The following is a 144,179-nucleotide window of genomic DNA, read 5'->3' on the forward strand; positions in this document are numbered from 1 at the left end:
ACGGAGCTGTGGGGGCTCAGTCTGGAGGAAGGGTGGCTCCAGGGGGACCTTCTCACTCTCTACAACTGCCTGACAGGGGGTTGTAGCCAGGTGAGGGTCAGTCTCTTCTCCCAAATCACAAGCACAGAATCACAGAATCACAGAATCAACTGGGTTGGAAAAGACCTTGGAGATCATCAAGTCCATCCTATGAGTCAGACAAGCCAAAACAGCCTCAATTAGCACCAGGGGAGGTTTATATTGTATATTTGGAAGATTCCTCCGTGGAATGGGTTGTCAATCATTGGAAGGAGCTGCCCAGGGAGGTGGTGGAGTCAGCATTCCTGGATGTTTTTAAGGAAAGACTGGATGTGGCACTCAGTGCTCTCATCTACTTAACTGCTACAGTGCGGATACTGTAACACGATGTATCAAACAAGAAGCCCGTGGAAAAGAAATCTATATGGACCGATTCTTGATAGATGTTTCAGAGATGTTTGTTTCTCCAGCCGCATGGCCGGGATCTGCCAAGGAGCTGCTCAATCGCGGGACCCGAGGGTCCTTGCCCACACAGGGGAACACAAAACAACCGATGGGGAACGAGGCTGACCAGAGGCAGGGAAACGCCGTGTCTGTCCCCTCAGGGCCCCTCTCCCAGGACCCTATGGCAGGGGGGAGGGACCCCGACATTTCACCCGTTTATTTTTTACAAAAGAGATTTAAAACTTAACATTGAAACAACTGGATAAACTTAACAAGAACAGTTTCAAAAGAAAAGAAGCCACCCTCCTGAGTCTTTAAATGTCCAAACAGATTCTTTGGAACATCTTAAGGCTGACAGAAGGGGGACAGGACTCTCCGAGCATGCTTTGTGGGGAAACTGAGGCAGGAGAGGGTTTAATTTCTTCCCTCCCCCTTTTCATCCCCCCCGCGGCATCGGAGAGGAGTTGTAGGGAAATGGAATTGTATAGGGAAGCCATGGGGTGAAAAACGGATTAGGAATAAACTGGGGATGGGGTAAACCTAGGAAAGGGTTCATATTGGGTATAGGGTAAAAGGGGGAAGTAGGTTGTGGATAGGGAAATTGCTGGGATGGATATTGTTTATAATTTTGTGCATAACAGCTGCCTTTGACAGGAATACCTCCAGGCCCTGTAACATTTGCTGCTTGTAAACCCTTCTTTCCTTGCACTATATCAAATTGTACAACTTCTCCATCTCCTACACTTTGCAGGTAATTTTCAGGGTTATTCCTTTTAATGGCAGTTCTATGGATGAATAGATCTTCCCCTGTATCATCTCGTGTTATAAATCCATAGTTGTTTTTGACATTGTACCATTTCATGGTTCCTGTGATTTTCGTTGCTACAACTTCTCCTATCACGTGCTTGCGTGTTCGTTGTGGCTGCTGGTCCCGTGTGGCCGCCGCCTTGCTGACTCCGATGTCTCGGCCGGGCCTCCGCGTTGCGGCTGCTCCGCGCCCTCCGAGCGGCGCTGCTCCGGCGCGTGTCCGGGCTCTGCGCGGCCCCGCGCTGCCATCGCCGCCGGCCCCACATCCTCTGAGTGGTTCTGCTCCGCCAACTCCACGCTGCTTTGAGTGTGGCCCCGTTTTGGCTCGGCGCTGCGCTGCGCGGCTTCTCGTGTCACTGTGGAAACCGCCGCTTCTCCCTCCACAGGGCTCTCCAAGCCGTGTGCTCAGAGCAGCCTGCCACGCCGATGCCTGGTTCCTGGCTGCTCGTGGCCCACGGCACCCACGGCGCCTGTGGCATCGCTCCCTCACTCGCGGCCGCGTGGCCGGGGACCCCGAGGCAGGGATGGGGTCCGCGATAAGGCGCGCGCTCCCGAGGGGGCCGGGCGCATCCAGCGCAGGCACCTCCGCCGGCACGGCTGCAGTCATGTGCTCCTGGGATGGCGGCCGCGCGGTCTCAGCCACGGGATTATGGCCATCTTCTGCTCTAGGGGTAATGGGACCATACAAATGCTCTTCAAGAGCTTCACTGATTACAATGGATCTGCGGGGGGGTTCTATCACTAACGCATGTTTTGTTTGATCCCTTATCTCATCCCAGATCTCGTGCCAAAAACACCCGTGATTAGCTCCAGTAATTCCAGGAGAATTAATATCAAAAAGCAAGTCTCGAGAAATATAAAAGAAATTTTTGAAAATCCAGTTAAAAAAATGTTCTAGATCACCCAGAACAAATACTTTCTTGTTTTGTTGTTGAAGAATTCCTTTAACTTCTAGATACATTTCTTTCTGTCGTTCAGAAAGCCACATTTCCCACAATTCTTCCATAGTCCAGAGAGAATATCCAAACCAAGGTGATGTACCTGTTTGGCCAAATTTAGAAATATATCCTCTGAGAGAAGGCAGGTTACTACCCCTCCCCCACCAGCTTCGGGAAAAATAAATTTTCCTCAAAGGAAAGTGAAAGAGGTAAAAATTATTTATTTAACTAACACACGGGAAAAGGAAAATAATGCTAAATAATGAAATCTCTCGCTGTGGAGAAAAAAACTGGGAAAGTGTTCGAGTCCTCCCTTTGGTCTCCTCGGAGCTGGGGGTCTGTGCTCGGTGGAAAGTCCTCCCGATGTGCTCTGATATTGAAGCAGTCCAGCAGAAAAGGGAAAAAATCCGAAATTCCAGGGAAGGAAAAAAAAATTCAACTCTCAGCCTCTCTCCAGAGAAAAAGAAACTGAACCACTGGCCAAAAGCTGACTGGAAAGCAGCAAGCTGGGTGCCTCCTCCCTCCCCTGCCGCAGCTGGAAAAAAAGGCGCTATCTCTGCGTGACCTTGAACAAGCTGCAAACTGCTTCGAAAAAGTTTTGCTCAGTTTTTTCCTTCCCCCTCTCAGGCTCAGTTTAGAGGCATAGAAAGGCACAAAGTTAATTTCTGGGCATAGGGCAGTGACATGGGATACACATCATAAAGTCATCCCAAGACAGGTGAGAAGAGAGAGATCAAGTGGTTTTTACTCAAGAATTTTCTGTCCTTAGGGATCGGTGTCTTGCCCGCATTCTCTATCATTTGCTACAGTGTGGATACTGTAACACGATGTATCAAACAAGAAGCCCGTGGAAAAGAAAAATCTATGGACCGATTCTTGATAGATGTTTCAGAGATGTTTGTTTCTCCAGCCGCATGGCCGGGATCTGCCAAGGAGCTGCTCAATCACGAGACCCCAGGGTCCTTGCCCGCGCAGGGGAACACAAAACAACCAATGGGGAACGAGGCTGAGCAGGGGCAGGGAAACCCCGTGCCTCCCCCTCAGGGCCCCTCTCCCAGGACCCCATGGCAGGGGGGAAGGGACCCCGACACTTAACAAAGGTGGTGATCAGTCATAGGCTGGACGAGATCTTGGAGGTATTTTCCAGTGTAATCAATTCTGTGATGATTCTGTGGAAAATGAACCAAACCCTAGGTGGGCATTGACTTCTTGGAGGTGCCGATACTCGTTCTGAGGAATCTCCTTTAGGAAGAACCACAGATCAAATCAGTCAAGGAAACTAGAAATCAAATGGGACAAGTGAGCTCTTCACTGCAAGTTTACCCATCAGCTGTTGTTTGTGATCTGGCTCCAGCTTTCCCCTCTTCTTGTTCCCAATGGTCCCAGAAGTTGACGAGTTTGGATGGGAACTTGATTTCTTTGGAAGCTGCTTGTGGCTATCGAATCATAGACTCATAGGTGACTGGGGAGACCCTCAGCTCCTCAGCCCTCGTGATGGCATGAGAGGTGACGGATTCTGTGTGGGAGCCACCACCCTTTGTCAGAGCAGAGTGTGGAGCTGGGGACACACACCTGCCCTAGGTATCGCCATTTTGTTCCTCTACCTGTGCTCTCTCCTGGGTTACACCAGAACCCTGCAAGTGTCAGGTGAGTTTAGAACCATCTGTGAATATTAACACCCGGATTTTTGCCAGGCAATGTTTGGCAGTAGCATTTTTTAAATGAAGCTCTGGGGTGCAGGTGAGTGTTACTTGCCTTTCACAGCTCAGGGACCTGGTGTCCCTCTGCTCACCTTCCCTACAAACACCACAGGGACATGAGCCACCAACTCTTACTGAAATGTTTATTAAGATCGAACTTCGGAACAACGGATTGGAACACAATGTCTCATGGAGTAGAATATTTCTAAATTGATTTTTTTCTTTTCTATGCATAAATGAAAAAAAAATCAAGATTATACAAAAAGAACAGAAAGTGCAGAACACAATAAAACAGTTCTCATGCAACAATTTTTTTTTTAAACAGAAAATAAGCTCAACAGTGTAGAAATAAAAATCATACATACATTATGCCGTCTACGCACTCAAACATTCATCTGTGACATCACTTTTCTTTATCCCTTTTTCCTCATAAAACAACATTATGTGTTTAACACATGCTTATAAACATTGCTAAACTCAGCAAGAGCTATTATAGTGCCCCAACTTAATAAGTTGATAAAAAAGTAGTTGTCATATGGCCAGTTCACAAAGGAACTAAATATTCTCTTTTTTTTTTTCTTTTTTTCTTTTTTTTTAAATTTTTCCCCGCTATGAGATGCCTATATGCAGCTTTCTAGTAATACGAGGCATTTAAAATAAGCTGGTCATTTGGCTACTTAAAGGGCTTAGTGTTCATGTTACATCAGGAAAAACAAATTCACATTGGGAACTGCCAATTTGTTGAGAGAAAAGTCTGGATTTTGAGGTTATTTATTACAATTTGGCTGTTGCTAAGGACTGAGTAGGTGCAGAGTAAATAAGATGACAGCGAGTTTGACTAAATGCTCCCAGAGCTTCACCCCAAACTTCCAAATTTAAGAATAAATGTGCCAGAGCAGGTCAAATTGAACCATGCCCTGCATTTTCCCTAAAATTTTAGTAGGTCGCAAGGGCATCAAAAGTCCTTTAATTACAGCAGATGCTCTCTTTTGGTGGGAGATGTGTTTGTCCCTCCTGGGCACCCCTTGCGTTCCCTGGGGCGAGGGAAGCTGAGGTGGAAATTCAGCTGAAGCTGCTCAGGTTGAGGAACCAAACTGAACTGGTTTTCCAGGAGGTGATTTTAGTTTACATGACAGGAAAACCTGGAACACCTTAATGAGCAGATCAGTGGGTGTGAGTGCCATGTCAGGAAAAGGAACTGAGCCTTTTTGTTGTTTTCTAAGGCAGCTTCCGAACTGCTGAGCCTCAAATTCAAACCCCAGTTGGTGTTTGAGCTGCTGCAGCTCCTTTGGATGCAACATGACAAAGAGAAAACTTTGGGTAGCTCCACTTTTTCCAAATGACCATTTTTTGACGTGCTTTACAAATGTTCAGCTTTGTCATTTAAGGAAGGAAAACAGCTAAAGGACTCTCTGGAACCATAGAGTTTCTGCAAAGAAAAATAAAATTTGGTATTTCTTCCACACAGTCATTAATAACATTTCTGTGCAACATTTGGTGTCCGTTACATTTATTTGGCCTTTTCAAAGGAAACGAGGACAAAACAGCTGCAAAAAAACCCAACTTCTCTTTCACGACAGACACTTCAGATGCCGAAGCTGCTACATGTGCTTGGAATATCATGCAGGAGTTCATTTGTTAACTTAAATAGGATACATATTTATAGCTGAGCTTGTCTTGCATCAGACTAGGATGAGGGAAACCCGGAAGAACTCAGTTGAGAACACTGTGGAGTACAGTGGCAGCAACACACAACCCCCAAAGGTATTTTGGCCTGAGCAGTGTGTCTGGAAATGTACAAACACATAGGTGCAGACACACACACATCCCTAAAACCCCCAAATCTCAGCACCTGCCTCCTGCACTTCCCTCCTGCTCAAATGTCCCAGCTCTCCTAGGAATAAAATGTGACTTTCTCTACCTTTACTCAGAAGTGTGACCTCAACCTGCATGGCCGTGAGATCTAGCAGCCAGGAAAATCCTGCTTTTCATGGTGGATGCTGGAGGAAGCCAAACTCACCCCCGACCAAGGGCAGGGGATGCATTCTTAACGATGGAACCCAGGTTTTAATGAGGAACCTGGCAAAAAGCACTGTGGTTGCTGCTGTCATTCCAAGTGCTAGGGGGTTCAGATCAGATGGGAGAGGGATAAGAAAGACTCAGTCCTCGCCTCTGAGGAAAACCTCACGCAGCCTGTTCCATCCTGGGGTCTGAGTGCCAGCATTGGTATCAGCAAGAAAACCAAGAGGGTAAATCTGCAGCCACCTCCTTTTCAGACTGATGCGCTGGGAATATTCCAGAGCCTAGAAAAAGGTTCCAAGTGAAAGGGGAAAAGGACATCCTGGGTTTCAAGGAGCACAAACCTCTGTTGGATTTACTGGCCTCCTCCCTCCTGATGATGAACAACCCCTATCTTTCCACGACTGCTCACAGCCAGCACCAGCAAACCACCAGGTTCGTGTTATTAAAAGGCTATTTAGGCAATAAATCTCTATGAAAGTCACTGAACCAGCAGGAAGAGAAACATTCCTAAGAAATTATTGCTTCTGGAGTCTGAAATGGCCATCCACCAACAGCACAGATCTCACTGGGCTCTTGGAATAACCCAGCAGGGCCAAATGCACACTCTGCCTTTCCGAGAGGTGGAAGTTAAAGCTTCTCTGCTCTCACATGAAACATATCAAGATGTGCAGCTGATCGACCACAGCCCTCAAGGGTCTGAGCACCAGCAGTGCTTCATGTCACACATCACGGCAGCAGAACAGGTTAAAATAGTTTATGGTCTTGAACAATGCTAAACCTTAGTCCTACTATACTGAAGGTCCAACGGGATGACTTTGACTAGACAGGAATACAAACAAAAAAAAAGATGCTTGTTGGCACCAGGAATAACAAAAAAAGCCACTTCAAACTTCTCTTTCTGCAAGTTCTGCAACAAACACATAAAACTGTACTACTTTAATTGTGGCAAAAAAAAAAATCTGTATCAAAAGATAAGGTAAGGGACAGATGAAGAAATAAATCATTGCCCACTCTACCCTGAGAAGTGCTGGGGCTAGAAAGAAAACTCTCACATCCAAGGAAAAGCCCTAGGGAGACCTCAGCAGGTGAAGCCAGCGTGGGGGTTTCCCAGGCTGGCCAAAGGACAGGAGGAGATGCTTTGGCTGGGGCTCCCCAAGTTAATCCTTCTGGCAACACTACAAAAACTTCAGCACATTTACAATGAATAATTATTTCCTTTGCCTTTACCAGGGAGTGAAATCAGCTTCCTGTCGTGGCAGCACGCATACTCCTGTGTTATGAGCCCCATAAACAACTCCAAACATGGATTTTAACATCCAGTTCTTAGAAATGAGGCTCTGCCAAACGCTGTCCGTGACAGAACTGGCCCTTCCCTGCCTTTGCTTGAAGGCTCTGGGTTCGAAAGTAAAGGTCCTTCCTCCCTCCTTGCCCTTCCCTGGCTGAGAAAGCTCCATAAACATGGGTGAGCTCACCCCCAAAATGGTTTCATGTTCTCTCTGTGGGACGTGAAGTCAGAGGGAGCTTCAGCTTCTCCTCCCTCTCTGCAGCGACTTGGTCAGTGTGATGGCGCAGTGAAAGAGATCTTAGCTTAGAAAGTGCAGTGTGGAGTAAAGAAGATTTGATCCACGCTGGTCCATGGAACCCTTGGGAAAAGTGTAAGGCTGGCACTGGTCAGAAGATGCAGGTTTTTAAACTGTTGAAGAACCTTTTCAGCAGTAGAGATTCAAATAAGGAGTACTTGACACTGGTCATTAACCAAAAGCAGAATCTTCAAGGAGCTTCAAAACTAAAATATTAAAGCCACTTTAAAATGTGTAACTCAGTACGTAACTTACACAAATGCCAGTTCTAGGGTGAAACACAACACTTGTCTCTCACATATGAACATCACCAGAATATATTAAATGTAACTGAGATGATAAAATGCACGGCAGAATTTCTCACAACTGCTTTCTTCAGTGAGGTCTCACACTCTTCAGTAGTATCGCTCCCCTGGCTGAACACAGTTCACAGTATGTGTTCTAAATAAAAAATATTCACCACAGAAAAAAAAGACTTCCTCAGGACACTTGGAAAAACAAATACAACCCCTAAGTCCTGTGTGATTACATGTACTTCAGTGCTCTGTGATGTCACCAGCCTAAAAACATTGTCACCCTTGATAGCAGAGGCCATGGGCATGACTGGAAGCCCTCAGAGAAACCCACAGATGCCATCTTCAAATACACCCAAACATCCATTTCTCAAATACACTGACAATTCAAGTAATTCATTAAAAACTGCTTTTCATATTGAAATCTAGCTTCTTTGTCTGAATGCCTGTATTGCAGCATGATTGACACAAGCATTTGCAAGTCTTGAAGGAGGAGGAGGAGTTTGAGGCAGCAGGAATCTCACACTGCCTGTCCAGCACATGGATTGATGGCAGCCTGGGGAGGCCCAAGCCAAAATGAGTCAACAGCATCACAAACACTTCTTACGAATGACAAATGGAAGTTTGGTTTTGAAAGTTGCTTTAAATGGCTACTGGATAATGATCCAAACCTATTTTAAATGAAGTCAGCACAACTCTTTCAAGCTCTTTCCAGAAAAGTATCTTTGCACTGCAGCTGTGTCCTGAATCACAGAAGGGGAGATGGAGGATGCGCTGACGACATTGGTACGGCAGCTCGGAAGAGCTCCAGCCTACAATTCCTCCAACACAGGGGCTGGAACAGCAACTTTTGAATTTTAAGGCCTAAAAACTGTTTCTGACACAGATTTTTATACACCCAGACTATGCCATAAAGTGACAGAGGTAGGCCTTGGGTTCTCCTTGTTGTACTGACCCTGTGCCTTTACCTCGGCTGCTGCGTTTCCAGCCAGGAGGTTAAAGGATCGTAGAAAGTGCAATTAATCAATGACTTCCTTTCCCTACGGAAGAGAATCGCATGCCCCTCCCATGAAGCTGACCCCAGAGATGCCCTTTCTCCATGGCAGCTTCATCCAGAGATGATCAGGTTTAAATGCCAAGAAAACACCCCCGAGATCACCAGCACGTGAAACTCTCAGCTAAAAATTGTCACAGCGTATTCCAACAACATTCATAAAATACAGCACTTGTGATAAAAAAACCTGTGAGTGCTGGTCACCTCTCCCAGCTGCTGCTCCTTCCATCTGCATCTGACATCCAGCACCCAGTGTCACCCTCTCCTGACGAGCAGCAGATTTGGGAGTGGTTGTGAATAGTATGACTAAAAGAATTCACAGCAGTTTCTTAGAAACTGCAGTAATTGCTTTTTTTTTCTTGAAAACAATTGCAAATAAAAGGATTCTGTAGTAATTGCACTAACAAAAACATGAAGTCTAAAATTAAGGTAGCTGTCAGACCAGTAATATCATGCTCATGAAAAGAATTGATCGATGTCTAAGCATTTGAGTCCATTATTACGCTAGTGAAATCTGAAATGTTCCAACAAAAAAATGGCAAGAGACTATAGGTCGAGATAGCTTCCATTTTCCGTTAGTTTAAAAACAGCCGAAAACTTAATTTTTCTAACTGCTAATTGTATACACTGTGAGTCTCATGCAGATTAATAAAACTTATTCGAAATCTAAATGTATTCTTAATAAAAAAGTGTTCAGAAATGATGTTTCTAACTTGTAGAGAAAGCAATTAGCATCAGAGTGACCTGCTCAAACCTAGAGGAAGGACTACAGAATTTAATTTACATTTTTGCACGAAACTGCCTTTTCTTCTGCAAATTTTAGCTACAAGTAGTGAAGGTCCTAATTTGCTTTCCTGGAAAAAAAAAAACCAAACACAACAAAAGTTCTTGATCCTGCACCTGCACTCCTTGGAATGTGGGTGAACAAGTGGCGGTGGCCTCACACGGCTGACTCGCCCTCTGGCTCTGTTGCCGCAGCTCCTTTGCGCGTCAGCTTCAGCACCGTCGGCTTCTCTGTGCCTGTGCCTTTGCCCTCGGCTGTCTCTGGAGGACCCAGTCCCTTCTGCTCTTCCTTTGGCTCTTCGTTGACTTCAGGGTAAATAACCAAGAAAGTTGCTGTCAAAAAACCCAGGAAGGATCCCACCGAAGCCACCATGGGGATGACTCTGACCGTGCCAACTGCGTCCACCACGCCGCCGAGCGCGGAGGCCACGAGGATCTGAGAGATGTAAACCTGACACGACAGGATGGCGCAGTCAATGCCGAATCCCCGCTTTGAGTTCCCAGGGCTGTGGTGAATGTACTGGAAAAAGACAAGAAACATGGTAGGAGGTAAAACAATGGACGAAAGCAAATACTTAAACACCAGAACTTTCCGCAAATTTCTCAGCCCCATGGTCAACTTTACATCATCCATGACACAACTCCAGAGCAACAGCCTCCTTATCTGCTCATCAACAACCTCCTCACCCTGCAGCACGAGGCAGGTATTGACTGGGTCACTTCTAGCCCAGATCAGCTCCAAGAGGAGGTTTTGTAAAAACAATTTTACATCGAACATTTGGTGTTACATGAAACATTATTTTTATGATCATAAAAAGGAATCTCCCTCCCTAGCGCAATGCAGGAACTTGTAACAAATGATCCTACTGTAATTTGCAATCCAAATGGAACAGTGGAATTACACTGTTGGGAAGTAATATCGTCCTTGTTTCCAGCAGAACTGGTTTGTCTTATGCATCCCCAAATTACAGCTGCATTTCCAGACTCACTTCAAAATCTAAGACTGTTAAAAATCTGAGTAACACTACCATATCACATCCAAGACAGGAGTAACAAACAGATATGTAGTAAATACTCCAATAATAATTTAATTTCTCTTCATCTGCCATATGCACCCAGATCCTTTTATACCTCAGCATAGGGAGAAGCAGTCATGACCCCCTCTGAAGCAGTCATGACCCCAACTCAATGCCAAGACTGTCTGATTTCAGCATCAGCTCCTGCTAGTCACTATCCATTCAAGGTGTGGCACATATCCCAACAAAACAGGTATCTTCAATAATGGGATTTAACAAATCCATTTTGCCACTGTGATCTTCAGAGAAACATGAATGCTCTGCCTTTATTCACATATATACTCTAAATACTCCACGTACCTGTTTAATCTCATGGTATTGTCCCAAAAGCGCATAGGGGCAGTAGGAGATGCTCATGGAGACTATTCCCATCGTGCTGATCATTATCATGGTGACATACACGTTGGGGAACATGGCCATCACTGCAGTGCCAAGGGAAAAACCCAGGGTGCCCAGGATGTAGATCACTTTTATGCTAAGGTCGTAGTTGTCCAAGTATTTCTGCAACAAGGCTGCAGAGATAAAGAATAAAACAGGAATCATAGAATTGTTTGGGTTGGAAGGGACCTAAAAGATCATCCAGTTCCAACCACCTCTGCATGGGCAGGGACACCTTCCACTAGCCCAAGCCCCATCCATCTTGGCCCTGAAAACTTCCAGGGATGGGGCAGCCACAGCTTCTCTGGGCAACCTGTGCCAGTGCCTCACTATCCTCACAGGGAAGAATTTTTTCCTAATATCCAATCTAAACCTACTTTTTTCAGTTTGAAGCCTTTTCCTCTTAAATATCAGTTTACTCACTAAAGTTTTAGGGGACTGATGTGGCCGTGGCAGCTCTATCCCTGTTTAGGATGTGGATGTTCAGTGCATATTTGGGCTGTCTGAGCAGCACAGCCCAGACCTCACTAGGAACAAGATGCGTTCCTGCTTCAGAAAGAGCCTGTCCCCATGTCAGCTGTGTAGGCATGCCTGCAATGTGCTGCAAAAGGCAGAATTTAAGTTTGGAAAAAACTCTCAATTTCAGGGTCTATTCCAAGCCCAAATTATCTGCAGAATGACTTTCAGAAATACATATTTATAATTTTGATTTAAAAACAGTCTTTGCAAAAACTCTCTTGCATATGTTTAAATCTTCTACCAAGAATGATTTTAGTTTCCTGAAGGCTTGTTAAATGCCACTCAATATCCATTTTGTGCTTTATGCCACTTAACCATCTGCTCATATTTCCACCTCTACATTTGGAGGAACTTTTTAATATCGATTCTTAAAGAAGCCCTTCCCCTTATGATCACATGAAATGCTTTTCCAAAATATTCTTTACCCCAAACAAGGAGGTGGATGCCAACTGAAGTAACACTATTTCAGGAGGGCCAGGAGTTGGACGATCCTTGTGGGTCACTTCCAACTCAGAATATTCCGTGATTCTACTTTTACCTTAGAAATACATGCATGAGGTGCATTCCACTGTGTGATTGCACAGTCTCTTACCTGAACAAACGGCAGCAGTAGCAGCATAAATCACCAGCCCCCAGCATCCCATCTGAACCCCAGCATTGTAGGCGTGCAGCTCAGTTGAGTTTGAAGGGGCCTGCAACAGACACAAACACCAACACCACTTTGTTGTACTGAGGACATCTCAGAAATGAGGGACTCTGAGCAGGTCTGCCCATGGGAACTGCTCTCCTACCTTTGGATCGCCCTGGAAAATGACCTGTCCCATGAAATCTGTATAGAACACAGCTTCAGCAATGATGGAAAACCAAGTCAGGAGGTGGCAGACGCACAACCTCAGCAGCTCCTTGGGCATCTTTAGCATCGACAACCACAAGAGTCTGACAGTGGTTTCGGTCTCGCCCTCTTCGCTCTCCGTGTCCCCGCTGGAGTTGGTGGTGCCGCTCTGGTTGCGGTGCCGGCAGCGCTGCCGCTGCCGTTTCTGCATATCGTAGATGTCGTTCATGCTGCGCGAGGACTTGATGAGGACGATGGCGTTGGCCCGGCGGAAGCGGTACCGGTGGGAGCCAATCTTGCCGTAGTACGAGAAGGTGTAGGACGGCTGCCGGTAGAACATGTGCCTCCGCCTCCGCATGGAGTTGGAAGTGCTGGACTGCTTCATGCCTATTCTGGCGTGTCCATTGAGGAACTCTTTTGGTAGGGAGCCGTTGATGTTTGGGACTTTATCTTCATTTAAACGATTATCAAGCAACATTTCCTCCTCCTTCTCATTTTCCCTAAGGAAAGCAGACAGGTGGTTGAGTTTGGACTTCATGATCTCCTGGCTCGTGTTGTGGGGAGTGTTTGGATATGAAGCATCCTGAAAAATGGAGGGCTCGATGTCATGCAGGAAAAGCAGCTCTGATTCAATTTCCAACGTGGCATCGGGCATGTGCAGAACTGAGTCACTCTTGCTTCTCACAATGTTCACCTCAAGGAACTCCATATTGAGGTCATGCTCCGACTGAACCTCATCATGGAACATGGAAGCTCCATACGGCTCTTCCTCACTAATTACATTCAGCCGATTCAGAGGGGGGAGACTGCCACTGAATTTGGCACTGGAAAGTGTGTCTCCTTCGTCATCGATCCTGTCCTGCTGAGGGTTATATTGCTCTTCTTCAATGCTAAAAAGGTGGAGAGCGACGGAGACAGAGAAAATAATGGCTGCAAAGAAGAAAAGGACTTGCTCTTGAGATTTAAAAATGCTACCCAAGAAGGTCTGTGTCCAGTCCAGCCCTCCTAACATATAACCAATCGCTCCTCCAAGACCTGCGGAACAGAAAAAAGTGAGAAGTGAGTTCAGGAAAAATCAATTCAGCCACAACCTAGTCTTCAGGAAGACCGAACAGCTGCCGAGAACATCTCAGCTAACTCCATACCAGCTGAGAACGCATGGATGTTCAGGGCCATGTCTTGTTCTTCACTGTCCACCACATCCAACAAGTAGGCCCGAATTGGCCCTTCAGTTGCATCGGCACAGAAGTCCAACACCACAACCCCAAGCACTGTGAGAACTATCCCAATGGGCTGCTTGTCTGGGACATCACCAATAGCCAGACCTGGGGAGAAATGGGAGAGGAATCTGAGCACCTCATTCAAAAAGGGAAAACTCCCAGGAACAAGCTTAACACCTTAGGAGAGAGGCGGCCAACACGCTCACTGAAAACATTCCTTTTGGTGCAAAATGGCAATTTCAGCTCTTTGGCACAATATCATGGAAGGTCTCGGACAAACATTATGTTTTACGTTTGTCAGACTGACATTTGTCAAAATGTTATTTTATAAAGCATCTCTGAAACCTCTGGGAGCACCGCATATTATTTCGTATTCCTCCCATGTATTCTCCTTCCGATGTGGAAGGCTGTTTTTATAAAAGACAGCCGTGGTGGGAGAGGGGAGAATCCAAAATGACATATTTCATCTGTCGGATACATTCACAGGTAACTGCACTGCTGGCAGCATTCCTGACGTGATACTTAACATGCAGTGGTTGCAGTACACCAGGATAAAGTGAAATTTAACCCTGTCATCTCTGTCTTTGCTTTCTTAAACATTCTTATTTTCTAGATAGCTTTTTATAAGCAAAATTTTTAAGGATGAAGCAACAAGGATGTATTTTGCATTGCAAAAAGCATCAGTCAGCTGCTGTTGACAGCACAGGATGAAACGCTTTTTGTCTACATAGTAGAAAGGCAGCATTAGCACAGAGGTGGATAATTTGTCATGAGATGAACCAGTGACAAAAGAACAAATTACTTGAATCACAGAGATTTAGAAGTTACACATGTGAGGCTGATAAAACCATTAGTGTAACTGATTAAAATGTCTATGGAAGGAGATGAACTGGCTAAGCCACCAAAAATCATCTAAATCTTAAGCGCTGATTCCTGCATATTGAATCCTCATTTATACCAAGCCCTTTGAAGACTAAAGAAGTTTATAAGTGTTCCACACTCAGCTGAACCCTACAGCAGAAAACACCAACAGTGCTTTAGAACTGCTGGAAACCTAAATAGGGCAGGAGAGAACATGAGTTGAGTAAGCTGTTCCCCTGGGACGTGGCTGTATCACAATTGGGATTAGCCAACCTCTGTGTTCCTGGTTCCCCTCCCTATGACTCCTACTGCCAGAGGCCACGTTATGAAAGAGGGTCTGATACAGTTTTTGCAGCATCTCCTGTTCTCCCAAATTGCAATTAGGATTGCAAGTAAGTGGAGACTGAGGATACGAAAGCGAAGAAGAAAAATCAACAATATTTTGTGCTGATTTATTTTAAGGCTTCAAAATAAGCCTATAAACTGAGCATGAGGTTTGCTTGCCAGTATCAATGGCTCCTGACCTAAACTACTGTATGGAACTGAGAGCTTCATATCGCTTAAAATCTTGTAAGAGGGCTGTAGTCTAACATCCTGGAAACAACTGGAGGAAGAGGAGTAAGTCTTGGAGACACAACAACTAAATACAATTGATGCCATAGGAAAGCAATTCAAATAAGTAGTGTAAGTTCAAAAAGCATAAGCTAAATGTAATTTTTCTGAATAGTTTGTCCACTACAGTTTGCAGAGAATTGAAACCAATCATAGGGCATTCCAGTCTGGCTTTAACAAGCTGAGCCAAAGTAACATTCCACTCATTTCCCTCAATTAGTAGACCTGTTTCACAATAGAGCTGCATCTAATCCTGAAAAAGAGAGCCAAGAGGATGTTATTAGGTGCTAAGTTCCTTTTGTTTGCATCAGTCCAACCATTTTGTAAACATTTTCCCAAATGTACTTGCAGTCACCTCTCCTACAATAAATTTACAAAGAGATTGTAGATTAAATTCGTAGTAAACTATGTTTGAGGGAAACTATTTTTACCAGCTTTGATGGGGGCTCAGGAAAAATTATTTTCCCACATAGTTTTTGATAAACAAATATTAACTGTGTTCTGGACTTTTTCAATACTGGGTCTAAGAAAAGCACAAGAAAAAGTGAAAAGATAATTTTTGAAATAATGCTGGAAACAGGATGTGTTGCCAGATATGCATTAAAGGGAAAAGGGATCACAACAGGAAACATTTCCCTGTGAACAGGTTGCTACAATTTTCCCATGTCAAGGATCGACCAAATTCGTCTCAGCGTCTGCAAACATGCTGGCAACCATTGTATTAATAACACTGTTATTAATACCAGTTACAGCTACAATTGCACAACGCTCAGCACAGTGCTGTAACTTGTGACTTCAAATAATAACAAGCAAGATGGACAGAGCTCAAGTGCAGGGCTGTGAAGATTTCTAATGATTTTAACATTAAATATAAATTAAACCAACTGCAGAGCATTATCTTTACATCCTACATTAAAATATCAAAGCAGGTACATTAGCAGGAGGTACATGTAGGGGATTTCCTTGTTATTTACCTATCACAGAGCCATTAAGGAAAAGTGCAACTCCAAAGAGAACACCAATGCAGAGAGCAAGGATGAAAGGCCGCCGGCGGCCCCAGCTCAGCGTGCAGCGGTCACTGGCTGAACCTATGAGTGGAGTGAAGATCAAGCCCAGGATAGGGCTGAGGAACCAAGTGAGGCTGTAGTATTGTTCGGGAAGACCTAAAACAAAGACAAAAATGATGTGGTACACACTGAACATTTCACTCTATACATTAAGTTTTGTTACAGCGTTGAAAATTGTAAATTCAGGGTAATTTACCTACAGTGAATTCTCTCCCAAATTAAGAACTCATTTAAGAATCTTTAGCAATAGTTAAAAATACAGCAGAGATTGTTTATCTTTCAAATACCTGGGCAATAAGAAGGTAACAATTGGAGTATTTCTGCTACTGAATCCTCTATCCATTTGTGGAATATAAACCCAAAGGTTTTAGGATGCTTGGAAGCTGCCTGGCTGTCATATATACAGACCCCCAGCTCAATAAAGTTTTTAAGATTCAAAATTGAACATTACAGTGGTGCTGTTTTCATTTAAGACCACCCCCATAAAAGAATTATTAAAGATTTAATGGACTGAGAGTGAAGGACAGAATTTGAATGTCTTATTAAATATCCCATTTCTAAGCACAAAATGTTTACGTACAAAAATGAACAACAGACAATAAAAACAACAATTAGCATTTATTCATCAACTTAGATAAATCTAAGGTTTGCTCATCCCCACTATCTTTGCTTTCTTTAAGAACAGAGGTGACTGTTCATGAGATAAGATGGGAAAATTTAAAATTTACTACATAGCACTTACTAGAAAACAACAACTTACTAGAAATAATAATTTCTGGAGAAGAAAGAGCTCCCAAGCCCTGCTCTCCACATCCCCAGCACGGAGCAGTGGCCTGCAGATGGCAGACTGGCCACAGCAGCAGCCAAGCCGGCTCCTTTGGGACCTGCCTCCTGCTCGTTTATCAGCACAGGGCAGGTAACACTCAGACACGGTTCTTAGAAAACCGTTAAAAACATAACAATCTGTTTCTTGCAGTCCAACTGATGCCAAGACAGAAAAACTCAGTGTCTTTATCCCAGGAAGGAAAACCATTTATTATCCAAACCCATACACGGTGAGTGCGAGCAGCATTTGACCTTTGCTGGTGAGATCAACCTGTACCTTGTGCTCCCTGTTCAGCACACTGAGGCATCCATTACCAAGCAGGATTATACCAATCCCTGCCCAAAATAGCCTCTGATGCAGATTTGGAAGTCTAATCTGCTGCTGTTTAAAGTAGCACCAAATCTTGACTAGCAACACTGACTTCTTCCATGAGACAGATCAGATTTTCCCAAGAGTGTTGCACACTCTGTGGTGATACAGAGATATATTATGGAAAATAAGCTATTTTTTGGCATTAAAAACCAATTTCATCATCAGGATTCAAAATCCAGGTCTGAGGCCGAGGTCTGTGTGATTTGACTCAACTTTGGCTAATGAACAAGCTAACAGTGACAGCTGCCTTGATGAGCCTAGAGTTATGGAAAGAGACCTGCCCCTTCTGAAACTTCCCAACCTATGTTTTCAGACCAAATACGCCATGAACCTCCTGCCACAGGGAATGGCACCATGGTTCAGCCACCCTTCCTTGTTACAGGCAGCTAGAGGCCTGTACTGAGGCCAGTACTCCACATCACTACTTACCATGGAACTGTTGACTCCTTCTGCACAGGATTTAGATCTTTAGGAAAGGGCTGTGTTTGTACAGGTGGGACTGTGTTCACATCATGATTCAAATCACTATCTCTTACTTAGCTTTTCCTACTGTTTGGTGATGTCTTGGTTGACATGGAAGTTTTAGCTGAGACGTAACTCTATGTGTTTGCATATCGGACCTAAAGCTCTTGTTCAAAAAGCCACAGGTCCCTCCAGATCCCATCCAGATTTGGACCATCCAGCTTCTCTTCATGAACACTGTCCTCATCAAATATGCAAGTTAGAAAGCCAGCAATTCAAGCAGAAGTGCAAGGAAAACTTCGATCTCCCTGTGGCTTAAACACTCCCTTTAACTTCACCAGGTTCAACAGCTTCCCAAGCACACAAGCAGGTTCAGGCACCTCATATTTAACTGGCACCTCACCTGCTCCAGGATGCTGACACTTACCAGTGCCTGAGCAGGCTTAAAAATTAATCAGTGATGGGGAAGAGGAAACATTTGGTTCAAGGCAAGCAAAACTAAAGGCTGGGCATGATTCATTTAGGGTGAAAGATTTTTCTGCAGGACATAGAAGACATGGCAATGTGTAAATACTCGTCCCATTTTGCCTGCACAGAGCCATCCTGGGAGCAGTGGTTAAGCATCCAAGGTTGCTACTGTGTGAGGCCAAGTCCCTGCAGAGTGTGTTTCAAACACAGTGAGAAGCTGCAGCTTAACCAAAGTCATGGATCTTTATTGCAGTGATCATCAACATCTGGAATAACTCGATGGCATTTCACTACACAAGGGCTGTGTGTTGAAAGCAGACACTTCTTTTCTGAATTATGTTGTGACTTGTGAATTATGAGCTGGGACATCTCAGTTGAGCTCATCCATCAGTAAACACTTGCGAGACGCTGGGAAGGTTTTGCAGTAAATCATACAGAGGCTTTAAATAAACACAGGGGTGAAGGCTGGCAAGAGCTCTGACATCAGCATAACAAGCCTCATCACATCTTATGTGAATAAACAATCAAATAGGCATATTTAAGTAAAATGGACACAATTAAGAGATTCTCTTTTAATATTCCAACATCCATTGAGACAAACAATTTGTTTTAATGGAGACTGTGAGCAGAAACAACAAGGAAACACTGGTATATCAGGGACAAGAAATAGGAGTGCAAATCAGGGACACCAGGGGTTGGCGCGGCTCACTGTCCCTCTGTCCTTGAGGCCACCACCTTTTCTCCAGTCTGCAATGACACTTCTCTGTGGTGTATACAGATCTTAACCAAAAAAAAAAGTTCCAAAACCACAGAAACCATTTGAAACGATGATTTGAAATTACTTCTGCAGAGAACTAAAAACTGTTTACAAATATTTCTCCTTCAACTGTGAAACCTGCACTTTTCTAAACTGGACAGATAGGTATTTTTTATGCTTTATAGCCACAGCTAACTGTCATAAAAATGTCCTAAAATTATTTTAAAAATTCAGGACTTGACTTCAAGTACTTTCAAGATCAACTTTGCATGTAATAACTCAAAATCAGATTAAGGTCTGGTTTGATTTTACAGGTCAGTAGAAGAAAGGAAAAAAGGTTTTTTACCCAACCTTAGATACATGACTGAAATGAATGAGTTTTATCTTTCCATGTGTGAGTCAGAGGAGAGAGACTGAAATGCTTTCTTGGGAAGAATTTATTTTTACTTATTGCAAAGGGTGATCTTCCTAACATCTAAGTATTATAAATAAAAGCCTAAATCTAAATATTTACAGTGAAAATGGCTTACTTTGCAGAAGACATGAATCTCAATGATTTCAGAACAGAGCCATGGATGTAGCTTTTATGGAAGGGTAAAAAGGACACTTGAAACCCCAAGAACATTATGTTTCAAGATTCTTCTTTAGAAAAACGACTTTGATATTTTTTTATTGAACTACTCATTAGCAGCCAAAATATCTATCTTTAGAAAAAGAGGCCACGATAAAAATCTGTACAAGAATTAATAGCCCCATGCCAAGAAAAATGGAAGAATTTCTAAAAAGCTCTGAGTGCTCCCCCAAGTAAACACGAGCCATTCCCACAGATTGTGTAATGGCAGGAATCACTGACATGAACACAACCTGCTTTTTCTCTTGCTGGAGAAGCCATGCCATGGGACTGCTTCCATAAGCTAAGTGGCAGGGCCCTGATAAATTGCATTCCAAGTGCACGCCAGCAGTTTATAAAATCATCATGTGTGTTTTACATACAGTTATGCAGAATTCCAAACTGTTACCATTTATTGAGTGACATGTATGGCTTTACTGTAAGCATGTAAACTGTGAGATTGTCACATTAGAATTCAGTTGGTTACTCAAGTGGAAAACAACTGAGTGGGGTTAGAGAAGACTCCTGGCGGGAAGTGGGTGCACATGAAAACTAAATTAAAGCAGTACAGGAAAAAAAATTAATCTGCTGTTGGGAGAATTCCCTCCTGACCCTGACAAACTCCTCACCTGAGCAATGCACAGGCAGACATAGCAATCATTGTAGCAATAGGCAGGAAAGTGAGTTATCCTTTTGTGTTTGCTTTCTAGATCTAAAAGTTGAGGTGTGTAATTGATAAGCTCAGTCTGCCCAGTGAACCAAAACTCTGAAGAGCTCTAGTGCCCAGAACAGTCTTCTCTTTCTGCACAGATTTAGGTGTCACCTCTGATGTCTGTGCTCAGCACTGTTGCTGAGAAATCAGACTTCTGTAAAGCTCACAGCCATGTTCTACCAGGAGTTTTCCAGGAAAGAGTTTTCTGAGGCACTGAGCACGACCTCCACTGTCCCATGAAGTGAAACTTCAAAAAGTACCTCACAGATGCTCCTCCTAAAAATTCACCCTTCATGCTGGCAGAGTCTGCAGGACCTTCCTCATTCCAACAGTAGCTTTAGTGCTAGACATTTTCATATAAATGAGAATGTTCCAGACAGACAAGGAGAACTCCAACCCCAAAATACTTTTCTTCCCTTAAGAGAGGCTGTTCTGGTTTTAGTATCTTGAATGTCTGCATACGTGATATGCATATTTAGGTTGGCGTGTGTGATTTGGCAGGAGACACAAAAAAAAATAAGACTGAAAATTGAAATACTTACAGAAATTGTGTGTATAAGTGTGTGTGTATAAACAACAGAAACCCCCGTAAGTCTTCCAGGGTTTTTTGCCTCATAAGAATGAGCTCCAATAATGAAACTTTATAAAAATTCTGTCTGCAAGGGCTTTAGAAAGTTGAAGAAGGTATGTATCCTAATGATTCCTTTCTCTGTATATGTATGCTGCTAAACCTACAGAATGTCACCATTTTATGCAGTATTTTAAAATGGGAAGACAGTTCAGAAGGCAGCTGAGACAGAAAAGACAACAATAAGCAGAAATGTAGAGACAGAGGGATTGTTTTGACACCAAGAAGTTCCTTCTGACGCCCCCATTCAGTGGCAAGGACTCAGTTGGGGGGTGTATTTTAAATAAACTTGGCTATGGTTACATGCTGGGCCAGCAGCCCTACAGCATCCAGTCTCTGACGTGCGTACAGATGCATGGATGCTGGCTTGGACTGGATTTCAAGGCAGCACAGCCATAAGATTGTCATCCATGTGACAGCCATTCCACAACCTCTTACAGCCAAAAGTGAAATGTCCCAACTGCTGAGAGCTGCTGCACCTCCCTAGAACAGGCTACAGCTCGGCTGAGGCTGATTTTGTATGGCCAAGAGTGGTTCCACGCAGCATATGCCTTTACCAAAGGCTGCTGAGACTCACATGCAGACTCAAAGGCCAAAGCAGCTGCATCCCATTACCAATTTAATGCCGTTCCTTTATTTTGTCTGTAATTTTCCACCTCCACACTTGCCTTGCCAGGTAGCAGCTCTTACAGCAAACCACCATCCTCCAACTTGGAAAAGCAGCCTGGTGACCTCACGGGGGAGGAATAATAACTGGAGGATTATTATTTAGCCTTTTACTGACAGCTAATCTGAGGAAACACTGAGGAGGGAAAAAACATATTGGATAAACAAGGTTAGTATTTGTGGCGTGAACTGAATGTGGAGCAGGTCACAAGGCAGACTCAGAAGTCTCATACAAATCAGTGAGAAAAAGAGCAAAACACAACAACAGCTTCTGTTAGGAGTGACGACTGCCACTGAGACCCTTGTAATATGGCATTTCCCAGCCAGCTACAAACAAACAGGACACTGGCTTCTAGTAAATAAGGGTTTGTTTTTTCCCAGACAAAAAAAGTGCCCAACAATAGTGGGACCAGGACTGCTCACGGTTCACAGGAAATGCTCACTGTGTCACCATCAGTCTAAGGGCTGCGTGAGGTCACGAGTTACACGGAAGAAAGATTAAGTCACATGCAGTAGTTTCTATTCAAAACCTCTTTTTGATAAGTTCTATTGGGGGAAAAATAGTTCTTTATAAGCTTAACAATAAGATCTGATATGGGAATAGGATGCTAAGGTCCTATTTTCATTTGTTAGAAATCATCACCTAGAGACTTGTTTATACACTTTAAATAAACACCATACAAATTTCTGAACGAACACAAGAAGCTGTCATGCCCTGCAAATGCTTTCTATTCCACAATTTCATCCTTGTATAAAATACTGCGTGCTGCTAAAAATATTTCACATTGATCTGTTTAAAAGTGCACTGCTTATACAAGCTGCTTTGTTTAGACTGCATTTTGAAGGAGTGTAGCAAGCAGAACCAATGCTTGTCAAAAAGCTGTGAAAAAGTTCAAACTCTGGTATCTGTTTTTCATCTTATACATCAAAATTGTAGGAACCACTGCAAACTCAAACAGTTTAGCTTTGGAGGGCCTATATGAGGAGTAGGGGTTTCAGAATAATTTCATAAATTCAGCCAAATATCCATTCCCTTACATTTAAAATAAAAATACAGACTTGCCACACATTTGCGTCTCCCAGAGAAACTGTAAACAAGCTGCAGTGCCTGTTTTGACAACCGCATCACCACGAAACTTTGACCATATATTCTTTGCTTCTTGCTATCTCCCCTCAGATTCTAGGACTTTTAATGGCTTAGAGTGGGACCCTGAGCTGCCAAAGAAACCACATCAGAGCCAATATATGTTGAACCAATGCACTGGATTAGGCCTGACTGGTGGTCTGAGCACTACTGAGGTACAGTCAGCACTTGTACATAGAATTTGTTGCATCCATGAGAAACCACCTTCTAAATTCTGAATTGAAATAGGAACTCTGACCAACAGGGAAGGGATAAGAAAAAGCACAGTAATTTCTCCTGGAGCCTATTACTACGATTTGAGCAGTGAGAGTACAAGTTTTTAAGAAGGAAATAATTTTAAGTACTGCTTGAAATCAGAGCCTGGTAGCACATGAGAGGGGACAGCCTCTAATTTGCACCTCTAATGCTACAGTATCTTACAGCTGCTGGGGTGACAAGAAATGAAGCCCTATACTGGACTTGGTTTTTATGTGAAAATTTTGCTTTTCATTCAATGAGTCCTGCCCATCCTGTATAAGGCACTTGCTCAAGCCAAGTGCTTGTTCAGAAGCCACTTCAAAGAAGCAGCAAACAGCACAACAGCACTGGAGAAAAACTGACCAACACTTGTGGTCACAGGATTCAGTTTAATTGCAAGAATGCAGGTGGAAGAGCTCAGAACAAAACTGTGAGATTTTTCATTGCTGCTTAGCTTCCTACATTAAAATGATTGCCCGGCAAGCTGTCAGGCATCTCGATTCGCTCAGTGTCTCAGGAACAACCTACTGCATAAACATCATCTCAAAACTGTGGCTTCAATCTTCCCACTGGTAAAATTCACATCCTGAAATTCCTCTTGTGCCTGTCGAATCAGAGCTCTTGTGCTGAGCCTGCAACATTCATGAGCTGTCAGCACATTATCCACATCTCACAGGCAGGAGTACGTGCGTTCTGCAAGACGAACACTGCTGTAACACAAACATCACCCACTTGCAAGAAGTCTCTCCTCTCCCTCGTCCTCCTCCTGGTTAGCTCTTGTCAGGAGGTATGGCTGCACAAGGGCTGGGATGCCAGGCTCTAAGCTCACTCAGCTGCTCTGTTATTGCTCTGGATGACATACAGGGCTGCCTCCTCTGTGCAAACAAGGAATTTTTTGTGGGACACAAGACTGGAGGGATAAAGCACAATTTCTCCATTGGATGGGGTTATGGGCACTGAGGGGAGTGATAATCAAGAGAACAAATAATTAATAGGAATACTGCAAAGACATAAAAAACATGGTACTGCAGAAACCTGACATCCAAGGGCAAAAAGCAGAAAACTCCTTCCAACACTACCAGCAGAAGCCAGCTGCAGCCACCCTGGAATGGTCAGGAAAAATCCACAGGACCAAAGAGACACTTTGCAAAGGAGACCGCTGGGGCACTGTCTGTCTTCCAGGACAGGGACCTGCTTCCTGCATTGCTGTGACATTCAAACCTTCTACAGCACATTTAGGCCTTTAAAATGCACCTACATTTCTGCTTTAGTCACTCCCTATCATAAGAACAGGATTCTAGACAAAATCTGCATCTACGTTAGAGATACAGGAACAAATAATTAATAGGAAAACTAAAATGATGACATAAGGTTAGAGATGTAGGAAAACTGTCTGACATTCCCTTAAAACTTATATTTAAAATTTGAGATTTCCTTAGGAGTTGGATGCAAACAAGTCAACACTGTTAGAGCAGAAACAACTTCCAAAAATTTGGCAACTATTTCATGCCATGTCTGCACCTAGATTAGAGCCACCCATTTTGAAAGACCAGCTAAACTGGTAATAAAACAAAGCTGTTGCTCTTCAACAGCTTCAGTATAGAAATATTAGTGTGGTGTTTGACATACAGAGTTCTGGAGGTGTTTTTAAGCTGCAGAATATTTCCTTCTGGCAAAGCTATTGTGCCTTTTGAAATTCCCCATGCAATAGCATGCCAGCAGCAACCATGGTGGGTTAAATAAGACTTCTGGAAAATGGAATTAAGGAAATAAGTGACAGGCCTCTTAAAGGATTTCATCATCCAGCTCTCCCATTTTCTGTCTCTGCTCAATTATTGCTTCTCAACCTCCTACAACTGTCCTCCCCTTCTCATATTTGGCAACTGTGGGAGTTGTCAGTGTTTCACTAAGCTCTGCTGCTGCACGGCTGTTCTGCCAAAGTTGTAGAAAGGTTTATGTGGCTTTCCTGACAATTTCTGGTTTATAACCCAGCTTTATGGTGCTGTGTCAGGAAAGAGAAGCGTATGGTAAGAGAAGTGAGCCAAAAGTATGTGTGGAAGGGGGAGAGGGAAAGCAAAAGCCTGGGAACAGCTGAGGTTTGAGGCATCCGAGAGAGAACACATGCGCTGATCTGCAGGCAGGCAAATGAGATTTTCCTTTTAGCATGATCACAAATGCTGTCAAGCAAAGCTTTTAAAGCTTTCATTATTTATTTTAAAGTTTCTAACCCTCCTACTTCCACAGGGGTAGCCTATGGTAATTCAGGTAGAAGACTATTTCTAGCTTACTGCCTTTTTAACAATCCAGTTTTCTACTTCCTTATCCAATATTGACATACATGTCTATTACTTGACTTATTTGCTACTCCTGCTGCTGCTGAGGAGGAGGAATCAAAAGCAATGCATATGACATGCCCTGCTCAAGGAAAGGCCAAAGAATCAACTACTGTTGTAGATTTTTTTTTTTTTGTAACTATAGCTAGTTAGCAATTCCTATAGGTTCCACTGAATTATATACTTATCAAACCCACGGTATTTATTTTTGCCAGGGTACAGTGTAAAGTGCCAGCTTTACTTAAGACAGAAGCTGAACCTTTTATGCTCAAACACTGAGATGGCCAAACAAGCTTTCCCCATGCTTCAGCAGGTAAATAAGCTGCAGAGAGAGCAAGGAAACACAATATTGCCAAGGGCTCTGATCTACTGCTGAAGCTGATTCACTCAAGTTTTCTAGATTATCTGTGCCATCCTTTTTGGCTCTTGTGAAACTTGGTTTTAACTTTTCCTGCTCTCTCGCTTATTAACCAATATTTAGAAATATATCACTTTGACACTAATAAGAAATTTGCATCACAGCATTTAACGAGCTGAAATGGAATATAGATTAAATCTGATGCAACTTCCAGTGTGCTGAACCAGCACTAATAAAAAAATTTCTTTTTAACCATCACTGTAGAGAAGTTTTAAGGGTATAACACAGGTGTTTACATCAACTAAAAAACTGAAAAATTTCTTCACTGTTCCAGAAAAACAGAGGTTATGCTCTGTATCATAGAACCACTCAAGGCTGACTTCACAATGTAAGGGTATTTATTCCCAGCCTATCTCCTGTTGCTGGCCAGTTAAGCAAGCTGCAGATGCAGAAGGACTCGAAGGTCACACACACAACACCAGCATCCATTTCCCATCGCTCCTAAGTGTCTAAATGTATGCAGGCCCGTGTATGAATGCAGCAATCAATAAGCTGTTTCACCACACTGATCCTTCCCTCGCCCCTATGGGATGTCATTAAAAGGCATCAGCCGTACGTGATGCCCCACTTGGGCTCGGCGCATTACGTAACGCTGCAGCACTTCCCGCTCCTCTGGCTGCAAGATTACACATCAATTACTGTGACATGTGTTGCCTGAAGAGATGCAGCATCCCAGTTTATCCAAAGCTCAATAGGGTTTTTCGTCACTGCTTCTAGAATATCGACAAATTTATAAACAAAGGACTTTGGCTTGAATTCCTTGAAAATTCCCAAACTCAAGAGGTTCTTGTACATACAACAGAAAATCTTTCAGCAACCTGTTCTGTTAATCAACAGTGGAGCTTTTGTTGCAGTGATTAACACATTAAAACCCATGACCATCTACTTACGTGGCTGAGTCAAATCCTAACCAAAAACTTGTCTTAACCCCTAGTTTTAATTCCAAGTAGAGTAAACCCTGAACTGTTAACTCTGGGTATTCAAACCAGACTGGAGCAACCCTCCCACCTCCTAAAAAAATCTGGTCAACGAACAACACTTCACCTTAAGAACAAGTTTTTAATTAAAATCATACTGGCTTAAGGGGGACCTATTCAATATGGGGCTGTCCAGCAGCACCATGAGGCAGCAGTAAGTGCAGCCTTAGCCCTCTGTGCTCTGGTCCTGTTCTGCTCTGCAGGGCAAGGAGTTTGTGCCCAAAGGAAGCTTTGAGTACCCTTCCACACTGCTCTACCCAGACCCCAAGGGGAGGTGAAAACCTGACTGACATAACTAAGCAAGGACAAGATGAACAGCGGGGCTAGGACATCGCAAATGTTCTGGGACTTGCTCATGGTCAAGATTTTTAAACCACCATTGTAGCAAACACTGGGCTAGAAGGCATCACCAAGATATTAATTCCCACTCACTGCAGCAGAAGTTTCCCCCTGACGTGTCCATCCACCCCACAAACTCCCAAGCCCTAGGGAATCATAAAGGTTCTGGTTCGCCCTGCCAAACAAATGACAGGCATATACATAGTCCAGCATGGCATCTGCTCAGTGTATCCAGGAACAGAATTTGAAAAAGGAAGGCAAGCAGACTTGAGGGTAGCCAAAAAAGTATATTTTTGTTGAGCAGGCAGCCAGACAAACTCTGGTCAGCACAATATTTGTGCCCTTGAATTGCAAGGAGCAAAGAAAACAGTTCATTTCCAGGCTTAAGAGTGAAATGCAAGGAGCTTGTCTCTGCACATTGATAAAAATTCTTCTCTCCTTTCCCAGTTTTTAGACTTGACTACATGCTTGGAAGTCACATGAAAAGAGTGACTTGAGGTGGCTTTTGGCCTGTGTACCCTTGCAGACACCATCTGAGAACCTTCCTCTTCTTGGGGATTAGTGACCAGACAGTTGATCTTTACACTTCAGCTGGGATCACATTTTCATAGTCCTTTTAAGGGTCAGAAAGTGGTGCAGACAGCTCCTGCTATAATTACCCTAGTTGATCCAACAGAAAAAATGTAATACCTAATAAACATTATAACTACCCAATATACACTTCATATTCCAAAAGCCATTTTTCCCTGAACTGCCAGAAGGGAAAAAAGCTGAATTGATCCTACCTACACTCCTTAGGCCATTGACATTGTGCAGTCTCAAAGTGCTTTACTTCCCTTTGCAATACTCAAAGCCTCTCAAAAAGGCACCATTCCCATGACAGACTTACAAAAAGTGTATTGTTAATTGTTACCATGCTGAAAAATCAACCTTCTGGCCTTTCTAAAAGCTTTTGGACCACAGGTTTGTTTATGACAGGAATAAACACTCTGCCTGGGATCATTTGGGTCACAACTGTGCTACTGGGAAGCTCTACCAGAAAGTCAGCAGAGAGTGGTAATACAGCATTGGATTTTAAATTATTTGCTGTTTTAGAAGTGTTGCAGAATTATATGTATGAACATATAAAGAAACATGCTGATTCTTGTAACTTTATTCATTGTTTTCTTTAAAAAAAAATCCCAAACAGGCAAATTTTGCAAATAACCCATCCTAAGCTCCTAAAGAAAAACCACATTCCTCTATGCAGTTGTCTTTATTGAGGTTAAGTCCTCATGTGGCTATATCAAGCGGAACAGATATCCTATTAGTGCTTTCCCCATTTGCTGCAACAAATGAACAACATGTTGGAGTTTGCAGGCACAGTTTTCCATGTACATTGCTCCAGGAAAAACACTGCAGTTCACCAGTGGTTGTAACAATCTCTAGATGTAAGAATGAGGACTATGAGACGAGAAGTTTTAATCAACTGAGGATTTTCCCTGCCAAAAAATGTGGGTTTTTTCTGTAGCTATGCATGCCACCTGCCTTGTGGTAAAGCATTATGGAAAACCATCCTCTCAGATGAAATTCTGGGCTGATTAAAGACAGTGTTGGTGTTTATGGAGCCTGCCTAAAACTTTCCTGCACTTGCATGTTTTGGCTTGAACATTAACTTACATGAAACACGTTCTATACATGTACAGGGGAGATTTAAAAGCAGAGCTGCTTTCCCATTGAAGCCTTCTAAATTCTAGTTAATAAACCCCTTGATCTTAGTATTTTGAGCTTGCAGGGTCATACTACAGCGTTGCTCTCATAGGAAATTTTGGTAACTAGAGCAGAGTCTCAGGCATCACTCCAAATAACTCACTCACTGTGTCCCAGAAGTGGCTTCCCCACCCTCACTCAGCTGTTTAAAAATTATATGACTGTATTTGTACGTGAAGGATAATGAGATCCATGGAGTCCTTTTGCACCAAATAACTGGAATTGACAGTCAGGAATAAAATGTAATAATACAAGATGAATAAGACTTCTTACTGCAAACCATTAAATGTGATCTTTACTCACATGTATTATGTTGCACAATCAGTGAAGCTACATGTGGAAGGATAAATTTACCAATAAAACCTGAAGTTAAACATGCAGAGCACACCAGCACATAAGACAGCAAATATTTCCTTTCCAAATGTGCAAATTATGAGAGTTAGGCCCTACTGGGGAGAAAGCAGAACAGAACTCTCTTCCAACAGCCAGACAAGTGCTTTTATTATATCATGAAAAGCAGTTTTCCTTTATAGCACTCTGCATGTAATTTTTTCTTTCCATTTGAACTTATAAAAGAATGGAACAAGTTATATATTATATACATGTATATATTATTATATGTTATATACTATTTATACATATATGCAAGTTATATATGCTACAGGTGTAGCAACACAGCATTATTCAGTCATCCAACAAAGAACCCAAATAATTTTTAAGATTGAAACCTAAATAGTTTGCAAAATTTGGCATCCTTTCATATCTGACGAAGTTGTACCAAACTCCTCTCCTGAAGGTTACAGCTTAAAAACATTTGAAAACTTATTTTAAATACATTTGCCACATCAACAGGGTAGGAATACACACTGCAGAAAAATAACCCTCCTCTCCATTTATCTCCATAACCTCTGGCACACACTGACTGCTCTCCAGACTGATGGAGTCCCTGGCACAAAATTTACGACACATGACTTTGACTACCTCAGAGAAAGGGGAACACTAGTTAGACTATTACTTAGTTAAATTACAGAGAAAGAACCACCCTCAGCCTTTTAACTGATTACACAATCTTATTTTCTCATGCCAACCCCAAATATCCTGAAAGCTCCCTCATTCTCTTCTTGAACTTCTCCACTGTTACACAGCATGTCTGTCTTGGGGGGACCCAGTGAGCCACTGGGGAAGGGGTGCCAACACTGCTGCTTCACCACTGGCTTAGCCATGACCTCTGAGATGTCAGCCAGTTGGGGCTTGAAAACTGCGTTTCTGGAATACTTCTGTTGGTTGTAATGGAAAGGAAAGGAAAAAAATTAAGTTCTGTTTTAATTTCACACAGATGACAAAGGTTCCTTCTGCTCTTATTTAAGGTCAATATGAAGTAAGCATCATTTGCTTTGTGTTAGAGGGTAGGTTTAGATTAGGTATTAGGAAGAAATTCTGCCCTGTGAGGCACTGGCACAGGTTGCCCAGAGAAGCTGTGGATGCTCCATCCCTGGAAATGTCCAAGGCCAGCTTGGATGGGGCTTGGAGCAACCTGGGGTAGTGGAAGGTGTCCCTGCCCATGGCAGGGGGGTGGAACTGGATGGTCTTGAAGGCTCCTTGCAGCCCAAGCCATTCTATGATTCTATGCTACAAAGGCATTAACATCAGGAATACCAATCCCTTTTGCTAAAAAACAGGAGATATAGTGCAGAACCACTACAGAAATGATAAACTGGCACGAAAGTCTAGCAACCAGAAATTTATTTTTTTAAAGTTTTACATAATAATCACTTAGGGGGAATAAAATGGAGCAGAGCACAGTGCATCTGCTCTTCTTTTCTACTGCAGCTTGGAAGAAAACAGCAGATCAGATATTTCAGTGACATCCAATCGCTGCATAAATTGTTTAAACTGCAGCTAAGTATGATAAACAATCATTTTGAAGTCACCTGATGCAGTCCATGTAAGACAGCAGGTATGCCTGTAATGACTCTTCCTTGCCAGAAAATGTCTGGCTTGGTAGGACACTGACTTTCCAAATCAGGCAAAGAAAACAGAGTGAATACCACAATTGTCTCCACTGCAACTAATTAACCCCAGTAAACAATCATTTATCTGAATACCCAAGACACTTTGGTTTAAATTCATGAAGATTCTTCCCAGAGTGCCCAAGTTTAATACTAATTTTAGAATATGTAATTTAATATTTATTTTCCTGCCACCTACATGAACTCTGAAGGGCATGAACTTGATCTCCATTCTCCAAAGAAATACTTTACTTTCCAGAAGTGTCCAGATATAACATTTGTAAGAGGTATTAGAACACTTCAGATGAAGAGCTAATTTAAAGCCAGCAGGATATTTTTGGAATTTGCAGATTATCCTGGTGGGGGGGAAGCTCAGTTCTGATAGACTGAATTATTGAAAGACCATTGTTTACAGAGCAGCACAACTGATAAAACCAGGAAATTAATATTTTTATCCAGCCAATACAGAAAACACATAGAAAATGATCCAGCTCACTTTATCACTTGAGATAGAAAGAACAGACACTGGGATTCAGGGGAGGATAGAAATTCAATGTGAAGATGACCTGAGCAAAAGTTATACAAAATTTACTGGCATAATAAAAGCCATCACGCTGCCCCATAGTGGGCCACTTGCCAAAGACAAAGCTGATACCAAGGACAGAACTAGGCCATTGTAGGGACTGAGCCTTTCTGTTGATCCTTCCCCGTATCAGCACCTCCATGGCAAAATGTATTCTTGCTCTGAAAGTGTGTTAAGACATTTTTGAGCTGAGTGTGGAAGCTCTGTCCTCACACGGAACACTCCCCAAAACCTGGAGAGAAGGCACCTAACTTTTCTGTAAAAAACTGTAATCCAGCAGTCACCATTCCCTAAAAATAATAGAAACTCAGATTCAAATTCTTTTGTTTACATGCTCTGCATCTACTACACCACAAAAAATTCACCATGAGGCTTCAACTGAACATCATCAAATGTTAACAGAGTTGGGCTCATCTATTTATGGAAAAATCTGCATCTGTGCTGCTCTGTAACTAGTTACTCAAGACTTTAGGGAGAGGAAGATGTTTATGGAGTAACATGAGCTATAGGGGATTTATCCAAACCTATGTAGACATAATCCATAACATGGATTTGCCCTATTTAGTTAAATGGGCTTGTATTAAATATTATCAAACTGAATCAGTAGCAGAAAACATTTCCAGTAACTTCTTGCAAAATAGCCTGCGGGAAGTATATCTGAAACCTCTTCAACTGTTGGTTGGTGAAAAGAGGATGATTAAATGGGGTCCCCCAAAGGGGCATTACAACAGAAAGGCTCTTGCAACAAGTACACAGGAGACTGAGGGTAACAGAGCTCAAGGGGCTGCAGCTCTGACAATCCTTTATTAAAGCACTACATGAGTTGGCAAAAGCCTGCTGACGCTCTTTTCATTTCCAAAGTAGCTTTAATTCTACTTCCTTGAAAAGTAAGACTCCTGTTTACTAAGGAGCTCTCAGCTATTCTTTTCTCATAACCTGTCTCACAGTCCACATTCAACAGAAACCCACTCATGTGAGCTGTGGGGTCGCCAGTTCCAAGGTTGGGCATCCAAGTATCAGTTCTGCATCTGCAAGTCTCTGCCACCAGAACCCCATCCAAGAGCTGAAAGGTTTCTTTTTACAGTACAGAACAGGCAATGGCCTGCTGGAAAATTGCCCTGGTGGCAATTACTTTGTAATAAAGAGCATGGAAGCACTATTGTGTTTCACCTGTTATCACTATGGCAAAGTTACCTCTCGGTCAGAGCTGAGGGTCAAACTCAAATTCTGAGCAGAAAAACTCATGCATGTACATTCAAGGGTTCTCCTGACATCTTGCTCCAGATGAGGGTGTTTAGACAGAAGTATAAAGATGTTGGGCATGTGGGTGGAAAGCAGATTAAGAGGAAGGGTTTAGGCTAAGAGAGAGATTGAGTAAATGTGTGTTTAAATCCACTCAATTTTAGTGCATTTCCAGGAGGCCAAAGTCTGTCCCTACTTCTCTCATCTTTTCCCCACTACTCACAGGAAATCTTAGTAAAAATCCTGCAGTTCCTTTATTCCCATCTGTGCCCATTTCTATGCTCTAGAACTGCCCTTGAAAGCAGCAGAAAGGCTTGCCTTGAGTATCTCACAACAAGGTGGGTCTGCTATGTGTGAGAGGAAAGAATTTCAAGTCAATTCAGTGACCCAGTGATAAGAGAGATGTAAAAACTCTGTTTACAGTAGAATTTAATGCTACTGGCTGATATGAAAATTAAAATTTTAAAAATATGCTTTAATTTAATACAGTCCCATACCCAGTTCACCACCATTAGCTTATAACAGTGTTATTAATTAGCCCTTATTTCTGCTGCTTTACTAGCTCTTTGGGTAGGAGAAAAGGCATTTGGGAAAGAAGGGGAACACAGATCTCAAAGTACCCCTAAGTCATGCCAAACAGTTTAGCCTCTCCTAACCCTTGGCTACTACAGATAAAAGGGAGACAGCATGCTAGACTGAAAGTATTTACAGGTAGAAAGAAGCAGCTACATAAGGATAGAGATGTGCATTTCCTTCTTAGAGAGTGATTATTTTTGGAGGCTTCAAGCTCTTCTGACAAATCACAGACTAAAATGTCTATTGCTGCAGGAAAAAAAAAGGATTTTAAGAACAGAGGTGACAAACCTCCATTCTTCGCTGACAGCCTGCATTTTTACACTGTTTGCTTTGCTCTGCACTGTGCTGCTTCTGTCAGCCCACAGTTTTTAGACCTGTTCATATTTTTTGTGTCATATACCGGTCACTTGCTCTAAACTCAGACCAAACTCTTAAAATGAAAACTTCCAAGGATTCAAAGAAGTGTTCACTCACAGTTTTTACTGTGAACACTATGCTAGGGAAAAAAAAAACCCAAAACAACCCACATTAACATTCTCACAGTACACAATTAAAAGCTCAAGGACTTTTATTAAAGATTTGGAATGGGAAAAAGCAGCACCATAGCAAGTACGAATCTTATTTTAGAAGTAGCTTCTCCAGCAGACCTTATTCAGCCAAAAAAAAAAAAAAAAATTACCTACTGGTAAGTAATAAGAAACATATTTCATGCTATGGGAGAAGCCTCTGAAGCCATTTGCACTCAGCTTCCCCTCTCATTGCAAGGCTTTTCATCCAAAGTCACAGAGTCTGTAGGACCCTAGAGCCAGCAGGAATCCTCACATTATCCAGCTGAAAATCTGCCATGTGCTATCAGTGGTGCCTCTGAAGGCCAGATTCAGTGTTACTTGAAGAAAAACAGAACATTGATATAAAAAAAGCTATAAGGAACAGCTATTGCACAACTGCCAAACCACTTGCCTTGATATGAAAATAAAGTACATGCTCCTAACTGCCCCCAGGATTAAAAATCTTAACAGTTCCATAGCATCTTTCCTTTAAAAGGGTTTTAAATGTATCTTTAATCCAGCCTTCCACTAAGGGCTATCTGTGTTCAAAATCTGCGCTGCTATTGCTTCGAGGACAAACGATATTTTATGTAAGAGCGATACATGATATGAAAGCCTGACTTGCTTGTTACTTAAAAAAAAAAAAGTACAGTAAAATTAGTCTTACACAACCCCTTAGTGAACATAAAATTAGTCAATAAGTAAAAAAAGATGGGTGGGGAGGTTTTATAGAGCAATTAACATGTGCCTCAGGCACAGTATTTGCAGTCTTACACATTCCACCACATGAGATGTGAATACAAACTTTGCGATCTTACAGACTAACTCTAAAGCTAACAAGGCTGAAAAAAGGATTTAATTGTTTATTATTCCAGGTTTTCTGGATCCACTGTATATTCAATTCTTGCCTTTAGGTTAGCTGCGTTACAGTCCTCTCTTGGGACAGGTCAGCTCTCAAGCGATTATTTCTTCCAAAGAGAAAATTCAGAGCCTGCAATTCAGTCTCAGCATGAAATGCAGCCATGCCTGAGAGCACGGATGCAGCTGGATTGAACAGGAATTTAACTCTGGGAGTCAAAGGACAGATTATAGCAACTCAGTTTCTTCCTGGTAAGACAAGGTAAGGTAGGCCACAGCTGAAATGGAAGATGGAGCTTTGCATACAAGCAGTTAAAAATACATAACCTTAATGTAACCTCTGGCAGAGATGAGGAATAAACTCAACTACTCGAGCTAAACTGAAATAGATTCAGTGCTGCTTTGTGTTGAAGAGCTTCCTCCATCTGCAAGAGGCTTTCCAGCCACTCAGCTCTTTTTCACTTGAATTATAGCCTCTAACAGCCCATCCACAACCCTTTGCTCCCTTCTTTCCCAGGAGATCTTTCAGGTTTTTAGATTTCCTTTGATCTCAGGCTTAGCCTTAGGAAGGCTATCTGCTTCCACACTGAATTGAGTCAGCAATTGATACCTTAATGCCTTTGAAGAAACAGACCTGGAAGTCAATTCTTCTGTAACATTTCATGCTTGGTTTCTAAATACATCTCCATAATCTCCCTTTACCTACAAGCATTCTTCTCAGGCAGGTATCGACACTACATTTCAATGGGGAGAGTCACGACTGCACACTAAAAGAGTTCACTCTGGAATATTGAATCTCTTCAGCATAACGAATTCTCAGCTACCACAGAGATTTCTCAGAATCAGCAATTTGAATTATTGCTTAACACACTTTTTCCATACCAGCAATTTCACATGAATTTCAAGACCCTTTAAGCACAGTCTGCTAAGCTTTAGGCTGGATGAATTTTGAATGTTATTTCTTTTATGAGATATTATATCTAAATATTTTAGCTGTAAAATAACAGCCCAAACCCCTGAACAGTTTTCCTACATATATGAGACACGAGCAACTACAGCATTTTGCTGATGTAAAAGGACCTAATGAAAGAAATAATTTCTTTTACAAACAAAAATAATCTACAGTATTCTGCTCTGCATAGCTCAGCCTTTCTTTTTAGTAAAATCTAATAATTAGCAGTGAAATACTCAGTTTCCAGAAATTCTATTCTTCAGTGTTATTGCCTAAAAACAACACCAATGCTCAGGGTTAAGCTTAAAATGACCAACTTCAATATTTAATGCTAGACTAGCCAATGTTTACTACATTGAGAATCCATTAACTCTCGCAGTAAAACAAAGTGATGCAATCACAGAGAGGCACTCACATATGAAATGCAGAAAAAACACAGCTACTCCTGTACCACACCAGACAAACATCCCTAAATTTAAGTGGCATTATAAAGGTAAGCAGCATATGTAAACTAATTTTCCTTAAGTTTTCTTAGGAAACTATGTAAATGTACACAGATTTTTTTTTTTTAAGAACACTAGTTAATATATTTAATTTATGCAGGGGAATGAGGAACAGCTCTGGTGCTGACAGTCACTTCTGTGCCTATTAACTATTCATAAAACACTCAATAGCATTGAAAGAGCCTTTGAAGCAACAGTAGAGGCTTGACAAAGCTTTTATCATATTAAATATAAAATGTGAAATTTCATGTTTACAGCTACCACTACTCATTAGTCAGACAGTGAGTTTTTCATGCTGAAAGCAGCAGCCCCCCCAAGTCACAAAATACAGATTTCTTTTTTTTCCTTCCATAGTCCTAATCAAACAGGCACACAGATCCCACCTTTCAGAAGAACTAAAATGGATTTACAGCTTGCATTAAAACCAAAATTTTGTCTGAATTAAAATAGAAATAATCTGAAATTACCAAGTTATGTATTTATTAATGGTTTAAAGTGTTATTAACAGAAGTCATGTATTGTGATTTCACTGAACAAGTTTCTTCAAAAACCAGTTTCTCCAAGTTTACACCATACCAGTCTTTGGTTTCTCCTCCTTTTACTTTTATTCAAGCAAAATCCTGTGCAAAAGAATTTTATCATGTGTCCAAATCTTCCATGAACTTATGAACTGGAAGTAATTTTAGAGATTTAATTCTTTAAAAGCTAAGTTTAATGGTGGAAGAAAATACACTGTCATTTATAAACAATAGCAGGGATTTTAATTCCTTCTCACAGATAAGCAACATTAAGTACCAGACATTTCAGAAGACAAAGGTCTCATCCTGCTCCTATGGAATTTGTAGTTTATGTGCAGGGGAAGCAAACAGCAGTGTTAATACTCAAGGATAATATGAATCATTCAGTTTGTCAAAACCCTTGGACTCATGAACGAGTAAAACTCGCGTTCTAAAGGTGCTGAAAGCTTATTTTCTGGTAAAATTTAACACTGGTAGAAACTGCTTATTGAACAGGTTTCAAAAAGGTTAATGGAGATTTTTAGAGATTATAACTTCTGCAAGCATCAACTAATACAATTTCATCTGGACTCAGACCAGAATTCTCATATTTGGCATTTTTTTACATAATTTGAATTCTTCTCAAGTTCACTGCTTCATTTTGAATTCTCAAGCTGCAGATACTAAGACACCAAAGAGCAAGCTGGAATTAAAAAAACCATATATATTTGGCTTGTAGTTGTTGCTAGGCTACTAAAGCCCAGTTATGACTGCAAGGCTGTTAGAGATTTGTAACTGCATTTCTGACACAGCAATATAACATCAATTATAGCAATAAAGACAATGATTAAAGTCAGAAGTCAGAACTTATTTCAGTAGGGGTGCAGTAACTCAGGTGCTTCAGCACCATTCCAATTCCAGTATCCATTGATTCAAGCAGCTTTCACTGATACTTTCAGTTCTTTTTTTTTAAGATTTCAGACCTTCAGGAAATTTAAACACAATGAGTTCAACCACCACTGAACTGGAAAGGGACCATCCAAGTGACCATCTCCTTCAGCTGATAAAATCTCGTGGATTACAGAACAAGTAGGACAGCTCATTCATCTGCCAAATCATAACTACACCTCTGATCCAGGGTACTCAAACTGCAAGAAAAGTCAAATACTTGCAAGCATAAAGTGTGTAACACCATACTGATGTGCCTAAGGTTTTCATGGTGGTATCTGATAAGAATCTCAGATTATTTCAGTGACCAAAGTTTTCCCACGTACAGTAAAGCACAAGCATACACTGCAAAGTTTAATTGTTAATATTCAACACACTCTGTGAAGACTCATCTTTTTTTGGGTACCCAAAAGGCTTCTTGTTCTTCAGTGTATTATAAGCAAAACTGGTTGAGTCACTACACTTCCCCAGGTGCCAATTCTCAAATATAGTTTCTCGAGCCAATTTAATCTCACAGAAACTGATCTTTGCTTCTACCAAAACAAGAAGCAAAGGGAATACTACAGCAGTTCGACAGCTATACTGCAACCCCCTCCAGTGAGGAATAAATATAGCTCATGCTGAGGCAGACAGATGTTGAGGTTGATAAAGGTAAACAGAACCATGTAAGAGGTAATTAACAAAGAGGCCAGATAAGTCACCCGTGAATAACTTAACCCTTCAGTGAATCCAACACTGTTTTTAGCCATGCTGTGGGCACAGGAGCCAAGCAGAAAGATTTCAATTAGCTGCCAAAGCACTGACATTTGTAACTGCTACCTCCATTTCTTATCTCCGCGGCAGGGAACATCATTATCGCATGTAAAAGGCATCACTTTGTCGATTTGCAGCTTTTCTAGAAGTGGGAGCCCTCTTCTTCCCTTCCCCCAAATCACGATGTTTTTTTGATCACTGGGGTTAGGGAAGGAAGGGAAGAGATATTTCTCAATTATCTGGAGGAAACAGCTAGAAAAGCTCACAAAAGAAATGTAAACTGGAGACTGGTCAGTAATTAAGAGGATGGTTTATTTATACTGTCTGACCTTACCCTATGGTAAGGTAAAGTCAGTTTAGCCAGCCATACATTTTAATCATGCAAGTGCCAGCACAAACAAAGCAAATGAAAACCTGCAGGTCACTTACAAAACCAGTGATCTGCTCCATGCAAAGCAGGATGCAAGTTTTTGAGTTTATGGTAGGCAGTTATTGAATCAATGCTGCCAGTACAAGGGACTGAAGTTTCTAGATCTCAACTTACGCAAAAGACACAACCTCGGAACAAGTTAGGAACGTTACAAGCATTCCTAGATGAAGTTGCATGTGTTTTATTTAGCAAATTTATTTAGGTTGATCAGAAAAGCTTTTTTGGAACTTTTTAGAATCTGTTTTAACTGTGCAAACAATAGATCCATGAAGACCATCTGATGAGCTCTGAAAATTAAAATTTTCAGGAAAACATTGAGGCTAAACTCATCATTATCTCCCATGGCACTAACTGCACTGATTATTCACTCCATTCACTCAAACCAACTAGCAATTTCATAGGAAAACACATTTTTAACTGCAGGAAGACTGCATGAAAGGACTTGTACATCACACGCTCACAAGCTGAATCTAAGATGCCTTTTTCTCATATCAAACAAAAAACCCCCATGTGTTTCAGTCAAGATGCTAACCTGGGAATTTTTAAACAATGTTGTAAATAGTATTCACTGAACATTATTTTTTTAGTTGGTTGAGTGCTTCTGTTTGGCCACAGCTGAGCAAGCTGTAAGGCACACCTGCACAGGTAAGCCAAAGCAAACATATAATATACAAAATATATAAACAATTATACAGCGCACACACACGGTTGGTTTATTCCCCATTCAGTCTGGCATTTCCATTCAGTGTCATGTTGTTTTCTGATATCTGATTGACAACACAAGTTTCTGTATTTGATAAAGGTAATACCAGATACTCTTAATACTGTAAACAGTTTATATGAAACCTAATGACAATGCTCACCATGAAATTTAACACTGACTACCCCATTCTAAACCCCATCACTGCCCCCATTACCATCTAAGGCGATTGATATCATGGTTTATTCATGTGTATTCATGTGCTTTAAACTGCAGATTAATCACACAAAACAAGACTCTCCAGTGGTTAGAAATGAATGTAATAGTTCGCTGGAAAAAACAATTTATCTGTTTAGATATTCTAAAGTACTGTAACCTGAAGCATTTCTCCATAAATTAAAAAAATGCTTCACTGCAATCCTTTACAGCCTAATACTTTTTCTAGTTTCTAGGACACTTACCTTGTAGGAGAGAATTTTAGAATTAAATGAGGTTGCATTTTTTACAGAGGGAAGCAATATTAGACAGAAGATGAATGCATACTTAAACATGATCACACAGTTGAATCTGTGCTACAGACAATAAGCAAAAAAACCAAAATCCTTTTTACCTTGTGTACTTTCAGTTGGCAGACGCATCTTCCCTCTTTGCCTGGCTTCAATCAATGCAAAAATATATAGAAAGCTTTGACTCAGAGAAATGAGAATTACTTACCAATTTGTAACAATACAGGTGTTACCAAAGCTGTCTCCATGGCATAACAAAATTCCCTGCCAAACATTACTGCACCATGCATCACCCACAGGCGTATTGGTATCCGGTCTATGGATCCTTCACTAATGGTCTCCTCCCTACTTTCATTCTCCTTGTTTTCTGGTTTCTGAAGCTGTGCCACAGGTAGATCTTGAACTTGCATAGATTCCGAGTCAGCATTCTGAGGAGCCATTTTCATTACCATAAAAATATATATATTTGTTATATCTATATAAATAATACTACCATAACTCCACGAACAAGTTAGGGTGTCTTCTCTTTCAGCTTCTGTTCCTCAGGCAAGTAATGCTTATATTCCTCTTGTACAAACAGGTATCTTGCAACTTCTTGTATAGATATGAGACATTAAGAATGAAAAGCTATTTGGTAGGAATTTCAACATATGGCTTGCTGGTTTACTGTGAGTTAGAGTTAAAAATCCATAATTGCCATTCAGTTAATACCAGTTCCATAATTATTATTGAAGAAGTGCTGAAGTTGTTATTTGTGCTACAGAGAGGTGGAAAGGCGACACAAAGAGGTGCTCCACTGTTAATCCCCATCGAGTGGCTGATTAATCTGCAACAAAAAGCAAGCATTTAAAAATTTCAATAGGATTTTTCAGGATATTGTGTCCCCCCCCCTTAACCATATAACCTATTTCCTGCTCCATGCTTTCCATTGTCCTTTGCCTAGCGTAGGGTCCTTTATGCCTCGTTCCCTCCTACCTCTGAACTTTCCATTGAAAAGCAGTTGCGCCTTGTATTTAAATGATGCTTTACTGTACTCCAGTTCCTCTGGTTTGCGGTCCTACACAAAGCCACAGAAGAATATCAGGGTACTTGCCCAAGATCCTCAGAACACCAAGCACAAGACTATGATTCCAGGAAATGTAAAGCAGGCTGCATTTCAGAAACAGCATAGGATATTCCAGTTCTATGCCAGGAGGATGATTCATCAATTACCATGGTCACACAGACATCTTCATTTAGACTCTTGGAAGTTGCAAGTTACTTTGCAGTAACTATCATACCATTTTACACTGAAGGTATTTCTCAAGCAAGTATGAGCAAAATAAGACATGATGAATATAACTAAGAATTAATATTTAAATATTTAAACTTTAATGAAGATATACACAGCATATGAATTCATCTTCTTTCTGCACACAAGACCAGAGCATCTTACTCCCACATCCTGTGAGGCTGCTGAAATTTGTGAAAGCAGAATGATACAATATCTTCCACATTAAATTTATTAAAATATATTCTAACCAGGTAAGAAGCTTCTTCTGTATCTTCCCCTCCTTTGTGCCATAGACAAAAATCTAAGCATATATACAAATACTGCACCATGCCAATCAAAATGTGTTTAAGCACTTAGAGGAAGAAAACAAAGCATCTTATAAAAAGTCAGACTACATAATGTTTGTATTAGAAGGATGCATATTTACATCTCTGCACACAGGGTGACTGAGCTGTGACCCCAGGACAAAACCCCTCCGGGATATGCTTCCATGAAATGATGGCTCTGGCAGCAAAGCTGGCCTCAGTAGAAGTCCCCACACTGCAATTCCCTGTCCCTTCAGTTGTGGCAACAAAAACTCTTAGTGGGCTTGAGCACAAACCAGATCATTAAGTGGTGAGCCTAAAACTGAGCCTTAGGAAACAGATGACATGTTTGGTGTTTAAGCACATCACAAGAGCAGCTCTGTTTCAGTGTGACCTGAGACACTGTTCTACTAAAAGTGCATCACGAGAACACCATCTTGAGCACTCCTTCCTGCTGACACCCTCCTTTGGACTGTTTATTGCATATACGGCGTTCTTTCATTCCAAAGCATCTTTTTTGGCCTGGGTTTTTAGTGCTTCCAGGCTCCCCAAGATTACTGGAATTCTCATATTTGATCACCCCAACAACAAACTAATGCTAAAATTTTATTTTCAGCTGGACAAACATTTAAATCCCATGAGAAAGTTAAAATAACTTACTGAACTAGTTCCATAAATCAAGTTAAGTTCAAGTTTTTTCTATAAGCATTAAATAGCTCAGAACAAAAAGCACTCGAGAAAGCATTTCTCTACCTACTCAGAATTCACAGAAATTAAGATGTAAGTAGTTTATCATAAATGTAAAGTACTCTGCGTATTAAAAAAAACATATCCACTTTACATAACACAAGTTCTGAGTGAGTAAAGCCTACAAAATACATGTTCCGGAGTAGGAGCAATTATTTTAATTGCGGGCTAGTCATAAAATGCTTAACTGCTGGCAGACTCAGGCAACATGACATTCAGTAGAATTTAAAAGTATACATGTTAGCTCTTATTCAAAAAATCAGCAGAACATGTATGTTGTATTACACACTAAGGGTCATGGACTACTCTCCTGCACAAACTGGCTTTAAAGTCTCTGCTGTTTTCTCATGCCTGATTTCCTCTCCTGTGAAGGATTTAATTCCCCTTCCCTAAACAGCACCTTCCATATGCAGTTCTAGGGTGAGGCACTGAGAGGAAGGCAGTTCATCACTCCAGAATATTCTGTGATGCACTGGGGCAGCCTGCACATGGCAAGGAGGATGACACCAAGCCAGGAGCATTAGTCCCGGGAAAGGATAAAGAGGCAGGACAAAAGAGGATATCTGAGATTTAGCCCATTTGAGCAAGGCTCTTAAGGGATGACTGAAAAAGTTATTTCTGAAGTGGAAGATGATGGGGAATGATCAGATAATTTAAGAGCCAGGAATAATAGGTGGTAGATGGAGGTAGACTTTGAAGCTGTAATTGACACAGATAAGAACAGCATATTTTAAACATGCCAGAAAAAGCAGTTACAGTGTTCAAGTGCAATAGCAAGAGGCACAATGGACAGGTTTTATCTAGAAGAACTGAGAATTACTGCTCCATTATGTCAATTTTGTGGTAAGCATAACGCTAGACTTCCTGTAGCACTTTCATCTGACTCCAAGTGCATGTCTAATACAAAAGCCAGAGAATAACAAGAGCCTCTCAGAAAGGTCTTCAGTTCTTTCCCAAGCCCTGCTCAGTTGTGTTCATATTCATTTTAGACTGATATATATTCTGCTACTGCTTTTTCCAAGTTCATTTTGAATTTGGCAAATTTGAATAGTGGCATTCAAAGAGGGAGACAAATTCATTTACCTGATGGAAGTAAATATAACAGGCTTTTATGCAGCGAAGAACTCCAAAGTAAATGGCACCTGAAGAGAAGCTGGATTAAAATACCAATGCTGAATTCTCTGATGTCTGCATCCAGCACAAATTGTTTTTCATGGCTGGTTTTCAAGGGCATTTTCAAAACTAACAACAAATAAAGCAGTAGAATGAAAAATTTCATCCATGGGAAGAGATTCCTGTTGGGCACTGTACACAGGTTGGGTGTGAAGAGAACTTTAGATACAGAAATATTTCTGATCTTGCCAAGTGTTTATGGGAGGAGGGGACTGATGACACTCTCTCTTCTTAAGTTTAATTGCACATGTTTTACTTTGACCTTTGGCCATGTTTTAGCAATGACAAAAACCTATAAAGCAATAATTAATATTTCAACAAAACAGACAGGTAATATATTCAAAAATCTAATCTGTAACCAAAATTTTATAAAGCTTCTCAAATTGCTTGCAGTCTTACCTGTTATACTTTTACTACCTACCTTCCACTGAGGCATAATATGACTGTGTCAAACACAAAACATGTTACAGGCTTGACAAGACAATAATCCTGTGCCTCAAATAGGTACTGTTCACAGACACAGCCTGTGAACCATTAGAGAACCAAAGCAAAATAACTGCCTTTCCTCAGGGTTTGCCAAAGAAGAGGAAGTGTTATATAGGTCATATCTGTAGCCCATGAAATTCTGTGGTTTTCTTTTCCCTAGTGAGCACTACGATGCTTAAGATGCACAAAGAGCTCATGCTACACAATTATACAACATGATGCCTCAGGCAAATGACTTCTATCACACATCTCAGCATGTTTTTAAGTTCAGGACTTGGGGGTTTGACAAGCAGTGTTCCTGCATTTGTGATGCCACCATATGGAGGTCAGCAGACTGGTAGTACACCCATCAACACCGAAATAAATGGGGTTAACTCATTTAAAATAAATGAGTTAAAATAAATGAGTGATCCTGACCAAATCTTTGAAGAGTGAACTATTTTTGATGCATGTTTCCAGACCTCTCTTGCTAACAAGGAATAGGAATGCACTGCTTGACAAGTAACTAGAATTTCTGAACCAGTGCCAAAGCATATGACTGTAAGCTGTGAAGTACACAACACGTTTCAGGTAATCACACGCGTAGTTTTTTGAGCTGTAATAAAGCTTGGCAAGTAGAAAACAGTTAAATGGGCCCAACTGAATACCATGAGAAGATTTCAAATCTTTTGGAAGGTTTTCTTCCTATAAAGCCATTGCGCACTCCCTCAGGCATTTACTGGTGTAAGAAACAGTCTCAGAAGAGTTGGTATGCATTAGTTATAAAAACCCAAAACAATGAGAAAAATAAGCACAGACTATGAAAAACTGGAATGAACAAACTGAAAAAGATGGAAAGAGTCCTGTCCAAGCACTCCTGAATATCTAAGGAAAAGAAGGAGAGGACTGAACAGAGGCAAACTACCCCTTATCTCATCCTCTTTGAAGTTTATTGCATTAACTTCCAGTCATTTATACAGCTGTCGCCTGTCTTCAAGATTTGCCTCTTACATTATCATGACTTTCTTTTATATGCAAGGGTACAGACTGACCAAAGTTGTCTCAGAGCATGAAGAGCTGCATTCAGTTTGCTCACAGGAATTATTTTCTAATTATGTAGGAAATACCCTAACTCAAAGATTCTACGGTTTAAATGAATTTTAACTTCTTGATGCTGAAAGGAAGGATGAAGAGACACGTAGAGCCATCATTGCATACAATGTCTTTTCGTTGTTTACCACGATCTTCAGAAGGGAAAATAGCTAGGAATCAATTAATCAATTATTACAGAATTTAAATAGGCTTTAATGATTCTGGTCACAGTTGTCATCACTGCATTAGGACCTGTCAGTGATCCATGCTGCTCAACACATCAAAAAAGCCCCAAACAACAAAACCAAGCCCAACTAAGTGTACTTTTTCATGAAATATTCAAATGTTTACCTGGAAAAAAAGTGTAAGACTGCAGAAGTTGCCAGTCTAATGGGAGAAGATTTTTGTTCCTCCCAGAGCCTTACAACTTACCCTCCTCCAATGCTTCAGTGAGTGCATCCCACAGACATCCATGCTAGCAACCACACTTTCAACTGTGAATCATTCATGTCAGGCTGACAAGCCTGTAAGTGCCCAGTCATTGAATTTATTTGTCAAATACTTTTCTGCCACATTGGTTTATGCTCAGGTTTTCAAGTAATCTGGCCGTATCTTGAAAAGTTATCTAGACTGACTTAAGCTTAGCTTTAATATTAGCATTAGAAATAAAGGCATTCTGAGTTTATCTGTCTTATCCTCGGGCTAAATAAATGTTTGGCTGAGCACTTCTACCGCCATATTGCAGACAAGCATCACTTATTATTCCTTCCACAATTCAATTCGAAGTGGACAATGGGTTCTGCTTCAGCATCTGACTGGCTTGTGAAAGGACACATCGTTTGGGCTTGTGCCTTTTCAAGAGTAAAATGGCTTTTGTCCAAGCATAATTGCTGGTGTTTTGAGTTCAAATGCTCTGTGTTCCACCAAAGAGAATGCTGCTGTGAAAGAGCAGTTCTTAAAGGCAAGACTGACCTTCAACCCCTCTGCAAGCATGGCTACACCACCTTACAAAGCCTTGCCCATTCTCAAAATACATTAAACATTACTCTGTAAGATCGGGCAACTGATTTTGTAAAGAAATATCACATAAAATACATTACCAGATTATTACACTGCTTACACTCTAGGTTTCTCAATCACTTTAAGCTGGTATAAACAAGTACTTCCTCTAAGAGCACCAGTCTGTTTTTCCTTTTCTTTGCCCCTGGTTCCTTACCCCCACTGCTTCCTGCACAGCCACACCAGCAGCACAGCAGCGAACCAGACACTGTAACTGATCCAGGCTGAAAACTAAGCTGACAAAAACATGTCCAAGCAGCTAAAGAAATCCTTTATAAAATCAGGTTGGCTGCATGGATCCATACCATTATAACAGAGAGGCACAGGAGTGGCTGGAAGTGTCCCTTTGGGGAGCAATTCCCAAAGCCAGTGTGAAATTGCAGCCCACAGAGGAAAGGAGCTATCGGTGGATCCCTGCGGCTGCAAGGTCAAAAAGCAAACTCATCTGCCCAGCTCCAGACACCTGCTGTGCAGAAGGCAGAAGGATCCTCAGGCATGCTGGGAAAGCTCTCATGTACTTTCCTTGTACTTGCCAGATGCAAGGCAGAACACCACTTGCTTGGCCAACAGGCAGCTATTTTCTCTCTGGTTGTTTTGCGGCTCTGTTGCTAATTATTAGCAGCTGTTTATAGTAACAGAACTGGCCACAAGGGATGTTTTTTTGGCCCATGTCAATACTCAAGTGTTCAGTCACTCCACTAGGAAGAAAAGCATCTAGAACACATACCTGGAGGTTTTGGCCCAGCTGGATAAATGTGCTCAACTACCCTACTCGAAGTTAGGAGGATGGGCTGTATCCCTCTGTGATCTGATTAAGTCGTTCCATCATAAAGGTGTAGACAAACCCTGTGACTTTCTGTATAGGTGAGTCATAAGGCCTTTGGTTCAAAAGGGCAGCAATTATAAGCAGGCAGTTGTTTGAATTCCCATTAAGACTTCTGACAGCCAAATGCAAACACTGAAAGCTTTTTAGCTACTACTTTCTAAAAACAGAACTGTATTAACCCTATCAGAGGGGGAAGACTATATTTTTTTTTAAAATCAATTATACCATGTATTACTTAACAGCATTCCCATACATGAGCTATATTACCTCCAGATCCTGAAAGTCAACCTCTTATTTTAAAACAGTCTTATATTACACTGGACTGGCCTGTTGTGAATCACTAAAACCCTTCCAAAGGAAAAAGGTTAAGGCTAACTGGGTGCAATAAAGAACCACATTTGACATGTCCCAACATCTAATTCATCATTCAGGTCATCAGAGGCATTGAAGCACAACAGCATGGACCAGCTTCTTCTAAAGGACACCATGCCTAAACAACCCTATGACTAACACTGACTGCAGGTCAGATTCTTAGCAAGTTCACCTTGGACACCAAGATAAAAAAAAAAAAAAAAAGGAGAAAGAAAGAGAAAAGAGTGACTGGAAACAGCACAATGCTTTTGCATCGTGACCTGCTTTTGAAGCTACCACACAATTTAGGCCACAGAAGCAAGGTCTGGGCAGGGGTAAGTCATTCTGCAGCACATTGTGAATTAAAACAATATGGAGCAATCCACCTCACACGGAGAAACAGCATTTTTTCCACTTCTTCCAACACAAACTTTTGCCTGCCCTCAGGACTCTTCACACATTGTAAGTCAGTTGATGTCTTTTACAACCTCTGCCTTGCTATTTAAGACAGAACACAATGTTTGAAATATAAATTCATCTAAGAGAAGCAGATGATGCTGGCAGCTTTTCTACTCTTAATGCCGAACATCTGACATCCTCTACTCCCCCAACAAATAAATATCCAAACCACAATGCAAAACATAAAAGGAAGGGTGTGAACAGCTTGATTTTGGAAGGCTTAATTAAGACTTGTTGCACTCTTTCCTCAGTATGTATACAAAATTCCAGAAATTATTAAAGCCTGACATACACAGGCTTACAAACTCCAGCCCTGCCAATGTTAAATCTTCCATAGGGTTTTCTGCTTCCTTTTTTCCATAAAGCACGGCCCTGATTAGAACCCCCTTAGCTTTCTTGGGGCCCTCTTTCCATCCCCTTGGAGCTTACTCAGAAGATGACCAAGAGTAAGATTTTGGCTCCTGCTGGAAGATGGCATGATGCAGTCACAGATGGCAATCTGGGCATGATAAACTCCCCTGATGGGATTTTTCCTGCCCAGACACATGAAGAGAAATAGAAAGCTCTAGAGGTAAGGTGGAGAGGTGAAGGTGCTTGTGACACCAGGGAGAGCAGCTTTGTAAGACAGCACTATTTCATCATTCTTTGTATTTTGGGGGCCAACATCACTTCTCTGTTCATTACTGGGAAAAATACATAGGAAATCATGGGTCTTTATGCAATTACTGAAACAATTCTGGGAAGCCATCTTTTTAAGAGGGATCCAGAATTTAATGTGAGACAGACTTTATTCAGTGGATTGGATATTATACTGCTCCCTAAAGGCACAGCCTGTTACTAATATTAGATCAGATTACATTGTTAAATCACAGTTGCTACTGTTTTTAGTAGGAAATACTTCATTTTGTTAAACTGGAGAGGTGGCATTATCTGATTTAACTTGTATTTTGATTTACTGATAAGTAAAAAAGTCATATATACTCACATTACCTTAATGTTTATTAATACAGATACATTAAACAAGTAAACAGCTAAGGGGATATGTGCATAAACAGCAGTAGAGAAGCCTTTAGAGCTAATGGAAAACATAACAGCTGGGACCAGGGATGCTGGGAAAAAAACAGGCACTAAGAAGCAGTTTCACAGCACAGCAAAGGCATAGGCATGCCTGATTTGTGACCGCTGGATCTCCAGTTAGTAGGTTCTACACCCAGAATTAGGTAAAGGGCAAGACAGCAAGCACTAACAGCTCTCAAAACCAAACACTTACAACCAAGTCACCACAAAAGCACAAAACTCAAAAGTCATGGGGACAGAGATCACTTGGGCCAGTGTGCAAATATGCTGTTATGGGCTGACATTGTTGCAAGTAATGACTTTCACTAAGAAAACCCACTGATTTGGTCAGATAGGCACAAACTTCAGTCTGGCCTAAGCTAAAAGTATGGTCCAGCTTGGAATGGTCCTACTAAAAGATCCTCAAGTTTTTAAACCATGTTGAACATGAATGTTATCTCCCATCAGAGTTAAGTGGATTCATTCCCTCTATCTCTGTGAAGCAGAACAGAGGAAAACAAAATTAAGGCTATCATCAGCAAACATCTTAATACATAACCAAGTGGATTAACTGCACCAATCCCACCTTCCTTCAGAAGGAAGGGCAATGTCTAACCCAGTGGGGCTGCTGGTGCAAGAATAATCCTATCAGGGCATCGTTGCCAGTAGCATTTTCTTTTCCTTCAAGTTCTTTCACCAAGGCTGTTCTTCTGATTGCAGGGGGGAAAATGGAATACACCAGAGCAACCTTTTCAAGTTACTCCCCAGAATGAGAAATACTTTCTGTAATAGGTTGAGACTAGAGTTTTGCATGAATATTCATCCATACTAATAGTCAAGCCAGGACTGATTACCTCTGTATTTACAAAGTTAGATATTTCGTGCAGATGCTACTGTACCTACTATGAAAAGCACATTATTTTCACGTACTGGCATTTAAACTAATCATATTCACTGCCTGAAAATTCACAGCCTGGTTTCTTCAGGCTGCAAATGCTTAAGAAACCCAAATACTGCCAGAATATGTATTAGACAATTACAGAAGCTATTCAATAGATCAAGACAAAAAAGAGCACAGCATAGATCTTCATAAGCCGACTTCCTCTAGCATATCATTAACGTCTGCAAAGTCTAATTCATTGGAATTATCTCCAATTACCAGTCCCTAAACGCATTACCATCATTCAATCTCAGAAAACTCTTAAAGGAAGCTTTTGAAAATATCCCTAGAATTTTATTCACCCTCCAACAAAGATGGAGAAGTCAGGTTTTTGACCAGGTTTTACTAACTCTGAGGAAATAATTACTCCCTCAGAAAAAAACCAAGGCATCTCAGAAGAGGGTTTCTCACATTTCAGATTCTCCAAAGGGTTTGTAAACAAGTATATATGACTGGTTATATCATCTTGCACTAAGTGTTCTCATTTTGCCTTGTTTGAGTGGACTCACGGATCAAAGGGGAACCTCATCACCGTGACTGCTTGGTAATAAACCAGCATTTACAGCCTAACTTGCAGTTTGAGCCCACACCAACTCATCATGATTGCTGGAAATTGTCTCTTGTCAGCACAAAGGAGAGAGATTCCTTCCCTTCCCCACCCAAGCTTCGCTGAGCTTCCCTCCATCTGAGCCAAGGAAAATACTTTAACATCCCCTGATGAAGTATTAAATGGAACTCATCACTACAGTACTGAAAGAAAGGAATAAAAGTGTTTAGAGATAACATTTATTTATTACTTACTTCCTGGCACCCAAAGAATCCCACCTCCTCCGAAATCCGTGCTACAAAGGGTGTGGTAAAAGAGCTGCTTTTCACCCCTCTGGCCCCACACCTTCGATGCATGAGGTGGTGCTAATAGAGGAAATGGCAGGTTTAGGGTGCAGCACCTTCGGTAAACATCTCCCTTTAGCAATACAAATAATTACAAACAAGCATTGAGAAAGCATACTCCATAAAAAGTATTGCTGGAGCACTTGAGCAGATCCCTGCTCCAGTTTTTTAGGCTGTCCCAAATACCAGTGTGACAGACGTGTTTATGTACACTGCCATGAAGTAGAGCTATATGATTTAGTTCCTCAGTTATTTAGACAAACATTTGAACTGACCTAGCAGTGATACATAGCTTGTATATTTTAAGGAAGGTATTAGAGAAACAAAATTAAGAATCCCCTCTTAACCCCAATAATTATTAAACCTTAAGAAAATCAGAGAATTACTGTTTGGTCAATAATATGGATAAATCAGCACTTATAGGTTGCATCACCACACTGATTTCAGACCTTATCTACAGCATTTAGGATCAATACTGTAAGAACCTCCACAACCAGTACTTCTAACAAAGTAGGGAACACACACCACATAAGAGTTACACCTTATAGGAGACAGAAATACAGGTAATAAACAGACAATATTTTGGCCAAGTTACAAACAATCCATTTTAGACAACTTTAGTGCAAATAATATGCTTTAGACAGCTAGCTTATAAGCAGCCCCACAGAAAGCTGATGGCTACATTTAAGAGCAGCTTGATCAGGACATTTTGATTTTGGACAGTGAACAAATGCTATTTTAGAATGTGTTTTGCCAAGCTCTAACCCTGTTAGAACTGGCAGGATAAGATATTTACTGACATGTACACTAAAATAATAAGAGACTACAAGTGCTTGGCAGTTAGACTTGATACATGAAGACCAGCTAGCAGGGCAATATTTAGAGGACACAAACTTCTTCCATTTGTGACTCTGTAGAACTACAAAATACTTGGCAAAGACTTGCCAGAATTTGGCATTTTTACCTAATTTGGGAATGACTGTCAGCTGTTCTCCTCTTAGAGGATGCACAAGCTCCAGCATCCATGCCACTTCAACAGCAGACAGCTGGACCACTATGGGATGAGACCTGCAGCACTTCTGCACCAGAGAAGTGTTTGTACCCTGCTGTCACACCAGTGCAAACACTATAGAACTACTTGCAAGTGAAAATATTTGAAAGCAAACATCTCCCAGTCTAGATTTAGCCCTCTCACAGTCAGACAATTCAGTCATGCTCTGTCAGTCCATCAACTTTTCCTGTATGCTTCTTGCAAAATACACAGCTGCCATCCTCCAAGGAAAACTCAACATATAACCCAAGGGACAAAGCTGCACTGTGAGATGGGGGTGGAGCTCATCCAAGGAACTCTAAGCATCTTCTTATTATCCAGAGCACAGGTCTTTCACCCCTTTAAGTCTCCACAGAGACAAGTTTCCAGAGCAGAGGGGTTAAGAGGAATCAATGGTTTCAGCAGCTGCACTGTAACTGTTTGTCACAAGCCAGCTGGGACTACCACAAGCAGGCTGTAAAGGCAGTAGAGATGCTAATGTACATTTAAATACCTTGAACACTGGTTGCCCTTGTGAGCTGTATTCCCACTTCCTGCCAAAAAAACCCAAAACCAAAACCAACCCACCCAAAACAACAAGCAAATGCTGTTTGAAAGGCATCTAGTCTCCCAAAAGCATTTTCTGTTGGAGGTTACTATCAGATAACAGCTGGATTACCTAAAACATCCTCAGTGAATTAAACTTTCACAGGCTAAAGTAGCTTTTCTTGAATATCCGTAAGAACTAAACATTGTTGCAATAGTGTCTACAGGACTAGGCAGCCTTCTTTTAGGAAGGGGAGAGTTTCTTTGCATTAAAAACATATTTAAAGTCAACAAGTCACAGCCAATATTAATTTAGCTGTAAGATTCAAAGTGATTGCACTTGAGTCATTCTATAGATACAGGGCTGCTGACATAAAGAACAGGGCAGTGAGAGGTTCAGCCTATACAAGCATAATTGATTGTTTAGAAAACAAAGCTAATCTAGTGGTTGTTTCTTTATACAAGGCTAATTGCATACCAGCTAGAGCGCCTTTCCAGATCATTCTCAGAGGCAGAATGAATTTGTGGTCAGATAATATCACAGGTATTTCTCTAAGAATGCAGAGCTGCTTTAATACTAGCAGCCACTGAAAGCAGCGTATGTGAAGAGCAAAACAATGAGGGAAACACCAGAACTGCAGCACACAAAATAGCTTGATACCAAAATGTAACAGCTGAGCTGGCAGGTTATCCTACTAGACATCGAATATCCTCAGAAAGGGGTGGGATCCTCTCTGCAAAGTGCACTCAGAGAACAAGCAATCTCCTTCGCTCATTCTATTACCCTGGATAGATCCTGAAATCTCAAGCCAAGGGGGAAATCCAGAGAAAGAAGTAGTAACCTGAACACCTGACAAGGTAAGTTTGGCTTTGTGCCTTTATTGTTTAAAGAGACACCAAAACACATGTGCAGTTAGTGTAAGCTGCCTTCAGAGGAAGGAATATAAAAGCAACTCCACAGACTGTGAGTAGGTGCAAATAACAGCTGCAACTTCAATTCAGGACCAAATATCTCCTTAAAATTTTTAAAAGGCACACCAACTACAGCTTGGAGAGTAACAAGTTTAAAATTTAGTGATTTGAAGGATAAACAGGAACAGCAATGTCTTGCTCAGATAAATATTTTACAATTAGTCTAACAGGCACCTAACATTAAAGGACCTCTCAGCTCAGGGGCTGTAGGGCTGTTCACAGAAAGAAGAAGAACGGACCAAACTGTGAGCTGATCAGTGAATACTGCCTTCAGTGCACTGAAGCTACCTGCTTATGCATCTAAACAGACAGGAGCATTCTCTGAATTTGAGTAACAACATCTAGCAAGAGTGTGGGCTTCACGAAGAGAGTTAAGTTAAACAGCTCTCATTCATCTTCTGTCATCCACACACCTTTATTAAAGTGCTTAAAGTTTGTGCCTGCATCACTGACATTTCCTCATCTTGCTCCTCTCACATTCAGTCTGGATTTGTTTCTGCTGCTCTGCTCAGATGGCAGAAGAAGTACCAGAGCAAGATTTTTAGTCTTTACTCTTTTCTGTGGTTTAATCATCTTTATGGTTTGGCAGCAGCTGTTGGGAACAGGCACAGCACAAAATAGGGATTCAGCTTTGTAAGCTCTCAGAGCTTTCTGTTCCCTGATCCTAAAAGTATAAGGGATGCAGACTCTTCTCACTGCTCCTCTGGAAAGCTGAGCCTGACCTCACAGTATTCCAGATGTTACATTTCCAACTGCCTGATCTATCACTCACAATCAACTTGCAAGATTCTACTTGCAATAATATATGAAATTTCTCGATTTTCAAAACTGTCTTGATGTTCATCTTCCAGGAGACGGCAACTGCTCACAGCAGCATCCCAAGCAAGGAGCACCACTAATGGCAGAGGTCAGACAAAGGATGATGGGAGCACACATACACCTGGCTGAAGCTGTTTGGTGGTTTTCACTAGATAAACTTCAAAGGGATGTTCTCTTTCTGTGCTGCAGAAGAAATCACAGGCTTGCAGCTGTGGGGGAAAATGGGGGAGACCAGGAAGACAGTTGTAATTTCTACAAGGGAATGAGTTAAAGTTGCAAAACTAAAGTACTTGAATGAATACTGCACATATCACCTATCTCAACTTTTCAAAGAGTTTTACGTCTTCAGACTATTTCTTTAAACAACTGCTCTACTTTTAACTGAACACTTTCTGTTATCAGTTTATTCTGGTACAAGATAGTAGCTTGGCTTCTACCCCAGTTCCCATGAAGATAGTTAACACTTACAGATTCCTTTCTCTAACATCACAACCAGCTAAATCCATTTATTGGAGATCATAAGGAATAGGACATTCATTCCTGAATTATTTTGCTGTCTCACTTTCTGCAAGGAGTTTATAAGTAACAGTTTGTTGAACAGACTTGCCATTCAACTTCACCAGCTACTTGGCAGTGTCCTAGAAAAACAGACAAAAGGTTGTTACCTTCATATAGCAATGCATATAGTCCTAAGTATTTGAAGTGCTACACTGCTTAAAGTATACACCTGTTAAGAGCAGGCAAACCAAAAATATGAAGTGACGGAAGCTTTGAGAAACTGGCAGTTATCCTGGTGACACTGTGGTGATGTTAACTTTGCCTAGTATTTCTAAAAGCCTTGTGTAAGCACTTCGGCATACTGGATAACTTGTTATAGGTCTCTGGTTCAAGGAAGAGATTTTAGAATTGATTCCAGACAAGTAGAACTGCCTGAATTTGGTCACTCAGGAAGTCTTCCGGGGAAAATTCTACTCTGAAACACTTGAAGATTTTCATAAATTAGCAGTCATGTAGGATTTCACAAGTTTTATTAATAAGCAGTAGGATGTACCATGCATCTGTGAATATATTCAGACTCTGTTAAACTTAGATGAAAGCATCACTGAAGTGGGCAGGACACTCAAACTCAAAGGACATTACAACAGCTTCCACAAATTTTGCTGTGAAGAGTAGCTGACTCCAAAACAGTATTCCTAAGTAGGGTTTCAGGAGCTTTCTAGTGTCGGTCCAGAAGTATTATCAGCCCATGCACTGAGAGCAGGTTTACTAAACAGGGATCTGTAACGATTCAAAAGGATAGTGTGAAATAAAACCAAAAACCTAGCAAATATTTATTCAAACACTGCTCCTTATAGCAGTTTGGAGAAGGGATTGCACATTTTTCGGGAAGACCTGTGGATTCCAGCAGAGAAGCATAACCCAAGTCAGTACACCCTGCTGAAAAGAGGTATTCTCACTTTTGTCCTAATGTTCTCTTAGAGGTGAGGACCACCTCATATGACAAATGATTCCTTATCAAGCACAATAACTTCAGCCAAATGCTTCAGTGAGCAAAGCACATTGTAAATCAGATTGAGCCAAGCAGAAAAAAACTGGGAGAGGAAATAATCAAGAGGATAGGACCCAGAAGACATGGCTACAAAGTCTGAAGGGCATGAGATTATTTTACATCTCTAAACAAAGTCTTGACAGAGGGTTTCAAATGTAGGAGCTGCTGAAAGCACAAAAAGGTATCAGAAAGGTAATGATTGGGCCAAGTTGTAACCAGAATTAGAGAATATTTTCTAGATGCTATGGGTAACAGAAGTGCTATTATCCATCATGGGGAGGACAACTGGCAGGTTCACTCCTGCCTTGCCCCACTCATGGATCAACTTCTCACAGCTCTACATGCTGAGGGTTAATTCCCTGCCATTCTCTCACCTTCACTTGTGAGCACACACTATTTCCCACCTCCCAGAGCCCACAAAGGCACAGACATTTGCATGTGCTGCATGTGCGGGTGTGAGTCTTCAGCAGTAACACAGGAAGCTGAGGAAGAAAACTATTCATTTCTTGTAGCTTGTGAACAAGAAAGTACATCTAGTATTTGACCAACAAAATCTTAAAGTTAATGCAAGTTACTGGTCAACACAGAACTATTTGACATTTTACACTTTAGTCACTTGTCAGAGTGAGGAAGCCCAAAGGGTGATAAATTTCATGGTTACTGAACCTTATTTTAATGAAATGCGTGGCTTGCCCTTCTGGGCTGTATTTTATTTTGGCAGCTTTACTGAGAGCATTGTGCTTAGTCATTTTACTTTGTCAATTACAGGACTAGAATATGCAAAAAACTAATGTTTTTACTGTTTGAACAATCACCTGCCAGATTTTCAGGAGGAATAATATTTGATTAAAGCAATCAGCAGTTAACCATAACATATCCTTAAATGTTTTAGGTTTTAAGAGCCTAAATAGATTGAAAAAATTTATTGTTGCTTTGTACAGCAGTCAAGATTTAATAGATAAAACAGGGGCACCACATCCCTTTTATCTAACTTAAGTGAAATCCATTTATCATCCTGTAAAAGCTTTAAGTTTTTATTCTTCCAGTAACAAATTTCAAAGTTCATTGTATTACCTCTATATAAATATTTCTGCAAAACACATGGGCAGACTGTTGACCCATAAACTTCTCTGGAGAAGTACAGATGATCATATAGTAAAACAGTCACAATTCAAAAGGTCACTTCCATTTTGTTTTAAACCTTCCCTTTTAAGCAAAAAAATATTTAAATTCAAGTTTCAATTCCACATTAAAACAGCCCTGATGTGACACATTACTATCCTTAACTTGTATTCTGGTTTTCAGTCAAGCTGCAGTCAGTTTAAGTTAACTTAATTGGGGTAAAGAGTTAGGGGATAAAAAGTCATAGTTTATGAGGAAAAAATAAAACCTGCAGGAAAATTCCCATGGCGCCTTTGAAATTCTTCCTACTTATCTGTAGTAATGTGAACAGCAGTGTGCATAACTCAAACATGTTTTGGCTAGGAAAGCTTTTTCACCTTTCTCTGAGGACTTTGTGTGCTCTTGCTCACCACTCATACATGAAATCTGGAAAAACAGAATGAATATACAGTGTGCAACTGTATTCTGCATTTTACCTGATGAAAGAATACTTGTCATGTTACAATAAGCATCAACCAGGCTTAAATCTTGACTGGCACAGAGAGCAAAACTCAGCCTTCAAAACATGGAACTGAAATTAGCATGGACAAATTTCCCAAGTATGAAATGTTAATTCCTTCTGAAGAATAGTGCAATCAAAACAGACCCCAGTTTACTTTAGGACACATCGGCTAAATCAGCCATCTGGGCAGGATCCTGAGAGGCCTGATCCCAGATTTCTTTGCTGAACAGAAAACAAACTGCACACATGTATGTGCCTTCTCACATGCTTTTTATTAAACACTCCCTACCATGAGGAGCAGGCCTGACAACCATTTGCTGAGATTACACTGATTTCAGAAGCACTGGCAGTTCTACGCTGCAGCCACAGCTGAATCCCACTAGTCTGTGAGCAGTGACACTTGTCTGTCACGTTGGATACATCCTCCCCACATATGCCAGGAGTGAAACCCTCCACCTACCTGATGAAATAAAGCTTCCCAGACTTTGAGACTTTTGCTGCACGATCTACAGTTTAAGTCTGTGCCTAAACTACTTAGAAGTCTTGGGAGTGCAGATCTAACATTAAATTACAGGCCCAGATATAAACAATGTAAGATGTATTCATCACTCATGTAAGCCTGCTGTATTTTCATTATTCCCTGCAAGGCTGAAAGGGTCACAGCAATACTACAAGCCTAAGCCCTTTCAGATGCAAAAAGACAAGACTTGTGTAGCTTTAGTCTTAGCTGCTCACATCAAGCAACTTAGAGCTCCAGTTTGTCCTGTGAGGCTAACGAATTAATGAAGGAAAATTCTGGGCTCCTGCTTGCTTTATCAGGATGGAGCAGAGAAGTTTCCAGCCTTGGCTTCCTGCTTTCCTCTCAGTCCAGTCCAGTATTTTAAAAATTTCTCTGGTGAAAGCCAAGAATTGGCCAGTGTTCTTGTTATTCTCATTCTTTGAAAAGATATGACTATTACCCAGACAATGAGAAGGAAGTTATTTAATCCCTATATCAACAGTGAGTAAGAAAATGAAGTATTATAATAACAGGAGCGTAACTGCATCAGGTAAAAATTAAAAGTTATGCTGGACAGTCATTAATGCAAAAATAAGGAACCCATTTTTATTTAATATTTTGACACAGGCAGGCTTCCATTCATTTTCTAAGTTACAGGGAAATGCAATATAAATGAACTGAATGCTGCTATTGGAGATAAACCAAGTGTTGCTTTCATTTGCATAGTACTTCCACTCTGACCACACTCATTTAGATGCAAGAAAGAGTATAGTGCATAGTGAAGGTGTTATAAATAGAGAGTTGAAGTACTTAAACACATACCCTTATTAAAAATATACCTTTAGTATTAAAGCTTGGGGAACCATTACCAACACCTCTTTATTTCAGACTATTTTTTTTCACAGAGAAAGCAATTTTACTGCAACTGCCTGAAGCACAGAACTGCAGCAGCTTTCTTATCCCATCTCCTAGGGCAAGATCACCAAATCATTTGGACAGCAGAAATTTCTGCATGTAAAGCTGAAATTTTATTCCCTACTTAAAGAATTTGTCTTTTGCAAGCTGTGGTGTGTGTGTGCATATATATATATATATATATATATATATATATATATATATATATACACACACACCCACATACACACCCAGTCAATACAGTAATTGCATGTAGGGACTTCAAGCTTTCTCTGGCAGGGATGTTTGACCCCGGGCCACTTACCAGCAGTGGCTTTGTCAGTGGGTAGCCCCTAAAACTTCAAAGGTCAGAAAAGGCCATCGGGACACATCAGTTACTAAATTCCAAACAGACAGAATGAGGCTGTGATCCACAGTCAGGGCAACTTACCAGGTTCATTGAAGGATCCTGCAAGTGAGATTTTTGGCAATACACAGACTCCTCACAGAGCCACCCAGACAGGGAGTCTGTTGACAAAGAGCTTCTTAAAGAGGCTGAAGTGCAGGGAACAGTGTAGCCAGTATTGTACCAGTGATAAATTCAGGCATTAATTACAACCAGTTATTCAGTAACCAGCCTTAACAAAGAACTGGAACTGATTTCTTAGAATGTGTTAATTTAGGAGCACAGTTAATGAGGAGAGCAGCTACTAAGTGCAGTTCAGGGAAATACCAGGCGGTGTTGGGCTGCTGGAATGAGCTGGAAGTTTGTAGTTTGATGAATGTGCATGTTTAGTAGTTTGCAGTTAAAAAAACCCCAAGTGCTCAATAAGTGTATCTCTACCACAAAAAGGTAGTATGATGCAGTGAAATCTCTTCAAGGAGTACAGAGTCAAGTTTATACTGAACATCCCTGACACTCATCAGGTTTTACATTGACAAAGTGATTTTACAGAGATCTAGCCATGAACAGGCTAAGAATACCCTGAGACAAAGTAGTGAGGCTTTATCTTAAGTCATCACACCAAGACTATCACTTGCCCACAAATATATCCTGCTGTTCCTAACCAGTAAAAGGCTTACTAACAATACAATACCAAACTCACTAGACACACAGGCATCTGATGTTAGCACAAAATTCACTGTATGGGAACCCAAACCCTTTTATATACAGCTTAATTGGGGGCTACTACACAACTGAAAGGCCGTGGTAGTATCCAGGTCATATGCAGACAAAGAAGATTAGAGATCCCACTAGTACTATAGGGTCAAAAGGCTTATTTTCAAATGGCACCCTGAATTGTCACGCAAAGTATTCCAGAGCAGTTGTCTGGAAGAGGACACACCTTATCTGATTCAGTTCCATTTCTTCAGTAGACTGAAAGATCGACTATGCAGCTGCATAATGAGAGTTTTGAACAGACTGTATCTGGAAGATGACAAATTGGAAAGGTGATCTGAAAACAAAGCAGCAGAAAAGGCTCCAACTGTAACGCCAGTAATGACTGTAAGAGCATGAAGGGAACAGATAACTGCCCATTCACTCTCTTTTTCAGCCCATTGAAGGAAATTTTTTGACTTTTAGGGAGGCGGAAGTGCTATGATGTTGGAAACAATCAGGGTACCTGTGCACTGAGAAGTGTAAGCCTTTTCCCTCTCTACACCAAAGTTAGAAGCAGAACAAGAGCCAAGAAAAAGAACCAGCCTACATCACAAGCTGATTCCCCCAGATACATATCAGACAGCAAACAGGACGTGCACTTGAAGTGCTGGTGTTAAAGCAAGCTGTGCATTTGTTTTGGGTTATTTTTTGAACTCTTGGGAGTTAGCTGGCCAGCCACACTACTCTAAGGAGCAATAGTTCAGACTGTCAAATCACTCCTCTGGGAGTACCCAGAGCCAGACTGCTCAGGCCAGTGTACTTGCTCAGATATTCCCCTCATAAAATGGGAGGAGTATTTTTTACCCTGCATGTGTGACTTCTTCCTCCCCACACACACACAAAAAAAACCAAAACCAAAAACCAACCAAAAAAACCCACAACCCCCTGAAACTCTTGTTACCTGGAAGCACAGATCCAGCATCAAGACTATTTAAGAGTTGACTCCTGTTCCTGTTATTTGTACTTCCATATGATTGATAAGAAAGTTGTAGGTTAAACAGTGCTCACGTTAAATGTATTCTGGAAGACTGTTTGCTGTGTGTAAGTGATGATAGGAAATTAAGTGGCACAGAAATCTGACTGCTCTGCAGTCATCACTTGCTGGGTTAAGCCATTGGTTTCTGGATGTGGTCCAGAAAGATTGATCACATATTCAAGGACAGAATGCAGAAGATAAGAGTGACATGCAGTTGTGCTTTTGTAAAAGAACACTGGGTTCGGCCCCCAGTTAGATCATTTATTTATCTGGCACTGAAGGGTGATAATGGCTTGTTTTCAAGTCTCCAAAATAAATGAATTATACTGCATGCAGAAGTAGTCCAGGCCAGCCAGCAGAGAATAGAAAATATGCAGGGTCAGCATAACACTGGTTTCAATTTCAGTTACAAAAACATTAGAGTTCTCATTTAAAACAAGATGAGGAAACTAGGTCCTCTCTCCACTCTGCTGAGAGAACCAACCTTGCTCTCCTCAGAACACTGACAAAATCCACTTCAAATATAGCTCAGCAAAACAAGTCACGGTAACACCTTGCTGCTGCCATTTACACACTAGAATTTTCTTAAAAGCATCTTTGGCTTACGGTTAGCACTAAGCTTTATCTCCTACGCTTTTATGCCTTGCTACGTGAGCAGCAGCTATTGACTGACAATTTCAGTCATGCAGGGGAAGTATGTCTCAGTCCCCTCCCAGAACACCTCAGGCCACCAGATTAGTCCATTTTCATATAATGCTGCAAAAGACTGTGTCAAGCCTGAAGTGTCAGTCCAGCCAGGTCTCCTAAAGCTGAAGTTTAACAGTCTTTATCCTTCATAAATGGGAGTCCTGGAAATCAAGTCTTCCCCAGCTTTAACTGGGTTTTAAGTTTTATTAGTGGTCCACATTGTGGAGACCAACTTCCCATCATCTATAGATTGAGATTCACGTTTTGAGCAGAATACATGCCAGCAAGAGCCAAACCAAGGTCAGGAACAGCTCTTAAGCCAAACCCAATCATTACCCAACAAAGGCCTTGTGTCCTGATGCTTGCCAGAGTCACTTGCCAAGAGCAAGTTTGATGAGGAAACCTGGCTGCTTGTCCCAAGTTGTTACAAAGCCGTATGCCAGCTGCAGTCTAAATGACTGCACAGCACTTGTTGGAAGTACCAGCAAGAAGGGGCTTTAGTTAATAGCCACCCTGTGCCAGTTAGGTCACAGCACAAACCACTCCATGGCTCAGACATTGCAGTGCTCTGAACCCATCGCTGAGATGCCCGAAGTCCAGCTTTTAACTCAAGACAAATTTAGTCTTGGGCAACTCTATTGGAGGTCTAGATTTAATAGTATGATATCAGCTCTTTTTCATGCAGAGTATCTTGTTTCACTTAGAGGAATATTATACTTCTGTACCACACTAAAGAGTAATCAGAATATTTAGAACAGCAATAATTATTCAGTGCTTGGATACAAGAGCCCTTCACTGTTCCAGATGCGAGATATAATATCTGTTTACCAGTGGAAGCTTTGGGTAGTTTCTCTGGGCAGGGCTGTGACCCAAATGCAAGATGTGTGGGTAACTGATAAGCTGCCGACCTTAAAAGTCACCTGACAGCAGCAGTTTACTGAAAGCATGCAGTCCTTAGTTCACAACACTCCACAGCTTAACAGTCTCTGCTTCCATGCTTGGTTTCTGGGCTGCCCAGGATCTCCTGTCTGAAAGGTGACTCTCAGGCTGAAACACCAGCTGTCAAGTTGTACACCTAGTATCAGTCATCCTGACATCATTCTGCTTCAACTTTGACAACTGGATTGTTTTCTGTTTTTGCATGAAGCCTTAAACACACAACTGCTAGAAAGTTTATTGGACTTGATACAGCCATTACTGGGCAGATGTAATGCTCTGCTTAGGAAAAGTATTGTTTCACTCACGCCAGTTTAGTGCTGGTATATTAAGCTAAGCAATGCCCGCTGCACTCTGTAATCCCCAAGTCAACAGGCTACTCTTGAATGAAAGTGTTCAGTAAGGCTGACACTACGTTGAAGGACCAGGAGCTCCAACAGAATAGGTCAGATCAGTTAACCCATCTGTAAGGGAAACGACTGCACACAAGGCTGTTCCATTGGAGTTTTGATGAATCTTATGCCTATAGTTGGAATAGGTCACAGCCTGGGATCCTGCAAATATTACAGATATAAAGGTCATGGGAGTGACCCTTGCAAAACCAAAACGCAGCACAAACAGTTTTTCATGTTACTCATTACTCTGCAAGCTGCTAAAGCTTCCTCCTCCATCACAACAGCCTTGTCACTTCCACAGGGCTCTCCTAGCAGGTCAGCTGGAAAGCTCCATTTTAACTTCAATAGCTTTGCCTCTGTTCAACATGCTTTTACACTATTAAAAGTAGCCCATAGCATTGCAGTCAGTTTGAAGGGCAAGTGAAGCTTTGTTTTTACATCAAGCACACCAGCACATGTGTACTGTTGCTCAACACACTGCTTGATCATTTGATGCAAGTATTTTAGGGTGGCTTATGGTGTTTGAGGGGCAGAGGAGGTTCAGACCACAAGTTAAGCTCAAAAGCAGCTGCCAGCTCCAGCTTGTTGTGATGGGCAACATGAAGGATTTCATTGTTTTGCCTAATATGCAAGCAGCAGTGCTCACATACTGCGAGTGAAACTGGCTTCCTACTCTAGGAATTGATGCTGGAAGTCATAAGGCGATCAACTAAGGATGACAGCAGTGCATCACAGGCAGTTTACAGACCATGCTAGAAAAGATCAAATGCTCCTGTGTAAAGGAACTGTTTATAGCTTAAATCAGCGTCTGAAGAGTTAAATGCAGCTGTGTTCACAACTGCAGGCACTACCTAGCAGGTCATTCCAGCCATCATCTTCCCACTCAGGAATTCATGACTCTTAAAGCTTCAACATCTTTTCTAAGCTACTCAGTTGGCAACATATTTTAACTGCAAGAAAGTTTTTCAAACATTAGATGCAGCTCACTGGTGAATTACTCTGCAGGTACCATCCAATGTTAATATTCTCATTGCTTTTATAAATGATCCATTTAAGTTTATACAGGGATAGAGGCAGAGTCCATGCATTCCTGCCTCAGCACACAAGCAGAGCAACATTAGATTTCCAAGTCTTAACTTCCTAGCTGCCAGAGAATCCAGGACCGGAGTGAGTTTAAAGGTAATTAACCCTGGAGGTCACAGCCCTGTGAGACAGGTCCAACTTCAGCCTGCTCTCTCAGACCCTGTATTTCCACCTGGAGGAATCAAGGCAATTACTTCAGAAAGCTCCTCAGATAGGCTCCACACTCGCTTCAGTGTGAAAACCTAAGGTCACATGCACTTAGACGTACAAGCATGTGCATTGTTTCACTCAGCTACACCAAGCTTCACTGGAAGCCACGAAAATATTCTACTTGTGTTGCCCCAGTGAAAAGGCACATGAGCAAAGTTGCACTTCATGAGTTTTGTTGTAACATGACACAGAAGGAGCAGCAGGGTCACCAGCTGTCAGTCAATGTTCCTGCCACCTTCTCATGACTAAGGACACCTCCAGCAGAAGACAACTTCCCTTGTCAGCACAGGGCAGCACAATACAACTGTATTTAAAACAGACTGAATTTTTAAGGCACATTTCAGCTTGGAGGGAGAGGATTGCCCTCGACTGCATGCAGTCCCCACAGCATCCAAGCAAGATCACGTCAGCAGATACTGCTCATTCCTTTCTCAGCAACAGACTCCAGAGAGCAGCAGGCTCCTGCAGGAGTTAACCCGCAGTTATACAGAGGGTTTATCTGTAGAACCACACATTTTCCTTTTGCTGAAGATGCCTCAGTCATACATAATTGAGCACAAGAACTGCTATCCTTTACTTGCTTGCAGAGGCACAGGCCAACCCATGTAAACTGGCCTCTGACATTACAAATAGCTAACTAAAATAGAAGTTGTTCCACTGATCCCACCCTTTACCTCATGGAAATTGTTATTTTGTCATGAAAACTGCCTTAAGTATCCAATTTAATCTAATTAATAGATGAATGAAGCACTCACTTCCAAGACAGCAGCTGCCATTACCTTTGGCATACACAGGAACTCACAGATGTTTTTGGATGCTTCAGAGACTACTGGATGCAGTTTTAGGAGTTCAAGGTAGTGTCATCTTTTCAAACTTACAGTAAAAAGCACTTCTGTAAGCATCTACAGCCAAAGTGTCAAGTAAATAGCTTAATCTCTTGTCTGAAACCTCTTCCCTTATTTAAGAAGGGGAAGAATTAGGCATGTTGAACACTTCATCAATCCAGGATAATCACTAAACAAACCGAGCGAGGAAGACCTTATCTTTTGCAATACTGGTGGAAGAAGTCACACAAGCCATGTCAATGCAACCACATCAACAACCCCCTCTGCCAGATATTTAGAAAAAAGCCTGACTTGGGAAGGGAAGCAGGAAGTATTCACCAGCTCGCTCTTTGAGCTCAAGCACCTGCTCAAGCCATATTTCATTAAATATTTTAGTAGCACTGTCTGATCACAGCAGTGGAACATGACGCAGCTCACACTGGAGCAGTTTTTTGCAGAGCAGAAAGGATACATGCTGTAACAGTGCAATTCCTTCCCACGGATCCTCATAATGCTGCAGTTATTTGGCTGTGCTCTGTACCTAGTGCTGCCTCTCCTTGTAGAATTCTTGTAACATCTCCTTTCCTGAAGGAGAAAACATCTCCTCTGTCTAAGATGCAACATTCTGCATTATCTTTCCTATCCTTTCCCATTTATAAGACCCTGAATTAGCCAGGCTCCAGCAACATTGATTCACTCACCGCACCCAGAGCCAAGTCAGAGTCTTGGCTAAATATTTTCCTCCCCTCCTTTTTCCCCTCTATACCTAGAGAATACTGAAGGCAAAGCACTCCAATAGAAAACTGCCCCACTGAGAGAGTATTTTTCCAGGTCAAGCAGAGCTTCTGCACCTGCTAAAGGTGCTAAATTAAGGCATGTTAAGAGTTGCAGATCACCGATAACGTGATCTTAAGGGAAACTGCTGCATTCATGGGAGGTTTAAGAGTAAAGTTAGAAGTAATTTCCCCCAGTACCCTCCCACCATCATATCAGGCAAGGGGAGATTCAACTGGTTTGTGATAAAGCTTTGAGATCAGGTTACAGCTTAAGTGTGGAATTATTCAAATAGCAGACTACTGAAGTTTAATAGTCTGAAAAGCTACACTAATTCCCATCTTTGATCCCTTTGTCAAGTCCTCTTCGAGCACAGTCTCCACCCAACACAATCCCAAAGGGGCAGTTAATGAATTCTGATGAGAACGAGGTGGCTATCTCAGACACCCCAAACAAGTCTTTCCGACATCACCTTACTCATTCCTCATCCCTTCCCAACCTCTGTGGCCCAACATCTCCTTTGACTCGATTTCTCACCACAGCACATGGCATTTCCAATTTCCACCTCTGCAGCTTCGCATCTCCCTCACCTCCAAGACCCTCATTATCTTCCCATCTTCATGACTTCATATAGCCCTCATTCCAAAGCTCCCCAACCCTCTCACCTTTCCAGCCCCGTAACTCCTTCACGCAAAAAGTTTCTCAGCCCCTAACCCCAAACCTTTCTCATCTTCACCCCAACTCTTCCTCACCGTCATTAGCCCCTCACCTCCCCCACCTCAACTCTTTCTCACCTTCGCTAGCCCTTCACCTCCCTCACCCTCACGACCTTTTCACCCCAAGCCCTTCCTCGCCTTTACCAGCCCCTCAGCCCCCTCACCCGAAACCCTTCCTCGCCTTCACCAGCCTCTCATCCCCGTCACCCCACAGCTCCTCAGCCGCCCCTTGCCTCCATACCTCCTCCTCACTCCAGACACCCCTCACAGCCCAAGCTCCCACCGCGCCCCTTACCTGCCCCCGGGTCTCCCCCTGCACCCGGGACCTGCTCCGTGCGGCGGAGGGGGGAGGCGGCGGCGGCGCCGGGGAGGGCGGGGGGGGATGAGGGAGGGAAAGAGGGAAGGGACGAGGTCACTGACGGCGGCGCGAGCGCGGCAGCACCGGGCAGCGGCGGCCGCTTTATACCGGGTCCTCGGGAACCGGCACCCGCTTCCGCTTCCGCCCCCTCCCGCCCCCGGCATCATGAATATGCAGCGAGATAGGCGTGGCCTCCCTGGGGGTACGCGCGGTGTGAGTTATGAATATGTACCAAAGAGGCGTGGTGTCATCGGGCTGGGCGTGTTGCTCATGAATATGCAAATAGAGGCGTGGCCTCGGGGCGGGGGGGACGGGCGGGGGGCGTTGCTGGGTGACGGAGGGAGGGCTACGGGGCTGTCCAGGCATCCGCCGCAGGGGCGCCCGCCTGAGGGGAGGCGAGGCGGGCGGTGGGGGGGCAAGTGTTAGAGAGTGACAGCGTGACAGAGGGATACAGAATATCCACAAGGAACGTCGAATCCAAGTCCTGGTCCTGCACAGGACAGCCTTAACAATCCCACCATGTGACTTGAGAGAGTTGTCCAAACACGCCCTGAGCTCTGCCACGCTTGGTGTTGTGACCACATCCCTAGGAAACTGTTCTAGTGCCCAACCACCCTCTGGGTGGTTATTACCTTTTTGTAATATCCAACCTAAACCTCCCTGACACAGCTTCAGGCCATTCCCTCGAGTTGTGTCACTGGTCACCTCAGAGAAGAGATCAGTGCCTGCCCCTCCTCTTCCCCTCACGAGGAAGATGAAACTGCAATGAGGTCTCCCCTCAGTCTCCTCCAGGTTGAACAGACCAAGTGTCCTCAGCCACTCCTCATATGGCTTATCCTCAAGGCCCTTCACCATCTTCATTATTCTCCCTTGGATGCTCTCTAATAGCTTTCTATATTATATTGTGGTACCCAAAACTGCACGCTATATTCAAGGTGAGACCACCCCAGTGCAGAGCAGAGCAGAACAATCCCCTCCCTTGCCCAGCTGGTGATGCTGTGCCTGATGGCCCCAGGACGGGGTTGGACCTCCTGGCTGCCAGGACACTGCTGACTCATACTCAACTTGCCATCAACCAGGACCCACTGGTCCCTTTCTGCAATGCTTCTTTCCAGCATCTCATTCCCCAGTTTGTGTAGAGGGAGTTTTTTCTTCTGCTCAGGGATGAAGGATGAGCCTGTCGGCACTTCTCCTGGGTTGAAGAAGGGCTCTTGGTTGGAAAGGGAACACGAGTGGCAACCTGAGGGCAGATGGAGGCTCCACCTGCACTGTCCCTGCCAAGGTAGTGGGTGTTTGCACAGAAAGAGAGCATGGAGCCCCTTGCCCCTCTCCAGCAAAATTGTGCCAAGTACAGCTCCAAACCAACATCTTGGAAAGTGCAGGAGTGGGTGCCACTCTCTGCCTGAGATATTACGAACATGCTGGTCCCAAATAGCTGAAATTGTCCTTCATCATGAAGGAAAATAACACCTTTTCCTTATGTTTGGCTACAGTCAAGGTCCCATCCTGACTCCCTACCTTGCCCCTGCTGCTCTGCCCACCAGAGGCCATGAGCTGCCTCTCCTCATGTCCAGCCCAGCACTGTGATGGGGTGTGTGCCAGGCCACCATGGAGAGGGTGACATGTGGTATTTGTCATGTATTTGTCACATCTGCAGAATACAATCAACACACAGCACCCAGTGACCCTCAGGACATTAGAACACTTCATTCCCCATGGCAGCCATAGCCCTGCCACATTAGAAGCACCCTCTGCAAACTTGCCATAAAAGACTGTGGTTTTTTAGCGCTGGTGTGTGTTTTTTTATTCCCAGTTAAGGTCTCCTAGCCTTAATTGTGCTGACTGCATTGTGCAGGCTAGTGTGATATTTAATTTTCATTACTTACATAAACTGGGGATGCATAAAGCAGCGTGCGAGTGGCATGTAAAAATGCACGTTACGTTGCGTAAGTGTAATTGTTTTCTGTTTCTTGACATGCCGTTAAGTACATATCCAAACCATTTTTTTTCATGATGAACTTCTTTCTCTACAACTCATGAATAAACAAACCATGAAGCATACCAGACTTCAGAAGAGGAAAACCACAGGAGGCAAAATGGAAGAACTGTACACATCTATTAAAAAGCAAGATGAATCTTGAATGTAACAGAGAGACTCTATTACAAGTCCTAACGAAAAAAAAAGACAACAATATTTTGTTCTACAATGCTATTATCAATATGTTTTTGATTTAGGCTAATTCAGATGGAGGGCTGAAAAGCATGCATGACCACAGTCATGCACAACTCACTAAATTAACCATCCTTTGGTGAGGATGTCCAAAGTCCATTCAAAGAGTGATGGTTTTTAAGACATACTACTGATGTTTATAAACACAAAAAGTGTCAAAATAATTATCTTAAGTAGCCAAATGGTGAAGATAAAGGTTCCACACCCATGACAGCCCAGTGTAACACCTAGTCTTGACGGCAAAACAACGTCCGTTGTATCACAACTGTGATAGACCTTAATAAAACATTAAAGTTTCTTCCATAGAAGAAACACAATATAACCATACTTATAGAAATGTCTGATGGTTCTGTAAGAAAAAACACTTGAATGACTTTAGTGGAAATTCTGAGACGCTAACACCCCTAAAAACACCAAGAAAGGATCTCAAGATATCATTACAACTTCTAAGATGTGCTTCTTGTTACCCATGGGTTTGAGGCAGCCCAAGCTGCCTGATGTTTTGACGCCTCATTTTAAAATAAGTGAAAAAAAAAAAAAGTACTTCTTTTTTAGCCCTTTTGTTGCTTACTGTTGTGGTAAAGTGGGATCCTTACCTCAGCCTGACATTTTAGACCCGTTCTGGCAATGTCCGGACATGTCCGGACATGTCCAGATATTTCTCCATTGTATTTCCTCATGTTATTTTCACTCAAGAGTTGTTAATTCTCAGCCTTTAGCTGAGCCTAAACTCAGAAAGGGTAATTTTCCATAAACCAAATATTTTAGTTTAAAAAATCTGATTTTTGATAGCGAGTGAGGGGGTGGAAAAAAAATCCAAGGAAACAGACCCACCTTTTCCCTCTGAGGTTTTTACTCAACTCCAAATATTTAACCCATAATAAATAAACGCACTCTCATGTCTTGGCAGGGGAGAAATGAGCGTCAGTCAGGAGCCTGATGTGCTGTCCAGACGTGTGCTATGTTTGCCCGGGAGAGGGACTGGGAGAAAAGCCCCTGGACTGTGGTTGAGAGTGGGGTTGGAGACAACCCCTGAGTGCTCTCCTCAGGTCCCTCCTCAGCAGGGTGGTGAATCCTCTTCCTTGGAGAGTCCCTGGGCAACGTGTAGGGATTTGAGGCACTTCAGGGAGAGCTTTTTCTAAAGAAAGCATCCAGAAGTCACCTTAAAATCTCTCTCTGGCTCTTGGTGTGCACGTACCCACTTTGTTGAGTCACGTAGTTGGAGAACCCCCCCAAGGTACCAATCCCTTGCTTACCCTCACTTCCACTGGTTTGTTTGGCATGGAGTACGCGAGGACTTTAAAAGAGAAATAACCTATGGGACCTCAAAACACTGGAGAGCAACATCCTGCTCCAAACACCTTGCCTTGTGTCTTGGCATAGATGCTGGAGCAAGGGGTCTTCCCTATTTAATGAGATATGTTAATTAACCAGACGGCAGGCTCAACAAGCTGCCGTGAGTTCTCTGTACTCCATTTCACAGGTACTTGGCTTACCAAATTGTTATGAAAACTCACCATCCAGCCAAGCCAAACAAACACCACCCCCAATATTATTTTACACGCGTGTCAAAAGAAATAACTTGCCGCAGGCCAAGCGGGTAAAGGAATTTTACGAGGCTGCATCTGATCCTCCCTTCTCCCCTCCCTCAGACAGTTAAAGAAATGTTTGTATGATGAAAGGGGTAAGGGAGCAGAGGACAGCTGGTTAGGAATTAATGAAATGTTTGAGCATTATCATGCGATAATGGATTTAGCTGACTGTTTGCCAGTGTTCAGATCTAGTGTGAATTGCTTTATATGAAACAAGGGGATTCCTAGACTAGACAAACCTCCTGAGACCGACGCTGCTCCTAAATCCTTTCAAAGCTGTGATTTAAAAAAAGAAGGTAATTCTTCCTCTGGATGGACAGAAGCCCTTGGGATTGTTTTGATTTGCTTTCAGACTTAATGATATTTGACACAGCCAGCTCTCTGAGGTGTCTCCTAATTGGGAGTGGCCATGGGTTTGGGAAACCTGAGGCTACACTTGAAGCAAATCTGAGCACCCAGAAACACAGGTGAGGTCTCCCAGCCAGGACATTTATAAACAGGACATGAAAAATGAGTCTCAACTTTTACACATTTGGCCTGTAACTCAGCCCCGGGGTATCTCTCACAAAGGATGATATATCTGATGGGAGACCCAGACTCTGGACTGGAAACTGCTGTTTATCCTTTTTCCCACCCTTCCCCAACACATGCTGTCATTACGATGGAACTTTAATGGCTGTGTAAAATGGCCCAAGTCCCTTGATACTTTTTTTTCCCCCCTAAAAGTATTGGGATGCTTCTGGTTTTTTTTTCAGACGTGGATTTGTGGCCGGTCAACCAAAGATATTTTGTCTGGACACAGACAACTCTCAAGAAAGTTTAATGAAGAAGAGCAGATTGTGTGAATTTGTGACTGGCACACAGACAGGCAGATTTTCAGGTCCATTCAGGTTGCCCATGTTAGCCAAAATTGACTTTTAATTCTGAGAGCCAAAGGGCTTCTGACAGAACCCACAAGTATAGAGTGTGACTCAGCCCTTTGCCTTGTCACCAGCCCAAAGTCCACCCATCTGGAGCCAGTTGGTTCATGCCACCCCAGAGCAATGTCAACAATCCTGAGCAAACAGGGTGCTGCAGGTGTAGGGTCCCTTTGCCCTCATCCTGCACTGAAACCTGGAGTCCCCCTGTCCTGGGCATTGGTGAGGTCCCACCTCAAATCCTTTGTTCAGTTTTGGACCCCTCACAACAAGGACATTGAGGTGCTGGAGCCTCTCCAAAAAAGGGCAGTGGAGCTGGAGAAGGGTCTGGATGAGGAGTGGCTGAGAGAACAGGGGGTGCTCAGCCTGGAGAAAAGGAAGCTGCGAGGTGACCTTATTGCTCTCTACAAGAGAGATGATAGAGGTGACCTCTGTCACTCTTGGGGAGATAGTTTAGTGGTGAACTTGGCAGTGCTGGGTTAGTGGTTGGATTTTATGTTCTTAAAGGTCTTTTCCAACTGAAATGATTGTATGACTCTAAAAGCAGTAGCTACAACTTCTCACATAACCCTCATATGGAAAATAAACAACTCACAATAGCAGTTACGTTACAAGGTGCTCATACTGGCTGTAAGATGGGGTTTGTTGCTTCTGCCACTTGTGAGATCTCATCATGAGTTCATGCCTTGAAGAATGAGAATTCCCTGTCATTATTTTCCTGGTTTGCACAGCTGAAACCTGGTATTAATGGCTGCAATAATTAACCCGCCTCTTGAGTCTATGTGGTCTATAATTATCTTCACAATAAAACTGTGAGGAATTAAGCTTCAGAGCAGTTTATAGGTGACAAGGGGTGACTTGACAATCCTTCGAGAACTGTGGCTTTCAGTCCTCAAGTGCCAAGAGCAGTTAAGATGCTGCTAGATAGCACTTAAGAACTGCAGGACTTGCTTAGTTCAGCAACTGCTTCCCTTGTCAGGGAGAGACCAGAACCTCTTTTTAAATTTTTTTTTTTTTTAATGCTGTTTACTCTTCTGTTTCTCTGCACTTGGGAAATGAGCTAAGTGAGTTTTAGTTCTGAGCTGCCTGTCATGAAACCATGACTGTGATGTTTATGAGGTTTCCATTGCTACACAGGGATATTTGTATTTTGGTCACTCTATTTTTATTGAAAAACAGATACATTTTCATCATATTGCAGAGAAGCAAAATCCTGAACCAAAGCCTGAAGTACAGGAGGCTGTTTAAGCCTGAGATGAGTTTCATTCACGTTAGCCTTACCCTGGTGAAAGCTGACTGGTAATAATTTTAGTTTACACTGGTGGATGTCTAAAAAAAGACCAGTTAGTCTTCTGCTTGCACAGACTCCTGCTGCGTGCCATGAAGCCAAATTTACCGAAGTTTCACCTGAGAGATCTTGTGACCTTTCAGTATTTAATGGGAACTTGTAAAAAAGATGGAGAGGGACTTTTTATACAGCCAGAAAGTGATGGAACAAGGGGGAACAGTTTTAAACTAAAGGAGGGGAGAGTAAAGATTAGATATTAAGAAGAAATTTTTTACTCAGAGGGTCATGAAGCACTGGCATGGGTTACCCAGAGAAGCTGTGGATGCCCCATCCCTGGAAGTGTTCAAGATCAGGTTGGATGGGGATTGGAGTAACCTCATTTAGGGGAACATGTCCCTGCCCATGGCAGGGGGTTTGGAATGAGATGGGCTTCAAGGTCCCTTCCAACACAAACCACTCTATAGTTCTTGGTTACTTAATGCTTTCTCATTACAACACAATGTTTCATAGGTTAATTAATAGATGATAGCCAGTTGGGCTAACCCAGAGAGGAGAAAATACCTTTTTTTATCTGATCACCACACAAATGCTTAGTTTATAGCTCTAGACACTTAAGTGATGACCTCTAGTTAACTGAGCACTTACCCCTGTTCATGCTGCTTGCTTGTTTTGCAGCCTTGTGGCTCCAGCTGGATCCAAATTGTGCAGGTGTTACTGGGCACGTCTGTTTTGATCACCAGGTGGGACCTGAAGCCTCTGTAGCCTTCCTGGAGGACTCACTTTACTCTTTGCTCTGCTAAGGCCTGTTACAACCACATGCTGTGATTTATCTCATCTCTCTGCTTGCCTAATCAGTCACATACCTAATCGGTGTTTGCAATATTCTGAGTCCCAGCATAAACAAATTGTTTAGCCCTGTGTCATCAAGACTGCATCTGGACAACCATCAGTGTTCTCCATATTTTTGGAAAATCCTAGGAAAGAACTCAGAAGCTACACCTGCGTTAGTGACTTCTGCAGATATGACTCAGTGTTAGCAGAAGTCCATGAGCAGTCACAAAAATAGACACTGTTGTGTTGACTGTATTCAGAGTTTTTTCACATTTCCATGAAAACATGAGTAACACCTGGGTGATGGAAAAGTGAGTTGGATTGGCACTGGTTGGCAGCGGGATGGAAAATTAGTATGTAAAGAACCTAGTGATTAAGATAATGAAAAACAATGTTAAGAGTCTTAGGCGGAGCCAAGTTTTGTAGCCCTCCAGCTTTTAGTTGTGAAATTGTTGGCTCTTGTGTTGTTTCTGAAATAGAAATCTATTTAAATGACTTAAGCAACCCAAGTTTCAAGAATAACCCCAAGCAGGCTGTTTTAGTTGTGACTGAGAAACCAAATTGGGTGAATACTTTTTATTCTAATTGCTTGAATTTCCAAACACAACCAAAGAACCAAACAGCTGCAGACCCTGAAGTGTTTAATATGAAAGTAATTTTAAACTTTGAGGAAAAAATGAAATGCCAAAGTTGATTGGAGTGGAAATCCCCTACAAAATACTGGGATTTTTTTAGGATTCTCTTAATCGTTCCCCCCACTGCCCCTAAAAGCTGAATGTAAACTGAAACAATCACAGTTTTTGGAATTAACTCAAAACAGTTTTTTTGAGTTAATTGTATTCAGCAATTTTTCCCCTTTCCTAGAACTGAATCTCACTCATGGGGTTTGATTTTCATTCAGTGTTGGACTTGTGAAAATCCCTCTACCTAATGCACAGTGTGGATACTTCACACTGCTGTTCTTGGGCTCTAGTTTCACTTTTCAGCTTAAATGATTTTAAAACCACTTACTCTGAAAAGGAGAAACTTTTCCTTTTCTTTTCATCTCCTCATACTCTATAGAATCATAGAATATCTCAGGTTAGAATGGACCCATAAGGGTAATTTATTCCAACTCCCTGTTCCTCGCAGGACCTAAAACTAAACCATGTGACATTGTCCAGACACTGCTTGAACTCTGTAGAGGCACTTACGAAGACCCCCATGAATACAGTGCTCTCCATAAATGACTGCACTAGATAGAAGCCTTTTGAAATGCAGGATAGTTAATGCAATTTGCAGACATTTTTGTGGGGATAAATACATGGCAATGCACTGTGGAACCTCAGAACTCTGCCTAAGGACTTTTAAGAGTTTAGGCTTGGCATGAGTCAGTTCATCTAGTTGATTTGGTGGGAAACCTACAAAAAAAAGGTGTTGTTTTCTGTTGAAGAAACTGCACACATTGAGTCATGCCACAGTCCTACACCTCGGGTAAGCTTGCCAAGGCTAGCAGGTCGTCATGGTCAGGCCCTTTCACAGAATAAATCACTCTCCAGTTCTCACTTCTGACCCCTATAAAAACAGCTTCATTTTCCAGTTCCTCCTCAAGCAATTTCATCCATTTCCTCAAACACTTCCCAGACCTTCCGAAGGCTACAACACAACCTGCTGGAGGGGGACCTGGAGATGGCCCGTATGCATAGACACTGTTCCAACAGCAGAGGAAGATTGTAATGGAGTTGTGCTGTCCGGCTGCTCTTCTTCATTGGACAATCCTATTGGTTCAGCAGCTTCTTTCCTTATTTATATCAGGAGCCTGGCAACTAAGCTCCTGACTTAAGCACCTCAAAGACTCAAGGTTGCTTTGGTAGGACCAAAAGTTTTGTATTACTGTCAGAATAGGAATAAAGAACCTTTCTCCTTGAATAGGTTCCAGCCCATTTCTTTGCACTGTCAATGCATTTACGCTGGGCAGACGGATGCTCTCCACAGGGATGTATTAGCCCTCACCTGGGCCAGAGCACAGAAGGACAACAGGTGATTTGAATGGAGATAATTTGTAAGCCGGAGAGCAGCCTCAAGAAGTTACAGCTGAAGATAAAGAAGTATGTAAAACTGAGAGAAAGTTCCTAGCAATGAGGTTATTTGGGAGGTTTAACAGGCTCCCCAGGGAAGCACTGTTCCTATGGATAACTTTGAGAAGAGACCAGGAGAAATGTTTTTGAGGAGTATAGATTTGTCCTGTCAAGTAATCAGCTATATTTCTGCCAGAAAAGGCCTTTCCCCCATCCCAATTAAACAAGAACTGGCCTGAGTGGATTTCTCCAAATCTGAACGAAACCTTTTTCTTTTTTCCAGCTGGCAAAAATTTCATATATTTTCCTTGCTCCTTTTTCCCCCCATTAGTAGTTTTGGTCAGACCATAAGCATAAGTTGCAGAATCTACTAGAAAAAAATGTTTTCACAATTGATATTTTCCTAAATGCTTTTAAAAAAATTTCAGTCAGTGCCCAGCTAGTTTCCTGTATTTCCAAGTATTCTCCCAAACCATTTCTTCTGAAAGGACCATGCCTTGTTGTTGAATGCAAACTTGAACCTGTTTTCCTGTGGTTTGAACAGATATAAGGTCTCTCTACCACATGGATTTACTCACATCAAATACCACAAACCCCATACTTCAGATGAGCTACAAATCTCCTCCTCTAAGAGCTTATTTTAACAAACTTGCAGCATTTCATCCTCTGGTTTTGACCTCCCTCTGAAATGCTGCTGAAGCCAAGACATTTAAAACTTCTCAGGAAAGAGGACACACTATTGGACCAACCTCACCTCCTTAGAAAACTAGTATAAAATTCACAGACAGGGACAAGCCTATAAATTTGAGTCCCCCAGTATTTCCAGGACTTGAAGGCATTTGCACACCTGATGCTGAGTTGTGTCCCAGCTCCCTGAGCTCTGTCTGAGTTTTGCACTTGAAGCCAGCCCTAGGAAAACTAATAGCTCTTCAGACCTTTGCTTTCTATCTCTGGGTGATAAAAAACGCAGAGCTGGTTGTAGCAGAGCTCTGGCAGCTGTGCTGTTAATGACAGGAAGAAAGAAAGAGAAGCTGTTCAGCTGATCCATGACCATCTCCAACTCATCCTGAGATATATTATTTGAATGACAAAAACCCTCCACACATTTCATGCCTTGCAGGGGCAGATGTTCCACCATCTGTCTCACTGGTGGTTTGCAGGATTTACCTTGTTATAAATCAGAAATAGTGCAGGAGTGCAGAAATACCCATTATTTTCAGAGTACAAAATATCTTCTGTGTGTGTGCACGCATTTCATTCACGGACTTTACTTTCTCTCGAATGACCTATGAGTATCTCTTGTCTCATGGAATTGAGTGTTGTTTGCTTGTTCACAGCTTCCTTTCCTTCCGTTATCCAGCAAAGAAAGTTTGCTTAAGTGGCTTTTGTGAACTCTTTCAAGATCCCCAGAAGGATGATACAGGAAACAGAGAGTTTCCTTTCTATACAAACTTCTAGGGTGTTCCCATAATAGCCTGAAATTTATCTGCCCTCAGCAGCCTGCAATTGGTCAAAAACTTAATGGACTGTCAAGGGATCAGGCCAAACACAATTAACATATCAGAGAGGAGAGTTTGCAATAAGAAAAAATCCTCCACTTAACACAGCACCTTTTATCCCATGTTACCAAACATTTTGCTTTCTACTTTTCCAATTACTTTACAAGTTGGCCATGCTTTAACTATCCAGCCTGAAATTTTCCATAATTGCTTCCTGCCTCACATTGAATAAATTTTTCAGAGAGCAGTGAAGGGGGAAAAGTCTCAGAAAAAACCCCCCTCTTGGCTGCAGTTATATTGCACTGAGCTTAAAGATATGAATTAATTTTAGGGGTGTTTAAGCATTCTCCCTCTTTATTTTGAAGATCACGTTTGCACCACGGGAGGCTGGAGTGGGAATGAGACTCTTAGCAAAGCAGTAGTGCTGGGGATGAGAATCTGTCACCGTCGCTGTGAAAATGCATCTGGGTTTGTCCAAAAAATAAACCACAGATAAACCCCTATTTCAGTGTTTCAGAGGCAGGTTTGTACCTCGGTTTTATGCCTTCTGACTGTTGTGCCCATAGTTTCTGCAGCCCCCAAAAAGCAGCCCCTGTAAGCAGAACATCTGGACAGGGTGCCGACAAAATGGATTCTCATCCTCCAGGATTTCACCTGGTGTGACCTGGCACTGTGGGTGAGATCTGGGAGGATTGTAGCACTGGGAGGGAGGGCAGGGCCTGTGCTGAAAGCTGACAAGGTAGAAGTGTGAGTCATTGAAAGGCAAAGACGAGTCTGTAAAGAAACAATTACTTACATATTAAAAAAAAAAATCAGATCTGGAAGGCACGTTCGCCTGGTGGTTGACACTCCCTACAAAAGCACCATGTTGTTCCAAAAGTCTCCCAGGAGATGAACAAATCTTGCCAGGAATAATCACAGATCTGGAGTTGTATAATTGCTCAACTACAGGCAGGCAGGGAACAGATAGGGAACCTGTGCTTTGCTTTTCCTGCCCACTTCCTTGCTTTCAGGGCTGTGTGCTGCTCTGGAGCAGTGAGGCTTATATTGGCTGGAGCAGTCAGGACACCAGGAAAAAAAAAAGCTTCTAAGAAACAGCTTCACGGCATGTGTTGTTTTTAACTCCATTCATAAAAGCAGTGAGGAGGGCCGTGTGAGGTGGGCTGGGGCTCTGCGCGCTCGTGTCTGCTCGGAGAAGAAAGCTCTCGACGCGGTTGAGCCGAGTGCCGGCAGATTCAGACCCTTCCAGCACTAATCCAGTAATAAAGAAAATGGCTTTAAGCCACTTCAGACCCATTAGTGCTCTCCAGAATGCTAATATAGCATAGAGATGAAAGGACTGCAGCGAGGGGAATGAGATGTGGGCAACAGCTTCACCTCCCCTCTTAGGGAGGTTTGGTTCATTCCCTCAAGGAGCAGAGGCCAAATTTGGGGAGCAAATGCCATGGCAGCACAACACAGTGGCACTCCCAAGCCATGGGATTCAGGCAGCATTAACGGCAGGGTTGGGGTGCCTTTATTTTAGTGATAATTCATAGTTAACCAGAAATGTGATACTTGGTCTGCTGCAGCCTGGAATGCCAAGTCCATTTGCACGACACGTGTGGCAAATGTGGCCACAGGCAGGAGATGATGTGAAAATCGTTTGGGTAATAGCAATTAGCACAGCAATAGTTTTTCTTTATTTTCTAAATAGGCTTGGGAAAATTAATCTTTTTTTAAATTAAGAAACAGTGTTTGTCACTTTTAAAATCAAAAGCCTCATGTTTACCGAGAAAGATCTGTCTTTAGTGACAAGAGCCTATATATTTTTCCAACCCAAAAATCCTCTGTGAAACAGCAGTATTTAAAAAGTCTCTGAGAAAAGGTAAAGAGGTTCTGCTAGAAAGCCTCATGATGCAGAGAAAGAAACTGAGAAGGATGGTTGATGTGGAAATTCACAGGTTTGGAAACAGAAGTGTGGTGGAGCTCCGGAATGTCTACGCTGCAGTAAGGAAGATGAGAGGGGATTTTGCCCAGAAAAACCTGCGGCAGAAGAAGGTACCAGGTGAAAGCAGGCTGTCTAATCTACTAGAGCCATTCGCTAGAGGTGGAAACAAGAGATGTTCCCGCTGGAAATCAGGACCAGAGGTTAATTAACTCCAGGAACATCCTACTGAGAAGCCATCCTGTGAATTCCTATATGATGGCTCGGAGGCATTGCCATCAGATGCTTTAGGTGTCCCATTAAGCTGCTCACCACGCTGTTGCGGAGATAACCTGCTTTTCCACTGGTTTCCAGAGGGATGCCAGGGCTCCTGCTGCAGGTTCCCAATCCTCAGGACTGTGGATACCCCCGGATGCCCGCTGCAGGACTGTGCCCTACTTTTGTGTTTCTCAGTGAAAGAGCCACATCAAGTCTCTGGGAAAAAAAAAAAAGCAAAACAAGGACAAAGTTCTGCCCTTCCACTACTCTGTTTTCATTTACAGCCAAATTCTGCCAATCTTTTAGTGTCTATTTAAAACTTCTATTTCCTTCCCACCAGTCTGTTTCCGTGCTGGGGTGCATGTTCCTTTTTTTTCCTTTTCTTCTTATTTTGTTTTTCTTTTTTCCTTTTTTCCTTTTTTCTCTTTTTCTTTCCCTTTTCCCCTGTTGTTTCACAGTCCACCTGACGACACTTATCACTCAGCACTTCAGACATACCAGGACCCTGAGCTGAGCTCAGTCTGTGTGCAGACACTGTTACATGAGGTGTCAGAGCCTGCTATGTATCCAGGGGAGGAGACTGTGCCTGACTTTCCTTGGCTGTGACACTGTGGCTCAGCCTGGAACTGACAGCTGTGGAAAGTTAATGGATGGGCCCTGTTTCCAAGGAATGGCCATCAAGGTCACGGTTTTGAGACTATAAGGGCACAGCCCCTTCCTGCTTGCAGCCAGTACACATGCCAGCTTTTCTGTCCCCTCTTCGGATGTCACCAGATCGCTGTCACATGAGGACAGCATGGGTGAGGGGGTGCCATTGGCTGCCCAGCCTGTTTTCATGCCCTCAATGAATACAGCCTGACAATGCTCGAGGTGTAACTGAAACCTGCTCTGCAGACACAGCTCCTGGCTGAACTGTCCCTGCCCCTTGCAAGGGGCTGAGCAGAGGAATTTGTTCAAACCAGCCTTGAGGACAGGGTCACCCCGTGCAGCAGCATGCAGGGAGGTACATGGTGCTGCCTCTTTTCTGGGGGTACTGGCCTGTTTAGTGCTCTTCTCCATCTGTTTGGTGGTCAGCCCACTTGAGTGGAGCCAATTTGGATGGAAAGAAATGGAATTTTTCCCAGTCACAGAAACCAGATATGAATCCTTTTGGGCATGGAGGGCCTGGGCTTGGAATACACTGAGCTCTGTCTCTGGGCAGTTTAATCTCACCAGCCAGAAACCTGTATGGATTTACACTTCCATATGCAACTGTTTGATAATCATGTTGCCATGGCTACATTTGAATCCTGCAATAAATGTGTAATTTCACACATTTACATCAAAAGGAGCTCCAGAACATACAGCTGCTTCACAAAGCAGCTGATCTCCCTCCATAAGCACTTTCCATTTTTAACACCATATTTTTGTACTCAATGGTGTGCTTCTTTTGGGAGGGGGTTGAGGTCTGTAGGGCAGGTTTGACAGTCAGGTTCTTGAGATCTGATCTATACTAAGGTTCCTTCAATGCTGGCACCAGGGCAGTTGCCCTGCTGGGGTCAGAGCAGCCATTTTCAGGGCAGCACTGGTTCTGCAGCCACTCGAGCTTCAGGGGACTGCGATCCTTTGCAATTAAAGAAGGACATAGTTAAACACAAGGTCCTGGTATGCCCAAAATGCAGGGACAAGGACTGAGAAAGAGGAGTGGAATGTGGGGCTCTGCTCAGGGATGTGATGCCCACCTCTCTTAGCAGTTTGGTCCCTTCATCCCCTTTTCATCCCAGTCCTTTCAAGTCTTCCTCCCTGGCTCCTTGCCTCCTCTCTCCCACCCCCTGCCATCCTGATTGTTCCTTATTTCATCAGCCAGCTTGTCCCAGTGTTTTGCCCCCAGGGTACCTGTCTCTCCAGTGCCCTCTGAGTGCTGTCCTACTTGTGATGGCTCCTTGTCGCACAGACACCCTCTGTTAATCCCATGGGCAGCTTTTTCCTTGGTCCAAGCCTCTTTCTCTGCCTCTGACAAGAGGCAGGGAAGTGTTATTTAGAGAGGGGTAGGTCACAGGGAGAGTAGAGAAGAGACTGTACCAGGATACAGCTTCAACCAGCAGCAGCTGAATGAAGTGGTGGATGGCACCCACTGAGCATCAGATCTGGAGAGAAATTTGCATCCAGACTCTATCCCTGCTGATTTAAACAGATTTTTTCAGGAACTCGAAACTTGGACAGTTCTGCCTTTGGTGGTTTTTTTTCCTATAGCAACAGCAGCTGGAACAATGTTGGCACCAAGGCAGGGCTGCAGCTGGTTTCCTCCTTGCTCAGAGCAAAGAGATGCTGGAGAGTCTTCAGCACTCACAGAATAGGGAGAAAACAAACATTTCACTTCACTCCATGAATTTACTGTTGTGTGGAGAGAGAGGAAATTTGACTGTGACAAGTGCCCAATACTGACAATTTCTGTGTGAGAAACTGGAAGAAGGAAAAATATTGGAAAAGCATAAGATTCTGGTTTTTTTCTCAGCTGTTTATACAATTGGAAAAGTTAAGTCTAATTATTGAGGTTATTGGTTTTAATGAGTCACCACCTTGATGTTATTATTCCTGGTTCCTGTTGCCATAGGACAAGAAGCTGCAGCTGGGCTGAGCTGTGCTACGCAACAAACACTTACGCTTGCTATTCCAAGATTAAGACATAGGGAAATGGGTGGCTCAGACAAATGGGAACATGGAGAAGGAAAGTGATATTTGCCAGTGTGTTATGTGGCAACATGACCAGTATGCAGATACTGGGAGCAAAGATGGGTTTCTACCAGAGACTGAGTTTTGGATGTTTTTTGAGGAGCACTTCCAAAGATGTGATAGAAAAGAGGTTGGCCACCATTGTGGGCTGTAGTTGGTGGGAAGGGCTACGGGCAGAGAAGTCACAGGGCTTTGAGAGCGAAGAACTGAGTTTGGTGTTATGGGAAGGGACGAACCAGTGAAAGGATACAACCTGAGAAACAAGACAAAAAGGAAAGGTTAGGAGAAAAATCTCCATGGTGGTATCATGAATGGGTAAGAGTGAAGTGTGATCAGGGCCCATGAGAAGTGCTTTAGTAACAGATGAAGGAAGAGATATGCAAGAGATTTACCTGCAGGGCTGGAGAAGCTGGGCTTGAAAAATTCTGCAAAATTTAGCTGCAGCCTAAATTTGTGGGCTTTGAAGGAGAGGTATGAAGTGGCATCAGGAGCAGTGCCTGCATGGCAGATAAATCATCGTGTTGCCCATTGTGTTTTGAGAAGATTTAGGGAGACGGTTTGGGAGGAAAGGGATGTCAAAAACTCTTTTGTATCCAGGCTGATCTTTAGATAATAATTAGACATCCATGAGATATCGTGGAGGATCGGATGTCACTAGAGGATCTGTGCTTGCGTGTGCATTAGTGTGGGAGTCAGCTCCGGGCTGCTGTTGGGATCAGGCAGAGCCCGCGGGGTGGAGGCAGGAACATGCCAACCCCCAGTGTTTCATTGATTGGTTTCAATTGATCAGTTGTGTAGAAACAAAGCAAATGAAGCTTCTGGTCTCTTGGATGTTGCAGGCGGTGTCAGGTTTGCTTGCAGCAAGTTCCTCTTTTTCAGCTGATCCTGCACTTTCAGTTCTTTCTCCAGGATGGCAGAGAAAAATCTTTTTTGAGCTGGGCTCAGAAACAAAAAGGAGTATCCAGTCGAGCAATGGGCTGTCAGACAGGTTTTCTTCCCCCTTAAACACATACAAGGGTGCCTTCTGAAAATGCCACTGGAGCAAGCACAGGAGGGGTAGGCATGGAAGTGAGCTGCCCCATGAGTGTGAAAGTCATCCTGAAGACATTGAAGATATGAACTTATTCCCAGTGTGGCCCCTCCCTGCAAGCCTCACAAGAAGAGTGGCATAGTCTTTTTTTCACCCAGTTTGGACACCATGTCCATTCAGTTCTAACATCCATAGCCTGGGAGGAGAGGGAAACCCTCCCCTTTATCTCTATGGCATGGGTAATGTGTGTCTGTCCTTTTCACAGCTACCAAAATCTGGCATTTCCTGTTCTATTATCCATTTCCTAATACTTCCCAGGGCTTGAATGCTGAACTCGGCCAAGACTCCAGAGAGGGATTAGCATGGACTTGCCTTGGCCGTGGATTACCTTCATTCTCTTTAGCATTTATTCTTTCTAGAGGATTGAGGAGAAGGGGAGGGTGAGCCACAGCTAAATCCTGTTCTTAGATCTCCCTTCAGCCACTGAAGAATGAGCTGAGAGCCTAAATGAACCCAAAAGGCACTGTAGGGTGAGGCACATCACATCCAAGCCGGATGTGGTGGCCTCTTCCCAAGTTCCTGAGCTGCCACACGCTCCAGCCATGCTTCAGCAGGCAGGACAGCCCAGGGACCCTGGGGACTGTGACAGGGCTGCTGCCAAGGCTCTGAGCTCCCCTCTGGGTGACTGGAAAACAGCAAAGACACAGGTCATGAATGCTGTCTGGAGTGAGTGACCTGGATGTGTCTGCCCAGACTCTGTACAAAGAGACAACGTGGCCTTGGCTCCGTTGCTCCCAGGGCTTTGTGCTGGAGGCTGAAGTGGTTCCTGTCCAACGTGTGGAGAGCCACAGCTCTTGCCCAGTTGCAGGAGAGGCCTCTGTTCTCTCTGGTACCCAGAGAGGCTCTGCAGACCTGGCTGCACAATAGGCTGCTCAAAATGGATGCCAGGGAGCATCTCTGTCATGACTGCCAAACTTCCTGATTACAGACTGCTTTGCAGCCTAATGCAGCACACTGAGGGGGAATTCGGGTGCTCAGATAAGAACTGCATAATATATTGGCAGTTGTCCATGTCTTTTCACTCTTGGGGCCATTTAACTTTTTGACATACCATGCCAAGCCCCCCTGTGCAGCACCACTGCTGTGAATTTCGTAGGTTGCTGAAGTTAAGCTGTGTTTTTCTTTCTGTGCTGATCATTGCTTTCTCTGTAGACTTGTATATATGAGAATTGTTTTCCTAAACTCTCTTGCTTCTCTTCCAAAGCACACTGGATTCTCTGACAATGGCAAGAAGATCCTTGCTTACCTGCCAGCTTATCCTCTCCCTCTCCCAACAGGTACTTGCTTGAAGTTTATGAACATGGGAATCAACCCCAGGAGCTCCCAGCTAATGGCACAGTCATGATCCCAGCCAGAAGTTGCTCCTGTGCCTGACAATTAGGTAAGAATTACCTCAAATACCCTCAGATAGGTCTGATAGGATAAGTGCAGGAGACATGGGACTGCCTCCAGCATTGCAGAGGAGTAGGGCTCAATCCACTGTATCGACTGAGTCCATGACTGTTGGGTTTGCTTCTTCTCTCCCTTGTAAAATTACATGATGAAATGTTTTTTCCTGGGCATTTGTCACTCCTGAACATTATTTAGTGCATTGCATTACAAATAAAGGAAAATACTAAATTTCAGCTCTTTTTTCTGTTTGTTTGAGGTTCAAATTTTATATCCCCCAATCGTTTTTTGGCAGGTTAAAATCAATGGACTTTTCAGGGTGGTCAAGGGAGAAATAGAGTATCAGTCTCTTACCAAATGAGAAAAGATGGGAAATGTTAATTAGATCATCTTGGATAAATACCATTTTTCCCCTGTTCTTCCCATCAGATCAGTGTATGGAGTACCAAGGCCAGACAAGTGGGAGAAGCACTGCTGCTTTTGCTTCCCCCTCCCTCCTACATACAGAAATGAGGCACCTGAGGAGCTTGCAATCACCAGCTTGGATCAAAAAGGAGTGCCTGCCAAGGAGCAGAGCTGCTCCTGTAGAAACATCCCTCCATCTCTACCATGTGGGAAGAGAGGGACTTTGGCCATTTCTTTCTCTTAGTTATGAACAAATAGCACAAGGCCATCACTCACCACTAACTAAGAAGCCCAGTTATGTATTTGGTGATACATCCTGGCTGCCCCAAGGTGCTGTTGTGCAATGGAAGTTGATAAACTGGGCCAAAAAAATGCCTTAAAATCTCCCTGCTTCCACAGTAACTTAAACTCGAGGTCAGAGTGAGCACAAAATACACTGGGCTAGAAATGAGACTTTACAGACACTATCCATTTCCGTTCACATCTCCTTTTTTACCACCAAGAATTCAGCTAATATAGCATATCACAAACAACAATACTTAGTGCCAGTATTGAATGATCAATGGTGCTTCTGCAACCCCCTGCATGCCAGCTGGGAAGAGTCAATGTGCCCTTCCTGGGAAGGCTGTTGCAGTGATGAGAAGATGAAGGATGTGTTATTAGACCAATATGTATGTGCCAGGTCCAAGGCTTCAGATTTCTGCAGAAAGGTGGGATCTTATCTGACTTAAGGTTGGAAATAGACAATCATAAGATCCCTTCCAACCCAAACCATCCTGTGATTCTAGAACTGGTGACATGAAATGGTTTAATGCTGGATTTTCCATGAGGATACACCTCTTAGACTCTGTGCCCACCAGCACAGACACACCAGTTACATGTGAGAGCCCTCCCAACCTCTGTGATTAGGAAAAAAACAAGAGCTGGCATGAGATGGTAAATGCTGCCGTGCAGTGTTCAGAGAAAACGTGTTTGCGTGGGATGTGCTGGAAAAATTGCTCAAGAATGGTGCATTCTCATAAGAAAAATGATCTGGCTGCTGTTCAGGTCAGTGGTTTTGTATCAGGGCTGCAGGCTGTGTGGTTGTTTCAGTATATGGTGCAGCCGCTGGCAAAGTGTTCGCTGTGCGTGTGATCCAATGCCCCTCACTCTGGGGTGTTGGAGGTCCTTGCCCTCACCCAGTTTTGCGTCTGGCTCCTTGTTCTCAGAGCAGCTTGCACTGGCACAGGGCTGCATGGCAGAGAGAGGCACCCTGTGTCAGCCCAGGAGAACAGGGCAGTCTGGATCAGTTTGCTGGTGGGGCTTCAGCCCTTTATGTTGGGAAGGTGGGAGGGACAAAATGCTATGCCCATGTCAATAGCAAGTGATAACCAGGATTCTGATCCCTGCCGAGCAAAGCAGTGACTGTGCTTCACAGGTGGATGAAGATGTTTCTGAAAACACAGATCATGAACGACCATTAGCTGCTGAAAGAACTAAATTACAGGAATGTCCAGGTGTTAACTGGAGCCTCCTCCCAACCTCTGCTTGACAAGCTGTCAACATGCCATGAAGGGACAGCCTTCACTCCATCTCCTTTTTCATCTTAGGTGAAGGGTGAAGGAAAAAGACATATGGAAGGTCTCCTGCCAGCAGAGAGCTGTAAGGCCTCCCTCCCTCACTGTTCTTGCTCTCGTACCAGCAGACCCCCAGCCTTTGACAACAGCTACATTAGTCTGTGCTTGGTTCCTGTAACTTTTAAGACCAGAACCATCAGCAGGACTGCCACCAGCACCAGCCAACCCCTGTGGTATCATGGGGTGAGGTTTAATAGGCATGTTTTAATAGGGTTGCTCAGTAGAGAGGGCCCTTTTTCCTCAACAACATTAAACAAATTAATACAAACAGTAAATTTAATGAAAGAAAATGAAGTAGCCCTCCAAGGCAGGCTGCTGTTTCTGCAGAGGATGTACTCTTACACTGCTGAATGGTTTGGTTCTGGTCAGTCATGAAGCAGCCACTGGAAATGAGACCAGAGTAAGGTTATTCCAGAGGAAGGTTGTGCTTTAGGTTCCTTGTGCTATTGCTTTAAAAAAAATAACCCTTCGCAGCAACTGCTCTTTTCCCTCTGCAAGGAGAGCTGAGACGGAGTTTGCAGTGTAAAATTTAATTGAGAAATGAGGAAGGAAAAAATTCCCCTTTTCTTGCAAGCACACAATATCTCTCATTTGTGGCTTTGTGCATTGCTGACAAGCACGGACAGTGATGGGTTAGTACAGGGAGCACTCTCTTCCACCACATACCCTTGTCCCCTCCAGATCCCAGACATGTCCTGGCACACACCAATGACATCTCTCCCTTTTGATCCCTGGACACCTTCTCTCCAGGAAGATTCACTGCTATTTGCCCATTTTTCCAATCCTTATCCCGTCCAAATCAACACTGACAAGTTGACCTCCATGGCATTTTCACTATGCCACCTCAGCTGGAGCTGCAGATCAACTCGGACCTCATGTCCTTGCTGTGTCCATGCAGGAGGTCCCATGGAAGCACCAGGAATTTGACACCAGCTTTTGAGGAACAGGCACCAGTTTTAGCTGTGAAATGTCCAAGACCATGGGTGCTGAAAGCTCCAGAAGGGATCACCATGTTAAACCCATCCGGGCTCTTCTTTTAAAAGCACAGCCCTGCCTAACACCCATCATCACAGCTCCAGTAATTCTTTGGCTGCACAGCCAGGCTTGGGGTACAACGAGCAGTTCATGCCTCCTCCCCCCAAACACAGACATGCGTTCGCACCCACACGCAAAACTGGGGTGCTAAAACTTCCCTGTGCCGGAGCTTTCACAAGCAGCGTTTCTGGGAAGGCCTGGCATTTGGATGGCAGGCAGGACAGCTGCTATCAGCAGTGCCCGTCATTGTGGTGTTGGGGCTTTGCAAAACAGGATCTGTCTTTGAATTTTTTTTTTTTTAATTAAAGTATCCCTCTAAGGTAAGGTCTCCCTGCTCCTGAATATCTCAGAAGGTAAATCATACCAAACCATGTTCCCCTGCCTTGGGATTATTGTACCATTTCAAAACACCAGCCTGGTCTGTTAATTCTGCATTTTAACCTCCCTGCCAGACTGCCTCCTTTAGCTGCCAGCAAGCATCCTCTTCCCAAATTAACCTGACCACAATGAGCTGCAGCAGAATACACACAATTGGTCCTTTTTACTCCAAACAGCCTGACTTACGAAGGGGATATTTCCTGCAGCAGCCAGCCCTGCAATACTCATGATTCCAAAGTCAGGGGTTGTTGCGGTATCTTTATGCTCAGATACCGCCTTTAATCTCACACGCTGCCTTCAGCAGCACCACCGGCTGCAGCAGCCCCGCAAGATGCCCTCTTCCCATCCTCTCCCAGGCAAGCAAGCCAAGAGGCTCCCGATGGAGCCGGCAGTCACCCGGCGAGAGCTGCATCCCCCCTTGGAGACAGGCATGCAACTTCCACCTGCGCTGGCAGGCGCGGAGCACTCACGTTGGCGGCAGCGCGGATCCCTTTCAACAGCTTAACTGCGGCTCATTTTTAACCCCGGCCAGCGGATCTAAGCTGCTCTCCCCAGGGCTCAGACGGAGCTGCCTGCATGGCATCCAGACACCGGCTCGCCAGCTGACATGTCAAAGCAAAGTCGTGGTTAGCAAACACATCACCAAATCGACTGACAACCCACACACCGGCGGGAGCGGGTCCCTGCGTTCCGTGCCGCTGTCGCTGCTCCGGGGTTTGTGCAGCCTCGTCGAATTCGGTGTTGCTATCTGGCGTTTTCTGCCGGTGTCTAAAATAGCATCAGGAACGTTCCCTGTTGATTTCCCCGGCAGTGCTTGCTGAGCGATGCCGGGGACCACAGCTCCCGCAACCTGCCTCCACGCAGCACATTAAAAACATTTTCTTGCCTTCTGCCTCCAAAGGAGGTGGAGAGGGGAGGAAAAAGCCCTGTAGATGTTTTTCTGCCCAGCTACCAGCAAATCCTGACCTGAGCTAATTCTGCTATGGCTGAAAGCAGAGGATGTCTGCAATGCATGAAGCTGATTTGCTGACTTACCCTTCATCTCTCCCAGGAATGCCAGGTGAAGAAGCCGGCCTCTCACTCCAGGAAAGAGCCACAAGAAGCCCAGCAGCAGCCACTGCAGAGCCTGCTCAGAAGTTCGCTCCCTCTGTCACAGTGTGTGCAGCTTGCCAGGTATAGCCTGGATGAGAACACTCCGTGCTTTTCCCAGGATGAATGAGATCAGCACATATTCAGTCAAGGAAAAAAAAAAAATATATGTGATGGTTTAGGACCCAGAGGAAAAGTGTTGGTCCACAAATTGCTCTGCTTTACAACTCAGGATTTTCTTGGTGAATTTCATAGGGAGAGGAGTTTCTCTTCTGCATTTGATGTTGTTGGATGTGTTAAAAAGCAAGCAAATGGTGGTGATATCCATGGGGATCCTGAGCCACATGAGGTGGAGGGCAGGTGAAGGGCACCCTTACAAGCAGCAGAGATACCTTTATAACCTGCAGGCTGATGCCTTTTGACTCAAACCAGCACCTGGCTGTTACAGGCTCCACATGGGTTGTGCAGATCTGGACTCCACTGGTCCTGGCTTTTCTGAGTGAGGTTGTTCGGATTAAGCTCTCTTCCACCTGGCTGCTCCGTGACTCCCCAGGCTGACAAAGTCCCTTTATGCTGCCAGGTCCTTCACATCAAGCATCTCTCAAGGCTCATCACCTGTTGCAGTGGGGATCCTGCAACACGCATATATCAAACCAGGAGTCCCGTGGAAAGGAAAAATATATATGGACAGACAGATTCTTGCTAGCTGTTTCAGAGATGTTTATTTCTCCAGCCGCATGGCCGGAGCTCTGTCCAGGAACTGTTCCAGTCACGGGACCAAGGGTCCTTCTGCCCGCGCAGGGAACACAAACCAACCAATGGGAACGAGGCTGAGCAGGGGCAGGAAACCCCGTGTCTGTGCCCTCAGGGCCCCCTCTCCCAGGGCTACATGGCAGGGGAGGAGACCCCAACACCTCACCCGTTTTATTTTAATAAAAGGAGAATGAAAACAACTGGATAAACATAACAAGAACAGTTTCAAAACAAAATAAGCCACCCTCCTGAGTCTTTAAATGTCCAAACAGATTCTCTGGAACATCTTAGGGCTGACAGAAGGGAGACAGAATTCTCTGAGCATGCTTTGTGGGGAAACTGAGGCAGGAGAGGGTTTAACTTCTTCCCTCCCCCTTTTCATCCCCCACTCGGCATTGGAAAGGGATTTTTGGGGAAACAATTGGCAAAAGCATGGTTTTGTGAGGGAAACCATGGATGAAAAAACGGATTGGGAATACACTGGGGGTAATAGGACATAGGGTAAAAGGGAAAGGTGGGATTAGGAAAGGGAAACTGTAGGGGGGGCTTACAATGGAGATACTGTCTAACATGACTACGATTTTTTGCATATATACTGCCTTTTACAGGAACACCATCAGGCCCAGTGACCTGCGATGCTTGTAACCCTTTTCTACTTTGTATAATTTTGAATTCCACCACCTCTCCATCTCCCAAGCTTGGGATGCATTTTTCAGGGTTATTCTTTTTAATAGCAGTTCTATGCACGAATATGTCTTGCTGGTTGTCACACCTTGTTATAAAACCATAATTTTGCTTAACATTATACCATTTTACTATCCCTAAGGTCTTAGTTGCTATGATCTTTTCCTTTTTCCGAGTGGCTGCTGTTTTCTGTCTCGCTGCGTCTTTGCTCTCTCCTTCGGTCGCTCCCGTGTTGGAATTGTCGGGGCTGCTCGTGCCTGCGCGCTCTTCCCGGGGTCGCGTTCGGGGCTGCGCGGGCCGGGCCGGGCCGTGCCACTCAGTTCTCCGTGCGTCGCCTCCTCTGGTCGCAGCTTCGCTGCCGCTGCCGGGCGCTGCACCCACGTCTCGGCCGGGCCCCCGAGCGATGACTCCCCCGCGCTCCGCTCCAGCCCGTGTCTCGGCTGGGCGCGGCTCCGTTCCACCGCCATCGCCGCCAGCCGCCGCCTGCACGCCGCCCCTCTCAGTCGGGCGTTCACGGGGCTCGCTCCACCACGCGCTGCACGCGGCCGTGCGGGTCCCGCCGGGTCCCGCCGCTCCCACCGCGCCTCGCTCCGCCACCGACACTGCGGCTCGCGTGGCTCCGCCCGCGCGCGGGAACTGCCTCGCTGCTGCTCGCAGAGCGCTCGGCGCACGTGGCCTGGGCCGCACGGTCCCTGCGCCACGCTTCCCTTCGCCAGGACACAGCCGACATTGCTCAACAGTCTCGGTAACTAAATAATATTCACGAAAATATTCTTCCATCGGCATATATTTTGACTCCAGTATTAACTGTGTCCAAACGGTTTTCCAAAAGCCCTTGGTAATAATTAAATCCCAAGAAACATAGAAAAAGTTCTTAAACAACCATGCCAGGAAGTGTTTCAGTTCTTTTTGAGCTTGAATCAAGCTAAAATTTACAAATCGTTGTTCAAGAATCATTTTAAGTTTAAGATAAATGTCCATATGCGGCTCTGAGAGCCAAGAGTCTTCCCACGGTTCCTCCATAGTTTAGATACGGAATAGCAAAGCAAAACCAAGAAGAGGAATCCAAAGTTTCCAGGGTTTACTCACACAAATCAGTCGCTTAGGGATCGGGGATCGTTCTGCTCTCAAATCTCCACCATTTGTTGCAGTGGGGATCCTGCAACATGCATATATCAAACCAGGAGTCCCGTGGAAAGGAAATATATATGGACAGACAGATTCTTGCTAGCTGTTTCAGAGATGTTTATTTCTCCAGCCGCATGGCCGGGGCTCTGCCCAGGAACTGTTCCAGTCACGGGACCAAGGGTCCTTCTGCCCGCGCAGGGAACACAAACCAACCAATGGGAACGAGGCTGAGCAGGGGCAGGAAACCCCGTGTCTGTGCCCTCAGGGCCCCTCTCCCAGGGCTACATGGCAGGGGAGGAGACCCCAACAATCACCTGCCTGTCGGGGTGCAGGGTATCACTGAGCTGAAATCCTGGGGTGACAGGGAGGCAGGGAAAGGGCATGAGGTGCTTGGAGGACTCAGGTGGGCTGAAACATTTTGGTGTCAGTGTTATGTCAAAGAGCATCTTGTACCTCTGTGTCTCTATCGTTGTACTGGGGGGATCCTGTGCTCCAGCGCAAGAGGCTCACAGCATGGCAAGAGTTTTGATGTTTGCCTTGGTCTTAGCTAATGTTTGGGAGCCTATGTGGCACAAGGATATGACATTTTCCTTTAGTCTTGGAACTGAAGTGACTACATTGGATGAAAATGAGATGCTTTCCTCAGGATCAGGCCCCAAGGCTTGTGTGGTTTGGAACCCAGCTCAGCTCCCCAATTCCCTGGCTTTAGCTACTGCAAACCCCCTCCCTTTCCCTCTCCCAAAGCCCAGGGCTAGGAGTCACTGAGACACTGACCTCTGCCACGGACTCTCTGCATAACCTTGGGTGCATCCCTGCACCTCCCCATCCCACTCATATGCACAAAGCTCCTGTGCAGCTCATCCATGCAGGGAATGGGTTCCCTGCCTCCCACACCTGGCCTCGTTCCCTGCTGACAGCGAGACTGGAATGTGGGGTTTGATGCGGCTGAGACAGTCCCTGTGAATAGGCTGTGGGGGAAGCCTGACTCCCCTGGGTGTCACTTCAGCAGGATGCAGCAGGGCAGTGTGCTGTGCTCACCTGTCACCATCCTAAGGCCAGATTTGTTCTCCTGCATCAGCAGGACTCATGGATAGCTGCCAGCCAGACCCCAGGGGAAGGTTTATCCCACCTGCACTCGAGGTCTGGCAGAGCCTCGGGCAACTTGTTGCTTGTCCAAGAAAGTTGGCTTCAGTTGCTGGATGTGCCCAGAGCCCCACTGGGTGGGAGAGCAGGGAATGAAGCAATCATGGAGGGCCAGAGAAGATGCAGGAGAAAAGGCCATTCAAGGACAAGCTTGGCAAGAGTCCTGGGCTGGGGACATGGTCCCCTGGGCGCAGTGACCTCTGAAGTCACAGCACAGAAGGGCAGTGCTCCATGGGTCCCTCTTGGAAGGGTGGGCGGTGGGGATGGTGGACCTCCCATCACCTCTGCAGAGCTCCCTCTGCCTTTGACCCGCAAAGCGGCCGTGGGCATGTTTGGAAGATACACCCAAGACTGAACTAACCTACCTCAGATAAGGCTTGGATTAATTAGTCAATACATGTTAAGTGCTGCAAAGATTTAAGGCTCTGCTTAATTGTTAAGTAACTCAATCATCAGTGGCTGCGTGGGATGCCTGAGGCAGAGTGGATGAATCAGCCGTTCTCTGGCAAATGCAAGGTAACAAGGGAGAAAACTTTCCAAGGCTGGGTGACAGCAGGATGGGTTGGTTAGGGGACAGCAGCAATTACTGAGGTCACTGGGACTGACACAGGTTGCCCAGAGAAGCTGTGGATGCCCCATCCCTGGAAGTGTTCCAGGCCAGGCTGGATGGAGCCCTGAGCAACCTGGTCTGGTGGAAGGTGCCCCTGCCCATGGCAGAAGGTTGGAATGAGATGATCTTGAAGGTCCCTTCTAACCCAAACCATTCTGTGATTCTATGACTGGGAACACTTAGGACCTAAAAAAGAGGTCAGGTCCTGCATGGAGCAGCTGGCTCTAGGAGCAGGAGTCCCTTAGGCGATGGAGGGAAAGGCAATGATTTCATAGGAAAAAGAGGTAAAAAGACCACGAAGAACTTAATTGAGCTCTTCAGCCTTGTTATGGCCAAGCCACTCTGAAAGAGGTGGATTTGGGGCTGAACCAAAATGTGCTAGAGGATGTGAGAGTGTTTTGGGTGAAGTGGGGAGCACTTACTGTGCCATGGACTCACCTGTCCTCCCTGCAGGGACTGGCCCCATGTTATAGGCTTGGATGGGACATGAAGCTGCTGCTGAGGAGCCAACTTGTGTCCTTCAGGTCAGTTCTTCATGCAGTGATTACAAGCTGAGAGGGCTCCCAACAGGAATGTTGGTGCAGTCCATCACCAGCCTAAGACATCTCTTCTCCTGCCACCATACAACACGTCCTGTCACTCAGGGGTGGGTTTCAGACCTGGACCTGTTGCTTTGTTTCTGTGCCAGCAAACTGCATCTTTCACAGTCTCTCCATTTGCCCCTCCCCTTCCTGCTGAGCTTTGCCCTCTGCTTCTCTCCATCTGGGAGCTTCCCAGCTATGTCATGGAGTCTGCTCCCAAAAACCTTTGAACAGGGTAGGAGTGTCCTCAGAGTCAGCCAGGGTGTTTTCCACCTCCTTGTGAAAAAATGTCCCCCCCGAAGGTGTAACTCACTGATATTTAATCCCAGGGTCAATCTCCATGCAGAGGTGACTTCCAGCCATCCATGATCATGGCACCTTGGCCAGGTAAGATGAGGGACTCCTTGGCATTGTGCCTCATCCACACACATATTCCCAGGGCTTTCTGTGAGGCTGGATGTGAGAAGGACCTATCTACCTGGCATCACTCTGGCTGGAAAAAGCCTCTGAGCACTGCCCCGGTGAAACACTCATATTTTCGGAAAGAAGGAGCGGGCAGGAACAGCCTGTACTGTTGTGACAGAGCTGCTTGCATGAGATGAACCTCACTGCCAGGGTTGGGACGGGTGCACGTGGCTCATGTGCGATAATGGTGTGAGCTCTGGAAGGAGACACAGCCAAACAGAAGACCCGGGAAGGGCCAGCAGAACAGCATGGAAGCATTGGCAAACAAGCTATAACTGCTTGCTCTCTTACCCTGCAGGCTCCCATGTCCCTCATCCCAATCCTTGCCCTGCAGCTCTCCGTACAGAGCAGCACTGCCATAGGCAAGCAGCCCAGATAGGTTGCCTGGGTCTTGGATTATACTTGCCTTATTCTTGGAGAAGCTGGAGTCACCAGCAGGCAGCCCCCTGTCCCAGCACCAGCTGTGGGGCTTGGCATAGGTTTGCAAGGCACCCCTTGACCTCAGTGTCGCCCACGTCCTTACAGCCTTGCTTTAATCCTTTTTTAATTAACTGCTGAGGGGTGTGATGGTATCAGAAGGGTGGGAGGGGGTGGCCTGGGGTGTTTTGGGCTTGGTGTGTGTGCAAGCCAGCTGGGTTTGTTATGAGCCTGTCAGATCTCACAGGCTAGTGTTCCCCCTCCAGATCCGGTTGCAATTCAGGCATTGCATGGATCATCCCTGCAGCTCTTGCACTGCTCAGGGATCCTGCCGTGTCCCACTTGGCAGGTGCTGGCATATCAAAGATTCGCGTGAAATTGGCAGCTGAAAGGCAAAGTGACGTCTCTGACAGCACGGAATGCTGGGGAGGAGGTTTGACTTCAGTCAGAAAACCCTGGGGAGATAACCAGAGCAGAGATGGAGTGGCCACGGGGATGTCCGAGGTGGAAATGGGGGTGAGGTCAGCAGTTTGTTGGTCACTGAGGTCATGCAAGAGGCTCCTAAGGGGTTTGGGTTTATCAGAGCTTGGTGGTGGGTTTTCACAGGGACTCAACAACCTGCTTGCCTGGGGTTTGACTCGAGGACAAGGCATATCCAGGCTTTCCACATCCCCTGCACCTTCATCACAGGGCACCTCAGTTGCCCAGAGTATCTCCAGGGATCTGACACTCCTGGGGAGAACAAGTTGCACACTGGACCCAAATGCCGTGAAAGTGGCTGTCCCCAGGCTGAAAGCAGCCTCTGGCTGAAAGGCTGAGGTGTTGTGGGGACAGATTGCCTGCCTCTCCCCATGAGCCTACAAGAAGGGAGGATGAGTGGAACTGAGATCCCAGGCTGCTGGCACTACCAGGAGCACCAAAATTGTGTGTGCTGGGGGTCAGTGCAGGCTATGAGAGCACATGACGTTGAGTCCTAATAAAAGTACACCCAGATAATAACATTCACAGTCTTCTGTCTGTCCTGCACCCTTACTATGATTTCTTTGACAGAGACTTGCCCAGCAGATGTTGATTTGGCCTTTCCTGGCCCTGAGGTGGCTCTTGGTTTTTGAGCATCCGAGAAGATCTTGTGTAACATGACCTTGAGGGGAATCAAGGGGATCAGAGTAGGGAACAGAGCACAGCTGTTCTTGGCCACTGTGGATGATGAGACACAGCTGTGCCCAAAGCAGCAATGCAGTTCAGAAATTAAGGAGCTGACCTGGATGAGGTGGATGCAAAGACTTTCCAAGGGGTGAACAACACTTCAGCCCCACTGAGAAAACCAAACCATGTCCATTGATGTGGAGCAGAGGCCAGATGTGTTCAGTCAGTCTGTTGCCCTCCTGGCTTTAACTGGTGGAAGCTGCTGACCGCTGTCACCAGCCACCTGGGGTAGCTGGTGCACAGTAGGTTCTTCATTGCTGGAAATCTCTGAATCAACACAGCAAAATTATTGCTCAAAAGGAAATTGCGGGCTTAGCAGAAGTGGTCAGTGCTGGGTTTTGCAAGAGGGTGGATTACTGAGCACTGTTCACCCCATGTGCCTTAAACCCTGTGACTCTGAACCAGCAGCTGGTCACTGGTCCCTCTTAGCCAGAGTCATGAGAAGCTTTGTGGGTCTGTTACATGGCCAGGAGGTGCTCTGCAGCATTGCTTACAAAATCTCTGCTTCCTGTGCACATAAATTTGGGGAGACTTTGACTTTGAGGGAGCCATCCTCATGCCTTGACTTTATGCTGACCACAAACAGCTGAGTGAAAGATGCCTCAAATGAGGGAGACCTGTAGATATGCAATATCTCTGCCTGCAACACACCTGTTTCTCTGCAAGAAAAGCTTGCAGGGGTCCTACCCACCCCCATATTTCCTGGCCCCCTTCCTGAGCTGCTCCCCTGGCACTGGGATGTACATACACAAAGCAGAGCAGAGCACCAGATACGTGCTTGGTGAGGGAAACCTGGGCTTTGAGGAGACAATGCTTAATCAGAAGCATGACCAGAAGGTGGAAGGTAGGGAGATGGATGCATAAATTCTCCCTGATGCCTCATACTGCTGTCCTCTGTCAAAGCTGGGAAGTCTGGCAGCAGCAGGAACCTTGCCCCAGCAGAGGCTCCAGCACAGGAAGAGATTGCTCAGGGCTGGGTCACCTGAGAATCCTCCTCATCAGAAAGGTTTCAGACCTGTTTGGCCAGATGAAGGTCCCCTCAACTGCTGAGATTCCTGTCCTCCTTTCGGTTATGCTAAGGATAAGGTTTAAAAAAATCCTGTGAGTCAAGGCCTCATGAAACCTCCTTCCAAGTACTGGAATGCTTCACTTTGAACTTTTGTTGTTGGGTTGCTTTTTTCCCTCTTAAGATCTGCTGGCTCTGAGGTTGGCATGAAGTCAAATGCTCTTCACTGAAGTCAGCCTTTAGCTGGAAGCAAGTCCAGTTATTCATCCCCTTTTCCCCACTGCAGCCAGATATGTATTGCTCTCCTGAAGCAATGCTGCTGGTTTTGTATTCCTGCCCCTCTCTGCTCTGAGGGCATCCCTGCCCCACAGCCCTGCTGGTCTGCAGCACAGAGGAGCCTCAGAGTCTGGCTGAGCACTCAGCAGCAGCTGGCTCAGCTGGTGGCAATGTGCAATTTTGCAAGCACTGGGCTGTGTGAGGGTTCAGAGGTAACTCAGAGCTAACCTGCTTCTTGCTCCTGGGGATGAATCATGGCAATGTCTAAGCTTCAGGCAGCAAAGAGGGAGTGGAGCAGGGCAAATGCAGGGTCACGGAAAATGGGATTTCTTCATTCCTCAAACAGTAGTTCAGCTGTGCAGAGCCATGGTGCTTCTTGGCTGCTGTTTCTCTGCACTCACCGTGGTTATTGCCCATGGGGCTCATTAAAAGTGCAGTGTTTGTCCCCATGGCAGTGTTGGCTTGGAGAAATGGCCACAGCTCTCTGCAGAGTGGAGCAGAGCACATATGCTCACTTTAGTTCTGTGGCTGGAGAAAGGGCGGAGCAATGGAAAACATGAAAGGGTGTCAGCTGGGGAGATCAGGACGTGGTGGGAGGGGAAGATCTGCCAAGCATGGGCCATGGCCACAAAACCAGAGCTCTTGACATACCCCATGGGGCTGCAGGATTGACCAGCTTGGCCACACATGGTCTGTCTGTGCTTCCTACAACCTGTGTCTGTGTTATACCCTGACCTGTGCCCACACAGCAGAAGGGGTCTGTGGGACACAGGAGCCCTGCTGCAGACTCTCTGCCAGCTCAGACCAGACCTGGAGGCATCAGGAGATGCTTAATGAATGCAGGCAGTGCTCAGCATGGGGAATGACAAGCCAGCAGGACCATAGATGAGACAAATGGGATGTCCCTGCCAGAGGCAGGTCGTGCCTTGGCTTCGTTCTGTTGAGCTGGTGCAGCTCTTGGCTGATCACCCCTGGAAGAGAGGCACCTGCATTGCAGAGTGTGCTCAGAGCAAGGCAGCCAGGCTGCTCTGCACCTTGGTGTGGTGGCACTGGGGCGTGTGTCACCTGTGGTGCTGTGTCACCACTTTCATTTCCTCCCCACAGTGTCTCAGGGAAGGGGAATTGTGCTGCTTGCATTAGCACAGAGAGCTGAGGAAGGCACGGAGAGCTGTCAGGGGAACTTTTTATACCCCAGCGCTGATGGCCAAGTCAGCTTTGCAGATGTTTCTCAGCTTGTCCAGAGTGGAGCCTAGGCCAAAAAGATGCTCTGAGGGATAGAGAACTTCTGCTATGGAGACAGGCTGTTAGAGCTGGGGTTGTTCAGCCTGGAGAAGAGAAACTGGGGCTCTGGGGAAACCTTAGAGCTCCTGTAAGGACCTAAAAGGGCTATAGGAGAACTGGAGAGGGAGTTTTTGGCAAGGGCCCTCAGTGACAGGACAAGGCGGAATGGCTTCAAACTGACAGAGGGCAGATTTAGGTTAGATGTTAGGTAGAAATTCTTTACTGTCAGGGTGGTGAGGCCTTGGCACAGGTCTCTCAGAGAAGCTGTGTTTTCCCCATCCCTGGAAGTCTTCAAGGCCAGGCTGGATGGGGCCCTGAGCAACCTGGTCTAGTGGAAGGTGCCCTTGCCTATGGCAGGGAGTTTAGAGCAAGATAATCTTTAAGGTCCCTTCCAACCCAAACCGTTCTATGATTCTGTGATGACACAAAAACAAGATGTGAAAGAGAAGAGCTTTTTAAGAACCTTGATTTTTCCCGTAGAAGGTTCCTGTTGTGCTGGGTGGAGAGGCTGTGCTCTGGGACCTTGGTCTGCAAGGGCCACAGGAGGGGAGGAGGCAAAGACAAGCACAGGGATCCTGGCAGGCCTTGAAAACATGAGAAATAATTGCATCTGCTTAGTGAGAAGGAAGAGCTGGAACCTTCCCCCTCCCCTTGCATCTGTCCAGCACTGAGCAAACACCAACTAATCTTCCTGACACTTCCAGAAGACAAGGAAGAATTACAGTGCCATAGTGGTCAGTCAGTGAAAACCACAGCTGCAGTGACATAAGCTGCATAAACCCACCTCTCAGGCAGGCTTGGCCCATCAGGAGCAGGGCTGAGCTCTGTTTCCCACAGCAGGCCAGGGACAGAACCAGAGGGGAGCCCAGACATCCTGTCTTGCAGCCTCCTGCTCTTGCTTCTGGGCCACAATGAGCTCAACCAGCCAGGGCAATAACTTCCCAAGGGGGCTGGTAGAGGTGAAGAAATAATTAAAAGGTGATCTGGGCTCCTGCTTTGGAGAAAGAAAACCCCCCTCACTTATTTTCTTAATGATTTAAAAGCACCCTTTCATCTCCAAACCGGCAGGAACCTTCTATTGTTTGTTTCTCTTAGGTTTGCTCCTAATCAGTTTTTGCTCAGCAGAGATGGAGATGTGGGAGCCAATTTATCAGGCAGAGCAGAGGAGACACATGAAATGGAGTGGAGAAAGTTAGTTCTCATCAGCAAATACTTAAAGATTTGCTGCCAAAGGTGCAGGAGCTTATTCTTTCTGCTCACGCAGATATCTGACAAATAACAAAATAACAATATTTGTTGGGAGTTGATTACATTTTAAACCCAAATCAAAACAAAAGTTCTTGTCATTAATTGCATCCAGACCTTCATGCCCACAAGCAGCAGCATGTACCCACCAGTTTGGCACCAAAACACTCATGTCCAAATCATCTGTCCAGGGCTCCCTGCAAAGACATGGAGAGCAAGGGATGTCACCAGCTGAACCTCTCCATCCATCTGAAAGTCACCAGGATTTACTCCCTGGCCTTTGTGTCCTGAGATGTGCTGGGATCTTCCTGGCTTCTTCTGCCAGGTGCCACCAGAATGTGCTGCTTGTGTAGCCCTTCCCTGCCATTTATTCCTTCTGGTGCAGCCACACAGAACATCCACGTTCCCTCCAGTCTGAACGTTTCTGTTATGGAGCCTTGCATGGCAAAGGAAACCTTTTTCACTTGGAGAGGGGTAAGCACTGGGACAGGAACACAGGACACTGTGATATTTCCACACCTGGAAATAACCAGAAGTCACCTAGGTAAGATCCTGATCAAAGTTTGAAGGAGATTGGATTGGAGATGCCCAGAGGACCTTTCTGACCTAAATTATTCCTTTGTCCTCTGATAGCACACGAAAGAGAAGGTCTTTGTTTTGACAAGAAGAGGAAAGACAAGGGGGAGCAATGACTTCAGTGTCCTTCACTGACCTTATTGATACACTTAGAATCATCAGCAGCTGTGTACATGGCATTGCTGCCTGCTGGCTGCAGGAGAAACTGTGCCCTTTCCCTTCTCAAGGGTCACAGGGATGTGACAGGCTTGGGATGGCTAATGAACAACCCCTGCCTCCTTCAGTTGATTTCAGAGCCCAGTGTGGGGACAGAACTGTATCCCAGTTTCTGCCAGGAGTGGAGGCATTAGGGAACAGGCAGCTTGCCCAGCTCTGCAGTGACGCACTGTCAGCAGCCAGACTCCTGTCTCCCAGCCCTCTCCATCCCCAGCCAGGCTATCTCCAAGGATAGCCCTTTGCCAGACAGCAGATGTGGTTCTCTCCATGTCCCTCGTCTGCACAAGGCCTCAGAGTGCTCGCCATGGTCCCAGAGCAGGCCCGGCTCTGGCTGCAGGCAGGCAGAAATGATCCCCACTAGATGGAAATTCTCTCCATCTCCTGTCCTTCACAATCTGAGGTGTGTTTGAGGGTGGGCAGCCTCCAGCTTTTCTACAGGGACTTGTCCTCTCCCCTGGTGTTATGGAGGGGACAGAGAGACTGTGATCCCATGCTTTGCTTAAACCTTTTGATCCCCAACACCTCACTCTCCTCACCCACCCATTTTCACATCACATGTTGAAAAAACCTTTCTTTGGCCTTCTGAAAGTCCTGCATTGGCAAGGTAAAAATTGTTGGTCAGGAGCAGAGTTACAGTCATGCACAGCGATTGCATAAGGGGATTTCCTGGCCGCTTAGAAAACCTGACAGAAATACAAACCCAAGCAAAAAAACCCTTTCTTGAAATCAGGTTCCTCAAAGAGCTAGGGGATGTGACTGGGCAGGACAGACACAGACACAGACCCTGACCTTGTCCCAGCTCAGCCACCCTGGTTCCCTTGGGCACCCTCCCAGCCAGCCCTCCAGCACCAGCTGAGTCTCGGTTCCAAGCAGGGTTTTATCCCCCACCTGCCTCAGAAAGTTTTAGTCATCACCCAGCTGCTGAATAACCCTCTTGTCTGAATTCCCCCGAAGGCCCAGAAGGACTCAGCTTATCTAACGCTCATTTGACCGGATAATTTGAAGGCAGTTCCAAGCACTGTGGAAGTGACCTGCTCTAAGTCAGTTCAGCTTTTCAATCCCCTTGACTGCAGGATCAGCAGTTTTCCTTGTATTTTTTTCTTCTGCCTAGTGCAGGCTCTGATATTTTTACTGTCCCAAGCATTGTGTTAACCCTGCTGGGACTCAGAGGACGAATGGTGCCCCCAGCTCCCAACACAACCTATGTGTTACCTTCCCTAGACACATGGAAACTCCATCACAAGGGATCTTTTGCAAAGAGTAATTGATCTTAAAAGCCTTTTTTTGTCTCATCCTAGAGTGCTTGAAAGTGGCTTCCTAGAGCAGGTCTGGCCTCTGAGTACAGTAGTAACAGCTTGTTCCTGCACTGTCTCCTTTTTGGGTGTTACTGATTAATCCTGCTGCTGTTTGCTGTTTTGCTGGAGGGGTTGTATTGCTTTCTCGCTGCTGAGGAGATAAGCTGCTGCCTTGCCATGGGCAGAGCACAACAGGTATTTAGTTCCAGTGCTAATACTTTCCAACAAAAAGTTTGTTTTCTGCAACCAATCTCGTGCCCAACTTTGAAACACTTTCAATGGGTCTATTCACTGCACAGCTGCCTGTGTGAACGTATGTGAAAGTTACTCAGACAATCGCCTTGTGTTTGCTCTCCTCCTCCCACTGGGTGCCCAGCTTTTCCTGAAAATGCTGACGGGAAGTGGCAAAATCATCCTGAACCTCTGAAATGACTGAGCCATCTTTTCATACCTTTCAAGGCCAGTTGCTGCGATAGCAGGATGCCACAGTCAGTAGCTAAAGGATGTTGATTTCTTATGTGCTGGAGATAAGAAGCTAATACTGCCTGGCTTTCTCTTGATGTGCTTTTCCCCCTTCACTCTTCCATACCTTTGAATCCTTTCCCATTTCAGCCAAGTCTGGTGAAGTGCCAAAGATTGTAGATACCAAAATTCCTACACTTTTGCAAATATTAATTGCTGGATAAACGAAAAGTCTCTTTCAGTGCCTCCAGTAATGGAAATACAATGCTATGAGGACACTACATATTACCTCAGAGCAGAAGTTTCTAAAAATCTCCACAATCTCTCTGTAAAAACCCTTCCAATCTCTTTAAAGCAGGTTTCATTGATCCACTTCTCCAAGGACAGCTTGTTCATTGCAGTGAATGATTTTCAGGGTTTTTTTAGGTCCTCTCCCATACCTTGTTGCCCTTGTAGTTCCCCAGTCTGTGAGTCTTGGACTGGATGAGCTGAGAGACCTCAAAAACTGCCACTGCAGGAGGATGGCTTTGTGGCTTTGTGGCTTTGTGGCCTGGGTCATGCTGGTGATGGGAGGGAGGACCACAGCAGTGTCCTCCAGCCTTGGTAGCTGTGCTGGTTAAATCAACTCCTTTTGCCACTCATGACATCCAGCTACGGCCTCAGAAGCAGGGATTTATTTTGTCAAGGAAAGTATTGAAGCTGGATGGGTTGTGGTGGGGGAACAGGGAGACAAAGGGCAATGGCTTTAAACTGAAAGAGGGAAGGTTTAGATAAGATATTAGAAAGAAATTTATTACTGTGAGGGTGGTGAGGCTCTGGCACAGGTTGCCCAGAGAAGCTGTGGCTGCCCCATCCCTGGACGTGTTCAAGGCCAGGTTGGATGGGGCTTTGGGAAACTTGGTCTAGTAGAAAGTGCCTCTGCTCATGGTAGAGAGGTTGGAATGAGATAATCTTGAAGGTCCCTTCCAACCCAAACCATTCTGTGGTCTTATAACATTGCATTGTTTCAGCCTTGAAACCCAAGAGGCCTGAGTTGAAGTCAGAGAAATGGCAGTGAAAGATAACATGGACTTTTAGATCAGAAGTGGATAAGCCTAAATATGTGGTGGGATCTTTTCAGAAATAAACTCATCTTGTTTTATGTTTTTGCTCTGTAGGTAAGATGGTCCCTTTAGGAGCCCCAGACACACCAGCAGGTCACAGCTGTGCTGTATGTCTGTTGTATGTCTGCCCCTGGTGGGCACTCTCTGGCGATACCCATGTCCTGCCCCTAGTTCCTGTCCCAGTTATTCCTCGTTCAATCTCTTTTTCCTTGTGCTTGCTTCCCTTCCCTTTCCAGTTCACAACTGTCCTGAGCTGTCTTGCAGACTCTGACCTTGCCATCATGGCCTCCTTCTCCTTGCTTCCCATTTGCCTTCATCCAATTATCATGTTGCCTTCTACTCTCTGAGAGGAACTCTGCCAAAAATTCCCCCTCTGTGCTGTGTGCTTGCCAGCTCTGAGCAGGAAAATACTGTTTCCTGCTATTTCATTATCAGTGGTCAGGAAAGTTTCTCCCGCTGAGGGAAGGCACTTCAGTGAATTACATCCCTCCTCAGCTGTCTCAGAGGAGATCATGTACGTTAAATCCGGTCCTTTCTGTCCCTAATTTTCCCCTTGTAGCTGCACTATGGATGGCAATAAGAAGAACAGAGACATGAGGCTCATCCCAACTCCTGATGGGCATCCTCAGAGCCCCTGCACGATTTGTCCTTATCTCCCTTGAGGACACTATATTTGTCCTAATCTGAGCTACCAGGCTCAAGAGAAAGTCCCAGTGAGGATAAGAGATGCTACAGCTTTCCTGTGAGGGAGCAAGCCCAGGCTCTCCCAGGGTCTCTTGTTAGGGAGCAGACAGCAGAGATCTTTTATTCCAGGTGAGTTGGCACATTTGCTGGTTCTATAACTGGACATGGTTCTTCAGGACACGTATATGGCTCTTGATGTGCTTTTTCCTGGGACAGCTGCTATGTGTAGTACCACGAGGTGGTGACAAAGGTGACCACTGCTGTATCTGTTTTAGAACTGATGCAGAGGTGTTGCAGACTGTGACAGTTTCACCCACCACAGTCAGAGGGAAACAGGCTTGCCCAGGACATCTCATCCTAGGGAAAGTCTCCTCTTGGATGCTATGGAATCTGGATGAAAGGTCACATGCAGACACCTGCTCCTGTCTACTGTCACCTTCGGATTCAGACAGGAATTGCCCTAACTCGCAGATCTCACTGCAGCTTAGGATAAACTGGGAACTATGGGACCCTCTGGCAGAGGGAGCAGCAGAACTACCAGTCCCTAAGGGAGCTTGGCTGAGCAGGATAAATTTTGGCAAGCATCTGATGAGGTTTCTTTGGCAGTTCTGCACCTGCAGGTCTTTCAGCCAGAGTCTTGCTCTGACCCGTTCTCCTCTGCAGGTACAACCCTTGCCTGTTATAAAGGATGGGACATGTGTGACTGTACGCACAGTGTCTGGCATGTTGGGGTCTATGATTCATGAGTCAGAGCTAGAAATCAACCAAAGAGAATAGCCAGCAGGGGTGAGTCACTGCAGGGTTAAAATCCTCCTTCCAGGTCAGTCAGACAATGCAATTCAGCCACCTTCCCTTCCTTCCCATGGATGAGTGTTTGTGCACTTACAATACAGCATCTTGTTTAATGAAAATGTTTTATTTTGATAGTTGAAGGCTTCTGGTTACGTAATTGCCCTTGTAAGGCAGCACAGAGGAGAATTTTAACAATATTGCTGGCTCTTATGCAAGACTGTTGCCAGTGTTTACTCTGCAGACATGTGAATCTCCTCTGTCATTTGGGCAGAAAATGATGCCTTAATCTTCTAAGACATTTATGAAACATTGGATTACACCAGGATCAGTGTGCTATCATCTGTAAGAAATTTACTGGCTGATTAGATTGCACAGAACTTTTCAAGGCAGGTTTTATATTTAAACTTTGCATTTCCTTGCTGGAAGAACAGCAGACATCAAGCTCTTAAGAGCCTTGGATAAATCATGAGGTCCTAGGTCTCAGCAATTACTACCAGCGGAAAGCTGGGCTTGTGCATCTGTCAAGAATAGAAGCTGTATGGCTGATTACTGGTCTCCTAGATACATTTTCATCATATTTCTCGGCTAAAGGGAATTAAACAGACCTAAATTGCACAGTAATGCTGAGAGGCCATCCTGAATCTTATCTGTTCCCTGGAGAGCTGCGAGATGATTTAATGACACAGGTTTAGTGTATCAAGTCACTTGCTGAAGCAGTGACTTCAGAGCTAAATTAGGAACATAATAAGATATAGGACACCAAATCAACTTCAGCTAAGTTTGCTCTGGCAGGTGCCAAAACTATTGTTAAAATTTGAGAAAAAATCCTTTTTAGTTTTGTTTTTTTCTCCCTGCTCCTTTGGCAAATTGGAGGTTTCTGAGATGTGTGTTGTGATGCTGTTATGGTGCAGGAGAGCATCTGAGGTTAAAAGCCTGGTTTTCAGCCTCCTTTTGTTCATGGCTCCTCATGTTTTCCAGCAGAGGTGCAGCCCATCCATGGTTTTAGACAGCTGAAATAGGTTTGTGCCTCTGCATGAGCCCCAGCACACAAAGGTACCCCCAGCCCATGTTGGAGCCTTTGCCACCTCCCATCTCCAAACAGACTCTTCTTGACCAGAGACTTGGACCCACAATAACCAGTTTTCGAGGCTCAAGATGTCTTTCAAGGAAGTAGAGTTCAAATCTTGAAGTTGTAAGTGTCATAAAAATTCTGCCCTTTTAAAAACACCCTTTTGAGTGTAGTTGGAATCATGTGCTCACATGAGTGTCAGATATATGCAGTGTTGGACACAAATAATGATCATCTTGCCACTCTCCTGACTGCAGTAGGATGCTGGCCTAATCTACCCAATGTTGACCTTTCTTAGGAAGTCCAGCTCTGTGATTCCTACACTTCTCCATGCCCAATAAAATAAAAAAGCAAGGCTTGCTGCAAGTTAAAAGTAGATACCTGGTATCCTTTGGAAATCTGATCACAGTCCCTGCCCATAGGTACACAATACTCCAGGCTTATTTACTGCTTTTCACCAGATGTTTGTGAATCATCAATCACCGGCCAAAGGTTTCCCTCCCCACTTCTTTCCTCTCCAGTAAAAGAGCAATGGATCCTCTGGTTCTGGCCATTCCTCCTCTTACAGGTAGGGAAACTGAGGCAGGGACTTGGCCGAGCTGGAGGCAACAAATGTTGTGGGCTTGGATGTTCCAAGGGCAGGTTAAACTGAGAGTTCTCAGGACTGGTTCAGGCATGCTTGTTCTTGCCTTGGGGCAGAGGGAAGGACAAGGTCCCCTCCTCGTGTCCTTCCCAATCCTGCTTTCAATGGTTTGAAGATCCACCCAGTTACTTTGGAAACAAGGCCCTCCCACCAGTGACACACAGGGTTTCTTACAGTCTTCTTGTTTATGTCTTACCGATGCTCTTGTTCCCACAGTGTTTGCAGTGCTTGGGGCTCTGAGACTGTGAGTGCAGGATTCAGGGAATGACGTGCATGGAGCACCCACTAGGAATGTGAATGCCCCCAGTGCATGGCAGGGGGGAAGGGAACTGCAGAGGTGGTCCTGACCCCAAGGGAGGGACTGGGATGCCCACAGGCACATTTTGGGACTCAGAGCGAGTGTCAGCATTGTGGACAGAGATTGTATCACCAGGGAAAGGCCAGGGCTCTCTGGGTGTGACAGAGAGTCTTGCTGTGGGTGGGAAGGAGTTAATTTCTCCTTGGGTGGGGAGGGCAAAGAACTGGGTGTGGGTCAAGTAGGCACATAGTGTGAAGCAAAGGAATGGCATTACCTGGGAGATCTGTGGCTAGATGTGGAGTAAACAGTGTTTTGAAACCCCCTCGAAATAACTCAGCCTTCCGGGAGAGCTCTGCCACAGCAGGGGTGAGTCCCCGGATCAGCCTCGTGTGGGATTGCAGGAGCAGGATGGGCAGGCTGGGAGACGCTCCGGTGTGACACCTCTCCAGGCACTGAGAGCACGACACCATGTCTGCCCCACCTTTGTCCAGCTGTAAATGATTAAACAGGGCACTGGGTACCAAAGTGCTTCCCATGGCCCTGGACCAGGAGGAGGAAATCACAAGCTCCATCCAACAACCATCACCAATGTTAACTCCTGGGATGGGGATCCAGGCTGGTTGTGTAGCCATAGCCCAGAGCTCAAAGTCACCAGCTTAATGAAGCACATAAGGAAAGGCAGCTGAAATAGAATCGATAGAGTCATATAGGTTGGAAAATACCTCTAAAATCATTGAGTCCAAACATCAACCCAGCACTGCCAACTCCATAACTAAATCATCTCCCCAGGTGCCACATCTACATGTCCTTTGAATCCCTTCAGGGATGGTGATTTCACCACTTCCCTGAGCAGCCTGTTCCAATGCCTGACTACCCCTTCTGTGAAGAAATTTTGCGTAATATCCAACGGAATCTCCCTTGGTGCATCTTGAGGCCATTTTCTCTTGTCCTGTCACATGTTACTTGGGAGAAGAGACCCACCCCCACCTGGCTACATCCTCCTTTCAGGGAGTTGTAGAGACCAAGAAGATCACCCCTGAACCTCTTTTTCTCCAGGCTGAGCCCCCCCAACTCCCTCAACTGTTCCTCACCCAATTTATGCTCCAGACCCTTCCCCAATTCTGTTGCTGTTTTGTGGACATGGGCTAACTGCTATTTATCTGTCTGACTCACAAATAAGTACTGATCATGGGTCTTGTTGCCAAAACCCCTGTTCAGAAGCAGGAAGGTAAATCACCTGCTGGAGGGCAACCAAAGACAACGCTCTGGGCCCGCTGTGCTGTTGCTCGGAGCTGGATGGAGGCGGTGGTGTGCCCCAGCCACTCTGCCTTGGCAGGGGTTCCACAGCAAGGTCTGGCCAGGGCAACCTGAGGTCTGCTGTCAAGGCAGAGCCCCCCAGGCCTCCTGGCACAGAGAAGATACGAGAGAAGGACAAATGGCACAACTGGTGTTATTCCAGAATCAACAAAAAACTGCCTCTTAAAGAACCCTTCCTGACATGAGGCCACACTGGTGGGTACAATGTTCACATAGTGCATCCATGCTTTGTTTCAGGAGTCTATGATTGCAGGATAATTCAAGTTGGAGTGGACACTGGAAGGTCTCTAGTACAACCTGTGGCAGACCTGGGGGAAGGACAAGGAGTCTCATTTGTCATGTGTCACTCCTGGGGAGCAGAGGGTGGCCAGCAGGACCAACACTGGTTTCTGCAATGTTCCTGACTGGAACAGTGAATCACTGTTAGAGATGTGGTCAGCACATGTAGCTGGGCTGTCTTCTCATTCACATGTTACAGTACGGATACTGCAACATGATGTATCAGACAACGAGGCCCGTGGAAAAGAAATATCTATGGACAGATTCTTGATAGATGTTTCAGAGATGTTTGTTTCTCCAGCTGCATGGCTGGGATCTGCCGAGGAGCTGCTGCAATCACGGGACCCGAGGGTCCTTGCCCGTGCAGGGGAACACAAAACAACCGATGGGGAACGAGGCTGACCAGGGGCGAGGGAAACCCCGTGCCTCCCCCTCAGGGCCCCTCTCCCAGGACCCCATGGCAGGGGGGAGGGCCCCAACATTCACATATCTTATAAGCTTCCAGGATGGGTTGAAGTATGTAAATATATCAAAAAATATAGATGTAGTGTTTGGCTCATCTTGAGATTTCCATCCAGATGTGAGATTCATATAGAAACCCAGAACTGAGTTAATCAGGTGTTGAGCATTGTGACCTTGCCACAAAGCAAAACTCTTATGTTGTGACTGATATAACTGATGTCTCTCAGTCGAGCACAGAGCTCTGGGCTCCTCTAATTGTGAGGGGTGGCATGTCAGAACACCTGGCTATAGAGGAGCGAGCTGTAACATCTCCGTGTAGCTGGTGGGGAGCTGTACCATGAAGAGATTCAGTGGGTTTTAGTCAGAGATACTTCTAAGCATCTGAAATAATGTGTGGTGCTTATGTTTAGGCAAATGGGTTAGCTGTACATTCACTCAGTTAAATTGCTAATTAGTCTGCACTGACAGTGCTGATGAGCTCCTTGGTGGCTGTAATGTGAGATCAGGCATTAACACACAAGGAGACACTTGCAATTAAGCATTGTAAGCTGCATCTGCCTCCTGTCTCCAGTGGCTTTCCAAATACCTCCTTGGAGGTCATGCAGGAAGGTTGTGATGGAGATGGGGAACGCTTCTGGATCTCCTGACTTCTCAACTTGCTTGCTTTCACCATGCCAGGGTGCTGACATGTCTCATGTCCCCACCTCTTCACCTCCCTCCAAGCATCTCCTCAAGCAGCCTCTTGGCTTGTGCTTTGAGGCTCAGGCCACCATGGCTGGCTTGGCTCAGAGAAAGCCTAGAACAGGGGTGTCCTTGCCCACGATGAGCACTCTGAGGTGCTTCAGGGTTACAGGTCAATGACAACAGCATATAATATCAGCAATAACTCTATTATTCTTCTAATTGACAGAGGAATAACAACAACTACTATCATTAATATTCATAACAGTGGAAGTGAAAACAGGTGTTAGTATCTACTATTAATTACCATTACTGTGCGAACTTTATGAAGTTCAGCAAGGCCAAGTGCACAGTCCTGCATGTGTTTTGGGGCATTCTTAAACACAAATGTGGTCTGGGCATAGAATGGATTGAGAGCAGCCCTGAGGACAAGGACTTGGTGTGCTGGTGGATGAGAGGCTGGACATGAGCTGTCAATGTGCACGGGTAGCCCAGAAACCCCCCGTGTCCTGGGCTGCTACAAAAGCAGTGAGGGCAGCAGGTGAGGAGGCGATTCTGCCCCTTTGCTCTGCTCTGTGAGATTCCACCTGGAGTGTTGCATCCAGCTCTGGAGTCCCCGACATTAGAAGGATGTGGACCTGTTGGAGTGAGTCCAGAGGAGGCCATGAAGATGCTAAGAAGACTGGAGTACCTCTCATATGGAGACAGGTTGAGAGAGTTGGGGTTTTTCAGCCTAGAGAAGAGAAAGATCTGGGGTGACCTTACAGCAGTGTGCCAGTACCTAAAGGTGCTACAGAAGAGCTGGAGAGGGACTTTTGACAAAGGCAGTGATAGAACAAGAGGGAATGGCTTTAAGATGACAGATTAGATATTAGGTAGAAATTCTTTACTATGAGGGTGGTGAGGCCCCGGCACAGGTTGCCCAGAGAAGATGTGGCTGCCCCATTCCTGGAAGTGTTCAAGGCCAGGCTGGATGGGGTTTTGAGGAATGTGGTCAGGCATCGAAACAGGATGCCCCTGGAAGCCATGGAGTCATCATACCTGGAAGTATTTAAAAGATGTGTAGACGTGGCACTTAGGGACATGGTTTAGTGATGGAGTTGGCAGTGCTGGGTTAATGGCTGTAAATGATTGTAGAGGTCCTTTCAACCTAAATGATTCTGTGATTCAATGATTCTCTGTGCAGGGGTAGCAGGGATGTGGTGACAGGGGCAACTTTACCCACAGTGAGGGACGAGGGTTCTCTCGGTTCCCATTAGCAGGTGGGTCCTGCAGGTGCAGGAGAGTCACTACTGTGGCCATATCCCACCCTGACCGATGTTCTGTCACCAGTAATTCATATCCTGGGTGCTTTGCAAATGGAGCACTGAAGATCCATTTTTAATTGTTTGGGGATTATGCCAGCTCTGGGGTTGTATCTGAAGCTCAGCAACGTTGCAGCTTGCAAGTTGCACTACTGACATCTGCCGCTTGCTGTTTCATTTCCTGAATGGGTTTTGGATAGTGCTGCAGAAAGGACTGGATGTGAAGGGAAATAGCCTCAATTCTCATCACCCTGATGGAGCTTGAGCACTCAGTATTGCCAGGCTGGTTGCTCACTATGGATAATTCATCACTACAGTGTAAGGATCCCCTTAACCACTCCACAAATTGCCCAGCAGTGCCATGTGCTGTGAAACTGGTGGACATGGAGCATGTTACAGACCTCCCCAGGATGGGGCAGAGAGAGCTTCTGCTTTGTGGAATGGTTCTGGAGGGGAGGGAGGCAGGGTTATTGTTGTCTTAGCTCTCCCTGGGATAAATTCACACCAATCTCTACCAGCAAAGAGAAATGTTCCCCTAGGGACAGCTCCACGTGAACATGCAACCCTTGGCTCATGGTGTTTCTTGGTTGATTACACCAGAGTGGCTAAAAGTTTACAGCTGTTTCTAGTGAAAGGATTTGAAGAGCAGTAGCCTGAATTTGTTGATCCTGCAGTATTTCCCACAGGAACTTGGGACTGTGTTTGAAATGTCTCAGATGATGAGGTCTGTGTGGGCAGATTCCTATGTAGCAGCATCTTGTCCCATCATGAAGGTGTTGTTGTGCTGTCAGTGAGAGAAGGGATTTTGTGTGTGTTGGGGAGTAATAATGGAAATGTTGCGACTGGAAAGAATGGAAATTGGATGAGGATTGAGGTAGAAGCACCAGAAGGGACAAACAGCAGAGGGCTGCAAAAATGGCAGGTGTAGATGGCCACTAGATGAGCAAATCAGCAAGATCCCAGCACAGCTACGTGCAATGTCTCAAGACACCCAGATTGGAAAAGAAAAGCCAGTTAGTAAATCCTGGTGACTCACAAAGGTATCTCAGGTAGGAGACATCAATCACTAGCAGCTTCTTCAGGGACAAATAGACACATCCAAACCCAGCACACTGTCACCAGTCTGGGAGAAACCCAAGAAATGTGCTGAGGGCTTGATAGTCATTGCCCCTGGAGCAGAGAAATGCTGAAGGGTGATGGATACTCATGGCTTAGGATGTGACAAGATTCCAAGAGAGTGCTGCAGTGGGAGTAAGTCTCATCCATTCATATTTCTGTAACCAGTGAAAAGCTGTCCTTGGATATAAAATTGGATGTGCAATTGCCTTTGAGTCATTCCCAAAATGTCTCCCCATTGCTATTTGTCAGATGCAATCACTCCACAAATAGCTAGTAGTAGCAGAAGCAGCAGCTGTGGCCCAGGGAATACACTGTAGACTTCAGGAAAATGGTGTCTGTAATGTGCCCAGCTGATGCAATTAATCAGATTTGAAAAAAGAACACAGCTTTCACACCCTGGGGGACTGTACCTAAAAATTCCTGCCTATGCAGATCTTCCCATCGTGCTCCTTGACATAACTTCTAAGAGAAATAAATGAGTTTATCTCCCATATTGCCTGCAGACCTTTCACATGGAAATAGTGGGATTAAGGAGATTAAGATTTAGCTTCAATTTGGATAAAGAACAACAAAGAATGATTAATACTTGAAATGGTTCCCAGTCATTAGATCTGAACTCCCTGTATTTCCTTCAGTGAAGAGCTTTTCTGTTGTGTTCACTGCTGTCACATCTGATCCCATAAGAGCAGGAGTAACCCAAATGGTTCCCTATGTTGGGATGGGCTGGCTCTAAAACACCCAAGGTTTGGACCATGGAGGATGTAGAAGGCATGGGAGAGAAAAAGAAGTCTGGTGAGGTTTATGGGCTAGATATAGGAAAGGCTGCTCTTCAAAAGGACTAGGAATCAGGGAGAGCAGGGTCAAGGAGGTGGAGAGTAGAGTCTAAGTGCTGGGGTCTTGGTTTCAGGTGAGCAAGAAGGAGAAGAAGTTGGGAGGCCATAGGCTTGGAAGGGACCTGAGTGACTGCTGGGAATTTTACCTTTCAGAGGAGATCCTACTCCTGCAGGACTCAATCCTTCCTACAGAATCCAGGCTTCCTTCCTGAGAAGCTGGCTGCTCACAAATGGTGATGCTCTGGCACTCTAACTGAATGCAGCATGTGAGGTCAGGAAAGGGCATGTGATCCCCGTTCCAGGTCTTGCGCATCCTCATACATTTAATAGTGTTCTGGAGACTGCAAAGCACTTCAGACCAGCTTAAAACTTTCCTTGTCTTAGCCTGATTATCAGAATATCTTGCTCCCTTTTTGTGCTGCCCCATATGTTAGATGAGACACAGATGTTTGCTTTGACAACAAGACATTACCACAGCTGTAGCTGTCAAGAAAGCTGGTGTTTTTTGCATCTGGATCAGGGAAAATTAAAGTCTTTAGTACACTTTAAACCACAGAAGTTCATGTGCTTTTTTGGGAGTCTGGGATCAGTGAGATAGATCAGTTCCAGCAAAGGAATCTCTCTCTGTGACTAGTGCAATAATAAATTTAGAGGGAAGGGACTTTGAATCGCTTATTCCCCTGCCCAGCACTGCCTGTGCCTGCTCTGCCCTCTCTGCCCTACCTGTTTATTGTACTTGGGGGCAGGGATTTGCCTCATCTCCATAGGGCGGTACAGCAGGGCCTTGCTGGCATCTGAGGTCTTCAGGTGTCACTGCAATGGCAGTTCTAGGGTCACCCCATGTGTGTGTGAGTTGTATTTTCAAACACATGGGGGAAAGGGACTCAGATTTTCCCTAGAAAAACAACTTATGCTAATGGCTTTTATGATACGGTGACTTACCTGCAGTATTCGACCTTCACAAAGGTCTCTGGATACACCTCTTTCTCATTCTCAACCCAGCTGGATTCTCATATCCCATTCCTGTCTCTTTGAGCACTCACTGTGGTTCTGTAATTTACAACTGTTTGTCAAAAACAAATAATGTTTATAGACCATCAGAAATAATTCATGAGCTTTTAAGCCAGTGCAGAGAGGCAGTCTCTGCATTTGCCACTCAGAGCCAGAGCCACGTGAAGGCAGTGACAGACAGCATGGGAAGCAACGGGAAAATGGCAGGAAGAAGCAAAAAAATTAGATCTCTTGAGCAGAAGTAATTTTCCTTGTCCATTGCTGTCATGCTGTCTAGGCAGTGCAGATGTGATTTCTCTTAGGGAAGAAATGCAGCTCCTGGAACACTTCCTTCTCTTCACTAGGAAAGCAGAAAAGAGCCTCTGGGACTTTCAGGGGTTTCGTGTGTTTCATTTAGAGGAACAACATGAGCAATGTCACTGCTCTCTGCCATGGGTGTGCACTGAGAGCTCACACCCTCATACAGGTATTAAAAACCCTAAAGTAAGAGGGTAAGTCTGAGGATGCTGGAAAAAAGAAAAGGAAAAATATTGAGGTAAAGATGTGTACACATAAATAGGAGTCAGAGAAGGGAGCGAGGGTGACTTCTTGCCCTCATACGGAGGACATGGAGATCTCCAGGGTGAAAGCGGAGGAAACGGTCCATGTCCCAAGGGAGATTTGTATTTGGCTCTCCTGGAGAGATAACCACTGCAAACCTAAAGAAGGGAAGTTATCCATAACCTAGAAAATACAGGGAAATATTTTCCATGCTGCTCTGGGAGACCAGGAAGTTATTTTTGGTTTCTGTAGCACAGTGAGTGTCGTTGGGAGCATGTGCAACAACAGAGTTTTCAGTGGCTCCCATTGTAATTGCTCCCATTGACCTTATCACTAATAAGTGCAGGATGTGAATTATAACGGCAAAGATGTAATCGGAGAGGTCTGGAGACAGCTCGTCTGCAAGGGACGAGCAGTTGCCATGACAGAGCCTCTCACGCTGCTCCTTCTCAAGTGGAACATCAGGTAAAACAAGGACTCTGCTGCTTCTGTTGATTTCAGTATAATTGAGGGGATAAGTGACTTCACTGTTTCCCTGGATGTGGGAGGCGAGGACATTTTTATGATCATGAAGGACAGAAGAAAGACAGGTTATTGCACTCCTGGTGAATTACTTTGATATTCTGCACAGCACTCAGGTTGGGAGCTGAATGTTATTCCTAGTTATTGCTTAAAAAGTCACGGCACATGCAGGGATGCACCAGAGGCAAAAGATCCAGATCCTTCCTGATTTGCAGCAGCTTAAGCACCTTTGATGGTGCTATAGTCATTTGCACCAGCTCAGAGTCTGGGCCAAAGTTTCCACAAGGTGTAGCATTGGGGGTTTAGGAGGGGAAAAACAAGCAGCCTCTCATCCAGCACCTTCCCTGTGCCAAGCAGCCCAGCCAAGTGAGTGAGGAGTGCCTGACACTGACATCTTCTCTTATAAACAGGCTGAGGGAAAAAGATCTGGAGCTGTGCAATGTGTACTTTATGTCTGCTAGAGGAGCAGTATGTCCATTCAGTCCCTCATGGCCCAAGGTGTGGTGACAGTGCTCAGCCAGGCAAAGATGTTCCACAGGGCTTGGAGGCACAGGCGTCTTCCAGAGGCCTCTTCTTGGTCCTGAGGGCTGTAGTCTTGGAAGCTGTTAGGAAAGGAGCCTCTGAAAGTTTCTGTGAGCATCCTCCTTCCTTCTGTTTTGCCTCTGCTGTGAAATCATCTTTGAAACAAGAAGAGCTGCCACTCTTATGGCTGTGGAGCCATAGGGCAGGCTAAGGGCTGGTGGGAGCCTGCAGTACCTAGAGAGAACTGAGAAAGATGGTCTGAAACTTAGCAGCAGTGATGGATGTAGACATTTTTCCAGGGTATAATGGTTTGAAAGGAAAGTAGAGGTAGAAAACATTGCTTGAAATGATACATGTGGATACCTGACAGTCTCTGGGAGGATTTATCAGAAGATAGGAAAACAGAATTATAATCTGCAAGTGTCCATGTGTCCAGAAGGACAGTGGGAAAAGGGACAGATTGTAGGGGAATGGGACCAGCAGGCAGTAATATTGTAATTGTCAAATATATCAATGCCAATGATTCTTGTTTTAAAAGTAAGGGACACCTTGTCATTTCAAGAGGACAGATTGTTATTCCTTGACAGCATCTGATTCACATTGCAGCACCTGAATCCAAAAGTGAAGACTTTCAGATGGAAATGAAAAATCGCACAAAGGAAATGCTAAACAAACAGAAATGAGGGGGTCTGGGGATTTCAGACCTTGTGCACTTGGAATAAAAACAGCCTAGCCTCTCCTTTTCATCTGAGAAATGCTGTTGAACTACCACATGCATGGACCAGGTAAACGAATCCCAGGCATCTCACTGTGTCTTTTGCCAAGACCCCACAATATTTCAGGAACATCAAAAGATCTTGATGTTTATCTGACTGTGGTTTTGTAAGGAAAGAGACAAAAGAGGATTTTGACTACCTAGTGTCTAAGCAGACATCTGCTGTAGCTCAGCCTGTGCTCTCCTCTAAGACAGATTTCTGCCACCTCCTCCAGCCATCATTCAGTTTGTGTCACTTTTATGGACTGCTCAAATTTGCTGAGTGGGTGTTATACCCAAAAGAGGAGAATGAAGGCTGGTATCTCTCAGCAGAACTTGTTCTCCATGTAGGCCACCTTCTACTTTTGGCCTGTGTCTGCATTCCTTTAGCCAGATCCCAAGGAGCCTTGTCACTTGCTGAAGCTTTGTAGCACATCACTGGTGATTGCTGTGGTGAAGCACAGGGTGTTGTGCTGAGCAGCATCCTGGAGATCTGGGAAGGCACAGGGCACGGCTCTGTCCTTGTCTGCATTAAGTCATTTTCTGTGTGTGCTTTCTTACATTTGCACATCTCAGCAAGATATTGCTGCCAGTTTTAGAGCACTGCCATAGACCTGTGGCCATGATACACCCATAGCTTTATTTTGCAAGAATGAAGAGATGTTGACATTGTTATAAACAAACTGCATCACCAGCTCCTACAGCTGGTTGCAATGAACCAAATTCCCAGGCTCTCCAGAGCACCACTGATTTTTCCAACTGCTTGTGTCTCCCAATGGGAAGGCAGTGGGACTCAGTGGGTGAAACTAGATTTCTGAAGGCAGCCCCAGTGACCTCTGTGCCACAGAGCGCTGGGAATGATGAGGGTGAAGGGAAGAATTTACAAGCATTCTAACTCTTCACCTGTAGTGACCATGTGTCACATGTGAATACAATCTCTCTGCACAGTAAAGTCTTGTGCTGTGTGTGGAGGGGCTTGCATAGAATCATAGAATAGCTTGGGTCAGAAGGGACCTCTAAAGGTCATGATTTAATGCAGGCTGCATCCAAGTTTTACAGCTCAGTAGCAGGCTCTCACTTTGATTCCTATAGCCTTAGTAGTCTGTAAATACCATACCTATTTATTTTGACCATTTGGGCTTTAAAAGCCTGTCAGAAACACTCCTCACCAATTTGCTGTGGAAATAGGAAGAAGGAAGGGAAGCTGATGGTAAGTGCTCATATATGCCTATTGTCTGCATAAATGTTATGTGAAGTATGGGCTAAAACTCAAATGCAAATCCATGGTGCTTGATCCAGCGCCAAGGGAAAGCTTGAGTTCTGTTGCTTCAAGGCATGTCTGTGTAGACAGAGGCAATTTGAGGTTAACTGAGATGAAGCCACTGCTAATTTCACTTATTGGTTATAACCTTGGGCGGACTTGAACCTTCTCCCAGAACGAGAATGTCAACTGAAACACTGTGGCTGCCTGTCCTGCCAGGGTACAGTAAGTATCCTGGAACTTACTTCACCCTGGAAGGGTGAAGTCTCAGAGCAGTTTGTCTCAGCTGGGGGGGATTTTGGAGAAGTTTGTGTCTGGAGTGCACAAAGGCTTCCTTCAAATGATGCATTTCCTTGGTTTAATGAAGACTAAGCTTTTATGGAGATACAGATCATCTTGGACATTCCTGAGAATGCAGTTTCCAATCTGTGGGAAATATGATGTAAAAGCAGAGGCATAATTTACACTTTAAAAAATACAGTACCTCATTTCATCTCACTGTGAGCTTCCCTTCGCATGCTTAATAGCCCTCCTGAAGACATCCATCATGTTCTCTGTCTTGGTAGGATCTATGTGCAACACAGGTTGGAAGCTGGCAAATGTTGTCCCAGTTTTCAAGAAGAACAAGAGGAATGACCCTGGTAACTAAATTGGGAGGAGCTGTTGATTCCCTCGAAGGCAGAGATTTTGATGAAATAGAGGGCTGGACAAACACCAACCATATGAAATTCAACAAGGGCAAGTGATGGGTTCTGCACATGGGATGGGAGAACCCTGGATGTACGGACAGCCTGGGACCAGTGCTGCAGAAAGGGACATGCATGTCCTGGTTGATGGAAAGTTGAATGTGAGTCAGCAGTGGCCTGGCAGCCAGGAGGACCAACCCTGTCCTGGGGCCATCAGGTACAGCATCACCAGCTGGGCAAGGGAGGGGATTGTCTCACTCTACTCTGCGCTGGGGCGGCCTCACCTTGAATATTATGTGCAATTTTGAGCACCGCAATTCAAGAAAGATATTAAGCTGTTAGAGAGCATCCAGAGGATGGTGAAGGATCTGGAGGGGAAGTCATATGGGAGTGGCTGAGGTCACTTGGCTTATTCAGCTTGGAGAACAGAGACTGAGGAGAGTCCTCATCACAAACTACAGCTTCCTTACAAGGGGAAGCAGAGGAACAGCACCAGTCTCTTTCTTCTGGTGACAGTGACAGGACCCAAGGGAATGACATGAAACCAAGTTAGGATATTCTGTGGTTCTGTGATTCTAAGCTTTGCTGGCTCCTGTACTCTCAGCAAGGAAGATTATTTGGGATGCAGCAGGGCCTCTTCATGAAAGTCACTAATGCCTTTTCTTCTTCCTTGTCTTTGAGTGGGGCCATCCTCTACTGATGAGGTTGACTTGGGTGTTGTCTCCCCAGGGAGGGAAGGAGGAACCCCTCCCACTACATTTCTGTACATACAAAGGATGGACTCAGAGTTTTGAATGAGTCTGAGCAGAGCACCCTATCTATTGCTCTCTGAGCTGTTAGCACTCTCCTCTTCCCTTAAACCACCATGGCCTCAGACTTGCCAGCAACCTCATAGTCTCAGGACACCTGCTCTACCCAACATCCCTGCCCCATCTGTTCTGCTCCTGCTGGCTTATGCCAGCTCCTCTCCCTGAATGGCTGTGGCTATATTTGCCCTGCTCCCCATGTCTCTCTGCCCTCCCACAGTATAGTTTTGGTATCAACTCACATCTAAAGGGTTGTGCTCAGCTCACCAGATGGATGTGAGTGGGAAGAGGATTAGGGGTCCTGTGTGGGTCCTGCGTGAGCAAATGTAGGGGAAAATAAATACAGTCAATATTTATGTTGAAATTGTCTCAGCTAGAATGTAGATAGCACCCTACAAATACTAGCCAGGTTAGTCCTTCCTGCTGGAGTTTCCAGAGCTTCCACTTCCAGAACCAGGCTAAACTAAAGCACAAAGAAATAAGCCTGTGATGTGTGCCAAGGCAGTAGCTCATCTCTGCAGAGACATCTTTGCATTTTAAATTCACTAACCAAGAAGTGAATTGAAAGTGCATGCATTAAACCAGGACAAAGTGAATGAAACTGCTTAGAAATAAAGTTACTTTAGTTCTCACAGTGCCGACAGAAATTTAATGTGGTCTAAGCAAGGCGTCAGTATACTGAGAAAAGCATAATATCTACCAGGGTAGGTTAATCTTTTAGGGTAGAGGGTATAGGGAACCCCAGAGCCCTGATGAAAAACAGTGCCAAGGTGGTAATGATACCATTTCTTCACATGGATATTTAGCCAGATATAGCCATTCACTGTACTTCGTCCATGGAGTCTACATTTCATCTGCAAGGTTGGGGACTCCTCTGCCTCTGAAATAACAGCCTATGTTGACCGATGGGACACAATTCTGCAGAAAAGAGGAGAAGGGGTAAGTTTTGGAGTTGCCTGGCTGCTGCGCACAACTCTTTCTGACTGATGCATCACCATGTTTTTCTGCATTGACTTGTCAGTCAGAAACAGATCAAATCCCCAGCCAGGTGAGCTGCCCCCCTCCTTAGGCTGGGTTGTAAAAGAGGCTGCTTATGTCAGAGCTGTGCTCTGTTTTGGGCTTGTGTGAATTGCTGTGTCACCACCATTTCTCTGTGGATCTGTTTGGAAACAACTCTGCACCTGCCTCTCCTTCTCCTGTTTTACTTGGAGAGAAGCAGCGGAGAGTTGTCCTGGGCCGTTTTGAGTGTTCTTCCTTTGTGGCACTTTGCCTGAGAACGAGATGAGTCACAGGCAGGTTACATGTCCTGTCCTCGTGAGCATGAATTAGAGGGAAAGGCTCCCGGATTACTGGTGATTGTCTCCCTGAGCACTCCACCAAATTATTCATTTCACAGGGCTGGAGGCTGATGTGGCCTCCTGGTCCTTTGGGTCCTGCTTAAAGACGGATGAGCTCTTCTGTTCTGCTCTGCCAGCTGGGAGCAAAACCTGTTAGGTCTGCCTGACCTGTCAAATTGTTAGGGTTCAAATGGATTAAGAAAAGAACGTCAAAAAATGTTCCCAGCATATGGATGCCTCGTGGCTTTGCAGCAGGCTGGGTGTCACAGAGAGAGATATGTGCAGTGAGGGACAGAAGTGGGATAAGAGAAATATTGTCTCCCTTGCTGCATTTTGAACCATGGAAGTTTCCGTTCCTAAGGAAAACAAAGGAGGAATTAAGCACTGAGGGTTACAAGCAGGTCCACAGTGTGCAGAACAGTCTCAGGAAATTCAGACTGTGCTTGGATCAGGGAAAGCGAGATGTATTTTTTGTTACAAGCATATGAATCACTTAGTCAACCAAAGCTGAAAGATGCTGTTTGTAAACAAAGCAAAAGAAGTCTGGATGAAAAAGAAGTATTTATATTAAATATATTGTGGTAAAAGAGGTATTTATATTCAAAGGTAGTACCAGTGGAGGATCAAGTGGGAATAAATTGGACATAGACATCTTCAGCTTGGGAAGGAGCATAGTGTTTCTAAACCTCTGAGACATTTTAGGAAACCTTCCCAAAGAAAGGCATCAAGCCTCTTTCAGTGTGCAAGAGGTAAAGTTGAGGAAAGAACTGCACAGGGACTGCCAGAGTGAGGGTATGGAATTTGTCAATAGGAAGGTGTTGGAAGATGATCATTGCTGTTCTCAGTTTGTTACTTGCCATTTTGACTGTGTTTAATTATTCCCATGTTTCAGGGTTTCTGCCAAGAGGAATGCAGAACTTAGCTTTGGGTTCAGTTTGTTCCTGGGATTTTTTTCTCTCCTTTCTCAGTTAGCGTTAGACTGACCCAAGTCAAAGTTAGCTTGAGGCAAGGTTGAGCACTCCACTTCTGCTTTTAGAAGAAGAAAGAAATGTTTCAAGGCCCCAGCTCATTCTCACACCCAAAAATTGTCCCAGAGTCAGACCTAACATCAGAGAGGAACTGGGCTGGGTCCTTCCTTCTCTGTAATGCAGAGGGTGGGTGACGTCATTTGACATGGATCCATGACTTTGGCAACATACTTGCTGTCTCTTGCCTTTTTGCTATGGCACATTGTACTTGGAGGCTTTTAAGTCCTTTATATTTCGAGTCTTTTCTTGACTGTGAACTGCTGGGGATGCCCATGAAGGGCTGTAGTTGAGCAAGACCCCGAACAGAGCTTTTTGGGGGCTTTTCCAGACATGCAGCTACTGCCTGGGGACAATGCATAAGGTGACCATGGTGATCTCTTTTGGAGCTTTGTGCTCCAAGGTAAGTGGTTCCCAGGACTGGTGTGAGGTGACTTATTTCCATCAGAATCTTTTCCTTCCGTAGTGACTTGGTAACCCAAAGGAAATTCCTGATGCAGGCATTGCCTAACCAGGAGCACTTTGTGTTTGAGAATGGAAGGGATAAGTCATAGCATTTTTTCCCCCTCTGATTTACTAGCAACTCAAGAAGATGACAAATGAAACAGTTTCAGACAGGAAACTGTCAGTCTAGTGCAGTGTGTAACTAGGCAGGTTTGTATTGGAGCTGAAAACATTCCCAGACGTGCTCCAGTGATGTGACTGACCCAGAGCATTTCCCAGCCATGGATCCAGCAGTGCACCCATAACCACAGTTCTCTTGGAGGCCTGGGCTTGGAGAACCAGCTGTCCCTGGAGTGTATGCATTCTAGACCATGACAGCAGCTCTAGCCAGGTGTTTCCAGGACACTGAACATGGCTCAGCAAACAAGTCAAGACATGGATAGTGACCTCCTCATGTGGCTGCAGGGTGAAAGGGGTCATTTGGACCAAACCGGGGCTTCAGCAAGGACAGAGGAAGGAGTTGTAGTGGGAAAGGTTATCCCAGGGCTATCCCATGGGCATTTACACAAGCGTTTGCCACAACAAGAACAGGGGAACCATACAGGAGAAGGGTCTTTAGCAGGCTGACGCCCAGTGCCTGGCTAGAGGAGCTACTCCTGCACAGCATCACCCAAAGCCAACTCCCAGCTGTGACCGTGCCCTAAAACAATTCCCAGCCCTGACCATGTCCCATGCCTGGCTGGTGCTGGTTTTGGGAGCACTTAGACTGTTCAAGGCTCAGAGCAGCTGAGTGATGGAGCCGCAACTCAGCTATGTTATGTGTGGGGATGGGCAAAGAGAGGAGTGTGTCCCTTTTCCTGTGTCACAGGCTGAGGAAAGCAGGGTTGCCTAGAGCATCTTTGGGCTCCCTCTGTTGCTGAGCGTGGGCTTCTTACTATGGCCGTGGTCCCAGTGGTTTTTGCCTTGGCCACAGCCATCAATACCTGGCCTGGGTCCTGCTCCTGACTGCAGACAGCTGGAGGAGTGTTCGGAGAGCTCCAGCACCCTGGGTCTGGTCATCAAGAGGGCAGAGTGGGGGTCCTGCCTCTGGGGGGAAGAGGTCTGAGCACTCCACCAAGGGATGGAGTAGGGGTCCTGCCCCTGAGGGGACGTGGTCTGAGCTCCACCATAGGGCAGGGGGCTCCTGCCTCTTAGGGGACACTCTACCGAGGGTCTGCAGGTTCTGGGTTTGAGGGGTCAAGGTCTGAGCCCCACCACAGAGGTCCTGCCTCATGTGTCTCTGAGCCCCATTGAAGAGCAGGGGGACCCTGCCTCTGAGGGAACACGATCTGAGCCCCCCCAACCAAGGGCCAGAGTGAGGGTTCTGCCTCAGAGGATGTAGTCTGAGCCCCCACTGCAGAGAGGGGGATTCCTGCCACTAAGGGGACTGGTGTCTGATCACTGAGGGGACGAGGTCTGAGCCCCACCAGCGAGGGACTGGGGTTGCGGTCACTGAGGGGATGCTGAGCCCCGCATCAAGGGACTGGGGGTCCTGTTACTGAGGGGACGAAGTCCGAGCCCCAGGATAGAGGAGATCCTGTCTCTGGGGAACGAGGTCTGAGCCCGCCCTCGAGGGGCCGCGGTCCCGTCCCTGAGGGCCCGCGGCGCTCCCGCCTCGGCCTCTCCCTCAGCGCCATCTCGCGGCGGCCGCGGTGCCCGTCCCGCTCCGCTCCCCTCGGCCCGGCGAGGCCCCGGGTGCGGCCGAGGAGCGGGGACGGCCCAGCTCGTGTGCGGGACCCTGTCAGAGTGCTGAGGAGCCCCAGGGGGGACATGACCTGCAGCTGGCCCCCTCCCTGACAAGGCTGAGCATCAATCCCCTCCTACTGCTGTGCCCAAAAATTGCGTCGTCCAGCACCACGTTGCTCCAAGCTCTGTCCAGCCTGGCCTGGAACACTTCTGCAGATGGGGCAGCCACAGCTTCTCTGGGCAGTCTGTGCCAGGGCCTCCCCACCCTTTGCCTTCAGCTAAATGTAGCTCTGGGGACCATTTCCAGCCATGCCAGAGGTCCTGAAGCAAGGACTGCCCTGGGGTAGTGGTGACTGAACCTCGGGGATTTGGGGACAGGTGTACAACAAGCTCTGAGGGGGACTAAAAGTCATGGAATCATAGAATCCTTTAGATGGAAAATGACACTTAAGATCATTAAGTCCAGCTGTTAACCCAGCACTGTCAAGTCCACCACTAAACCATGTCCCTAAATGTCACATCTATGTGTCTTTTAAATGCCTCCAAGGATTGTGACTCCATCACCTTCCTAGGTAGTCTGTTCCAATGCTTGACCATCCTTTTCATGAAGACATTTTTCCTAATATCCAACCTAAACCTACGCTGCCACAACTTGAGCCCATTTCTTCTTGTTCACTCTCTTGTTACTTGGGAGAAGATATTGACCCCTACCTGGCTACAACCTTCTATCAGGGAGTTGTAGAGAGCGATAAGGTCCCCTCTGAACCTCCTTTTCTCCAGGCTGAGCCCCCCCAGCTCCCTCAGCCACTCCTTACAAGACTTGTGCTCCAGTCCCTTCCTCAGCTCTGTTGCCCTTCTTTGGACTTGTTCCAGCACCTCAATGTCTTTCATGTCATGAGGGGCCCAAAACTGAGCACAGAATTTGGGGTACAGCCTCCTCAGTGCTTACTGCCAAGGGCCATGAACAAACAGTGCTGTCTGTTGCCAACAGGGAGCTGGAGCTCAGGGACAGGAGACCCCAACAGGGATTTCTGTGGGGTCCAGCACATGAAGGTGTCCATGAGGAAACACCCAGGGCTCCTTGAGCTCTTGTAGTGAGGGAAACTGAACCCAAACTGTGTTAGTTAACAGAGTGATTAATATTCTGAGGTTGAAGGAGATACTTAAATATGCTGTAAAGATGCGCCAGGGCAGCAGGAATACAGCATGGAAGCCATGAAATATAGGATTTTGGCAGCTGACCTGAAGGGAACGTTCATGATCTAAGGGAGTAATTTGATTTTTTTCCCATCCTCCCAGCAAAACAGGATTTCAACCATAATTTTCTGGACCAGTGGAAGCTCCGTGGGGATTCCAGGCTGTGTTCAGCAGAGGGCAGTGGTTGGTTTGGTCACTGCTTGGCTAGCAGCATCAGACCATGGACTTGGCCATTTGCTGAAATCATTCTGCTGAAGAAAATCCAAAAAAAGCTGCAGAAAAGGATGGTGCAAGCAGATCCTCTCTGCTTTGCACCCGTGTAATGCAGAGGTAATGGTGGGTTACTGAAGTCTCTTGGGGAAATTCAGCAAACTTCCCTCTTCCCATCCCATATGAGTTTATATATCTAAAAGAGAGTTTTCAAGGGAAAGGATTATGATTCCTTGACCTTGTTTAAATCTTCAGATTTACTGCTGTTTTTTTGAGAAGTTTGGCCATTTATTATCCACGAGTATTTAATTAAAATAAATAAAAAGAAAGCTTAAACCTGCTCTGTGTGTTTACAGAATTTCCCTAAACAGTAATTGTAACCAGTACTGTTCATATGAGCAAAGGATACAATGCAGTGTCTTGTCATTGGAGCATCCTGTTCCCGTGGGAAGGGAGGAGATGCAGGAAAAAGGAAAGATTCTTTCAGCACAGGGATACCAGCCACCTGGACTGAGCAATATGTCCTAAGTGGTCCTGGGAAAGTTACTTAAACACAGAAAAACTCATGTGGAGCTGCTCTGAGCTGCTCCAGAAAGCCTGGGAAGGGGATGCTGGGGCACAACTCCTGTGATAGTCTCCCTGTGGATGCTGGCATGGCAGATGCTGCTGTGGGAGGGAAATCAAAGCTAGGGATTCCTGGCAAGTTGCTGAGTACAGGGCTGGTGGCAGCTGACATGACATCAAACTTACTGGTGCAGAGCAGCCTTGGGGTTTCCCAGTTTCAGGATCCCACCTCTGTGCAGGAAAAGCTGGGTTCCAGTTCACTGCATGCACTAGTTTGAGTAAGGATGGGTGAGAAGAGAGGGTGGGATGACTGTAACACAGGTATAAGTTCAGAGCAAAGCTTGTGAGGAATTGAACACTGGGAGGACTGGAAGTGAAGTTCAAAAATAAACTCCAGCACTTGGCCATGATTTGCCTGCCCACTGGAGCCCTTTATCCCACTGTGTGCCTGCCATAGTCCTGTGCCCTTCCCCACACAGGTATATGGGGGTTTTAAAAGTGACATCTGGGTCAAAATCCTGCTCAGGAAAGATTAACTGTACAAGTTAATCAAAATCAGTATGTTCTATAGGTTCCAGCTGGGAAGGGCTGTGAAAGCATGGAAAGGTGAAAGGACCTGGAAATGCGACATCTGCTCTGGTGCAGTGCCCAGGACAGGTGTAACAGCAATTCTGCCTGGTGCTGAACATCCTCTGGTCCTGCTGCAGGCAAAAGGGATGAGACTTCACAGGATGAAGCCTGAGTCTAAAACCAATGGGATATTTATGCCTGTGTCCCAGCAGCTTTGTCTTTTCTCCAGTTGCTGAGAAAGGCCCTCAGGCAGGCTGTTTCCTGTGATTTTATTCATTGTGAGCTGGACAAAGAGGCTCCCCTGGAGAGGTGTTAGAACATATTTAATCTGTGAAAGATTTTTGCTGATGGCAGGGAAAAAAATTGAACCTTGCCATGTACAGGAAAGAAATTTTGTCCTTGAGGGGAACTGGAAAGACAATGAAGGGCTCTCCTTCTCTACTGAAGTTGCATTAAAAAGCCCCCTCTCCCACAAAAATTATCTTGTGGTTTTCATCTGCTCACATCACCTGCTGGTGCCCATGCTGCTGTCTTGCTCTCCCACCTGGCAAGGGGGAAACTCCCCAGACCCCTTAAGGACACCCTTGGATGTGGCGTAGATAAACCCCTGACATCTTTCACTGGAACCTGAATGGAGAGACTGTGCCTTAATTTCCTTCTTGCTTTCACCCCACACCTCCTCACTGTACCTGTGTCCTGCCTCTCATCTCCCCGGTCTCTTCAGGGTTTGTGGGTCATGGTGAGGGTCTGTGAGTCCTCTCCCCAGTCACATTGAATAATTTCTTTCTCTCGCCACATGCACACACAAACACATTGTTGCACGAACTTGTCCCTTTTGGATTTATGGCAAAATTGTTTTCCTGTTTTTTAGGTGCTTGTGTCCTCAGGTGTTCAGCCATGTGCTGGAGTCCACAGGCAGGAGATCTTGCAAGGTCCCCAACTGCACCATGCCACTGGAATGGCAAGTAAGACAGAATTCCAGGAACAGCCCAGAACAGACACCAGACACTCCTCTGACATCTTCCCTGGCTGCTACTGGGTGCTGGATTGGGATCTGGGTGATGTCTTATTTGCATCACATAGCAGGAATTTGAGGGTATATTAAACAACCCACAGGCCTCTGCTGCCTGCCACAGAGGAAGAGACTTCCCCACCTCTTCCCTGCTGCTGCCTCTGCCAAAACCTCGCCCTGTTTTTCCATCACACAGTTACTACTGCAAACACTCACTCCACATTTGCCACCCTTACCTGCACACCTATGTTCTGTGCAGGTGTCCTGCCCTCCTCTGTGCATCCCTCCCTTGGAATTCTGCTGCTCCCTCACTCAGCATTGCTGACAAATAACCCTCCAGGGCACTCATGGCAGAACCAACTGATTTTTCTTGCCTCCCAGCATAGTGCAGGACAAACAGCTGTGCTGTTGTTCGGGAAAGTTAAGTTACAAATGGTGCATCCACATCCCTTGTACTGGTAGCTGCTGCTGTTGGTATTAGACATGGCAGCTGTAGAGACAACATACAGAGAACACCCTTCCACCCACTTCTCCAATCCTTGTGGGCTTGGGAGGGCTTCACACACAGCTCCCATATGCAGAGTATGTGAGCTTTGCTGGGAGATCTAGATGTGATGGCTGAAAGGAAGCCAAAAATGTTAAGGATGCTCATTGGTGCTGGCAGATCTGGATCTCTGGGTGGTGGGTATGGAAGCACCATGGTCCTGTGTCCTGGAACATCAACTGTGTCCCTCAGTCCATTTGTTTCACCCTGCTTCTGCCCCAGTGTAAAGAAGGGATTTAACCTACTTTAAATCGACTGATAGACTGACTCCCCTCTGTTCCCCATCCCCATCTTTCTTCTGATGCCTTGATGTGGAAAAGGCAGCTGAAACATCTAAAGAAGCTCAGCAAATAACCACCAGAAAGCCTGACCCTGGAAACACGCTTCATAGGAAGAGATAGAGTAATTTAATTTTTTTTGGAATGCAGGAATAGAGGGTTGTTTACAAATATCTTTGCTGGGAAAAAAAAGGTCTGGCATTTCAGGGTGTAGTTATCTGTTAGACAAAGAACAAATATCTGTGGCTTTGGAACGTAGCACTGCAAAGACAAAGAAGGAGCTGTATCTTCTCTAAACCTCAGAGAAATTAGAGCAGAACTGCAGGCTTTCTGAAAAATGGGCTCCAGTTTAAATGGGCTGATGCTGGGATGACTGGGAGAGGTTTTCTCACCTCCGTTAGGCAAGCAGTAACCTTAGAAAGAAGTCCTGCTGGCTTCTAGTTCCTTCCAGCCTTGAGAAACAGCAGGGTTGTGCCTGTTTTGATACTCCATGGGTTAATACACCCTACAGTGACTTACTGAAAGCTCTGCAGGTCAGGTACAGTGCTAGCAGTGGCAGAACTGTTAGGATTGTATGGATAAACCATCCAATCGTTTGCTTTAATTATGACAATACAAATCTGTTTACTTTATGCAGTGTTTGTTGTAAGATGAATCATGGTTACCAAAATTATCATGTAGACGATTCTGTGTATAATAGCAGGCCAAGAGGTTAGAAGAGGAAGGGTTTCCGGGTTGGATCGGAGGCACAAAGTAAAGCCACCAGATAAACAAGCCATAACTTCTGTCAAGAACCTATCAACAGATTCCCACCACATGCTCTGCAAATGGGCAGCTGTGCAGAGAAGTCCGTCTGAACCGACGTCTTGAGCTCACCGTGTTTTCCAAGTGATGCGGGCAGGGCGGCATTTCCACCTCTAAATACAATCAATTAAGAGAGGCCTTCCCTGAGAAGACAGGATTTGGGCAGTCTCCAAGCTATCCAAAACATCAAGGGGTTGGTACTGGGCTTTGGTCTAGGCTGCTGTCTAATGAACTTCAGGAATGAATTTATAAGGATCCTTCTCTGGAGAGATGCTGACTGTGGGATCAAAGGATGGATGAGCCAACGGCTGGGCTCTGGCCCAAGGCTTTAATGCCATGCCCTACTCCCATATGGACTTCCCCTGGGCAAGTCCCTTGGGGGAATCTGTTTAACTAATATGCAGCAATTTCTACTTTTCTCCATCTGTAGACAAACAAGCACTTCTAGGCCTGTTTTAGAGTCATCTTTTGGAGGAGATGGAAATAAAACTGCTCTAAACAAAAACCTTTGCTGCTATTTTGCTCCTGGGTACTTGAACCATATAGAGGGAAATTTGTTTGGTTGCTTTAAGGACATGTCAGGAAAGTCGTATTAAGGTCTACTGAGGGATAAAAGAGAAGCCAAGGGGTCTCCTGCAAGGCCTTCAAGAATGTTTCTTTTGGGACCGGAGCTCAGACTAGTCCTTGCTCTTTGGCTTTTCCTACTGAGGAGAGCACAGGTGATATGCTCGGAGGAGATATGTTTGGATCAGAGTTCTTGGCACATGGTGTGTGGCTCTTGGGGATGGTCCTGTGCAGGGCCAGGAGTTGGACACGATGATCCTTGTGGGTCACTTCCAACTCAGGATATTTTATGATTCCATTATTCTGCTACCTTCTCATTGTGATGGCAGAAGTTCCTCTCTGTGAGCTTTCCCTGGGATTGCTGTGAGGTTAACATTCTCCTCCGTGTAAACTCAGCTTTATTTCATCTGATAGGCTCTTCCTTGTTGCAGAGCAGCTGGAAAGAAGAACCTCAGTCCTGAGGTGGGCTCTTAGCTCTGAATACAGGTGTGAAGGAAAAGCAAAATCACTTGTGCTAGAACTCAGACCCATACCTCCATACCTAAATTAATCTGATCTCTGACACTATAGCAAAGAGTCATGAAGAAGGACAGTTTCATGAACTAAGACCTTGATATCCTGCCAGCACTGGTTGCTTATAAGAACACTTAGAGAAAGTCATATCTCTGCCAGGGAAGTTTGGGTGCTTTTTGACTGATTTGAATAAGAAGGAATCAGAAGGATGAGAAGTGTATGGGTCATCATCCCATGATGTATTTGAAAGATGTGTAGATGTGACACTTAGGGACATAGTGGTGGCCTTGACATTGCTGGGAGAACGGTTGAACTTGATGATCTTGTAGGTCCTTTCCAGCCAAATGATCCTATGATTCTATGGTTGCAGTGGATATTCTCCCTTGCATCCCTATTAGGTCCCGATAGCTGAACAGGGCCCACCACAAAGCACTGAAACACTGCAATGAAGTGATCGATCATTTCTTGTGCTTGGAGACATGGCTGCAATCCCAGTCTGCCTTGCCTGGGATGCCCTGCAGAGCATGGGACATGTGCTGTGATGTGACATTTCAGGTGGCACCGTCTGTCATAAGCATCACCCAGCACTTCCCATGACAATCCTGCTCGTCATGCAGCTGGCATTTACAATGGGTGCTGATACGAGTCCTTGAGCACCCACACCACACCAGATCCCCTCCTGCATCCCCAGCACCCTCTTCCCAAGGGTGTAGGGATAAAGACACTCTTCCTCTTTCCCAGCACACAGGAGGCCTTCCTGTCTTCTACTGTAAGACCAAAAAAAAAAAGCTCTGATGAATGTGGGGAGATCACCCTCATCCCTTTCCTGGGCCTCACCATGGGAAGGTGCTAAAGTGCTCTGCTTTAAAGCTTTTTCTTCCTAAAATGGGAGTCTTTCAGCTCTGATCCAAGCACTGGCATCCTCCCCAGAGCTCCTGTTTTGGGACTAATTGTGTCCAGAAGAGGAAAAGCAAGCCAGCCTTCCCTTGTTTTCCTGTCATCATTTGCTGGGTATCATGTCCCTGCATTGCCTGTCTGTTTTCCCCTGTCCTACCTTCCTTATCCTTGTTCTTAGTAGCCCTGCCCTTCATGGAACTAAGTTTGTTGTTTAACCTGTTGAGTCCCTGTCCTTCCTGTCCTCCTTTATTACTTTGTGGCTTAGGTTCCTCTGCAATGCCTTCCTCATCTTCCTCTGACCCAGAGTAGCTGGGGAGATCAGACCTGTCCTCTCCCAAATTCTTGCCCAGAGCCACTCCTGCCCTTACACCTGGAAGACAGGTGCAGAAGAGGCAGAGTGACCTGTGCTCATATCCCTAACGTGGCAATTCCACTTCCCTCAGCCTTTCTGCTCACAGAGCCCACACCTGCTAGCAGTGCTTATTAATGCTGATTAGCCTGACTAATGTGACTCTTGTGCACACATCTTAGAGAGACCAAACCCCAGAGGGACAAGGAAGGAAGAAATTGCCCTTGCACATGGCTGTGCTCTTTCCTCTTGGCAGGTGCTTATGGAGGGAGGGCAGAGCTTGCTTGGAGCCCAGGAAGAAGCTAGGCTGCCATAGCTCCCTAAGCCTAATAGGCCTAATAGGCTCCCCCACATTGCAGTCAGGGACTCATTTTCTGGTGCAGAATTGGAGATCTTCAGCTTTGCTGGGTCCTGATATATTTGCAGTGTGACTGAGGGCTGGATATTCTGCAGCTTTGCCTTGCTACTGTTTTCTGGGCTGTAACACGAAAACCTTGCAAAGACAGAAGCGCTTTGAATCATGGGCTGTCCTGTATGTAATGCAGGTGAGAGACACAGCAGGAAGAGAAAGAAATTCAACTGTTTCTGGATACTCATCCCCTGGCATGTCAACAGACTGCAAATATCTGTGTGTTGTGACTCAGGCTCAGGGTTAGCAGAGATTTTGTATCCCAGGCATGACCGAGATCCCAAGAAATACATGAGAGATTTTACACAGTCTTTCTCTGCTGGCCTCTGGGCAGCTGGTAGAAGAGGATATTTCTAATTCGCTTTATAGGATTTTAGATGCGCAAGAGAAGCACAACACATCAAAGAGGAATGAATGCTGTAATTCCCTGAAAGGTCGGGGCTTTTTACAGAGCTCTTTATGGCTGTTAAGCTCTTTAGGGAATGCATTCTGTCTACCACAGACTCTGTGGTGGTAGTATGGCATGCAATGCCCATCCATCTCGATTACTATTTCAGCCTCTGGGGAATGATCCAGATCCTCAAAGACTGCTAAGTACTGGATTTAATTTGAAATCATCGGGAATTTCGCATCTAAATCTTTAAATACTCTGCATGAAAGACTGCCCTGCAAAAGCTGACTTGTGTGTGCTTTACCTTTGCAGTCTCGGCATGTTTTTAATGATGCATGGAATCACTCACATTGCCCTTGGAAGCTGCTATATTTTGACGTGTGTAGCTGTTGTCATTAGAGAAAGGGCAGGTTGGGGTAGGAACGGGACAATTCCAATTCCTCTTGGTGATCACTAAGAGGCAACCCAAGGAGATACACTGAGCAGAGGGATGGTGCAGATCGAGGGGTGAGAGACCTTGCCCCAGTCTCCAGAAACACAGAGAACTGAGGTATGCTTCAGCAGCAATGGGAACTGGCTGGTGGAAGGTGCCCCCCAAAACCGTGCTGTTTGGGGAAATACTTCTGATGATAGCTTAGTTTTTGGTTCTGGTTTTCGACTTTGTGCCCTGAGCACAAATGGGTGATTTAAAATAGGATAGAAGTTTAGCAAGTACTGCACCCTGAGGAAAAGCAAGATGTGTAAACAGTATGGATTAAATAGTGAGCTCAAAAAGTCACAAAAAAGAAGATCAGTTTGTGAAAAATTTGACCTCTTTCCTATTTTTGGAGACTGTGTCCTTGATAAGGGACCAGACCCTGTTTTGGAGCTGGTGTGAAATGAAGAAGGACCACTGAAAGCTCTGGATAAGGCAATAGGCATTAAAAATAAAGAGAATTATCCAGTCTCAAGAGGCTTTTATAGGGAGTGAATAATACACTGACGGTAAGGGGAATTCAGACTACCACAAGAGAAGTTTACAGCAGACAGACAGAGCTTTGACTGAGATGCTGTTTAGGAACTTAAAAAAATCTAAGCAAATAATCTTAGAGATTTTATACTGACCTCAAATGAACAACTGCACTGAAAAAGATGTTAAGACGTTTCTGTATATGGCAAAAATACTGTTGATAGCAAGAGAATGGGAGGTGTGAATCTGTGGGTTGTTGGAACAAAGAAGCTAAAATAAGCTGTGCACAGGGCCTGCACATTTCCTCCTCTTTCTCTGAGTAGCCTTGGCAAAAGAGTGCTGTTAACAACTCTGTATATGTGACACACATTTTCATTACAAATAGCTTGGGAGGCATGAAAATATCTGAGCGTTTGTGGTGCGTTGGTGGGCTTGAGTTTTCGGGAGTTTGCAGGGAAGTGCAGACCTCTGAGGCACAAAATGACTTTCTCCAAAGGAGGGGTTGGTGGAAAATGGTGGCAGAAATTTGAAGTGGCCAGCCTGGCTGAGAAGTCAGAGCTTGATCCATGTGTGCATCATTTGACTGATGTTGGCTGTGAGGTGCCTGTATCAGTGATTTGCAGATGAATAAGGAAATAGATGAGGCAGAAGGAAACCACAGTACAGTTGGGCCCTGGGAAGGGAAATGATGATGAGGACAACAGTCTTACCTCCCATGGGATAGTGCCACAGTATTGGTGGCCCTCATCACCACCTCATGGAAGGAAAATCCTCTACAAAGGAATAGGGGTCCCAGCAGAAGGGCGCTGAGTCAGCTGTATTGCTCAGGAAAGAGGTCGCATGCTTGGCCATGGCAATTACTGGCAATTACAGACTCCACTGTCTGGAATAGGTACTGGAGCACCCCATTCCCTGTATTGCAGTGATACTGACGGTTCAAATTTTAGTCCCATTGGATTGGGCAGGGAAAAAGGTCAGGTGAAACATATATGCGTTGCAAGAGGCAAACTCTTGCAAACCCCATTGCAAGAGGCAGTGTGAGGCATTGTTTATGTTGTGTTCCTGTGGCATGGAGATGGCCGTACCACAGGTCCCAAGGAAGCAGAGTACTCCAGGATGCTCTAGCTTGGACCAATGCTTGCTCTTCTGACTGGTTACACCAGTGAGTGCCAGGAAAAGCTGATCACTAGACTTGATGAATTCGTGGTAGTCTTCCAGTTGGAGTGGCCATGGACATGTGAGTGAGGTGTGGAGCAACAACAACAGTTACTGCTGTTCATCCACAGGTTTTGCACTTTTCCTAGGATAATTTTATTTTTTTGCATTTGCATTGTTTCATTGATATAATGTTGTCTAAAACATTCCCCCACCATTATGGCTAGAATTTTGCAGCATCCTTAGCCTATTTAAACCTTTAAGAGCCTTTAAACATGGCTCTTTGAAACATCCTAGTGAGTTTGTACTGGGGTGAATTTCAACCTAGATGCCTGCAACAGATTCTTTTTCTGTGCTTGGAAGTATCAACGTTTGAGTGACTGAGTGGATGGGCTGATGGGGGAATTAGAACAGCAAGCCCTGATGTTACAACATGACAGGAAGAAAAACCAAACCAGAATAGTATAGCATCATAGTCTGGTTCTGGTTTTCATCTTGGCTGTTCCTCGGGGAAACAGAGCAGAACAGCAGAGTTTGCTGGGCTGCATGTTCATTTTCACAGATTTTTGTACACTCATCTGCAATTCAGGGGATTTAGTGATCCAAATACAGGTGGAGCATATCCTTAACCTCTCCCCAACACAGACAATGTTTATGAAAATATATGTATGTTTTCTTATAGCTGTCTCATAGCCAAGAGATGCTTGACTTCATCTCTTCCCTGAGAAGGTTCAGACTTTTTCAGGAACAAATGAGTAGTCACTAATGATATGTGGGTTAGAATACTTTCTTTCCCATTCCATTGGCATCTAAAATCTTTGTAGTGGATAGCTCTGGAAGCATCCCTCTTGTCCTTTATTCTTAAGCACATGCCCAAGGCACAAAAATCTTTCATTACAAACCAGAGCTATCCTGCTTTCTAAGTCATCCTAAAAGTGTTGCGTTATGACGACAAACATGAAAAGAAAACCACAGTAAAGAGTTTGTTGCTAGCAAAATGTCTGTATTAAAATACAAAGAAAACTTCCCTGCTGGGAACAGTAATTAATAGACTCTCTTTTGTATGGTACTAACAGCATTGTAGGTTCCATTTCCAAACAGACCACAATGTTCTTGAGGAATAAATTCCACCACTGTTAGTCTGAACCTCAGCCTAAAACACAAAGAGTTCAAAAACAATAGTATTGTGCATCCTAGCAATATTCCAGCATCATGGCACTGGCTTACTGCAGTGTGTCCCATCAGATGTGGGTTGTATCTGGGCACTGCTTGGCGGTGGCAAGCTCAGAGGGCTTCCTATTGTGTTTGAGAAGGCGATGATTGCATTGGAGCCCTTGGAGTTCTTGTTCGTACCCAGGATGTCTGCATTAGTTTGCTGTGGCTCGGTTTTCCTGAAGATGTTTTTCATGGTTGACTGGAAGTTATTGGTGACAAAGCAATAGACAATGGGGTCCATGCAACTATTGAGGCTACTTAGAGTCACTGTCACGTGGTAGACGAGGAGGCTGATGTTGTGAGGAATGTCTGGGTTGATGGAGATTGCGACCTGTAGCACGTGGAAAGGAGTGAAGCAGATCATGAAGATGATGAGGACAGTGATAAGGAGCTGCACAGCCCTCATTCTCCTCTCCCGACTCTGGTGCATGAGGCTGGGCTTGGACAGGGCACACATAATCCTGGTGGTGAAGAAGATGATTATGATGAGGGGGAAGAAGTACTCACAGACCATCAGGACCAGAATCTTGGAGAGGCAGCACTCGGCAAACTTTATTGCCATGATCAGGATGGAGAAAGTCACCACAGAGGCAAAGATCCAAATGAAGATGCAGATCCCCTTGGCACAGGTGGGGTTCCTCCATTTACGTGAGGCTTCCACCTGGACGATTGCCAGGTAGCGGTCAACGCAGATGCATGTCAAGAAGAGAATGCTGCAGTACATGTTGACAAAGTAGCCGAAGATGTGAACCAAGGGACAATTCTTGCAATCTCCTGCACTGTAGAACATGATGATCCGGACAGGCAAGGAAAAGCCCACCAAGAGATCAGTTACAATCAAGTTGATGGTGTAAATAACAGAGGTGGTTTTTGTCTTGGTACGGAAGCAGAAGACATACAATGCCAAGCTGTTCAGCACAACACCCACCAGGAAAATGATGGCATTGACTACCATCAGGCCAATCCACAGGCTATAAAAATCTGTGGCCAGTTGTTCGTCTGAGTGGATGAATTTGGAGAACAAGTTGATGTTGGACTTTGGTTGTTCGGTGGAGTTGGTAGAGTCAAGGGCTGGCAGTTGGGTGGAGGAGGTCGGCATGGTCACTGACTTCCAGCAGTCTGGAAGAAAAGAAACAGAGGTATAATGATAAGTGTGTCAGCATTCCTCAGGGCTCAAAATCTTGTCACCTAAGAACATTTTAACCTACGTATTTACACATCCTTAGTAGTAGATCCCCATCTGCCAATATGGGATTACCAATAATCGCAAGGAAAATACCTGTGTTTATAATTAGTGTCTTCCAGTGGTTTCAGATGCATGTTTTAGGGAAGACACACACTCTGCACTTCAAGTTCCTCTTCCTCTTCCTTGTACATAAATGGTTTTAAGACCAGAAGACCTTTGCATAACCATAACCCCAGCACTGGACTCCTAAAATATCACATCTCTTGCCTTGGGCAGGTGATCCCATTAGAGAGTTATATGTGGTAGTGTTTTCAGGAGCTGTAAGATTTCCCTGAAATCAAGGAATGGCTGAATTTTCTAAGAAAGCAGAAGCAGGTTGTGTGGCATCTTCTAGAGATCTGCACTAACAGCAACAGCAGCTGGGAGATTTCAAGCTAAGGGTGTCAGCCACTAGTCCTGCCAGGGTTTGACAGTTTAATTTGCAAATCATTCCTGACTTATACACTATTTTAAACTCATTTGTATATTAAAAAGATAAAAAAAGGGCCCAATATATACAGAGACTTGGCTGGTTTCAATAAAAATAAATGGTTGAAAAATGTCTGGAATATCTCAAAGTGGCTGGGCAGGGCTTTGACATTAAAAAAACCAGCTTGGATCAGCAGAGAATGATGCTGAAAGACTTGATTTATGGGGGTTTGAAATCCGTGCTACCAGTGAGCCAAATGCGGAAGGACTGGGAGACAAGGATCTGCAAACACATCTCCCAGCGCTCACAGAACTGCAGTGTGCCTGGGCTGGGTGTTTCAGTGTGGAAGGCTGGAATTGCTGAGGGAATCTGGATGTCCAGCTTTGCCAAGCACGCTCCATCCTCTGGCAGCTGGCTTTTTTCCTGCACTAATCCTTTTTGCTGCTTATGGGGATCAGGATGATGGACCAAAGGTGCTCTGTCGCCTGTGAGATGCTTCAAGCTGTTGGTGGCTGTGTACAAAGTGGAGGAGGAAGCTACTTAGAATGAAAGTGGATCCTCAGAAGAGTTCCTGCTGAACTCCAAAAGAAAATGTTTTGCAGGTACAGTACTAATGGGTCCAGAGAACATCACAGCAGCTCTGAGCCTGCCTGATGAGTGCCAAAGCCTTCTCCTGCCTGGCCACCAAGTGTCTCTGCATTTCCTGCATACAGCACTCCTGGTGTGTTTCACCAGTGTTTGGTCAATAGCCAACATTCAAGATCAAGAGTCCTCACGGGATGCTACAGCCTAGTTGTGATTACTCTGCATGGTTCATTCAAGCCAGGTGAGCATGAAGCAGAACATTTGTTGAGAAAAAGCAGAGATTAGGACTGAGAATTTAGAAGACCAGGTGTGAAAATTCTTGGAGAAGTGACTTTGCCATCATGATGGAACTTGGGTTTGTTGGCCTGGAGTCTGGGGATTACTATAGTTCCTTCTTGACTCTCAGTCTGTGGAAATGGTGTGAAGGAAAAAACTGGTTTTTAATATCCTTGAGCTCAGAAGGATATTTCCAATCAAATGGCAATTTGTTTTATTTAGGTAGCCACTCAAGCCCAAGGAGTTTAATTGTCCATTGGAATGGCTGGTGCTCAGACATAAAGCCCTCCTGAGATCCAATGCAGTGCCAGAGCACACTGCAGGACTGAAATCCTGAAGCCTGGGGTCAGGCCACCTTTAATGTCCCAAAGAACTACTGGACAAAGAGGAACAATGCTAGTTTCTGTCCCTTTTTACCTCTAGGTCATCTCCAGCAGAAACCAGACGTTGGAACATCATCTGGTTTGGGAATGACCAGATTACCTCACCCTGTACTGAGCTCTGGTGGCAGCCAAAGTAGCACACATGTTCACGGCATTTTTTCTGGGTCTGACTGAGCCTGCAGACTCCTGAGGGAGAGTCTTGTCTCTTTACATTTTGTGCCAAGCACACTGTCAGAGAAAAACAGGAAAAACTGGCCTCAAGATAGGCTGAAGGTAGTGGAGTTGCAAAGTCTGACACCTGAGAAAGATGCATGGGTAGGATGCAGAACCCTGGTCTGTTTGCTACTGATTTCCTAAAATTCTCACCATGTTCTCTGTTTGTTTCACTCTTTAATTACAAAAACAAACTGAAATGAGCAGATGCCTGGATCTGCTCCCAGCTTTCTCTTTGCAGATGCTATCAAGAGGAGCACTGTGGAAACCAAGGAATAAAGAAAGACTTTGATGCCCCTGGAGTGCAGTGAGAGTCTGTATATCTGTGTTCAGACACATTCTTGAGCAAGGGAGAAGACAAAATCACCCATCCCATCCCTGAGCATGCACTAGGCTGTATTGAATTACACATGCATTTGTTTTCTCATTGTAATTCCATGGCACTGGCTGTTTGCTCTGATATTACATTTTGTTAGTAACTTGCCTCCTCTGGGAGATTTTTCTTCAGTTTGAGATCCCTTATCACAAACACCTGATATTTATCTTACTTTGCGTTTCTTGCCTGAGTGAAATCAGCGCCTCCAAATACATTCAAATATTCCTCATCCTCACAATGCCTTTGAGGGATGTAGGACATGTTACAGACAAATAGAAAATTAAAATAATCAGCATATACTATGTCCTGGCTTACATAGTCACCTTTTCCACTGAGCCCCACGTGCAAGGAAAAAAACTCGAGATGTTAAAAACTGCTAAAAAACAACAGGTAACATTGTGTTTGCCAAATTGAATATGCAAAGAAGTGCTGCATTAGAGTTTGTGTCTTTTCCCAGTCCATTGCTGCCCGATCTGAACTCAAAATCCAAACAACTACATGAAAGAAGTCCTGGCAAATTTAATTAATCCTGAAGATTTCCTCCCTGACAGTCTGTGAAAAAGCTGCCTCTTGGACTGTTGTGGGAAAAATCTTCTTCTAATCAAATTGTTACTGATGGATGTTTGGGTGAATGGCCTCTTCCTTTCTTTGTGGGACTGTCCTCATCTCATGGCTCACAAGCAGAAAGGATGGAGAACTGGACTAGCAAAGCAACAAAATTCCTCTGAGTACTTTTAATGAGATGGAGCTGGACCAAACTCCCGGTTTACAGCTGCTAAGGATTTTTCCATTGTGGGACTCCAAACCCATGAGAAAGGTACATTGCCCATTTTGCAGCACAGAAAGGCAGCCTGACCTTGTGTCTGAGCAAAGCTAAAAATTTCCAAAGATTTTAAATTCTTCCCCTTTCTGAGTCCAAATATTATCTCAACCAGGTCTCTTTCTCTGCAATCAGAAATACTCATGCAGGTGTTTAAGTGAGTCAGTTCAGCTACCCATCACCATGAAGTAGTGACATATGGAAGGCAGTGAGGGGCATGGCTAAATTAATGAGAAGCTTTTCAGCCTCTGCAAACCTTTATTTTGCTGTGTTTTGCACTATTTATTACTCATGGCTATGGCATGAGCTCATGAAGAGCTGCAAGAACCACCTTTACTTACAGAGCAAATAGACTTCGGGTTAACCCCCTTGCTAAAATCTACAAAGAGCTTGGAGCTCAGCCTACTTCATACCTAACTGAGCTCTCAGCCCCCCAGATTTCCATGCAATCCCTGTTTCTGGGAGCTGGCAGTCTGCAAAGCCCAAGATGGGTAAACACACATCCTTCTAAGTGTTGTCTGACCGTGCCAGTTGGCCTATGCTGTTATATTATACCTCTGAGGCGGGATTTTGTCTGTCTGGCTGGGAGACTCTTGGTAGCATTTCCTTAAAAGTACAGCAGGAATCTGGGTAGAAATGGGATAAAGGGAGGGACAGAGACTGGAGGTTGACCTGCTTTCCCTCATTCTGATAAAGGTCCCTGCTCAGCACTGGGAGAGGGGGACTTGCTCTGAAATACTTTCTCATCGTTGTGTGACACAACCAATTCCATCATTCTTGGGCCAAATAGGAAACAGATGGTCGCTGTGCTGAACATAGGTCCTGCAGCCTCTTCCCTCACTCACTCACTGCTTGGCATCACCCTTGTTAACTTAGCATGGGCATCTCAGTGCTATTTCTGCCCCAGGAAGAGATCCTTGACCATCCCGTATTCCACTTCACCCAACCTTGTGCTTGGTGTCAGCCTTAAGCCTCACCCTGCACTTGCTGAAGTTAGTAGGGTTCACTTCCTTAGCCCAGGGGACTTTTGGATCCGGCTCAGCAACTCAAGTAATGGGATACAAATGAAAAGGCAGGTCAGACAACTGAGCTTTGTCCTAACTGCATGCCAAAAGGGTTATTTATTGGTGTGCAGAAAGGATCTCTGTGTGCAGACCCAGAGAAAACACCAGAGCCACACACTGGGATCAGAAAGTTGAAAAGGACGTTAACAAGCACGAGTGTAATTTAGTATAAACAGCTTCAGCTTTTCTCATCTCCCTGTCCTGAACTGGAACATCTGATCCGGCAACCTGGCTCCTCTATCAACCCCCCCAGTCCCCCTTACCCTGTCCTGCCTGCTGGTGTTATTCTGCTGCCTGGGGTGGCAGCAGTGTGTGTTTAGCTTTGCAGCCTTCCCATGTTTAAAGTTCCCCTGGTGATTTATCATCATATTTATAAATGAAGGGTTAAACTCACTCTCTTTCAATTTAAATTGTGTGATTCTCCTTCTGGCAAGCTCTCACTCAACTCTGGCTCAAACTGGCCAAATATGGTGTTTTTGTGTATGTCGACCTTGCCCTATACATGGTAGAGCTTGTTCTGCGTGTCTTGTGTTTAGCCTGGGGAGGGTGGGTTTGCTGACAGGAGAAACAGAGAGAGAAAGGGAGAGAAAGGGAATTAGTTCAGCTGCTGAAACTAAAAAGCTGGTGCCCGTCTGCCCCTTGGGCTGTGAGAAGAGAGCTAATTCTGAGGGAGACAGGTTCTATCCCGAAGCAGAAACGAGGCTATTCTCAGGGCAGGTAAGATCCCATTTGTGTGGGCATCAGATCTCTACTCTCACTTGATTCCTAGGCATTGAAGTCTCCTGTAAACCTCCAGGTCTGAGGGTGGCTGGACCAAGTGTGCGAAACACCCACCTTGTGGGGAACTGCAGTTGTAAATAGCCAAATCCAGTCTAGAGTTCCCCTCCAATGCCATGGACATAGAAGGGACTTTGGAGACACAAAACACATAGTTTTATGAGTGTCAGATTAAATGACACCTGCTTTCTTGCAGTCTCATGTCTCGCAGTGGCTCGCAGGGCTGAGGGAATGCTTTGCCCTGCTTGAGATGCTTATTATAACTTTTTCCCATGTGGACACTTGGCTGCCTTAATGAGCACTCACATTCCAGCTCTTCCCTTGGCTCCAACACTTGTTTGACTTTCTCCTTTCTTTGCTGCCTAATTTCCTGAAAATTGAGGTGATTTTTGCCTTCTGCCAAATTCTGGTTGAAATTAGCCAGCAGATTGAAAAACATTAGGGGGACAGAGGAAATTGGAGCTGACAAACACACAAACAGGCATTGAGAGTGATCCTTGTTTCCTCCAATGTGAACCTGCAAGGCATTTTTTAACACTCTCCACCACACATCCTTTCATTCCCTGCAAATTTACAATTGAAACACAGCAAACAGGGCTGGATGGTTTCTGTGAAGAAAAGAGTATTGCTTGCTTCTTGTTGTTTTCCTGAAGAGAAATAATTGCAGATTTATGCCAAACCATGGGAGAACCAGCCTGACTGGGACAGCTCATAGCTAATTTCTGGGTGTTGGCACTATCCAGCCATGGCCTTCTTGCCCATGTGTCACGAAGAGTGTGATGGCCAATGTCTGGTAGTTTGAATGGTCATGTGCTGAGTTACAGCTTTTATCTGGAATCACAGAATCACAGAATATCCTGAACTGGAAGGGACCCAGAATGATCATTGAGTCCAGCTCCTGGCCCTGCACAGGACCATCCCCAAGGGTCACGCCATGTGCCCAAGACAGTTGTCCAAATACTTCTTGAACTCTGCCAGGCTTGGTGCTGTGACCACTGCCCTGGGGAGCCTGTTCCAGTGCACAACCACCCTCTGGGTGCAGAACCTTTTCCTAATATCCAACCTAAACCTCCCTGGAGACAACTTCAGGCCATTCCCTCAGGTCCTGTCACTGGTCACCAGAGAGAAGAGATCAGTGCCTGCCCCTCCTCTCACAAAGAAGTTGTAACTGCGATGAGGTCTCCCCTTGGTCCCCTCCAGGCTAAACAGACCAAGTGACCTCACCTGCTCCTCATACAGCTTCCTCTCAAGGCCAAGAGAGATTAACACCCCCCACTGACTTTTGAATCTCTAATATTGGCCATGAGACTCAGATTTCCCATCTGGCTGGAGGGAAAACTTCAATGTCCAGTCTCAGGCATGATGCTGATTGTTGGGCTGGCGTTACTGATGTGCTGTTTGAGCTGTTTGCCTCCTGCCTGAGATGCCCAGTTTGCCTCTATGTGCTTCTTCATCTCCAAGGCCCTGCTGTGGATGGGCAATGGATATTACTCTGTGTTGTGATCTGAGCTCCACCCACCACGTCGTGTTCAATGCTGTGTGTACACATGGATGGATCCTGTGCTCTCTATGGGCCCAAGGCCAAAATCACATCCTTTGAGAGTGAGGAACCCACATCCCTGGCTCATTTTGGGACAAGAAATAGTCTGTGGGTGCCCAAGCAATGATTTAGTCCAGCAGGTCACCCTAGGCCATGAGGGATCACTGCCAGTTAGAAGAGGGAGAGAGCACAACTCTCCAAAGTGCATTCCTCTTCTCCACGGAGCAAAGTGACCCAGATGGGACTGATGCCACTTGGCTTAGACCAAATGCCAACTCTCTGCATCCAGGCTTGAACCTGCTTCTTAAAACCAGGTGACAGATCATAGTCCTGGACACTCCAGGGACAATCTATTTAAAACTTGGAAAGGTCTGCATGGCTCTCCCTTAGCCCTGTCCTGAGCATGCATGAAAAAACTGAAATGAAGCTCCCAAAGATACACAGGGGAGAAAATTCACATACTGGCAGATTTCTTATGAATTTATACCTCCTCTATGGCCATTTGTAGCAGCAATGCCTCAGTCTTTGAAAGAAAGAGCCCAGATGTGCATGTGCAAGGAAAAAGAGAACTGGGATTGTACATACTTTGCCTCTCCAGACCTACAGATATCCACCCAGCAGTGGTGGACACCTAGAGATCCCCCAGCACATCTCTGATGAGGCTTGCTAGTACTGGTCATCTATAATACAGGTAATAATAAAAGGAGGTTGTGTATTTTTGCTTGTTTTTACCACACTATGTAGAAAAGTCCCTCCTGAAACATTTGGAAGTCTATGATACCTTATCAATACCACTGTATTTTTCATGTCCCTCTTTTCTGTGTTATCAGATCTTGGCTTTGGAGTGACAGAAATGCTAAGTGTCTTGGTGAATGCTCTATCAGGCTGCTAGCATTTAAAAGGCCAATATCTCATAGCCTGTCGGGGCTCGTACCAAGTGCCATCTGTCACAAGGGAGCATGGAGTGACATCTCTGCAGTAGGTGCTGTGTGTCTCCAGCTCTCTTACTTTCAGAGAAATCACAGCATGACTTCCTGAGTGTTTTCCTCTCTGTCCCTTGTGGACCATTATACGTGAGGGGAAAACACGTATTTTTGGGGGAATTTTTTTCCAAGATGATTAACATTTTTTAAAAAAAAGTTACATCTTAAACAAAACACATGGATTTGGATTCTTAAGGGCTCAGCCAGGAAAGATGGATTTGAGCCTATCTTCTTGGGAGGTTGTAAAAGAACAAGAGAAATGCATTTGATTTTATAGGGATCACAGTAATCCATTGAGTGTTTCCAGGGCGCCG

The 144,179-nt window shown here is 44.8% G+C and overlaps 2 protein-coding genes across 6 annotated transcripts in view; both read right to left on the reverse strand.

Moving 5' to 3' along the window:
- Window positions 1–4,036: 4,036 nt before the first annotated feature.
- SLC45A4 (solute carrier family 45 member 4) lies at window positions 4,037–89,284 on the reverse strand. 4 transcript variants are annotated; one of them, XM_048286404.1, is made up of 9 exons: window positions 88,958–89,284; window positions 88,393–88,524; window positions 40,216–40,833; window positions 16,112–16,300; window positions 13,590–13,769; window positions 12,404–13,479; window positions 12,205–12,304; window positions 11,016–11,227; window positions 4,037–10,159 (listed from the first exon to the last, which is right to left on the reverse strand). In XM_048286404.1, the coding sequence occupies exons 3-9, from the start codon at window positions 40,457–40,459 to the stop codon at window positions 9,797–9,799; spliced, it is 2,364 nt and encodes a 787-aa protein (XP_048142361.1). In that variant the 5' UTR covers window positions 40,460–40,833; window positions 88,393–88,524; window positions 88,958–89,284; the 3' UTR covers window positions 4,037–9,796. The 4 variants fall into 4 exon arrangements, with proteins under 4 accessions (XP_048142361.1, XP_048142362.1, XP_048142363.1 ...); XM_048286405.1 differs by lacking the exon at window positions 88,958–89,284 and adding an exon at window positions 73,853–73,922 and having other exon boundaries at window positions 88,393–88,822; XM_048286406.1 differs by lacking the exon at window positions 88,393–88,524.
- Window positions 89,285–134,960: 45,676 nt separating this feature from the next.
- The window catches only part of GPR20 (G protein-coupled receptor 20), a 23,865-nt gene continuing 14,646 nt past the window's right edge, over window positions 134,961–144,179 (reverse strand). For both annotated transcript variants that reach the window (XM_048286763.1, XM_048286762.1), the window contains one exon: window positions 134,961–136,312. In XM_048286763.1, the coding sequence (XP_048142720.1) occupies window positions 135,189–136,292 (1,104 nt within the window). In that variant the 5' untranslated portion in view covers window positions 136,293–136,312 and the 3' untranslated portion in view covers window positions 134,961–135,188. The remainder of the gene's footprint in view (window positions 136,313–144,179) is intronic.

Source organism: Corvus hawaiiensis, chromosome 26 (assembly GCF_020740725.1).
Source record: "Corvus hawaiiensis isolate bCorHaw1 chromosome 26, bCorHaw1.pri.cur, whole genome shotgun sequence".
NCBI classification, from domain to species: domain Eukaryota; kingdom Metazoa; phylum Chordata; class Aves; order Passeriformes; family Corvidae; genus Corvus; species Corvus hawaiiensis.

Bases quoted from the DNA above. Each gene is read 5' to 3' on its own strand.
- SLC45A4 (XM_048286406.1), bottom strand. From the start codon at position 40,459: ATGGTAATGAAAATGGCTCCTCAGAATGCTGACTCGGAATCTATGCAA. The intron at 13,480-13,589 runs GTATGGAGTTAG...TCTGTTCCGCAG, and splicing joins CATCCATGCGTTCTCAGCTG to GTCTTGGAGGAGCGATTGGT. The intron at 11,228-12,204 runs GTAAGAGACTGT...TTATCTCTGCAG, and splicing joins TACTGCTGCCGTTTGTTCAG to CCTTGTTGCAGAAATACTTG.